This window comes from Paramisgurnus dabryanus, chromosome 12, assembly GCF_030506205.2.
Source record: "Paramisgurnus dabryanus chromosome 12, PD_genome_1.1, whole genome shotgun sequence".
NCBI classification, from domain to species: Eukaryota; Metazoa; Chordata; class Actinopteri; order Cypriniformes; family Cobitidae; genus Paramisgurnus; species Paramisgurnus dabryanus.
Window position 1 is genome coordinate 23,612,157 of NC_133348.1, and position 144,179 is coordinate 23,756,335.

General features: G+C 38.0%; 5 protein-coding genes across 10 annotated transcripts; 1 reads left to right on the forward strand and 4 right to left on the reverse strand.

The window, feature by feature from the left end:
• Positions 1 to 2,553: 2,553 nt before the first annotated feature.
• znf521 (zinc finger protein 521) lies at positions 2,554 to 9,201 on the reverse strand. Its single transcript, XM_065256738.1, has 3 exons — positions 8,980 to 9,201; positions 6,864 to 6,977; positions 2,554 to 6,010 (listed from the first exon to the last, which is right to left on the reverse strand). The coding sequence occupies exons 1-3, from the start codon at positions 9,017 to 9,019 to the stop codon at positions 3,495 to 3,497; spliced, it is 2,670 nt and encodes an 889-aa protein (XP_065112810.1). The 5' UTR covers positions 9,020 to 9,201; the 3' UTR covers positions 2,554 to 3,494.
• An 11,657-nt stretch (positions 9,202 to 20,858) lies between these two features.
• On the forward strand, positions 20,859 to 26,845 carry psma8 (proteasome 20S subunit alpha 8). Its single transcript, XM_065257268.1, has 7 exons — positions 20,859 to 21,060; positions 21,796 to 21,922; positions 23,290 to 23,414; positions 24,307 to 24,429; positions 24,528 to 24,647; positions 24,759 to 24,821; positions 26,449 to 26,845. The coding sequence occupies exons 1-7, from the start codon at positions 20,959 to 20,961 to the stop codon at positions 26,542 to 26,544; spliced, it is 756 nt and encodes a 251-aa protein (XP_065113340.1). The 5' UTR covers positions 20,859 to 20,958; the 3' UTR covers positions 26,545 to 26,845.
• A 2,572-nt stretch (positions 26,846 to 29,417) lies between these two features.
• Positions 29,418 to 50,529, reverse strand: taf4b (TAF4B RNA polymerase II, TATA box binding protein (TBP)-associated factor). Its single transcript, XM_065256739.1, has 15 exons — positions 49,785 to 50,529; positions 48,224 to 48,357; positions 47,760 to 48,059; positions 47,452 to 47,565; positions 47,156 to 47,278; positions 46,971 to 47,060; positions 45,859 to 46,029; positions 43,638 to 43,764; positions 43,332 to 43,437; positions 40,816 to 40,985; positions 34,080 to 34,210; positions 31,381 to 31,506; positions 31,253 to 31,309; positions 30,593 to 30,709; positions 29,418 to 29,694 (listed from the first exon to the last, which is right to left on the reverse strand). Exons 1-15 carry the CDS (start codon positions 50,404 to 50,406, stop codon positions 29,560 to 29,562), a joined length of 2,523 nt encoding a protein of 840 aa, XP_065112811.1. The 5' UTR covers positions 50,407 to 50,529; the 3' UTR covers positions 29,418 to 29,559.
• Positions 50,530 to 50,967: 438 nt separating this feature from the next.
• kctd1 (potassium channel tetramerization domain containing 1) lies at positions 50,968 to 74,123 on the reverse strand. Of its 5 annotated transcripts, XM_065257271.1 has the most exons (6): positions 73,685 to 74,123; positions 64,145 to 64,240; positions 58,884 to 59,074; positions 57,150 to 57,294; positions 54,446 to 54,751; positions 50,968 to 52,000 (listed from the first exon to the last, which is right to left on the reverse strand). In XM_065257271.1, the coding sequence occupies exons 2-6, from the start codon at positions 64,199 to 64,201 to the stop codon at positions 51,836 to 51,838; spliced, it is 864 nt and encodes a 287-aa protein (XP_065113343.1). In that variant the 5' UTR covers positions 64,202 to 64,240; positions 73,685 to 74,123; the 3' UTR covers positions 50,968 to 51,835. The 5 variants fall into 5 exon arrangements, with proteins under 5 accessions (XP_065113343.1, XP_073667530.1, XP_065113345.1 ...); XM_073811429.1 differs by lacking the exon at positions 64,145 to 64,240 and having other exon boundaries at positions 58,884 to 59,094; XM_065257273.1 differs by lacking the exon at positions 64,145 to 64,240 and having other exon boundaries at positions 58,884 to 59,071; positions 73,685 to 74,122.
• A 4,525-nt stretch (positions 74,124 to 78,648) lies between these two features.
• aqp4 (aquaporin 4) lies at positions 78,649 to 92,519 on the reverse strand. Of its 2 annotated transcripts, XM_065257274.2 has the most exons (6): positions 92,413 to 92,494; positions 91,880 to 92,060; positions 88,019 to 88,442; positions 85,496 to 85,660; positions 84,814 to 84,894; positions 78,649 to 80,064 (listed from the first exon to the last, which is right to left on the reverse strand). In XM_065257274.2, the coding sequence occupies exons 2-6, from the start codon at positions 91,933 to 91,935 to the stop codon at positions 79,798 to 79,800; spliced, it is 993 nt and encodes a 330-aa protein (XP_065113346.1). In that variant the 5' UTR covers positions 91,936 to 92,060; positions 92,413 to 92,494; the 3' UTR covers positions 78,649 to 79,797. The 2 variants fall into 2 exon arrangements, with proteins under 2 accessions (XP_065113346.1, XP_065113347.1); XM_065257275.2 differs by lacking the exon at positions 91,880 to 92,060 and having other exon boundaries at positions 92,413 to 92,519.
• Positions 92,520 to 144,179: the final 51,660 nt, after the last annotated feature.

Genomic DNA, 144,179 nt, shown 5'->3' on the forward strand with positions numbered 1-144,179 from the left:
TAAAAGATGTTAACTGTGTTAGAAGAGAAATGATTCATTTGTGACATTGTGGTTTAACCTGTTGTTGAACTCCAAAAGTGTGAGAAAACTTTTGTTCTACAATAGACAGGAAGTGCACAAGACAGCAAGTTTTGTCTGTTAACATTAGATCAGACGATAAGACATTTTTTTTTTTTTTAAAAGGACTATGATAAATATGTGTTTATGAACATGTATTTTTTTCTGTTGTACTGGGGAAACAGTATTAGATAACAACTGGATAAAGGTCATCTTGGACTCACTTAAGGTTGTCAGTCCTGAACTATTTTGACCCCTCTCATTCACTTTAACACTTCACTCAGTCATTCATTTCTCGTGGTTTAAATCATATGGATAGTGATATACATGTTTTAAGGAGGTGACAAGACAAAAGCAATCTTTACAAAACCATATTTCTTATTATTATTTGCACTTTTAATATGCTTTTTAATTTATAATCATATATAGTTAATACATATGGAGTTTAATTTGTTACCCTATACAAAACATGGCTCTTCAACAGGGGGTCCAGGGACCCTTGGGGGTCTGGTGGTAGTATTAGGAATTTTGTAAAAATGAAATTAGGCTTCAAACCAAAATTAATTAAATTAAATGTATTTAAATAAATTCAGGAGGAGCATGGTCATGTGATCCAACCAATCAGCACGAAGAGATGCCTATAAATAACAGTCCCTCACCTTTGTCCCGTACTGTGACCAATATGAGCAAAACAGCCCACACTTTTCCATCAGTCCAATTTTAAGATCTAAAATATTTATTTTAAAATAAGCTCACACTATTGATGCAAAAATTGTTTTTCTTATGTAATCGCTGCAAGGAACCCTTTTAAAGCCTGTTTTTAAGAGTGCTGGACCTGTAATATTAAATACATTGAATCAAAACTGATTCTAACAGCTTCATATTTTTTGTCACTTCTCCAACACCCTCAAACCACTTGAGAGACAGGTATTGACAGATGGTCCGGGCATTACCCAGAATCATGTTTTCACAGTCGACTTTATCTTGGCTCGAAGCCTGGCACACACAAAAGGAATACCAAGATAAACCACAATGTACATGTATCCGTGTTTCATTTACTTCTGCCTCTCGTAATGATGAAAGTAATAATCCACCGTTAGTATAGCAGTTTAAAAAGATTACTTGAAGGGTGACACAAGATCAACATCAACTGAATAAATAGACAGTACAATTTACTCACAACTTCTGTACTACCATGCCCTCTTCATGTAGCTGGATGTATTTACAGCATGTACAAAAATTTCTGACAAATATGTTTTTACAGGCGTGTCTATAATGATGTTGCTTTTCCTTCCCGTGTCTATGGTCAAAGCACAGCTGCTGTCATAAGGGTATTTCCAACCCAGTCAGCGATGTGTCTTTAGTGGTTTCCAGCTCCATGGCCCTCCATTACCTAATTTCCCATTTTCAATGTACACATGCACACACACAGGCGCACACACATTGGCATATGTGGTTTACGGGTACAATTCCATAGACGCAGTGCATTTACTGTACAATCTGTATTTTCTATTCCCCTTTTCTCCCTAACCCCAACCATTACAAAAACCTGCTGGCAGTCTTTAATCCATGAAAAAGTACCATTTCGTATGTTTTAAGCCGTTCATTCACTTTCTGTGTCCTGTAAACCATAGTAAACATGTCATATTCATGTTCCCATAAACCACATATACAACCCCCACACACATTCCTATTATTACGGAGACATTCCATAGATGTAATGGTTTTTATATTGTTCATAAATATCATTCTGTATGATTTATAAGCTTGTTTGCCCGTGGGGACCTCAATTTAGGTCCCTACCGTGACACGAGTCCCCATAAGTCTTTGTGCATTCAGGTTGAAGCCCCCAACGGGATACAAAAAACAAGCACACACTTCTGGAATTTATTCTTACTTTGTTCTTCTCTGCACCTATTCAGTTCAATTTTTAAAGACAAACTCATTTGTGTACAACTTTGAACTGGTGTGAAGAAGCACCCTGGTATAAATGAGGTAAAACCCTGTAAAATACCCCTATACCATCACCACTGACCTTGTACAATGTAGAAAATATCAGACACGTTACATATAGTAATACCTGAGATAAATTCTGAAAAACATTGTAAACATTTAATTGTAAACAATCCTCCTTCTGAATTAAAATATTATTATTAATTAAATTGACAAAATTACGTTATGTATTACTTAAGAATTTAATTTGACTGTTTTAATGAAGACACAATAACACAGAATTTATGACACTGCCATTACACTGCATTGATCCAGGACAGACTATAAAAACATAACACTGATTTTCCATTTATAATTTGAAAAATACAACACACCCAAACTCGCACACATGCATGCACATTTACCCATGATCACAATTTACGGTCACATTTTCCAATAAGGTAACATTTTTTAAAGCATTAGCTAACATGAATTAACATTAAGCAATACATCTACAGTATTTGTTAATGCTAATTTTAGCATTTACTAATATCTTTTTAAAAAAATTTAATGTTAACATTACTTAATGCACAGTGAATTAACATTAACAATTGTACTTGCATTAACAATGCTGAAAAACAATATTGCTTAATGCTCATGAAAGCTAATGCATATATTAATTTGAACAAATACAACCTTATTGTAAAGTGTTTGCTCACTTTATATAGTTGTACAACTAGCAAAACACATACAATTAAATCAGACTGATTAAACATCAGTATAAAAATGCTAAAAAGAATAAAAATGCTCAGACACATAGTAACATTTTGTTTATACAGTATCCGATCTCATTGTCCAAAAGCTCCACATCTAATCCATAAAGTTTACGGAGAGGTCTGCTCAGATTTCAATTAGATAGAAGACAGAAGTTAATGACTCTTTCCCTCTGAACATCAAGTCCCTCTGCCCACATTTCATCCTCTTTCCTGCCCCTCGGTGCATCTTCAGCTCAGTCATCAGCAACAACTCATTACTGTCTGCATAACCAAGATCCAGCGCAGATCCAGCTCCATTTCTTAACGCAAGGATTTATCTTAAAACTTGACGAGAGAGAGGAAAGAATCCAAATCTGGCAGTAAATCTCCTTCGGAAAAAGTTCAATGTGTCCAATAAAGATTAGCTTTGCGCTGGGGAGAATTAGTCATTTGGTGAATGTTTCGAAATAAAAAACAGCTTTAATAACCGGGAGGGAGAAAACACAGTTACTCTGTTTTTATGTCTTCACACATGTATGGCTTAACTACATCTTACAGTGTACAATTAAAAACAGCTACACAAGCAAAGTGCATACAGTAATGTGACCCTGCCAGCTACAGTCATTTAAAATCATTTTGAGAAAATATAACCTTGAAATCTTTAATACTGAATCAAACTTTGATGCTCCTAATCTCATTACATTATGAGACTGGGACACGATCACATTTTTTTTGAAGAATATTTAGGACTTAAACTGTTGTGGTCTGGGTGAGTGAATTTTTATTGGTTCTCTCCTTCGGATCGAGAGCCGTAGCTGAACAACAGTTGACCACAGAGACGTTAGTCTTATTGTCTCTAAATCTGTATTCAAACGTACTCAAGTTCAACGTTTCCCGCTGAGTGACGCTTGAGGACATTTTAAGGTCAGGATTTAAATCTGAGCCGCCGGTCAAAGCGTCAACCTGGACCTTCTGCATGTGAAAAGTGCCATGAATTTTCAGTTCGATAGTGGAGGTGACAGTCTGCATGCACACTACGCATCGGAAGCCCGTCAGCGAGTTGTGCAGGTCGGGGTGTCTCTGACAGTGATCCAGGAAGTCTTCCTCGCTGCGAAGAGGAAGCTTGCAGATGCGGCAGTTGCCTGTGTCCAGGCTCCTGCTGTGGGTGACCTTGTGTTCAGTCAGAGTTAGCAACGAAGGGAAGCGCTCTCCACATATGGGGCATTGGCAGTGCTTGGTGGGCCCTAGATGAGTCTGGACGTGCTCCCACAGTGCCATCTCTGTGAAGAAGGTCTTGGAACAGTCTTTGCATTTGTGGCTCCCTTGGATCGCCTCCACTTTGCGCTTGACGGTGCCGCTCTCCCCGGGTTGGATGCGGTGATCTCGCAGCTGGTGGTTAGCGAGCAGGTTCTGCATGGTGTATGAAGCGCCGCAGATTTCGCAGGCGAACATCGGATCGTTCATATTCACCTTCCCTTTGCTTTCGGCGGGAGGGCTAAACCGTGACTCCACCGCACCATCTCTTATTTCATTATCCGCTGGCAGCGTTCCAAGGCCGTCCTTGGCAACCGGTTGGGAGACAGGTGGAGGGGTCACGTTGCTACCTTCGGTGCTCCGACTCTTGGCACGGAGTTTTTCATGTAAGGGCACCTCGAGGGGAGAGCTGGTGTTGGTACAATCGCTATGTGTGGTGATGTGACACTGTAGCTCAATGTCGGTGTTGAACGTCTCCGTGCAGAAGATGCAGCAGTAAAGCTTACGCTGTTTGTCTAGATGTGTCTGTTTAACGTGCAGATGCAAGTCACGCTCGTGCTCGAAGTCCCATTCGCAGGACGTACAGTGAAACGTCGTTCTCTTGTTGCTGTGCTTGGATGCCAGGTGAATCTGAATTGACACTTTAGAGCTGAATACCTGCTGGCAGATGGAACAGCGGTAAAGCGCAAGCGTGTGCATCTCTAATAGGTGCCCGTGTAAATCTTTGACACTGCTAAAGGATTTACTGCAGCTCTCGCACGTGTAAAGATTCGATGTATGGCTAAAATGAGACACTTGATGTTCGTTCAATGATTCCTGGTTTGGGAAATCTTTGAAACAGTCCGCACAAGTGAGTTTTGGTAAGTGAGAACTCAAGTGAGTCTGAAACAGATCCAAACTGGTATATTTCGCACCACAATGATCGCATATAAAATCCGTTGCCATTTTTTCACTCTTATTTGTCTTGGGCGAAGTCATACCCAGCGCCATCTCCTCTTGAAGATTTACGTTCTTGTGTATCTTTTTGACATGCTGCGTTAGTTTTACCTTACTTTCAAATGCAGGTAGATGTGCGCAGTACGGACAAAAGAGCAAAGCCTTTCCGTCAACAACATCTGGATCGGGTGCCAACCTTTGGTTTTTACAGTGTGTCTGCTGCACGTGTTTTTCCAGCGTGTCCTTTGTCAGAAATCCTCTGAAGCAATGTGAGCAGAAGAAGACATTGCTCTCGATCACGGTTGAGCTGTGCGACTGCCGAATGTGCTCTTGAAGGGCTTTCAGATCCTTTAAAGACGTGGGACAAAAGCTACACCGTAGGACGGTCTGAACAGCCGCTGTGATCGCTGCTTCTAACAGCACAGAGTGACCCAGCATCACATTGGCATCATTTTGGTGTTCCTTTAGTTCAGATGGAAATGTCAAGCTCTCCTTGTCCAAACGTTGGGTTTGTCGATGCGCTCTGCTGTCTGTGTGGTTGTGATAATCTATAAAGTTATTAAAAACCTTGAGCTTTTTGGAGAATTCGATTCCATTGTTTGGCACAAATGTAGGCTTTCTCTTCTCACCGCAAGGAGCCATTGGTTGAAATGTTAATTCTGTTGGTGTGGCTGGACTGGAGGAGCTGGAATGTGTGGTGGATTGTGGAGAACAGGCGGACAGACTGTCTAGATCTTTTGCAAGATGTTTCTGTTCTTCAAAATCTCCCTGGAGATCGTCTAAAACAGCAAGGTGCTGAGAAGACATAGCGCTAACCTGTTTATATTGATCACCGAAGCCTTGCTTGTTGTTTACGGTGGTCTCACTTCCGATATATGTTTTGGATATTTTGATAGGAGCCGAACTGTTCACAAACAAAGCTGTGTTGGCCCTCTCACACTGATTATGAATCTGATCTTTACATTTGCATTCAGGCAGATCTTCTCCTTTAAATCCAAGATCGCATCCATCTTCAGGATCATGGGAAGAGCAATCAGAGGAAACACACAGTGCATCGTTCCCAAGATTTGGCTTTGCTGTGGACAAAGAAATAAAAAAACAATAAACAAACCTTCAAAAGAAATCTTCAAGTCTGGCAGGTCAAAAAATAAGCCAGCCTTATAAGGGTCGACTGCACACCAAAAATATGAATTAGATGCTCTTTTTCGCACTTCTTTTTGATGTAATTAGCTCAGTATGTTGTCATATAATGAGCAGTCCCACTGTGACCAAAATTGCTGTCAGTGTGAGCGGACCGGCTTCACAGTGTGAACAAAAGTAGTGCGGCTACTTAAAAGTATCGAAAAACAGAAAGAGAAAAACAAACCCGAAAGATGATTTATGTATCTGATCAAAACACAGAACGTATTAAAAACACGCACATTCACACGATTTGCAGTTTAAATGACATTTATCCAAAATCGCTTGTAAAGGTATGATTTATTTTTGTTTTGTGCAAACAGGGAATTGCAAATATATCAAATTTAAAGGTCAAACAAATGCGCATGAACACTAAAGCCTGAATATAAAACCCTGAGGTCTATCTTTTTTTTAATCTGATTGTCTAAGGAATTAATAGAAAAGAGTAAAAATACTGTTTCAATTCTTTACAGTATGTAAAATACACTTGAAATTGAAGACAGAGCACATTTCTGAAAACCTAGCTTAAGTCATTTACGTTTTTCTGTATAAAATCATCCTACATAATGTCAAGATCATTCTGTGAAAATATAACCTTGATATCATTAATATTGACTGAGTAAGGTCATGTCAAAGATTGAAATCAATGAGTGAAATCTAAACCTAATCTTAAAATGATGAGACTTTATGAGTCATGCATATATAAAGCAGTTATTTAGTTTCTAATTTGACCATTTCACTCATTCACACCTTCATCTTTCTCTCGCACATGTCTTTTCTTCTCCTCTTTTCTCTCCTCCCAGGAGTGATGCTTCTTCCCAGCAGTTATGCTGTCATCCATAACATTTAACCTGTCGTCATGACCTGTGGAGAAGACAATCGCAGTACACAATGATAATTTAACCATAAAACAGTGGCACATTATAAACGCAATAAAATCAAGCACTTTTTAATAAATGTGTTTTTTTCCACCTCCTGTGTACCATCTGGTAAACTATGGCACACCTGTGCCCTGAAAAAGGCAAAGAGTAAACAAATATCAGTATCTTGATCTATTTTTCATCCGGCGGGGGAGCAGACTCTAGTGTGCGTGCTTGCTCTTTAAATAGAGGGCACACAGAAGACATGACACAGTGTTTGAAATGCGCAACTTTCATAAGTTTCATGTTGTGTGAATAATAACAAGCGAACAATAAAAGCGCATGAGTGAAATTATCTCTACAAGGAATAGATAAGCAAATAAAATATGACACTCTTGTGCACAGATTGAACACCTGTTTATTTATACAATTATTATTTTAACATTATTTGATATTATATATATATATATATATATATATATATATATATATATATATATATATATATCTATGAAGAGGTTGGTTCCAAAACGCATTAACTTTTTGACTAATTTAATTTAGGTAAAGTGTTTTCTATACCAAGACTATACCAAGTGACAAGATAAAACCACTATTTTCTATTACAAACTTTCACATAGCATCTTTAGGTTATAAACACATAAAAAATTCAAATCCATAATTTGATTTTCAAAGATTTATTATAAAAATAAAAGTTTTTTTTTCAAAATGCTATACATTTTTTGCATCAATATATAAATGTGCATTCATCTTTGTCATGTTACCTCTTCACTGTCATTGCTGCTGTCATTCTTGGGACGTTGTCGCTGATCTTTTTTGACAGCGATCAGCTGTAAAATGTTTTGGTCCTGCTCGATTTTTATTGATTTGGAGTAAAATAATGGAAAGTTTTTCATAAGATCCCCTGGGGTCAATGTGTTAGCATGACAGAAGCTTGATGCTGTCGTGTGAGAACAAGCAATAGCCGGCATTTTTCCGTCGCCAAAGTGGCTTACGTTTATCGCGTTTTGGAAAAAAGATGTCAGAATAACAGGGCGTATATCGAATTTTGCGTAAAATTAAGAATTTACTTTTTAATACTGACCTGATACAGTAGGCCTACTGATTTTGGTGGTAACTATTTTTTTTAAACGTCGTTTATTGCGTTTTGGAACCAAAGTATTATATATATATATATATATATATATTTACATATTGAATGTTGAATATATGTCTATTTATAATTTCAGGTGATAACAGACATTTAGAGAAGTGACTAGCATCTTTATTTACAAATATAAAAACCATTGGGAGTTGTTTCCACACACACACAAATGCTAGGTTATTTTCAACCCAGTGTTGTGTCAAAAAGAAAATATACATTAACCCAGATTTAAGTTAATACAACCCAGCATTTGGGTTGAAAACCCCCAGCATAGGTTTGTCCCTTTTTGACACAACACTGGGCTGAAAATAAGCCAGCATTTTATTAGTGTATAACTACAGTCTAAATTGTGTGTTGGTCAAATACTTTAAAATAAATGTTTTTTCAATTTGTTGTGTAAAACATGGACAGTTCCAACCACAGGTTTAATAAACCTAGAAAATGTCCATATTTGACCCAATCACATGGGTTTAAAGCCAGCATAGATAATTAAAACCCAACAGTTTGGTTTGTCCATATTTTACTCAACCATAGACTGAAACAACAATTTTAGTAGCAATACTACTTTAAAACTTGTTTATGTGTCCATTAATAAGAACACACTGACAGTATGCACGAAATGCCGGTGTGATGTCAAATCCCTCTCTGAAATGCAATCAAAGTGAAACTAAAGTTGTGCTCCACAGAACAATACTGTACGTTTCTGTTTTAACTTATATGCCGCAACATTGAGACGAAGTCACGTGTAAACTAATTCAGATCAATCAGTCTGTTTTGCAGCGGAAAGGTTAAATTAAAGACAATAAGAAAGCCTATGCAAATAAAGCGTTTTATGGTTTCATACCTTTCAGAGATCTGGGCTTCGCCTGCTTTCGACGAGACATTATGAATGACTTCAGTCTTATTCAAGATAAACCCGATAAGTTGCCGTCAGCTGTTTGCAACGCCGAAGAAGACACGCGGCAAACAAGACCAGATACTAGCGAGTTGTTTTTAAGGACTGAAATAGCGGAAAAGCACATATTAATATCACGGGCACAGGGCGCGCCCCCGCCTATACCAGCGGAATGACTCTATAGACGCTCTGCGCCACCGGGGACGCGCGGGAGATGCGTAATCTCTCTCTCTCTCTCTCTCTCTCTCTCTCTCTCTCTCTCTCTCTCTCTCTCTCTCTTCCTCTCAATAGTGCAACACACACTTAAATGTGTGTAATATATAGGTAAGCAACTCTGTGTCCAGGATGTCAATGAGTTATTGCTATCGTTTTAATCTTCGAAAGTACATACATACAAACTAAAGCTTGTATCCTATTCTCTATATGCTTCATGCTTATATGATATTCTCTTTATCTATAACATACCATTAGACATATGGTACCATCTTAATGAAATCATCAGAGAAGCATCTCCATTCATAATGACATCTCATTTTAATTTCTCTGTGGAAGTGTTAGTTATGAGCCGCCCCGTTGGATGGGCTTTGCAGTAGGGAACATTGATTAGAAAGCTGTATCCCATTGGGAGTCGGCTCTGCAATTGCATGTTTCTAATGAGTTTTGAATTAGCTGCCGAGACGCTTGCCTGTGACTGTTTTCTGAATAAAAGAGGGCAAGTTGTTATAAAGACATGAAAACATAAATCCGTCATGTTCTCTTCTGATAACAGATGCTATTTTGCTCATTTTCTGTGTATGTCAAGTAGCCTTAACTATTAAAATGTACTAAATATATATAAATCAGTGCACCTATCTATGTAGCAGTGGTAGGAAAAAGAGAAGTTAAGCTCAGAAGGCTGTAATAGCGCATAAACCCCTTTGAATGTGGATGCACACATGTATTGGTCTATAGCTGTAAATAGACAGTATTGACATGCAAAGGCAACCTTTGCGCTAAGGAAATCCTGAAGGAAATAATGTATCAGCCAGTCAAAGCATCTCAAGAGAAGAGAGCTGATAGTTCTGATTCATATCTTCAAGCATCTACTGGTTTTATTATTGTCCTAAAACAAATAGTTTGTTGTGAATCTGCAACGTCAATTATTTTCCCAGATTGTTTTTTTTTTTAAATCCTGAAGAGGGAGAACATTGTGCGAATTACAAGAGAAAGACAGACAGCTTGTTCTGTTGGGATTGACCTTACTTTAAAATAATAATCATCATCATCTTTTTGTGGTGGGAATATACAGATAGAAAAAAAGGTACAAAAGCAGTCACTGCACAAAAAATGATGAAATATTTTCAACCCAGAATTGGTTCAAAAAGGGATGAACCCAACCTACTGGGTTGTAATTTAACCTATGCTGGGTTGTTTAAGCAAAAATGTTGAGTTGTTTTAAGCTAATGTTGGGTCAAATATAAACATTTTCTGGGATAATTTAACCCAACAGCTGGGCTCGACCCTTTTTGACACAACGCTGGGTTGAAAATAACCCAGCATTTTTAGAGTAAGAGGCATCATGCCCGTTGAAATTTTTGAGCCAAGTGAATTTTACCATGCAATGCAAACTCAAAATCAAGCTTCATGGGCAAAATATGATCCGTTCTCAATTTTCTAATATGTTTGCTGTTTTAATCACATGCTTCATTCTGGACAAAATGAATTATTAATGAACTATACAAACTCAGACGCAACAGTGCTGGTGCCATCATTGGGCACAGTGGCGGATTAGCTGTGTACAAAGACGATGGTTCAAAGTCAATTTATTAAAGGCAGGGTGCATGATCTCTGAAAGCCAATGTTGACATTTGAAATCACCTAAACAAACACGCCCCTGCCCCAATTTAATCTTGACCTTCTTTTGATCTTGACCCCACACATACGCACCCAGGCAACGATGTCGGGTAGTAGACACACTTACTGCCGATTGGCTACAAGTGTGTTTTGGTAGTCGGCTCGACTTCCTTTTCCAAAGTGTTTTTTTTTAATCACGCACCCTACCTTTAATCTTTATATCTAGATTCACCACTAGAGGGGGCGTGGAATCATTATGTGCTCTATAATCATTTAAATACGTTATTAACAATTATTTAATTCATTAGCTAAAATGGTCTAACAATGATCAATACTTTTACAGCATTTATTCATCTTAGTTCATGTTAATTTCGGCATTTAGGCTAATACATTTATAAAAAAACAAGCAGTGTATACGTAGCTGTCAATGTATCATAACACCAATAACTTTAAAGACATTTTTAACAATATTAACAAAAATGAATATATGTTGGAAAACTATATTGTTCCCTGTTTGTTCATGCTATTTAACGCAGTTACCAATGTTTACTAAAACATGTATTAATGTATGTATTAATGTAAACCATGGCTAGTTTTTTAAAAAAATTATGCTTTTAGTGCAATTAAAAATTGATATGACGAAAAATTTAGATTACAGCATTACATTTATATCTGTTTCTTTTTACGTTTTTTTGCGGTGTTTATGATCACAGCAAACACAGATGTGACTGTTGAGCACATGATTCTTAATTAATGTGCAAAACAGCAATACAATAATTCATAAATGCTTCTTTTTGTATTTGCAGTCTATACAAATATGGCTTATAAAAGGTTTTGATGTTTAATTGACATTAATAATTATGATTACAGCACTGTAAAATCTTATGGGTTATTTTTAATCCAAAGCTTTTAATCCAAATATTAGACAGAACTCATTTTGGGTTATAATAAACCTACTGGATTGTTGTTATCCCAACCATTAGTCTAAACAACCCAGCATTGCATTGAAACAACCCAGCATATTAGGTTTAGGCTATTTATTAACCCAACATGAGTGTGTCCAATATTTATCCAGCATTGGGTTAAAAATAACCCAGCAGAATTGACACTAGAGTGAGTATGAAGGGTAACTGTGCCCCCTTAAAAATATTTAGTGCATGACGCCCCTGGGTGGAAAAAGTACACCTTTGTACATATAGAGGCCATATTACTACCTCACACTTATATTGGTACCAAACACATATCTATGGTTTAGGAACTTTTAAAATGGCATTGTCCCCGTGACACCATTTTTTTTTCTGAGAGTGCAGGGTCTAAAATATACAGAATGTAATTTTTTGGATGGATATGTAAAAATTCATTTTCAAACATTTTTGCATATAATCGCCTTCATAACATTAGATAGAGTCATGATAAAGTGTCAACCTTTAATGTTTCTGCAGAGCTATAGAAACAGACTGAGTCTCAGTTACCGGCATCTCATAAAGCAGAAGCATCCCAGAGGACAGAAATGTATTAGACCAACACAGCATCACACACGTAATGGGCATTATTAAAACTTAAAAATAGTTTCCTCAAGAGATTCCAGCACGTATTCCAACAGAGGGTGCTCATGAGGGACAAAATGATTATCCACACATAATCTACAGTGTAGGCAATCTCAAGAGCCAATTATCTTTATGAACATTTTACCACAGCAAATGAAAGAAAAGAGTCGGGGCAGTTTTAAATCAGCACATTGAGATTAATTATTGTGTGATATTAATGAACTTTGAAGGTTAATTTTTATTAATCAGCTAATTACTGAGTCAGAGATGAAACTGATTTCCAGGGATGATGATGATCCCAGCTCAGTCTGTGTACCGTACGGCCTGATCTAGAGTGAATCAGAAATGAAAAAGGAGACTTTACCCTTAGCGTTTCTGTAATCGAGGACAAAGTCAAGCAGTTTAAATGAGGTCATGTGGTAACAAAGGTACATTTTACCTGAATTCTTTATAACTAACCCCGGTAGAAATAATGGAAAGGACACTCTTAAAAATAAAGGTGCTTCATGATGCCACAGAAGAACCATTTTTGGCTGAATGGTTCCATAAAGCAGCGGTTCTCAAACCAGATGGTGCCAGGGCGGACCCACTTTTATGACATTTTACAAAATACATTAATTTATCAGAAATGTGTAATTAAACCTCAGAAAAATAAGGCTACTAACCAACAGCACTACGTTGTATCATATAATCATGTTTTGTTAAATTTAAATATTTTGGGGGGGGCACGACAGGATGCACTGTATAGGAGGGCCGCACGTTTGAGAACCATTGCCATAAAGAACCTTTTACAACCGAATGTTAGAAAAAAGTAGTGAATAAAGTTCTTTGGATTATAAAAATTGGGTTGACCAAACACCAATCAGCAATAACATTATGACCACCAGCCTAATATTGTGTAGGTCCCCCTTTTGCCACCAAAAAAGCCCTGACCCATCAAGGCATGGACTCAATAGATCTCTGAAGGTGTGCTGTGGTATCTGGCATCAAGTTGCTAAGCAGCAGATCTTTTAAGTCCTGTAAGTTGCAAGGTGGAGCCCCCATGGATCGAACTTGTTTGCCCAGCCCATCCCACAGATGCTCAATTGGATTGAGATCTGGGGAATTTGGATGCTAAGTTAACACCTTGAACTCATTGTTGTGTTCCTCAAACCATTCCTGAACCATTTTTGCTTTGTGGCAGGGCGCATTGTCCTACTGAAAGAAGCCAATGTCATCAGGGATACTGAAAAGGTTTATATGAAAGGGTGTACATGGTCTGAACAATGCTTAGGTAGGTGGTACACATTAAAGTAACATTCACATGAATTGCAGGACCCAAGGTTTCCCAGCAGAACATTGCCTTCGCCAGTTTGACTTCTTCCCATAGTGCATCCTGGTGCCATGTGTTCTCCAGGTAAGCGATGCGCACGCACCCAGCCATCTACGTGATGTAAAGGAAAAGTCATTCAACAGACCAGGCCACCTTCTTCCATTGCTCCGTGGTCCAGTTCTGCTGCTCAATTGCCCATTGTAGGCTCTTTCGGCAGTAGACAGGGGTCAGCATGGGCACCTCAACTAGTCTGCTGCTACGCAGTACCATACGCAAGGAACTGCGATGCACTGTGTTCTGACACCTTTCTTTCAGAACCAGCATTCACTTTTCAGCATTTTGAGCTATTGTAGCTCATCTCTTGGATCAGACCACACGGGCAAGCCTTCACTTTCCACGTGCATCAATGACCCTTGGCCGTCCATGACCCTGTCACCGGTTCACCGCTTTTCCTTCCTTGGACCACTTTTGATACTGACCAATGCAGAACGGGAACACACCACAAGAGCTGCAGTTTTGGTTAGATGTTCTGACCCAGTCGTCTAGCCATTATAATTTGGCCCTTCACAAAGTTGCTCAGATCCTTACGCTTGCACATTTGTCCTGCTTCCAATACATCATCTTTAAGGACAAAATGTTCACTTGCTGTCTAATATATCCCACCCACTGACAAGTGCCAGGATAATAAGATTATCAGTGATATTTACTTCATAATGGTCATAATGTTATGGCTGATTGGTGTAGGTGCCGGTTTTCCCGGACATGTCCTGACCAGTATTGCGGGTCGACCGCATACATCATAAAGGTTTAATTTCATGTTCTATTTCAAAAAAGCAACCATTACATTTTAAGGTAAGAATACAACTACAAAGACTGTATGTCTTAAAAGAAATAAATCTAACTTTTATAATGTTTTTAACTGAAATATGAGTACCTAGATGATGTGGTCGACAAATGTGATTTCAGGAGGACGCAACCGAAATCCTGGCCAAGACATGTCCGAGGAAAATGGCACGTATGGAATGAAAAAAAAAAGGTTCTTCAATGGCATCACTGTAAAGAACCTTCTGAGCACCTTTATGTTTTAAGAGTGTGGATCATGGTCACCAGCACTATTTAATATTTATATTTTATAAGTTTTACTTTAAGTGATACTTTAACAGAGATTTATACAAAATTAGCCGTATTGTAGATTGAGCAAACACTCATTTAATCACATCTCAGATTTTTAAATAAACATAAGAAATCCTCCAAAAAATTAGTTTGAACGGACACACTTTTCCGTATGTTTATAGCCCACAACCTGGTTTACTTCAGAATAGTTCTGACATCCTATTAGGTAAGTCACTTGCTTAGAGACCCCTTGTGTCCCCCACAGGTGACTCCCGTAAGAAATGCTGAGGTTGCGAGCATTAGCGAGTGCTACAGAAGGTCCTCATTAGTTTGGTTTGAGGGAATACACAGCTAAGGAACATTAGTGGGTGGGCATTTCTGTCTCTTTGAACACTGCTCCATGGTCTCCCAACACAAACCCCAGTATTCCCAGTCGTATCATATTTAGTTTAATGTATTCTTATTTGTTGAATTTAATTAAAAGGACATTTTTAATAAGGTACGGGAGACTTGTGGTTTGTTCTCTGCAGGTTTACCTTGCTCTTGATGAAGCATTGATGAGAGGTTTGGTGGCACCATAATGGCCTTTGATGTACAAGCATGAAAGTGTTAGATACTGCAGGTACTTCTAGAACATGCTGTCTTACATGTGTTCAAAACTGTTGAAGGTTTACTTGATATCACTGGTAAACGACAGTCAGGTGGATGAATAGCAGGGTGACATTCACAGAGCATAATGTCTCAATTAGATTTTTTGAAAACAATTTAACTGTATAAAAGACTGCTTAAAGTCCTGAAGAACAATTTAAGGAATAACACTAACAACAAAAAGACAAACATCACCTTAACCTTAAATACAGTAGAAAACAGCAAGCATGAATACAGTTTAGATCTTTCATTGAAAGAGCACCTATTGTCCGATTCACGTTTAAAAAAAATTATTTAATGTGTAAGTGTGTGTTAGTACACGTTAACGATATGTCTCCAATGTAAATCTCTTTTCTTGGACTACAACAAACAAACAGATTGTAGGCAACAGTTTACTTCCTGGGATTGGTAATGTAGACAAGACTGACATTATCATAATTCCTCCCACTTCGGACTCAGCCTGTAAGTTAACTCCTGTTAGTAAGCTAATCTTTCAAACATGGTAAGGAGCGTTAAGTTTCTGGCTGACGTCGGAGGAATTCAGGCCAATCACAACGTACAGATTAACTGGCCAATCAGGGACACAGAGCTTTTCAAATCCATACGTTTCAGGAAGAGAGTGAAATCTGGAACTACAATAATTTAGGGTATGTGGAAAGTGTTAAACATAAACTACGCGAACACATTTTATTATACCAAATACACAAAATATAGGCTAATTGTTTTTAGCTATGAAATAGGTGCTCTTTAAAACTATATTACTAAATTAAAACTATATTAAATAGAAAATACAGACATAATGGACTGTACAGTCTGGCAACCTGTACAATACTGTTCAAAAGTTAAAGATAGATTAGATAATGTGCCAAGACATGGACATCATGTGTCTACCTCAAACTTTCTATATATAATACTTTATTTTTTATTAAAACCAAAAACCATTTCTCTGAATCATTAGGATTCATATATTTGTTTTTCTGCATTTGTGAAATATAATTTTGGTTTATAAAAGCCAAAAATAAACAGATAAACACATTGTCAGTCTTCTGTTCTTTGGTCTATCCCATGCACTACTCTCTTTTTTTATTTAAGAAAAATGGGCAAGACACTGAACAACATAAGATGAAATGTGAAACAATAATTGATGGACCCTTAGTTTAGGATTGAATGTGTTGAGCGTTTTTAAAGAAACAGTATGTAAGAAATTTATATTAATTAATCATAAAATGGCCCTGAATTGTCACTAGACAAGAAATCATTTTCATTTCAAATACTTATATCACTCACAACAGTGGTCCGGCCAGGATATTGTCTTTTAAAAAGTGGAGTTGCAGCCCTCAACTGATGTTTATGTTGTCATGTTGTGTATTGGCCACCAGTTGTGGGATTGCAGTACCAGTTTTAGCCACAAGTTTTGTGATTGCAGTACCAGTTTTGGCCACAATCCTACATACTGTTCCTTTAAATGCAAAGTTAGTGTGAAGTGCAATAAAAATGCTGCTGACAGCAGGGATGCATCTTCACCTCAAAATTATCATACACCAACTGATACAAGTCCTGAGGTCTCTACAGCTGTCATTGCTGGGATGTAGCTTTATAAAATGGTAAATGGACTGCATTTATATAGCGCTTTTAACAGACCTATGGCCATGCAAAGCGCTTTACAATTAGCCTCACATTTACCCATTCACGTGCACATTCATACACCGACGGTGGTGTCAGCCATGCAAGGCCATTATAGACGATTTTAGCAGCACCAACATAAAAAAACGGCTTTAAAGGAGCATTTCACCCGTAGAAACATTAAAGCTGCGGTCGGCAACTATTTTGATCATATTTTTTGATCATATTCACTGAAACCAACACTATGCTCCAATAGATCAACATAAATTAGACTGTTTAAGAAAAAACCCCGCGCTTCTAGCTCCACCTAGAGCCTCTTATTTGTTGTGCAAAAATCCACCGCTCCCGGTTCATTTGGTCCAATCAGCGCAGGCCGGTTCATTTGGTCCAATCAGCGCAGGTCTGTGTAAAATCTGCCTGTCAATCACAGTACCTGCACGCGCCACAGATCCCCCCTCCCCCTCGTGCGCGTTACAATATCACGTGCATCCGTCTGAAGTTCACAAGCGTGTTGGATTAAACGCAGCGTAATGGCGAAGAGAACTTTCACTAATAAACTTCAGATTCCTCAGTAAACAACCAGAGCTAGGAAAACAACCAATGAAAAGAAGGAAACAAAGATAGAAAGCGATCGTGATCGTAATAAAACTAGGATCAATATCGGACCAGCATTTGAAAGGTGGAGGAGTCTACGAGATTTTAAAGGGTTCAAGCTGGATGCAGAGCTTGTCACATTTCTTCTCTACAGGTAATTGTGCTTTATAAACCATCTCTTGTATTTCAGAGTGTTATGTAAGTAATCGAAGTATTCTTGCTAAGTATGCATTCACAATATTAATGGTGCACACGCGCTGACGAGAACGAGCTCGAGGGGAGGTTGCTCGATGGTAGTGGGGGAGGGACATGAAATTGTAAACATTTGGAAACCGCTCAATCCTCCAGAGTTGCCGACGGCAGCTTTAATCTTTATTGAAAGTGCTTCATATTTGTAGACGAAATGTAACAAACATTTCGAATTTGGAGCCTATTTGACTGAGAAAAGGGGTGTTTGTAGTCTCACTCCATCAACAAAGATATAGGACTTCCTGCTTTTAATGATGCAAAATGATGATTTTTACATCATTGAAAGAAGGAAGTGCAAGACTGAAATCTGTATTTCTCATGTCTCAGCGGAAACTGAGGAAATGATGTACGACCATTTAAAAACATGACTGGGGTTCCAACGATACAAAGCTTAATGGGGAAGTGTCCCTTTAATGGACTAAGTGTAACTTCCGGTAGACTTCCACATAGAAGCAATAACAACAGAGTCTATTTACAGCAGATTATTTTCGATAACAAGGGAAACAAATGACAAGTAAATTACCTTCATTCATATACCGTATCTAACGCGTATCAATTATTACACTGACTATTGCGAACGTCCTATCAGAACTGCAGGCATCGTTCTAGAAAACCATGGCTACCATGGGTCTGATGCCCATTCCAACTAAAACAGTAAATGTTCATGATTTAATTTGAAAGAAGAACTAACAAAATTCTATCGTCTGTTAAAATTTCATGCAAATATCTTTAAAAAGGAGAAAGTTACAAGCAAAAATATGTGAATAAGCAGCAATTTCGGTCACACACCTTCCATAGACATCCATATATAACTTTTCCTCTGATTTCATAACTTTCTCAATCCTCAACGGATTTTTATAATCCAGGTATCTCTGTAAATGGGAATTTTGAGCTTTGGGGTTTTTAAAAATATTGTCATCATACCTACACTGTGGTAACGTTACTGTGTGAAATTAATGTATACATACAGTGTTAGCTACAGGTCCTTGAATTCTTGTCTGGCTGCCAAACCTCTCCACACAGTTTTAATCCTCGTCATCTCCTCTCGTCTTCAGCAAACCCAAACATTCTTTTTTCGACAAGTTATTTGATCAGTTTTTTGATTTATATAAGATCATTTCAGCCACTAGCCAGATCCGGACTGATAAATAATCACAGACCGGAAGCTCACGTGTGTTCAGGTGCATAACCTGTATGTATCATTACAACTAAATGGAAATCATCCACACAGACAGTTTTTCTTTAGGCTACACATAATTTTCATATTTTTTTCTCAAACATGCTCTTTAGTGACACACCCTGGAGCCCCCAACAAGCACACTAATAATGTTTAACAATAAAGGATTAAACCGTTTGTGGTGGGATAGTCCTGAAAATGTCTGTTTTTAAGTTCAAAGTGTTTTTTTTTGTTGTTTTTAAAAATTAATATAAATGTGTTTTACAAAAGCTATATACGTTTTTTAAATGGTTTCTATTTATTTCCCACTTTGTTAAAATCATATAAGAAAATAAACATTTTAAGCAGATTTAAATTCTTGTTTTGGTTAAAAAATACCACTCTCAACAATTATGAACGCATTTATATTTATAATTAGTTACAAAATAAAATCAAAGTGAAATGCCAATGCCAAACCAAAACTAAATACTCTACCTTTTAGTCGCTTTTATTTGACAGTAAATTGACCGAATTATTCCATAAAGAAATAATCTTTACTAGACAAAAAAGCGACGTTGTGTACTAGAGGTCGACCGATTTATCGGCCGGCCGATTAATTGGCCGATTTTTGGCATATTTTAAAAAATCGGCTTTGGCCGATTTTGCTGCAAAATTAGGCCGATTAATAGGCAGGCGCATCTGCGGGCACCTAAGCGCTGTTGTAGAGCTCGTGACGCTGCCTGCCTCTTGCTGCAAGCAGCTCGCTCCCGTCTCTTGTGTGTGCAGCCATGCCTTGTTCACAAACAGCTTTACTAAATGATGGGGATCGCGCGAATTAAGCAGCCAGTACAACAGCGCGACGGGGTTATGTCTCGCGGTGCACTGTCCGTGCAAAGATTAGGCTCATTTAATGTGATTAATGAGTGATGATAAGTTTTGTTTGCGTGACAGAGAGAGAAGAGCCGCGCCCGCACGCTTTCTGTCTCCCTGCTTTTATTACTCAAAACAAAACTGACCCGATGGCGAAAGGTCGGAAGACCAAATCATATCCACCGAGGAAATGTTTTTCGTGTTGTTACAGTAACACTTTGTTTACAGTTTTGCGCTGTTCAGCCTGGATTAGAACACAGCGCGTCCGATTCGCGAACTGACTCCTTTGAACGGATTCGTTTGAATGAACGGTTGAAACAACAGATCTGTCCCAACACTAAAGTCACAAGACGTCACTGTCAGCACAATCAGTCACTTATAGCGTCTCAGAAATGAGAATGTAAATGTGTTTAAAAAGATTTGCCCTAAATAACAGTCTCAACTAAAAACCATAGACATTTACTATGTTAACTTTATGATGAATAAATATTTTATCAGGTCTACCAAATAAGGATTTTATCCTACAAAGCAATAAAAGCCATGGTAAAAAACTGATCAAAGATGTCGACAGCAGAGTGTCAGGTAATAATCTGTGTCTGATAAATGCATGGTGCAGAGGAGGTTGCAAAACTCTTCAGAAAGACCAGTCATATATTTTTAAATACTTTGACTTAAATAGTGACATTTTTGCATTTAAAATATCTGCTAATAATGATGAGAACATTTTGATTATTATGTACATATAGAAAATCGGCCAAACATATCGGCCATCGGCTGCCCTGATTTCTAAAAAATCGGCATCGGCCAGAGAAAAAGCATATCGGTCGACCTCTATTGTGTACCACGCAACATCATACAACTCCCACAATTCAACGCGCGCCGATCTTGCGCATGCGCCTTTAATTTCGAAACCTCTTTGGCAGACTGTGCTTGAAAACTATCGGCTAACTGTGCTTTTGTACATTTGTGTTTAGTGTGCAGAAATGGCTGCAAGATATGACAGAGCTATAACAGTGTTTTCCCCTGATGGTCACCTGTTTCAAGTGGAATATGCTCAGGAGGCAGTGAAGAAGGGCTCAACTGCTGTGAGTGTATTTACATCATCTGATCAAGAGCTTTAGCATGCTGGCTAACGGCTAGACAAATGCACAGACTCATCACTGCTTAATAATGGTTTATGGTGAACAAGTGCTAGATACGTATACAAATAATGCCATCGGTTATGATTGTTTGGAAACAGTTGGCTCGTTGGATTTATTTGCAACAGTGTTTTAAGTGTGATAACGTTACAGCTAAGCGTGACTTGCATGTTGCGGCTAACATTAGCATGTGCTTTACTGCAGATATTAAAACTACATAAATAAAACTGTGATTAGCTTGTTATTGTATTGTCATAAATGCATTTAACACTTAAGTCTAACACACGGTGTACACTGTGAAGAAAGTTTGACTTTGGGATTTGGTAAACGAGCTAGCCAGCTAATGAATGAAATTAACAGTTACAAAGGTCTGAATAACTGTGCTTAGTACATTTTCTACCTCAGGAAAGTTATATTTGCTTCGCGTTTACAACATAAATAAAAATTAATGTCTCTTAATTGATTGTTAGTACTATTACGTTTTATAAGGCCTTGACAACATGACACACAAAGTTTCGTTTTCTCGATGTAATTACTTATTTGTCCTATAGAGGGCGATGAAAGCCCATAGTTTAGGATTGGACATGGCTAATAAAGTTTTTACCAGTCTACACTGAAGGATCGTTTCCTTATCTGTAAACGTTGCCAGCATCCATATACTTACAATATGTTTATTTTAAGGTTGGAATCAGGGGAAAGGATATTGTTGTCCTGGGTGTTGAGAAGAAGTCGGTGGCAAAGCTTCAGGAGGAGAGAACCGTCAGGAAAATCTGTGCTCTGGATGAGCATGTGTGCATGGCCTTTGCAGGTAAGCCTCATTTATCTTTGTCTTAAAGGGGAAATTTCACAAGACTTTTTTGTCAAATAAAACTTTGGTGACATCACAAGAGGAGCCACATTTCTAATGAGCTATTTTTTACATGCTTGCAGAGAATGGTTTATCAAAACTAAGTTACTGGGTTGATCTTTTTCACATTTTCTTTTAGGGCTGGGCGATATGGCCAAGAAAAAATATCAAGAAAATGTTTTCCATATCAGTTGATAACGATAATTATGATGATAAATAAAATTCTTTATTCCTGTATAATTTAAAGGCAGATTTTTGCTCCTGGATGAAAATTGATAAAACCAGACAGTTAATAATGGTTTAAACTAACTACTTTTTATTCAGAACATTACAAATACAAAAATCTTGTTTTAATGTTCAAGCATATGTATTAAATGTAAATATATTTGTTATGAAATGAACAAATTTTTGACACAGAAAGTAGCAGGCGACTGTCACTAAGACCCAAGACAGACCGCTTTAAGTTTCAATATACTGAGTAACATCCAGCTGTAAGAAAGAAAACTTAGTTCAGCGATCATGTGTGTGTTATACATATACGAGCTATACGCTGATAAATGGATGTCAAGAGCGTCACGTTGCTGTGGGAGTGCACACTCATACATCTGCTGTTTTTTCTCAGTTTCCTGAATTTGTCCTTGCACAACATTACGCACAGCGCGTAAACATTATGGATCACTTATCGAACTGTCGTTATTGTTTTATCGGAAAAATTTATATCGGTAAAATTACAGTTAATGAATTATCACCCAGCACTATTTTCTTTGTTGATAGAAGCACTGGAGACCCAATTATAGCACTTAAACATGGAAAAAGTCAAATTTTCATGATATGTCCCTTTTAATTTTGTTTATATTTAATAATGCATTATTAAATAGGATACATGAAAATCTGACTCTTCCGAAGTTTAAGTGCTAAAAATGTGAAAAAGAACAACCCAGTTACTATGTTCTGGTAAACCGTTATCTGCAAGCATGGGAAAAAATAGCTAATTGAAATTTGGCTTACCTTGTGATGTCAGAAGGGGAAAATACCGCCCCTTAATCTGCACTATCCAACCACAGCACAGAGAGAGAAAATGATTGACAGCACAATTGAGTTTCGATTTCAACAAACCACCATTATGGTGATCAGTGTTTGCATTTCACCAGCTGATTTGCATCAAAAACTGCATATTTTGCTCACACCTACCAGGTGGCAATTTTAACATTTTAAAATAAATTATCTATATAGTATTTTCAGCTAAAACTTCACATATGTACTCTGGGGACACTATTAGTTCAGTGCTAATGAAACATACTAAAAAACCTTTGTTTTTTGTTGTCCAGGTCTAACAGCAGATGCCAGAATTGTCATCAACAGAGCGAGAGTAGAGTGCCAGAGTCACAGACTTACAGTAGAGGACCCAGTTACTGTAGAGTACATCACCCGCTACATCGCCACACTTAAACAGGTAATATACTTATCCTGTTATATTATAATCAATCTATCAAACTATTCATCTCTATTTATATATTTTCTGACTTTATGGTGGTTTCCTAGACAGGGATTAGACTAGTCCTAAGCTAAAATAAATGTAAGAGCTGTACAAACTGAAAACAACTTGCACTGACATATCTTAAAATACATCAGTGACCTTTGTTTTGCCTCAAAATGCACACAAGTAATGTTTTTAGTAAGGCATGTTTGTTAAAACTCTTTATATTTCCTAATTAAACTTAAGCCTATTCCTGGTTTAAGATAATCCCTGTCCGGAAAACCACCCCTATGTGTTCAAGTAGAACATAGGACAAACTACAGTTTATCAGGGACTGTGGGTTTTATTCAGATTTGCAATAAAACGCATAGAAGAACAAAAAAGCATGCAGGTACTAAAGCATACATTAGCTGCAATTTATTAATTTATTGATAATCCATCCTGGCAGGATATACGCTATGATCGAGAAGGTGGTTCACCCAGAGTGAGGCTAAGCTATTGCACTCCCAAATCTGGGAATCTCAACAGCAAAAATTCTGGTAGTTGGGGACTGCGTTCACGCTCTTCCCTGATAATTTTGTGGGCTATCATGGCCTAGTGGTTAGAGCAGGGGTGGGGAACCCTGGTCCTGGAGGGCCACTGTCCTGCGTAGTTTACTTCCAACCCTAATCAAACACACAAGTAGTCCTGAAGACTTTAATTAGATTTTTCAGGTGTGTTTGATTAGGGTTGGAACTAAACTCTGCAGGACAGTGGCCCTCCAGGACCCAGGGTTCCCCACTCCTGGGTTAGAGAGTCAGGCTTGTAACCTAAAGGTCATTGGTTTGATTCCCTGAACTGAAGTGTAAGGTGTTTGCTCATTTTACAGCGTTACACTCAAAGCAATGGACGTCGTCCCTTTGGTATCTCTGCTCTTATTGTGGGTTTTGACTACGATGGCACTCCACGTCTATATCAGACAGACCCCTCTGGAACATACCATGCATGGAAGGTAAAAAAGCATTAATACCCTGTAAAGCAGCAATTGATCGGTTGTACTTTATTCTTCTGCACCCGTTTTGCGTGTATTGATCTCATCTGTGTCATCAGGCAAACGCAATCGGCCGTAGCGCGAAGACGGTGAGGGAGTTTTTGGAGAAAAACTACACAGACGAAGCCATCGCTACTGATAACGATGCCATCAAACTGGCCATCAAAGCCTTACTAGAGGTAAATCCATCATTAGCTCGGTTACGTGTGTACAAACGCATTCTCATATCGCATAGCTGACGGGATGTAACATGTTTGCTGAAGCAATTGTATATGATCTGTGCCACATAGGTTGTGCAATCCGGGGGCAAGAACATCGAGCTGGCTGTGATCCGAAGGAATCAGCCCCTAAAGGTAATACACTTACTATTATAGGAAGAGTTCACCATGTCAATCTGTGCTGTATGTATGCTCTCAGGAGATTTTGACACGCTAGAACCAAAGTTTGATATTTTGTGGTTTAATTGATGAAGGTTTAAATCAAAACAAACCAACTGCAGTTGAATTGATATTAATTGGAATGCACAACCAAAAAACTAGATTTCTGAAAAAAAAAACTGAGTTATCTCGTTTCGCAACGAAACTCTTCAATTACATTTTTGCAGTCCAAAGTGACTTATGTAATGTATAAATTTTATCAGTACATATTTCTTGTCATTCAAACCCAAGACCTGGGTGTTGTTTGCATCATGCTGTATCAGTTGAGTCTGGTTCTAACACATAGCAATTATACTTATTCAATTATAAAGCACAAATATTCTCCTGTTTTGAGTTTAAAAGCCTGTGAATTCTGTAAAGCTTAGTTGTATTAGAGGGGGATATATCATGAAAATCTGACTTTTTCCATGTTTAAATGCTATAATTGGGTCCCCCAGTGCTTCTATCAACCTAGAAAATTTTGAGAGAAAAAAACAACCCAGTAACTTAATTTTGGTAAACCATTCTCTGCAAGCATGTAAAAAAATTAGTTATTGAAATTTGGCTCCCCTTTTGATGTCAGAAGGGGATAATACCGCCCCTTAATTTGCACTATCCAACCACGGCACCTACAAGGGGCAAATTTTAAAATGCTATAATAAATTATCTATATGGTATTTTGAACTAGAGCTTCACATATGTACTCAGGTGACACCAAAGATTTTTCTTCTTAAAAAAGCCTTGTATAATTTTCCTTTAAAGGGACACTTTTTGTTAAAATATGCTCATTTTCCAGCTCCCCTAGAGTTAAACGTTTGTACTGTTTTGGAATCCATTCAGCCGATCTCTGGGTCTGGCACTAGCACTTTTAGCATAGCTTAGCATAATTCATTGAATCTGATTAGACCATTAGCATCGCGCTAAAAAATAACCAAAGAGTTTCGATTATTTTTTCTATTTACAACTTGACTCTTCTATAGTTACATCGTTTACTTAAGAGCGACGGGAAATTAAAAGTTGCGATTTTCTAGGCAGATATAGCTAGGAACTATTACTCACATTCTGGCATTATAATCAAGGACTTTGCTGCCGTACCATGGCTGCAGAAGGCGTAATTATATTACGCAGTGGCTGAAAGTAGTCCCCTTGGAAGACTATTTTCGGGCACTGCGTAATATCATTGCACCTCTTGCAGCCATGGTACGGCAGCAAAGTCCTTGATTATGTCGCTTGATTATTTTGAGCGTGATGCTAATGGTCTAATCAGATTCAATGGATTATGCTAAGCTATGCTAAAAGTGGTACTGCCAGACCCGGAGATCGGCTGAATAGAAAACTGTAAAAATTAAATGTTTAACTCTATGGGAGCTTGGGGAAAGTAAGCATATTTTCCCAAAAATGGAGTGTCCCTTTTAAAGTTTCCTAATTTTTATTGAGTGACTCCTTTAATATAGTGTTGGCTTGAAAAAATATTTTTATATTTTAATAGCAAAACACAAACACTGATATGATATGTTTATTCATTTGGTTATAAGTTTAGTGACACATTTGTCCCCTTTTCTAGATCCTAGAGTCCAAAGAGATCGAAACGCTGGTTGCTGAAATAGAGAAGGAAAAAGAAGAGGAGGCAGAGAAGAAAAAGCAAAAGAAGTCTTCATAAACCATTTTCATAAACGCATACTTCCTCTCCTAATTTTGTTTATATGGGCAGAAGCACTTGGTTAAGGCCCACACTGACTGTACCCCACCTCTCATCTGCTAAGAGCACAATCTCTCACTCTTCTGCTGGACCCAGAGTGTTTTACATTAAAAACAGATTTAATAACCATTTAGAAATGTATACAATATTTGCTTTATGGAAAAAATCTACTTAAAACATGTTCAGGGTTTACATTTGTGTAAAGCATGCATGAGAGATTGTGCTCTGGTCTGTCTATCCTAATAAACTGGTTTGATTTGTACCCATGGACTGGTTGTTTTTATTGTGATGGAAACTATGCATTTAGAGAGAAAACGCTGTTTACAAATATCTGCTGTTTTGGAGCAAAGAGTTAGGATGGAAAATGACTATCTGTGTGTATGAACGGAGAGCAGGCATCAGATAACATTAAAAACATCTTTGTTTTTATGAGTGAGCTCATGCATAATAATAACGGGGAAAATTACCTCTGTCTTCCCTCATTTGACGTGCCGTCAGAGGAACGGAAACCTAGAACGCACCCACATATATTCTGTCTGTGCGTCTTTGATCTGAGACGGTTAACAGCGTGTGCAGCTGATGATACGATCAATAATTAATTCAATTGAAGAGCTGCAGCCTGGAACGATTTCAGTGGCTCTTCATCGAGTCTATTGTGTACAGTGTCTATGCATTACTCAGCACAAGGGGGCTGTGAAACGCTGATGTCAGATGTCCTTGACAAAAACACTGATAGGTTTTATGCACAAACTCGTTTTTTAATTGGAAAGAAAAGCACATTTTGTGCCTTCAGAATTTTCTGCACTGATTTTGTAAGCTTGCATTGGCATGCGAGACTGAATAGCATGCGCGCACACACACACACTAAGGGGACTGTGAATGCTGCAGGCATATCAATATTTAGCTCCCAGCGTCTCATTCATGATTATTCAGAGCTAATGGAATATTTCAGAATCCTGTACCTCGGGCAAGCACACAGAGTATTTAAGTTTCTGAGGTTGTGGCAAGGCATACATTAAAGGAGCTCCTTTAAAGAACATTCAATTAAAAAACACAGACATTGGAGGGAAATAGTGGAGGAATTTAATAGTGATACCGAGCAGAGGTAAACCCTAACGAACTATGACACTGTCAGATAGCTTTTAACTTCAATCCTTTAGAGCAGTGATCTCCAACATGGTTGCCCGCTGAAGCACATTCTGCTAATAGCCACAATGTTATAATGAATTAACTTGAGGGATAGTTACCAAAATTTTAATTCTGTCATTTCCTCACCCTCAAGATGTTTCAAACCTGTATAAATTTCTTCATTCTGCAGAAACACAAAGATTTGCAATCAAGCAGGTTTGGGGCACCATTGGCTTCCATAGAAAAAAAAAAACTTAAACTTTTTGGTCACAAACATTACTTCAAAATATCATCAAAGAAATATATACTGGCTTGGAACAACTTGAGAGTGAGAAAATGAGAAAATTTTTGGGTGAACTATCCCTTAAAGTCAGTTAAATAAAACGATACATTTGCTTAAAGGGACACTTCACTTTTTTTGTAAATATGCTAATTTTCCAACTCCCCTAGAGTTAAACATTTGATTCTTACTGTTTTGGAATCCATTCAGCTGATTTCCGGGTTTGGTGCTAGCACTTTTAGCATAGCTTATAGCACAATCTATTGAATCTGATTAGACCATTAGCATCGCGCTAAAATATAACCAAAGAGTTTCAATATTTTTTGTATTTAAAACTTGATTCTTCTGGTGGTTTGGTTACTTTCAATAGCAGGGGACTATTTTTGGGCAGTGTGGAATATAATTACGCCTGCTGCAGGTCTCAGTACACAATGTAACTACAGAAGAGCCAAGTTTTAAATAGGAAAAATATTGAAACTCTTTGGTTATTTTTTAGTGCGATGCTAATGGTCTAATCCGATTCAATAGATTGTGCTAAGCTATGCTAAAAGTGCTAGCGCCAGACCCGGAGATCAGCTGAATGGATTTCAAAACGGTAACGGTACATTCACACAGGGCGTAAGTGTTAACACTTAACGGAAGGCTTGTCTGAAGCGTGGCCAACAGCCAATCACTGTGGCCCCAACACAAGCTCCGGTCTTCCATAAACGTAATTGGCTGGCTCTGCCTAGGTTATTTGCATAAGGCGATATGATTGGCTGACGCACGCGTTGCCGCTTGAAAAGTTGAGAAATGTTCAACTTCTGCCGCAAGCAACGGCACTGACGTGGCGCAGACTGATCCACAATTCAGTTCGCCAACGCTTGACGTAACCCATTAAAAGTGAATAGGAAGCGTCAACGCTTACGCCCCCTGTGAATGCGCTGTAAGAATCTTTACCTCTAGGGGAGTTGGAAAATGAGCATATTTTCAAAAAAAAGTGGAGTGTCCCTTTAAAGTTATGACCAGTCCTGAAAACGTTTGTAATTAATTTTTTAAGTCTAAGCAGTTTATACAACCAGCAATTATTTTTGGGCTCCAAAGTATTATCCTGCTTTTACTGGTTAGTATTAGTTTCCACGCTACCATCCTGCAGTGATTTTAATGCCTATGGCAGTATAAGTGTGATTGGTTAGTTGTGGTTCCCAAGGCAGTGTTTTGTTCTGATTGGTTTGGCCTGGGTAAGGGCACGTACTGCCCTGGAGCATGTACAGACCTCTATACAACCCCCAATCGACTTTGAAAACGCAATAACAGTCAGTCTATTACAACATTTCAAAGCTGTTTGGTGTAGCAAAAGTCATTTCTGACTCAATCTGAAATGAACAAACGCACATTAATGTGGCATAATACCCTTATAAAAGACACAAAACCTGCTGCTGTAAGTGTTTAATCCTGTTGTGCTATGTATATATACATAAACATATACATCACAATAATGACAAAACATCAGTGTATTCACATTTTAACATTGTGACATTAAATTTCACCCATTTAAACACAAACCAAATGAAACATTTTAGGTAAATCTACTGTAAATATGTTTTATATAACATGAGAGATTGTCTGAATGTGGCGTCTTGCTCCATGCAGAAAATCAGATCTCTCAAAGTGACTCGAATTGGGGGTCTCTGAATCGCAAACTGCCCGTATGGACCTAACAACTGAGGGGTGAACAACAACAAAAAGTTTGTTTGTTTGACATTGGAATAAAATATACTGCTTACCATGTAGTTAGACAGAAATAAAACTCATGTATTATACTATGAAATTTCACTAATAATCAGAATGACTATAAGTTTTATCCGTGAAAGAGAAGCTCACCTTGATCCTGGAGCAGAAAATACACCATAAGAGAGAATGATAGAGTCGGGTGCAGATTTAATCAGAAGTGTGACTCAGCGCTGTTAACTAATAATGCTAATGCAGACAATTGAACTTAAGATAAACGGTTGAAGCCCTTAATACTTTTGAAGCTCAGTTAATCTTCTCTGGGTCTTCATCCAGATGCATATTCTACTACAGAGATAAAACCTCAAAAAGAGGCAAATACAAAACTTCCTCGGGCAGAGGAGGCTTTTTTCAAAGGCCTGTGTAATTTAAGTTCACAAAACTCAAACCCATCTTTTCATGTATTATAATTCATCTTTGCCTAAAGCAAAGAGAATTCACAAACGTAAAAACTAATTAAACTAAACTAACATACAATCTTTTAGTCTTTTGTTCAGTCTATTCCTTAACACTTAAACCTCACGTACAATCCCGCAGTATTTTACACATCAAGTTATTTCCTTTGAAGCGTATGTGAACTCATTTTGCATCAAGATGCTTTAAAAATGCTATACTGAGCATCTTTGGTGTACAGTCAGAGGTCACGTGACATGAATTTAATGCAACCCATAAGTGTAAAACCATCTTGGTTGAATACAGACAGAAATGATTGTTTATGTGTGCAAGTGATTATCTTATATATTTATGTGTGCTCATTCTCTGTGTATATAGTACACAGAAAAAAACGGTCATACAGCACAATAGGGTGGTTGTACAGACTCGTACGGGTACCTGGTTGGCCCCTGGGCCGGGGGCCTCCAGAGGTTTCCTCTTACGGGGCCCAAGGGCTGCCAGCGCTGCCAAATTTGCATCTCTATGCTCCATCTGTGCCAACTCCAACTGCTGCATCTAAAAAAAGGGTAAATAAAAATGCAACGTGTGTTTGACTGGCATAAAGAAATCGAATCAATCTTTCCATCGGCCTAACGGATTCCACGTTGAATGTTTGGGAAAAAATGGAAAGCTGTTATCGGTGATAAATCTTTCATATGAGCACTATTGATTTAACCGATAGCTATGACAAAGAACAGAAAGTACAAAAACGTGTCATGTGTGTACACCTTGTGTTAGGGAGCACAAGTAAATGAGCGTTACCTTGTAAACAGACACACAACTCTTCCGGAGGGCTTTCATTACATTCTGTTCCCTGTTTGGCCCCGGGCTTCAATTCCAGACCCAATATTAGACTCAATTAAAATGAGCCCCCAATTAGGGAGCCTTGTCTCCGGGGTGTGTGTATATGTGCGTGTGTGGATTTGTCTATGTGGGGCGCGAATGGGACTTTAGGAAGAACATTGATTGTCCTCATTGCTATACAAGGGAGCAGAAGGAATGAAAAACAGGTGGTGGAGGTGTTTTTTTATTTACGCAAACACACAGAAATCCATCTACCTCTTTTGCTCTCTGTTTGAGACGCTGTTGGTCTGGGTCTTCGTTGTTGGAGCGACTCTATAATTGAAAACGCAGGTTATGTGTGTGTTTTCCTCGTGCTGAACAAACTCATCGTGTCTGCTGGTTACCCGGGCGATACGGAGCAATGCTTCCCGCTCTTCTTCCTCTCGTCTCTGTTTTTCAAGTCTCTCCAGCTGCTCCAGGAACTTCAGCTGAGAGCGCGCGTCATTGGTCTGACTGTAGCGCCAATCATCCTTACCACAGGAAACACAAACACAGCTTTTAATCAGACACACAATACTACTGAAGATCAAGTTTATCCTTAAAAGAACAGTTCAAATTAATAACGTTGAATCTCATTGGTTCTTGCATGGGATAAAAGGCATATGACATCGAGTCACACAACCCATAAATTGGGTCTAGTCCATTTTTGCGTGCATATGATACACCAGTCCTTTCCGTTCACTTTAATACCACACCATCTTTCGTGTTATTTTATGCATTGGTTTCTCAATTTTTCTATTTTTAAACCATTGTCACTTGGGGTTAGATTTGGGATTTGGGTTAGGATGTGATTGAATGTATAGGTTTCTCCATTATTTTCTATTTTTAAACCATTGTCGCCTAGAGTTGGAGTTAAAATTGAGGTTTGGTTAGGAGGTTTGAAATGTGACAAAGTTGTTCTAACCCCAAGGTACAATGGTAAAATATTAGAAAAAAGCAAAACCAAATCATAAAGTGACACAAAAAGATGTGTGGTATTAACGGCGCACTTACACTATCCAAACCATACCGCGCCTGGATGCGTTTGACCCCCAAAGCCTGGTTCGTTCGACTAGTATGGCCCTGTCCCAAATGTCACACTTCATGTGGACTTAAAGGGACACTCCACTTTGTTTGTAAATAGGCTCATTTTTAATCTCCCCTAGAGTTAATAATTTGATTTTTACTGTTTTGGAATCCATTCCGCCGATCTCCGGGTCTGGCGCTACCACTTTTAGCATAGCTTAGCACAATCCATTGAATCTGATTAGACCATTACCATTGTGCTAAAAAATAACCAAAGAGTTTCAATGTTTTTCCTATTTAAAATTTGACTCTTCTGTAGTTACATTGTGAACTAAGACAGGCAGAAAATTAAATGTTGTGATTTTCTAGGCAGATATGGTTAGGAACTATACTCTCAAACTGGCGTAATGATCAAGGACTTTGCGGCTGTAACATGGCTACAGCAGGCGTAGTGATATTACGCAGTGCTCGAAAATAGTCCCCTGCTACTGAAAGTAAACAAGGGGACTATTTTCGGCTAGTGCGTAATATCGGTCTTAGTACACGATGTAACTACAGAAGAGTCAAGTTTTAAATAGGAAAAGTATCTAAACTCTTTGGTTATTTGCGCGATGCTAATTGTCTAATCAGATTCAATGGATTGTGCTAAGCTATGCTAAAAGTGCTAGCGCCAGACCCGAAGATCAGCTGAATGGATTTTAAAAGGGTAAGAATCAAATGTTTATACTCTAGGGGAGTTGGAAAATGAGCATATTTTCAAAAAAAGTGTCTCTTTAATGTTCTCGCTTAGTCTACAATTCTGTAGGGTGTCCCATCTGTCATTTTTTTGCTTCTAAGTGTGCTCATCAGCACCTCCTTTGCACCCTTGATGCTGTGTTCAGGCGAAGCCCGCACTGCTGCTGGCTCCACGCACTTTACCTACCCAGAAGTACTTGCGAAAGAGAAATCAGATGATGGATGGGAGGAGTTCACACTGATGGGCAACTTCTCTTCCTATTTTTTGCGTGACGCTCTAGTCTGTCCCAAAATACGACTCGTGGACTCGGGTCCTTGAGGTCTGCACTACATGATGTCATTAAAGTGTGGACTCTGAGAAAGTACACAAGTCTGGAGTGTGCCATTTGGGACAGGGCCTGTGATCAGTCTGTACCGTGCCTTGGAGTGATTTGGTTAATTGCACCCTGGTCAGCTTGCAGAGGTGGGCTCGGGTGCGGTTCACTTGGGCTCAGGCGCTATTTAAAAGGGGAGACGTCAATTGCGTGACCACTCACTTTAATCTGCCTTCGTTTAAATGTTTTAATGCGCGCAGCAGGGTTACGTGAATGTCTGAGCTGCACACGCAACAGACCAACTAAGCAATATGAAAGGCATGTGAGAGGGCTGTGTGTGTCACCGCGCACCAAACGACTCAAAAAACACAGACTTAACATTACGATGGGTTCCAGTGTTAGGAGAACGCTTTACTTCCTGTTTTACTTTAAAACAACTGCATCCTAATGACAAACGCGCGCCCGGGCTCGGATCGCTCAAAGTACAGTGCGAGTGTGTGCTTCTGGGGAAGTAGGGAGGGGGGACAATCGAGCTGGGGCACAGTTTGGCTGGGTTAGCCTAATGTGAGTGTGCCCTAAGTGAATGGAAAGGAATGGCGTATCACATGCATGCAAAATTGGACTTTGACGTATGTATTGCATGACTTTTCAAAAGGTGTGCTATTTATATGCAATTCATGAGAATGGGCTAAGTTACAAGACACGCAAGAACCAATGAGATTTAACGCTATTAACATGCATCCATATTTCAATTTCTATTGCTTTGATTTATATCTTTACATTGATACACAATGTAGTAATTGCTAGATAATCTCAAAATAAGCTCAAACGTATCATTAACTCACTGGATTTATATGGTTTCTATTTATGATGGGTGTATATGTTTTGAATCATTGAGCACAATTTTTTTTAAACATGCTTTAATTTGTTATATAAAGGTCTGAACAAAACATTTTTAGTAATTTTTTTTTTTCTATGCAAGTTCATACCTTATAGGAGATTTGGCGATGTTGTCCCACAGCAGTGAGTTTCTCCATTAGGTCTCTTAGTCTCTTTTGTGTAGCCAGAGAGAGCAATTCAACAACATCAGGACATACCTCAGTGATACCTAGGGGATTGCCTGTGCGCGCACACACACACACACACACACACAACAGTGTATTTTCTAGCATGGGTGCACATATGTGTTTTTACTTAAACAAACATACATTTGAAGGCTGTACCCAAAGCATCTCTAAAACTCCTAAGCAAGTTTCCAATGTTAAAAGTATCTAACTTCATATCTTATCTATGGACGGTTTTTACAAGTAATTTCACGAGTTCGAATTAACATGTAATCGATAGGTTTAATGAGATGAGCATATTTGGCGTGCTGTCCGAGGAGAGGGCTCCGAGCCCGGATTTTAGCCTGAACCCAGAGTACTCCCCCCTCTTTAACTGGGATAAATGAAACTAGATGAGAGTGAGGTGATGGGGTGGAGGAGGGATGCTGCGAAACTGTCACGGGACAGACGAAAGGGGCTGCTATTTATAGGCACCCCTTCCCACTTATTGGATGGATCACATGACCATGCTCCTCCCGAACTTAGTTAAATAAACTTCATTTAATAGCAGGTGCAGTAGTGTTGTAGTCAAGACCACCTAAACCGATACCAAGTCATGTTAAAGACTAAGACAGGCCAAGGCCGAGACAAGACCAAGACTTTGAAGGGTCGAGACCAAATCAAGACCAAGACCAGTGCAAGTCACTTATGATAAAACGTGGAATATGCATATGATAAGGCACTTCTCGTGTGCGTGTGTATATGCCATGAGGGAAGTTGATAAAATAATAAAAAAAATAATAAAAATAATTTGGCACCGTAAAAATCTGTAAATTATAATAATTATTTAATAATTAATGATTAAATTAATTTAAATTAATAAAGTTGTTGATAAAATTTTTTTTGTTATTACCATCATTTGTGGTTTTGAAATAAAATTCTGAGTCCTCTGTGTCTGAGACCGAGATGAGACCGAGTAAAAATGCGGTCGATTCCGAGATGAGACCAAGACCTTTAAAAAGTTGTCTCAATACTAGTCTCGAGACCAACACTGATCTAGAGTACTACAACACTAAGGTGCAGATTTTTTTCACACTTATCTCTCTCCCTCTCTCTAACATTTATTATAATTATTATGAGTTAAATTATTTCTTTCTTTATTCTTTACGCCACATCAATTTGGTATCTCCAATTTAACTAACTTGCATGTTTTTAGCCTGTGGGAGAAAACCAGAGTCCCTGAAGTAAACCAAAGATGACACAGGGAAAATATGTAAAATCCACACAAAATTGTTGTGCTGTTTTGGCATTCCTGATTTTGCCAAGGGTCGACATAAAAATTGACCTTGGAATTTGGAATAAAATTCCAATTAGGGCTGCACAATATTAGAGGAACATTGACGATAGTTTTTTTTTCTGAGATGTATATTGCAATTGGAGAAATAGTAGATTACTTTACCAGACATGGGCGGAAATCCCGGGGGGGTCGGGGGGGACAGGACCCCCCCTATCTGAGGGTTGTCCCCCCTAAATTATCATTAGAATATGTGTATTGAAAATAATTTAATGATTTATAATACTTAAACTAGTTGTGTAAGAAGTGAAACAATACAAATGCAAACGGAGCAACAACAAAAAAACGTTTTAAATATTTGGATTCCCCCTCCCTTGCCTCACAGTGGTTTGGTCCACTGCCCACGCCCCTTTTACCTCACCACCACACATTCCGGTGGTAGAGAAGTGTACGGAGCCGACGCGTTAATAAGCTATATACAATACAACGTTTCCCATCACTTATCAGTTTATCCTCATATGTTTTAAAACTGGACTATTTTGACATATAAACATGAACATATTTCGTTTTCTGAGAACAGAAGCAGATAAACGATCAAGAAAACATTTTTATGCATTCATGCAGAGGTGAGGCAGAGCTGAAAGTAACAAATTACATTTACTCACCTTGCTGTAACTGAGTTTTTTGTGTACTTTTACTTTGAGTAGTTTTTAAAATCTGTACTTTACTTTTACTTAAGTATGTTTAAAGTATTGTTGGTTACTTCGCTACATGTTAAATCATATCCGTTACTGAGTAAAAATAAATAAAAAAGTAAGGTGATAAAGACGCGCCACGGTCGGATGATTGATTGATGGGCGGGGGAACGCGCAAAAAGAACCATGGAGAGGGACGAGACAGGCGCAGGCTAATGCAGACCCTCAATTCAATTCTTACGAAAGAAACCCCTGGCCATTGACGCAAAGCGATTGTTTCATTCAGGTAGGGTTCATGCTCTTGAGTACGGAGTTTGAGAATTGCCGACCGTGTTTAACCGCTAATTTGCACGATGCATTTTTAATACATGCGCATTATCTTCCGAGGTCTAGCAGCTTCGCGTCAAGTCAAACAACTTGAGAACGTCCTCGAGAATGCGCAGATCATTAGACATTGCAGAGAGAGAGAGAGCGCGAGAGAGATAGATTGAAAGACATCAGGTACACAGGTCTGGGAGCTAATAAACGTGTAAAGGATGTATAGTGTATAGCCATGGCACTCATCTCATTATATGTTCATTTATGTATATAGTTTAATAACAATGTATGTTACCAGCAATACATCAATTACAACCTTCATATAATGATTGTATTTACTAGCTGCTGACCTCATATTATTTTTGCTTCAAAAGTGCATAACTCACCTGTAAAAATCATTAAATAATTCCATAAATGTTTCTTAGTTATAAAAAGCTTTTTATTTTATTAACATTTGTTATTGCACTTTAATTGTAGAGATGTTTACAATTAAAAACATAGTTTGAGATGTATATATCCTTCCTTTGTGAACTATACTAGAAACCTCTCCCCGCTGTAAAAAAGTAACTCTTAAAATTAAAATGACTTTTTACTTGAGTAGATTTTTAGACCAGTAACTTTACTTTTACTTAAGTAAAATATTATTAAAGTAACTTTACTATTACTTAAGTAGAAAATTGTATTACTCTTTTCACCTCTGCATTCATATGTATTAAAATTAAATTTGCGTCCGTTCATAGAGAAAGAGAAACGTTTTCTATCTGTACCCATTTCCTTGCAAGTACAATTTTGCCTGTATTATTGGTGTCCCCTTCAAAAATTGTTCTTGAAAAATTTTATGTTTATTGTCCCCCCCAACATTTAGATGAGATTTTCGCCCCTGTTACCAGATGATTTGAAAAGCTCTGTTGGAGAGGAATTAAAATCTGCTTTGCATTTCTTGTACATTTTCCTCAGTTTGACAGAACTATACTAGTCAACATTTGAGGTGGATCAAAACCTTTCATAAAAGTGGTATTAACTTTTTAAACAGTGCCCGTTCTTGTCTTTGATTAACTTGTTTGATCCACTTCAAATGTTGACTAGTGCAGTTGCGTGATGGTATTACATACCTCTTGTCAAGCGACTAAGTAGTTTTAATAAAACCTTTGTGATCATATTAACGGTCCTCATGTCTTTTGCGAGGTGAAATGTTATTGAATCTGTGATTTCTCTCTGCTGTTTGAAACCGTTCTCATATAGTTTGGCAAAGGCATCTGAAAATATTTTTCTCTTGAAAAAAATGCACATATTATGCATGTTCTGCGATGAGACTATTGCGGATGCACACATATTGCGGATGCCAATGCTGAGGCAATTATTGTGCAATCCTAATTCCAATCAACCATCAGATCTTAGGGATTAGGTTTACAGTTTAAAGCCCTATTCTGACGATAATTGTTTCTCATGGGGTTGTTAGGTATTTTCATAAATTACAGGGGTAGTTAGGAATTTTATTGCCGTCCAAATCCAGAAAGTTAGTGTTTTTCTCCGACCATGCAAGTAAAAATTCCCAGCTGAATAACCAACTTTATTTTAACAAACATCAAGGTCGTGTGGTCATTTATTTGCCGTCCGAATTCAGATCTCTGAGTTTATTAAAATAAAATTCTGCACTTTTTTAAGACTACTACACGCAACTTGTTGTAATAATTTTTAAATGTATTCAATTACACAACAGTATTCCATATACATAAAGGGGCGGTTTCCTGGACAGGGATTAGACTAGTCGCTAGACTAAAATAAATGTAAGAGGTGTCCAAACTGAAAACAACTTGCACTTAAAATACATCAGTGCCCTTTGTTTTGCCTCAAAATGCACACAAGTAATGTTTTTAGTAAGGCATGTTTGTTAAAACTAGTTATATTTCAGAATTAAACTAAGGCCTAGTCCTGAATTAAGATTAGATGAATTTTTTGTTTACATAATTATTATACACAGTACATCAACAAATATACAAAAAAATAAAAATACAAACACATGTATGTATATTTTTAAGGAATAAATACATTCATATAATACATATTTAAATATACAAATATGTTTATATGCATGCAAATATTTTTTTAATATATACATCCATGTGTGTGCATTTAATATACACATTACACACACATTTAATATGTAAACAGTTGTTAGGCAGCTCTACTTAAGATAATCCCTGTCCGGGAAACCACCCCATAATCAAGTATCCGGGTCATGTGAATGATCCCGTAATTAACCACACGTGCAGCGCATTCCCAGGTGTTTCGAATTATAAGCATGCACATTCACTGCGAATTTATCTTAATCCGAATGCGGCATGCCAATGTATTTTTACAGACATCCTCATGAGAAACAATTACCGTCCAGAGCTCAAGTGAAGAGTAAACTCAAAAACAGGGTTAGGTGCTTTGACACAATTGTTATTCATTTACATTATTGTCTCAGTTTTTTTTTTTAAATAACTTCTGATCAGGGTTTGGGGTAGGCTTTTTTACAGAAATGTTGTTCCAAGAAACTATGCTGATCCAGGAACACACTTGCCTGATTACGTGTGGTTCTGTTCCTTTAGGAATCTCATGTTTCCTTTTCTATTAAAGCATTTGATAAGACCCATTTAACGCCTGACTAAAATGACGATTTGGAAGCAAATGTTTTCATCCCGTTAGAATGCAAAGATGTCAATGTTTTCCTGTACCGTTTACATTGTATTCATATTTCCATAACGTCAGACGCGCTTTGTTCCTGTCGGCCCGTTAGACTCGCCGAGCAGACAGACATCTGCAAACATTCCAACGCCATCTCAGTTTTGCCCTTTCTGCTGATGTGGACCGGGTTCCTGCGAGGCCAAGCCTGTCTCTTTCATTTTCACTTTTTCCTTTCCCATCTCCACCTCCTCCGCACGACTCCCCTACCTTCCGGCTATCTCTCCCTCTCTTTCTCTCTCTGACAGTCTCTCTTCCTTCCCTCTGTCGTTTTCTCTCTTCCTTGTTCAGATACTTTTTGATCAGTGCAGGAGAGTGGATTCCTGCCACTCTGGCAACTTTGCGCGGCTCAGCAGTCATTAGCATACTGATTAAGCAGAACGGGTTCGTCAGAGATACCGCTGATCAAAGACAGAGCGTGCGCTCCATGTCTGTCACAGCACGGTGCAACATATGCCCCCCAAAAAACACAGACAGGATGCACAGCATTGAGGCAGAGCTGAGGGAGGCGAAGCTACTTTGACAAACAGAAGGGATGACATATGTAATTGCATTTTAAATAAAGATATATTGATATATGGGGGACAATGAAGACGATAAAGCGAGATGTAGCTTAGCTAAGCAAAGAGAGAATTGTTGGGGAATGCATAGCAAGTCCCTTTGAATAAAAACTATTTTTCATGCAAAACACATAAATTTAAGTTACACCATTACCTTTTCAACATTTAAAAAAATGCTGGGTTGTTTTAACACATGCTCAGGTAATTTTGACAAACATAAACCAAACCACTGGGTTTAAATACTGTAAACCTATGTTTCATTACAAAACAATGGGTTGTTTGCTTAAATATAGACTTCTAGATTACGGGTAATTTAAAACAACTGTTGGGTTTGTCCATATAAAGCTCAGATGCAAAACCCTCTAAGTGCGTCTGACATGTTTTCTTGCAAATAAGCATTTTTAAATAAGCACTCTTAATGGATTCTGTCAAAAACAGTTATTATATATCCGAATAAGCATACTTCAAGCAAAAGCATTTGATAAATGTATAATACGTGTCGAGACCATTGGGCTATACTTTAACCCAGTGGTTTTCAAACTGGGGGCCGCGAGATGGTGCCAGGGGGGCCCCAGTTTTATGTCATTTTATGATATACATTAATTTATCATGAATTCTGTGTAATTAAACCTAAAAAAAATAAGGCTACTAACCAAAAGCACTACTTTTTTGTATAATTTAATGTTTTTTTTTTAATTAAAATGTTGAGTTTTAGAACAGTTTTTTGTCACAAATTTTCTTTGGGGGGCCGAGAAGGAATGCACCATACACAAGGGGGGCCGCACGCTGAAAAAGTTTGGGAACCACTGCTTTAACCTATGCTGTGTTGTTTCAACCCAAAATGCTGCTTTGTTTTAAGCCATTGTTGAGTCAAATATAAACATTTCCTAGTTTAATTTAACCCAGCAGCTAGGTTTGTCCCTGTCTGACCCAACGCGGAGTTGAAAAAAACAAGCATTTTTGGAGTGTATGCTTGACACATGTATATTTATACCACATTAGCCCTTCCACTAGAATTGACTATGAAAGGTAGTACATATTGTACGAGATATCCAGTACCCAGTTTTGTCTGGTCTGAGTGAAATTACCTATGTGTAGCACTTGTGTCTGGAGGGCAGATGGGAACAAAAAGGGCTCCTCTTGACAGGAGCGGATCACTGATCCCACAAGCTCAGAGCCAGAGGCCAGGATACGAGCGTTTTCCTCACTCACATTCACTCCTGCCATGGAGGCCACATCATTAATGTCGTCGTCATCTCTAAATGAAGAGCAAAAAATTATTCACACATGAAATAAGATCCTACTGTCTTTAAACTTGATCAGCTGGACTTCAGAAATGAAGTTTCCATCCAATGTTATATCATGTTTCATTTCCATCTGACGTTTACACAGTTTCTAGGTGAAAGGCTTGTTTACTTAATGTTGTTAAAAGAATAGTTCACCAGAAATTAATCTCATAATTTACTCACCCCATGGCTTTGTAATGCCATTGAAAGTTGTTAACATTTTGAAGCTCCAAAAAGCCAAACCATCTATTATTAAAATAACCCAAATGACTTGAGCTTATTTTGTGATCAGTACATTGTGTATCATTGTAAACACACAAATCAGCACTGCAAGTTCAAATATGGCAGCACATCAATAACGTCAAATCTTATTGACAAAAAATGACAACTAGTTACAAAACAAGCAAGAACCAATGAGATTCAATGTTACTGACATGCCACCTGAAATGGCATGATGTTAAATAAATTATAAGGCAATTCATTTTCCAGTGAACTATTTCTTCAGAAAACAACCATTAAGTGGGCCGGACGCGCAGCTCAGCGCCATGCCGTTCTAAAAAAACAGAACACATTGTTTTCTATGAGTGTACACACACACAGGCGCCACTGTGACTATGGACGTTGCTCAAATCCCTGTCGCGCCACAGAGCACCACTCACATAGTTTAACATTAAATAACATCATATTTGTCCCAAATCATTAGCGATTAACATTGGCTGCTAACATATATTTTGCATTTTGAAGTAGAGCTGCACGATAAATCGCATGCGATACCATGCGCATCACGTCAGTAATGCCAGTTCCTTGATTAGTATTAAATCGCCAACAGCTGTTTTCAGATGGCGCGACATTAACTGCACAGACCGGTAGTTCCCTGACAAGCTGGGCCATATCGCAGGCGATACGTCCGCGATAATTAATGCGAAATTGCCCCAATTGTCAGTGAACTACGGCTCTGTGTAGTTAAAGCTGCTCCATCTGAAAACAGCTGATGGCGATTTACTGTTACTCAAGGAACCGGCATTACTGACGTGATGCGCGTGACAAACACATGCGATTTATCGTGCAGCCCTATTTTGAAGTAGACGTTATCTGACTAAGCTCGCGCTATTTAATGTGCACTTCCGGTGTACGAAACCTCAGAGTTGTCCTAGACGGCGCGGCGCTGAGCTGCACTTCCGGTGTGCGACCCCCTTTACTCTTTTCAATGTTTATACACCGTAAAAAACCCTTGTTGTAACCTATTGCTAAATAATATCTTTATTTTGTGTATTTGGTATAATACAATGTGTTCATGTGGTTTATGGTAAAAAAAAATTCCACATACTGCGGGAGGAATTATGATAATGCGGGAGGAATTAGGTCTTGTCTACATCACCAATCACAGGAAGTAAACTGTTGCCAACAATCCGTGTGTTTGTTGTAGTCCGAGAAAAAAGATTTACGTTGGAGACGATAACTTGCGTCATCGTTTACTTTGGGGTTTGTATCTTTTGCATATCATTAACATGTACTAATACACACTTACACACCAAAGAAAATGTAAAAACGTGAATCGGACAATAGGTGCTCTTTAACCAACTTGAATTTACAATTCATTTAAACTTTCTTGACTAATGAGGAGTTGTTATAAATCATGAAGTTGTATTAGCTTAAGTTATTTTAACTTTATTCTTATAATTTATACCAACTCCTCACTAGTCAAGAAAGTTTAAATTTATAATAAGATATTTCATGTATCTTATTACAACTAACTGTTGTTTAGCTATTATTAGTTTCTAGTTCAGGATAAATTGCAGTGCACAATTTTACTTTTTTACCTCTTTATATTCTCATTTGCATGCCCAGCTTACACACGGCGCACCAGTTACATCATTTTAGGCCATTTCATGACTTACTAACTGTCAACGTAACGGTTACTTCCGAGGTACATCATTTCATTAGGCCTACCATTATAATACCTACAGCATCGCTTTTACCTAACTTTGCAAAATAACCAAGAATGGTCCAGTTACATAATACATTAGTACTATTTTGTACATCGCAGAGTAATGGTTGATTACCATTAAAACTGGGATATTTGGCTTGAGGCATCACTGGCTTTTTTGTCTTCAAGGAAAACGCCCATGTGTGTATCATCATAGACCTAACAATTGGTGTAGTTTTTCAGGAAGCTAAATCTACAGCCACATAATTGTCTTCTACCTACATTCACCGTTTAAAAAACCAATGCACACACACGCACACACACACACACACACACACATGCGCACCCATGCACAGAGTGCCTGAGAATGGCCGCGAGTCAGAGCTATTACCGGAAAGAGCCCGGGGTGCTGTCCTTGAAGCTGTGCGCCTGTGCTGCCAGGGCCGGCTGAGAAAAGTGCGTTTTAGACGCCTGAAGGAAAGACCGCACAACAGCACCTGTGGGGAAAGAATACAGATATTTTTATCATCTGGAAATGAATTGAGACATTTGGAGGAGAAAGCAAAAGAGTAATAAAACTCACCTGGTCTTGCGGCAAATTAAGCTGCAATCAATAAAACTTCCTCTGAACTTACAAAACATCCTTGTAATTACAGACAATTTCTACATCTAAGATGCAAATAAGCATAGCTTGTACCTTTTGGGTGAGCGTTGCTTTGAATGACCAGCTGTTTGGATTGAGAGTGCGTCTGCGCAGGTAGGACAACCTGAGGTGAAGATGTAACCGACTGTTTGACGATGACTCCTTTAGGTTGCTGGATCAACTAAAAAAGTTAAGTCGATAAGAATTCAGCATCAAAATACAATTCCTGAATAATACAACAATTATGGAAATGAAATACTTAAAGAAGTTATGGTGGGTCTAGTCCACCTTGAGGACACTGTTAAAGCCATCTCTGTCAAGCATTAGGAGAAACACTTTCTGATTCTCTCAAGTAATCAACATATCTGAAGTCTATTCAGGTGTATGCAAAATGAGCTTTCATATTTCTGTGGAAATCCATCAAGACGTCCAATAAAATGGCGATATTAGATTATGGAAAAGCAAATCATGACATTATTTGAATATGATAACATGACATTCCTGGTAAGAAATGGGGTAAGACTCATGCATCTTTGTCTCTGGTGTAAAACTAATTTGCCTGTGCTAGGGCTTGTGGGATACCGGTGGTTTTAAGTGAATTAGCCTGTATACCGTGGGCGGTGGTGAGTTAACCGAGAAATGAAGACAAAGTGAAGGGAGGTTGTCATAAAAATGAACCAGTGCGCTGGGAATGAAGCAATGTGAAATTAGAGTATATCTCCCTCTCACACACACACAAACACACACACACACACGCAAACACAAACATAATTTAATTGTTACATAAAACATTAAGACTGTACACTCAGGGTCCCTGATCATACATATCTAAGATATTTAACTCTATACTTCATATGGTAGGGGACAGTGGGGTTAGATGTGTCAGTGTGTAACTGTGTTGCCCCCTTAGTGTACCAAATTTAGTAACATGACCGTATATTTACTGTACAATGAGCCCTGTACAATGAGCCTTTATGTAATTTAGATAGAGTATACACATCAGAAGTTTATATTAACCAAAGAGTGCTTTAAGCATGTGTACATCACATTAAATTCTTTCACATGGCAAGTGAATTATACCCATGTAAGCTAAACCAGGTATAAATAAAACACATAAAATTGCCTTTTACTAAGGAATGAGGTAATGTTTGCCAGAATCTTCTGAATAAGCTGTGTGCCAATGGCTCAAATTCTGCAGAGTAAAATGCTTAACTTATGCTTAAAGGGACACTCCACTTTTTGCTCATTTTACAGCTCCCCTAGAGTTAAACATTTGATTTTTACTGTTTTGGAATCCATTCAGCCGATCTCCGGGTCTGGCGCTAGCACTTTTAGCATAGCTTAGCACAATCCATTGAATCTGATTAGACCATTAGCATCGTGCTAAAAATAACCAAAAAGTTTCAGTATTTTTCCTATTTAAAACTTGACTCTTTTATAGTTACATTGTGTACTAAGACTGACGGAAAATTAAAAGTTGCGATTTCTAGGTAGATATGGGCTAGGAACTATACTCTCATTCAGGCGTAATAATCAAGAATTTTTCTGATGTAACATGGCTGCAGCAGGCATAGTGATATTACACACTGCCCAAAAATAGTCCCCTTGGTTACTTTCAATAGCAGGGGATTATTTTCCGTCACTGCGTAATATCATTGCGCCTTCTGCAGCCATGTCACAGCAGCAAAGTCCTTGATTATTACACCAGAATGAGAGTTTAGTTCCTAACCATATCGCCCTAGAAAATTGCAACTTTTAATTGTCAGTCTTAGTACACGATGTAACTACAGAATAGTCAAGTTTTAAATAGGAAAAATATCCAAACTCTTTGGTTATTTTTTGTGCGATGCTAATGGTCTAATCAGATTCAATGGATTGTGCTAAGCTATGCTAAAAGTGCTACCATCAGACCCGGAGATCAGCTGAATGGATTTCAAAACGGTAAAAACAAATGTTAAACTCTAGGGGAGCTGGAAAATGAGTTGTTCTGATTAACAAAGGAATACATGAGAGGGAGTAAATGATGACAGAATTTTCATTTTTGGGTGAACTATCCCTTTATGTAAAAAGTGTCTCTTTACTATACCTATGGCTGTTTTTATACAGAAACCACCCTTGGAAAAAATAGATATTAAGAATGTTCATCCAGGTTTGTTTCCATAGTAAAAACACTAAAACTGAAAGATCAATTGTTTTCTTTATTATTAAATAATTTTCACATTGCTTTATATAGGCAAACCCCTAAAATAATCTTCTTGATAAATAGATGGCTTACCAGCTGAGCAGCTCTCGTTGGCTGTGTGGATTTGAGGGAGGAGCTGACGGTTGAGATGGGCTTCTGGGTTGTAGCTTTGGTTGAGGCTGAATCTGAGGGCTTGACCTGTTCACATTGCTGAATGAAGAGCTGGGAGTTTGGGGTGAGCTGACGCACCGCTGGCAGGCTTCTCTAATTGAGAGAACAAATTGGCCTTAACATGCATTATCTTCAGGTACAGTACTAATTTAACCCCTTCAGACCTGGTTTTTCAGGCGTTTAATCAGTGTGCCTTATTTTGATTGGTTGATCAGCATTTTTATTAGTTTTGAACCACAAAACATGTGATGTCTATTCCGGTGGACGCAGGGTCTGAAGGGGTTAAAAACTTTAATGCTGGGTACACACCAAAAGATAATTGGGCTAATTTTGGGCCGATCCCCCCTCCGACAATCCTAGCTATTTCCCAATTATATTGACGGTTTTACAGATTATTTTATCAGATTTTGGTGTGAGGTGTGTTAAGAGTGTCCGAACCTGATCGGAAGAACGTCAGAGCCGCCCCGATCAAGAAGTGAGGTTGATACAAAATGAACTAGTACAGACCATGTTCCCACTGTGTCCACGACTTCACCCAAATCCTTTTCTTTATTTTCCTTGAATTTTCTGTGAAAATCATTCCAAATACTATCATTGAAATTTCTTTCTGCATTTCTTATTCTGAAGTCTCGTGAGATTTTGCAAGATTTTCTGTGTTCACAGTTGAGACTCTGGTTGAAAATCTGTTAGTGTAGGAGCTATAGGAGCAAAATGGTTAAATCGAGGATTTTTTATCTTCATGTTTGTGGTCTATCACATTTAAAAAAAATCTTAGGCCCTGTTTACATGTACATGTATTGTTAATTAAAAAAGCCGCCCACGTGTAAACGTAGTCTTATAAGATGTAAAAAATCTTTTGGTGTGTACCCAGCATAATCTAACTCAGACCAAAGCGGTCATCATACAGAGCCTTGTTTTATTCATATATAAGCTATAAATGTCTGATAATAGATTAAGTCCTAAAATCAGGTCAAATATGAGATGTCCTCTTTTATTCCCAAATAGATTTCAATCACATAGATGCTAAAAATCACCTTAAGGAAAGGCACAAGATATGGCTGAGGGGAAGATCTGAGCTCCATGTAGAGTTTTTCAGTAAACTCTTCAGCCTCTAGTTTCCCATCCTACACATTAGGAGGACAACAAACACGACATTAAACTAAAGTTTGCATTGGAATACATTATGCATTGGTAATGAAAGCAAGAAGTGACGTCACACCAGCAGGCTCTTGACGAGAGCTTTGACGTTTTGAGCCATGTTGGCTGAGCGAGTGCCACTCGACGCTAGTTTCATAAGAGTGACCAGAAAGTTTTTACACTTCTTCACGTTCTCCAAGGTATCCTGACAATAAAAGCAAAACAATGATGAACATATGTAAACTCATGGCTCAATTGGTAGTGCATGGCTCCATTGTGCTCAATGGGTTGGACTCCCAGGGAACACACATAATAATAATAAACCTAACAAGTGTGTGAATGTAAATGTTTACAACATAGTATCGAGTCATGACTTACTGCTGTAACATTGACTGGAGTTGAGGTTGCATTTGTGCCAGATCTGGTTGGCACGTTTGGACATACCATACGTGGGGCATTACCCTGGGTGGATGGAGCACCTTTGCACATGGACTAAAGACAAATATGAAATATAGACATGATTAAGCAGATTAATGAGATATTGGAAATAATGACCAAAGGGAAACGTGTGAGCCTTGCCAAGAATGCACGTCAGTCAAGATATTGCCCTGAAGTTAGCATAGGAATCATTATTTTTTGTTTTGTTTGTTTGGATCAATAATTGATGCAGCCAAAGTGAGTAATACCTTTACAGGGGTATTAATTACGGTAGCTGCGTTGACAGAATTAGTCCTCTGGTTAAAGGCCCTCGCTGTGCTCCTGTTTGGAGTCATTTGACTGGCTTTGATAACAGTCCCCACGGTAGAGCTGGGCTTTTTGACCGCACTTCCTATAACACCGGCTGATTTAATAATGGTCGTTCCTGTCAAACACAATGGCGTGGTCTTCGGTTTTTGAACAGTTGTTGTAGTTGGGTTAAGTTTAAGACTGGCGGTGGTTGAAGGTGGGAGAGAAACTCGGATAATTGGTGCAGCTGTTACAGTTGCCTATGAAAAGAGATAAAATCAAAGAGTTCATTTTCATCATTTCACATAAAGATCTTCAAAAGTAGGCATAGCTTTAGATGTCTGTAATAAATCCCATATTATTATTTTTACTAGACCTTTGATTTTACTCCCAGATATCAAACGGTGATCAAAAGCACACACACCTGAGTAGCTGAAGGTTTAACTATAGCAGAGGCATTAGTTGGTTTTGGCAGCATTCCTTGAGCTTGTGCTTGGGCCAAAGCCTGCTGGGATACCAACATCAACTGCCCACTGTCACTGCGGATTAACACCATTCCTTCAGAGATAGGAGAGAGAAAATGACATTGGAAAGATTGGTAGGTTAGTTTGGTATTAAAGAGACAGTTGGTCAAAAAATAAAAAATATTATTTATGTCATTCATTGTTTACTTCCCCTCAAATTATTTCAAACCTATATGACTTCCTTTCTTCAGCAGAACACAACAGAAGATATTTAAAAAATAAAATTTAACAACATTAGTCCCTATTGACATCCATTGTATGGACAGAAAACCCTTAAGACATTTTACAAAATATCTTCTTTTGTGCGGCAAAAGAGTCGTCGTCATATAAAAATTTTGAAAAACATGGGGGTGAATAAATGTTGACAAAAAAATTATTTTTGAATGAACTATCTTTAATTTACACTTATTAACATTTGAAGCAGAACAAAACCTTTCATAAAAGTAGCGGGCACGCGCGTCAAATTTCTGGGTCAGACCTCTGGGTTTCATCCAGCTTGTTACTTAAGATGAGTGTCATGCAATATCCACTTTTTGCAACATGGTTGTAATTTTTTTAATTAAATATTAAAAACCATTAAATATTAAAAACTAATATATAAATTTTGTCATCATACCTATAAAAGTTGTATTGTCTTAAAACCAATACCCATTCTTGTCTTATAACAACTTTGATTTAACTTTATTGATCCACTTCAAATGTTGGTCAGTGACAAAAACTGTTTGGCCAGATGAGAAATTCAAAAATATTTTTTAAAAACTTGTTTTAAAAGCATGCATCAGCTATATTTCAAACATAATGTATATATTTTATGCAATAAAAAATTACATTTGCAATTTTTTTTTATGAAAGACTGAATGGACCTGAAAATGTCAAATGGTGTAACCGCCAATTGCGCCAAAGGAGAAGAAATATTAACTATTTTATCCACCTAGATGGGATGTAACCATAATCTTAAAAAATTAAATATCACACGAAAACACATTTTATTAGAGTTATTTCTACATGTACATTTTTATGCGTTTTTGTAATATTTGTCCGGACATATGCTGAAAACATACGTTTTGTGTCCTTATAATTTAATTAAATGTAAAGGGGCTAAAATTTCACAATAAATTAGCAGATTACTTACATAAATTCTCTTTTTTTGAGGGTCAAGTCTAAAATTTCTGGTTTAACTTCATTTTAAAAGAATATTTGGGGGATAATTGCAAAAAAATGTCAATGTGGTGTTACGGTTTGTGTCAATTGGTGTAACTAGTATTTTAGTTTTTTTTAATTAAAATGTAAATATATAGAAATGTGGAATAACATAATTTGTCAAAGATTGTTTCGAATACTGAGCGTGACCCTAATATTAGGGATAAGGGCCATACTGTCCTGTCATAGAGTATGTGACGAAAAAACAACAAAAGTTCCCAAATCAAGATTCCTGACTTATTCCTAACACATAAAACTTACCCTGTGGGACTTGGAAGTTGGCAGGCAGCTGCAATGGCACGGGTGCGCGTGTCACAGTTACATTTTGTGATGGTGTGGAAATCCTCGACAATGTCATGCCTGGCGTCAAGGTGGTGACCCTGGGCTGGTTCATGGCCACAGAGCTCACAGAGACCTTTCCAGACTGAGGTACCAGTGCCAAGCTGGTAGCCCCTGGTCCCTGCACACCGGGTGTTAGTGTGGACATTGTAGCTGTCACAACCCTGGCACCCACAACCACCGGTGCGGTGCATCTGACGTTTGCAGTGCCTGCTATGATCTTTGGAGCAGGTTCAGATGAGGCTGATATATAAGTAGATAGATTAGAAGTTACAGGATCATTTAATTTTCGTTGCTCGCCTTCTTCATTGAGAGCTGTTGATTCTGGGTTGCTGTTTTCAGTGTTGGTAGCATTAGGGTTTGATGGGGTTTTTTCTTTACCTGACGTGTCTTGTGAGGTGAGTTTGGATTGGGTTTCCAGTGGCTCTTTAGAGATACTTGAGTGCCCATCATTTTGCTTCTTAACTGCTTCAGGGGTCACGTCGTCTGTTTTCTCACCGGTCTGGTTGTTGTTCAACTCATTTGAGACAGATGTTTCTGACATTATTTAGACTGCAGTAAACACGTCGAACCGTTCAGTACAAAATATCGCGCTCAAACACTGCACGACCATCTCAAATGTTTGTCAGCCCGCACTCGTGCCTCCTCTAACGCCTGCATATTAACTTCACCTGTCATATTTTGTCAGTCAGAAACTACACGTGTGTTGGAGTTCGTACGGAGCTGTGTAGACTGATCGGCGTATATGACATCAAAGTACCGCGAGAACGATGCGAAATTATACGTTCGCTCTCGCGGTACTTTGATGTCATACGCCAATAAGTTTGCGCAGTGCAGCACGAAGTCGCTAACGTCATCATTCAATAAAATACAACGCAATTAAATTAACATGTTATTTTTTAATGCACAATATAGTACTTCTTAAAAGTTTAAAGAGGGTCTTAACCCTGGAGAACCCACGGGTCAAATTTGGCGAATGTTAATTGATGCTAAGAGAAGGGTTCTTGGGTTCGCTAGTCAGGGTAAAAAAAATGGTTAAAAAAACAAAGTGGTTTATTGCTTTGTTTTAGGCACAATTTTCAGAATCGTAATAAACAAGTCGTGGTAATTTTTTAGAAACTTTTATTAACAATGTCACATTACATTCTTCTCAAACTTGGATTATGAACCAGTTTTAAGTGTATGGCCAGAGACTGTCAACTTATAGCCAAACAAATAATGAAAACAAAAATTTCCTGTAACATTTAAATAACTTTTTCTCCAGGTTATAAACAAGTTACTATTTCACTTGACTGGCTTGGCAATTTTGCTATTAGAACAAATCTCATATAATGCCAAAATGAAATAATAAGAACCCAGTTTGGGAAAGAAATATTTTTTTTGTAATGCAATATCTTAAATTATTTGGTTTCATGGCTGTTTTTGACTTAATCAAGGCTCATCTTAAAATCCCAAAAATAAAAAAAGTCACTGCTGTGGTTTAACCTGTTGTTTGTTTTTATATATACTTCTCTAATTGTATGTGTCAGGGAGCTACATTAGAGCTGCTATTCCTCTCTGGTGTGATGCGATATTTATGAGAGAAACACTTGAAGATTAGCAACATAAATGATTCATCAAACAGGTTATTAAATAAGTATGGCTGATGAAATTCTTTACAGGATGTCATATATGGAGTCTAACATCAGCTTCCTCCCCTCCTAGCTGTCATCATGAAGACAAATCTGGCAAAGGAGCAGTCTTGGCAGTCTTGAAGTTTTAAAACAAACCATCACAAAGTAAATCATTTGGAGACTACTCGGCATAGCCGGAGAGATTAGAAAAAAATCCCATTTGAACTTTAAACAAAACGTTTCTTGTTTATTTATGGACAGTAACCATGAAGAAGTCCACAGCATAAAAAAAACTAAAACATCCCTTATACTCAGGTAAAAATACCAAATGCAGTTTATTTTTTCTGTCAGGGCGGGTGGCTATTCCATCGGTTCCTGTTTGATCCGAATGACGGAGGTTGTGACCCCGCGGTGGCTTCGTTTGATTTCTCTCCTCAGAACGTACTCACTGAACTGGGTTGAGTCCACACCGCCTCCACAGGAAGCAGCAATCTCAAAACCTCTCTGCTGCAGTCGCTCCAAAACCTGATAAACAAACACCAAATCATTCATTGTTTTTTATAACATTATTTACAACTAATGAATCTGTTAGCAGAATAAGTTCAGTTACAATGACAACACAAAATTACAGCAAACACAAGAACTGAATAAACCAGATATCTGAACACCACTTGCTTATTCTCCATACACATACGTAAAGGTGCTATAAAGAGTTCTTTGCAGCTATACCATAGAAGAATCATTTTGGTTCCCCCCAAAACACTCTCTCTTTTTTATGGTCTGAAGAACCTAGTTTCTTTTTGAAGAAACAAAAAGATTATGCGGATGCTAAAGGTTTTTTATAGAACCATACAGCTAACACAGAACATTTAAGGAACCTTTACTTTCCCAGCCACTCTTATAATCTGTGATAAGCTCTCGGCACGCATAAAAATCTGCAATTACTTGATCATGCTAAACCTACAATTTTAGTAAAATTTTACTATTCTCAAAATTCTCTCTGACTAATCATTAAAACGTTGCCTCAAGGCAATGCAGAATCCAATTTATTGTTGACATAGGCAACCAACATTCAGCATGTAACACTGTATGTTTATTTCTCTCCATCAAATACTTTCCATTTCAGTGAGATCCCACAATAAAATAGGATAGGAGTTTCTGGTACAACAGATGCTACTTTGAATTTTTTGTATAAAAAATAATTTAAACATGTGACCTCTTGCACAAAAGTCCTGTTGATGTTTGCTCCACAACACCGTAAGCTTACATTACTGTGGTTTGTGGACAGCTCTTCCTGTTTGTCTTCTCCAGCATTGGAGTATCATTCCTTTACTGACACTATAACGTTGCATCCGAATGCGTAATACGACGAAGTACCTACTGCTTTAGCGTAAAAACAGTATGTGTGGGTGCAGTAAATACATTTCAGACATACTGCATCTGTCATGTTTTCATTGTTGTGCGATTCGTATGTCCTTTGACCTATGATGTAATCAGAACAATACATTTATTGAATACATTTCTTGGTACCTAAATCACATAGAGCCACACGGTTAATAGATTTTTATTATATTTTCACGTTTTGGAATTTGGCACCTCCTCAGCTCAAGGGATAGTGTCCATCGAATGCACGTTTAAAGTGCACCTATTTCATTGCTAAAAACAATGTTATTATGTATATTTCATATAATACAATGTGTTTGCGTGGTTTATGGTTAAAAACACACTATTATTTTTTTAAATACGGCACATTTTTAGTTCCAGATTTCACTCTATTCCTGAAACGCACAGATTTGAAAAGTTCTGTGTCCCTGATTGGCCAGCTAATCTGTACGTTGTGATTGGCATGAATACCTCTGACGTCAGCCGGAAATGAGACGCTCCTTACCATGTTTGAAAGATTCGGTCACAATGCAATGCTAGGAGTTAACTTACAGGCTGTGAGTCCAAAGCGGGAGGAATTATGATAATGTCGGTCTTGTCTACTTTACCAATCCCAGGAAGTAAACTGTTGCCTACAATCCGTATGTTTGTTGTATATTCCAAGAAAAGAGATTTACGTTAGAGATGATAACTCGTGTACTGCACAGTTACACACCAAAGAAAATGTAAAAACGTGAATCAGACAATAGCTGCTCTTTAAATATGTTATTTTTTTAATAATTTGTTTAGGTCATTTTGCCTTTATTTAATAGACAGTAATCAAGAGACGACAGGAGAGTACAGGACGCAGAGAGGGGCATGGGATCAGCAAAGGACCTCGAGCCGGAAATCGAACTCGGTATATGGGAAGTGCGTCTGCACCACATGTGAGAGCACTGTCCACTACACCATCGGCTCGCTCCGACATGCTCTTTAAAAATCTTGATGGAAGTAGTAGTTCATCTGGGTCATTTTCATTTTTTTCGAATACTATGAATTCAAACATACTTGATTCTTTTGCCTTGCCTACTAATATAGTATGAACGTAGGCGATTTCGGATGCAGCATAAGCATACAATTTGTTTACCATCTTGGTTTCTCCATCTTTTCTCTCACCACACCTTTCATTTACAGGTTAAAGTTCAGGTTACAGTATGTCTGTCTTTCCTCTTATAATACTTTTGTCCTTCAACCCTCAGTCTTCTCAATTTTGCCGTCTTCTGCCTCTACATTTCTCAATCTCCTGTTTCCATTAGTGTGACGGCGAATGCCATGGGGCAAAAGATTTAATAAGCAAACAGGATTAGACAGCCTCTAAACACACACACACACACACACACACACACACACACACGCACGCACGCACGCATACACACGCATGCACATGCACACAATGAAATGGTTCCAAAGCTCAAAAAAATTCTGCATTCATTTCTATATTGAATCATGGACCAGTGTACCAATGTGTTCGTACAACCATCTGAGAAAGTAAAAGATTTGTTTGATGTTGTTTGGTCGATGTTGTTTGTGTGAGGCGGTGTTACGCACCTGTACAGAGTTAAGGTGGCAGTATCCATTGAGAGGGAATCGGATGACATGAGTGGAATCGTGGTTCCAGCCTGCGTTGACGGAGTTGCACATGACGTCTCCTATCTCCGGGAAGATGTCCTCGATGAGGGCTTTATCGCCACTGAGTGTTATCCTCTCTCCGAGCTCTGGGGCCACGCGCACTACCACGCACTCACACATGCGTGATGTGTACCTAGAGTCCTGCTCAGTACGCCAGCGCTCCAGCTCAGCCTGTAGTGGCTGTAGTTGGAAATACCGGGCCTCCTCATACAGCAGAGAGTAGTCCTGCACACAGATACAATTGAGGTATTGAATAAGGTATTTTCATGGAAATACCATCAGTCTGATCTCATGGGAGTATTTTAGTACTTGATGTCTAAGTCCTGTATGTTATGTGTAATTATGAATTTGTATGATGTAAATTGCTCAAAAATGTATGATTATGTGAAAAAAAAAGAGTAGTACTGGAACCCCATCCCTAAACTAAACATTACTTCATGTTCACTGGTTTGCCTGCGCATTCAGTCTATTGAATGATGGTAAAATAAAACTTGGCTTGCTGTCCTCGGAAGTAGCTCGAACCCGAGGCTCGGCTCGAGCCCCAAGTTCAAATCCCCCCATGGTAGGGCTGTTCGAAGAAAGGAATGAGCAAAAAAAGGAGATTTGTGGAGGAGGAGGGATGCTGGATAAATCGTCATTAGGAAGGCGTGGAGATTGACTCGCTTAAATGATTGACAGGACTGAATGTTTAGGCTCCTCCCGAACCTACGTTTAAAACTTCATTTAAGGCGAAATCAGATTGTCCTAAAATGCAGAATTACGAATTCATACAAATTATCCAGGTAAAAAAGTGCACTAAAATACACTTTAATTAAGTATTTTTTCATGCACTAATTCTGTACTTACTATACAATAACATAGTCTTTAGTACTTCTTAAGATAAAACATTTTAATTTGGGTAACACACCTAATGATTTTCACACAGATTATGAATTTGATCATAAGGACTGATAATGCCTAGTGCTCAGTCTTTGTTTACAATCACAGATAAAAATAATTTATGCAAGAAACACTCTTTGGAGCGGTTTCACAGACAGGGTTTAGGGTTTAGATTAGGCCTTAGTTTTATTAGAACATTTAAGGTGTTTTACAAACACACCTTACAAAAAACAATAATGGTGTGCATTTTAAGACAAAACAATTGCACTGATATATGAAGATATGTCAATACAAAGTATTTTGAATTTTAGTCAGGCACTAGGATAAGCCCTGTCTGGGAAGCTGCTGCTTTATGTCTGATGTGTCCAGTCTTAGATTGTTTTAGCAAGTCCTTACGTGTGTCCCCAGCATAAGTGTACTCAACTGTGCTTTTCTAAGACTATTTATTTCAATAAACTTAAACTTAAAACACCTAACTTAAACTTTTTAAAGTGAACTGAAGTACTATAATACTTAAATTAGTATATTTAAAGTGTTTGGTTCGAAAACGCAATAAACGGCATTTAAAAAAAAAATGTTACAGCCAAAATCAGCATTGTATCATCAGGTCAGTTTTAAAAAGTAAATTCTTCATTTTACGCAAAATCTGGTATCCACCGTGTTATTCTGTCACCTTTTCTCCTTTTTTCCAAACCCTGACAAACGCCAGTTCTCCTTCTCTGCATGCAATAAATACGATTAACCAATCACAGCGCACCATTCCAGGCGTTTTAAACAATAATGGTAGTGCTTTGAATACACACGGAATCCTAGTTTTCCTCATCTACTTTGCACTTCATGATCAACAAACAAACAAAAACAAAACAATACTTTTGACGGCATTGATAAACCTGTGGTGGTTCTCTGTGGCGGGGAAGAAACGTAAGCCATCAAAATTGAATTTATATAAGCCATCATAATTTACGTGAGAGGCACTCGAGCGAAGGAAAAATGCCTCAAGCTTCTGTCATGCTAACACATTGACCCCAGGGGATCTTAGGAAAAACGTAAAAAAAAAAAAAACTTTTTTACTCGAAGTCAACGAAAATCGATGACAAAGTAAGTGTTTGGATTAATGCCATTAATGTTTATTTTTTTATTCAGTGTATACCACTAGTCAACTTAATGAATGTAACATGGCAAAGATGAATGCACATTTATATATGGATTCAATAGATTGGTCATAATTGCATTTTGTGGAAAAAATAATCTGTTTTTACAATAAATATTTGAAAATCAAATTATGGATTTGAATTTTTTATGTTTTTATAACCTAAAGATGCTATGTAAAAGTTTGTAACAGAAAATAGTGGTAGCTTGTCACTTTCTTGGTATAGAAAACACATTTTTACTCAAATTAGTCAAAATGGATTCATTGCATTTTGGAACCAAACTCTTTATTTAAAATGTATAAGTTTTCCCCCATATATTTAGCACAAAAAATAACTATCTACTTCAAATGAACTTTCTGGTATTTAAATATATTTTAAGTAGATTAAAGTATACTTTATTTTTACCAGTTAGAAACTGCCGTGGGATTGAAGTATTTAGTTTAATAATACCCAAGTAAACACTTAAACAAAATAATATTCAAGTTATTTAAATAATTAAAATCCTGGTTTAGGACAACAATTTTATTTTATTCCTTTACTTTTATTCTATATTTTGTAACTTCAATATGGCACCAGCTAGGATGAAGTCTTACTTTAAAGTCATCCGGGATGAGCAGTTTTGAGGTCCTGAGGAAGTTTAATATGTAGCGGAACATGTGTCCATCCCGATCTATAAAATAATGCTGCTTCAGGCTGTCCAATACGATGGGCTCCGTGCCATCAAACAACCGGCCAATCCTGAGATAGAGAAAAGGAGAGATATTGAAAAGCTCAAACAATCTTACAAAGGGTTTTATTGTCATCTGCTAAGCTACAATTCAATAATGAAATAATGTGTGCTCAATGTTGTTGTTGTTTTTTACTTTTTGTAATTTAACATTCCAGTTATATTTAGTTTTGTAAAAGTATTTTCATTAAAAAAAAAATTGATATCACCAAATCATTTAATCTACATTTATGATGACACTTTATTATGATAGCACTTTATTAAAAATTGCATTTTAAAATAACTTCATCGTGAGGAAAGTTAAAAGTTTTGTCAAATTTTTAAGTGTTTGCTTACAATGAAATGTAATATAAATGTGCTATTGTTGGTACATTAAGCAGTGAACTGTAACTACTGTGACTCTGGCATCTCCATGGCATAAATGATTCAGCAGCATGGACTAAATCTGTCAGATGACACACAGAGAACAACTAGGATCTGGAATTTCCAAAGTTTCCGGCAGAAAATCTCTTTTTAGTGCCTTTGGGTCAACTTAACAAGACCTTTATTTGTGTAGCTATTTTTCTATGTAACCTCTTTTAAGATGCTATTGATTTCGAGTTTAACTACCCCAAACATCACTAAACACAACATCACATCTGATGAAGCCCCCTTCCTGTCTTTTTAGGCAGCTCTTTTTGTCAAAACACCCAGTTAGGATATGAATTAAATCATTCCACCTGACACTGTCTGAAAACATGAAATCTGAAGTTTTCTTTTTTTTATCAAAGCACATATAAGGGCACTAAAAGTTTATTCAGTCAGCACTGATTCCCCCACAAATCGTATCCTGCATCAGCATCAGACAGGGCATAGCTGAAGGCAGCAGCCATCATTGCTCCTGACGACGCAAATGTCATCATGCGGCGCCCTGTATCCTGGCTCTCTGGTGGGTGTGTTGTCATATTGTTGTGTGCAATAAAGTAGCCAAGGGTGAAACAGATCACAATTGTCACCGTTAGATATGCCTACGTCTTAGAAACATTTACTCGACCAAAACACAGGCAGATTATAGCACTGGATCAAGCTGTTTCCTTGGTTGGGCTACATCATGTAGACCTGATCGAAGCCGTGTGATGCGATTTGAGATAATGCGAGACGCTGTGCATTTAAATGGGCACCGTAAGAAGCAGTGGGAAGCTAAAACCGTGCGAGACACATGAGCAGTTGTGAGACAGGATGCTAGTCTGGCTCAAAGCGCTTCGGGCTTCTTTTGGCCTGTGCTCTGATGTTTAACTCAGTCAGTAGCTACAAGACAATAACGCTCTTTGGCATTGCAGAAATATAGCGGTCAGTGAGCTAATGAGCACAGACAAGCTGCACGCATATATACACACACAGGCATACGGATAAAGCGTGCATCACGCAGGCATGTTGAAAGTATGACATCTGTTTGAAAAAGTTTAGGCAGACTGCCAAACACATTATATTACAGGAGCGTAAAACAATAATAGGAACAAAATGTTTCAATAGACGATTGGAGTATTTATCTGTGCATATGCAGAAAGACACTTTGTGTAGCTATTAAAATATAACTTATAATAATGTGCATATATTTTACCTGGATTCTGGGTATTTGGTTAATGTGGCCAGGCTGCTGGTATACATGTGACCCCCTACGTCGATATGCACCGGCGCGTTGGCCTTTGTGAGCTGTGCAGGTGTGGGGATGCCAGCTGTGCCCAGGGGGGAGGCGGGCGAATGTGCCAAGAGGGGCCGGGTTGACATGCCCACACTGTTGCTGCGATTCTCCTGGGGAAGAAGAAACATCACTATAGTCAAGATTATCATGCTGGAAGTTTACAACAGTCATGAAATAGTATTTCAAATATGAAATGGTGAAATAAGATAGAAACAAAGAAAATATACATAAGACAGACCTGATATCATCCAACAGGAATTGAATGGATTGTTAAAAAGTGGGTATAAGGTAACAGAATAAAGCATAGTGATTAAATTAAAAAGGGTTTAGTGATGAATGGTATTAAATGAGCCTGAACTAAAAAATTACTGTGTTTCAAAGAATTGTAATTATTTTTTACTACTTTTAAATAGTTATGGATGAACTTATTATGCGCAAAAGGACCAGGAATGTGTGACCACTTCATTGCCCTTTCTGTCACAACCCCATTAGGAGGAGGTATTTTAACATAAACTACACACTAAATTTTACATTTTTAATTTAGTCAATGCATTATATGAGTGTGAAATGAGAGCACAGTGATAGATCTAAACACAAATACTTGATCATTTTTTTCTTGACAATTACACCACTAGGACTACTGTAAGGAATTAGATTACCAATAGCAGCATTAATGGTGATTTAACCATCAGCAATAAAACTACATTTATTACAAACACCGCACTCTCATTGGCATCAGTATGGCCTCAATGCATTGGCATTATTTGCTTGTGTTTGCCAAGTCTCAGTGGTCACTTTCTACTGAGGCTAAACGAAACAGCCACAGGCAAATTCTCCTCTAAAAGATTTGAAAAAAAGCACAAACTGTAACATAAGTGTACTAGTGTACCCTTATGCGCAAGCGCATATCAGTGCACATTCGCCCAGAGCGTTGTAAAGTTATCCGAGTCGACTGTCTTTGAGAATGAGTTTAGCTGGTTGCCTTATACAGCGACCTGAAAAACAAGCATTAACCCTTGGTAATACACAAGAAATGTGCAAGTAAACATGCATCCAGGCTAACACATTAAAACACTAATGATAAACATGTCTGGCACAACTGGATGTTTTTAGCGAGTGCTATTTTCTGATGCTGGCTGAGGTCTGATGCCTGTGGGCGGACTAACTTGGGTTAAGAAAAGCATTTTTTTCTTAGCCAAAGTTGCTGTTTTTGTCAGGCAGTTAAGAAATGATAGCATACGGTGGAATACGTTATTTATTTATAAAAAACCCTAATCCTATAATTGTAAATGCGATGCGATACAGTAGAAATGTCATGTGATGTAGTTATAAAGCAGTGGTTCTCAAACTTGAGGTCATGGTCTCTGGGGGCCCCACTAAATGCAGTCAGGGAGGGCCCCAGCTTTATGACATTTAATTAAATTTATTAACTTATCAAATTCTGTGTAATCAATCTTATTATTTAATATGTATTTCTTTTACGTTTAAGGTTGTTTTATGTAATAGTTTTTTTGGGGATGGACCCACACAATGTGGGCCACATGCTGAAAAGTTTAAAAACTTCTGCCTTAAAGAAACTGTTCAGTGTTGTAAAGGAAATTAACAATGCAATAAAGTAACAATACTGGCAGTGTTGGATTGTTACATGCACCATCAATATTTTATTATTCCACTGCAACAGCTGATTTGTGGTGTTTCACATGAATGTAATGTTTTAGTATTGATTTTAATTCATGCTTAGCTGAAGTCCTGTTAAAATGTGGTTATATAGGGAAATAATCACATATTGCTGTTGATTATTTTGTGAATTGAGACCCAAAGAAATGTACTGAGATACAGAGCTCTGTATGCTTTAAAGCCTGTGATATCAGGCCTCAATAATAATGATAGTTCAATGGCACAGGATCATGGCTGACAGTTTTTCAACATTTGACAGTAGCTGCAGTTCAAACAGGGACAAAACCCCTCCCTTTCATTTTAATACTCATCATGCTCTGCTTTAAAAGTGCAGAGTGCAAAATATCTTAAAAACACTTTGGAAAAGAGAGTCAGGCCGACTACCAAAACACACTTTGTAGCCAATCAGCAGTAAGGGGCGTGTCTACTAACCCACATCGTTGGTTGCGTGGGGCGGGTCTATCAAAAGAAGGTCCAAATTCTATTCGGGTAGGGGCGTCTTTGTAGAAAACATTGAGACATATATTTATTATATAAATTACTGAGATATGAATTTTGGTCAATATCAATACAATATTTTTCAGTATGTTCAATACTCAACTCCCCCTTTAGTGGTCGCTAATTTATAATTACCCCAGACACAAACTTTTTTTAAAGCATGCTGTGAATTTAGCTACAGACAGAGAAAAGAACAGCGTAATACTTGAACATCCATAATGAGAGAATAGCCGAGAGTGTACAAAATGTACAGGCATAAACACCTGAGGATAAATCACACTGTGCATATTAAAGAAAAAAGACGCATGAGTGGGTATCTGTGGTGCTTTTACTGGAGCACTGTGTTTGTTTAAGTATGGGCATTAATGTAGCTGAAGTACACACTTGACACACTACAAGCAGCTCCCTTCAGTTGAGGGTGTTTAAGAGTCATTGGTTTTGCTGAAGCTCTGCACAGGTGCAGTATTAGCTCATTTCTCCGCAGGCAACGAATGTTTTTATTTTTCCCACTCACCTTCAAGCTAAGGGTAAAGGCCCTTAAGAAAAGTCAGTGCCTGTTTTTGTGTAGCCTACTTACAAAGCACAATAATACACTAAGATATAAAAAAATCAATCTTAATCACATCCCCAATGGACCACCACTGGCTTCAAAGCAAAAAGAGTGTGGACTTTAAAAGCAGGAGAATAAGGCGGATAAAGATAATTACATATATGCAAAGAAATGAATGGCTTAGAAACAACAGACCCTTAAAACTTCAAAGACAAACAAACACAAAAAAACATCAACACATTGCAAATAAAACTTATGCACTTGCTTGGTGAATTTTGTTTTACGAAAAAGGAAACACAAATATGAGAATAAGATATATGAGTTACAATGTAACAACCTGAGTTATAATGAATAAATGCACAAAATGATATGCGACAAATGTTTCATCCAAAAATTACAGAGATGAGACATGAATGTTATTTTATTTATTTATTTGCATAAAAATACGGTGTATAAATACAATTTTCCTTTGAATGATCTGACTAGCATTGACCAGAGCCAGAAACGGATTTCTAAACTTGCTTTAAACTGTTTTACGCGTCATAACAGCTTTGCAAAAGACATAAAATCGTTATTACCTGTGAGACAAGCATATGAGGGCTCTCTCCGTTGGCTTCGCAATGAGAGGTAACATGCGCTGTGACGGTCGGCGTGCCCGCGCGCTCCACGCCAGAGCGCGCGCAAAGTCTTTTTGGCGATGCCCCTGGTCCTGAAACGCTTACAGGATAGACGAGCGGCCGCGGGCGTTTGATCACTTTCTGCGGTTTAAACTCAAGCTCGGGCTCGTCCTCGCACTCCTGTGTGCAGGTCAAGTGATGCGATAGGCACGTCCCGTTGACCGTTTCCGGGGAGACGCTGAGAGGCGCAAACTTTGACCCGATGCCCGCAATGCCGTTGAGCGTTGCTATGGAGACGGCGCCGATGCAGTGGTTGGTGTACGTCTTTGACAGTTTGGCGGCCCGCGAAAGCATCTGCATCCTCGTGCCCAGCAGGTTTTTACCAATAGCTTTATTCTCGTACCAGGTCGTGTCGCTGTCACCGCAGTGATCCCGCGGGCGCTGGAAGAATGCTTTACAAAGAGGATTGCGCTTAGACAGGTACCTCACGAAGCTTGCGTACGGACAAAACTCCGTGCCGGTCTCGTACATGCGGGGCAGGTTGTCGTCATCCGTATCTGATCTTTTTTTAGTCCACGTGGCTGAACGAGATTTGTGATACGGACCGAGAGCTTTAAAGTAGACAAACTTTCTTCCGTCTTCATCCATGGCCAGCCCGAAAGAGTCCTCCTCCAGCTCGCGCTGATTCTCCCGCCCCCTCGTGCAGAAGTACATACAAGTCTCAAACCAGACTTTATTGAGAAGCCCGAATGGCGAGCTTGCGCTGAACACAGCCGAAGTGTAGAGTTTTCTCAGGTCCGAGCGCGTAATGGCTTGCTTCTGCACCACGGGACCTGCGCCCTGCTCTTCTAGTTTACGTATAACCGCGGCGAGCGCGAGGTTGGCACTGCGCAGCTCGGGGTCCTTGGTGAGGTCCAGCGTGCGGCAAAAGGGGGGCTCGTTCAGGTACCGGTTGAGCGAGCTCCTGATGCTGATGAGAGAGGACTTGCTGTACAGCTGTCCGCTTTTGGAGCGCGCTTCAGAATAGAAAGAGCGCAGCACTTTGCAGAGCGCGTGCTTGTCCATGATCTCAAAGTCTGTACTTTGCGCCTTCTCAGTCAGGTATTCCCTAAAGATTCTCACCGCGTATCGGGTGGCCAAACGCGTGTTCTCGCTGAGCCTGGAGTGGTCCAAAGGAGAGCGATGCATGTCTCCCTCGGGTTCCGAGTTTAAAGCTGCAAAATACGGGTCAACGGACTCCAGCTCGTCCCCGCAGTGCTGGTCTGTATTCCGCATAAGGACCGCTTCTCCCGTTTCCACGGTAGCGCAGTTGTCGGGCTCCCCGCACTCCTCCCACTCTAACTCGGCTTCTTCTTCTGACACTTCTACCTCTTCCCCTGTAATCTGGATCTCCTGGATCTCTCCCTCCTCTTCCTCTCGTCCTTCGCCCCTCTCTCGATCCCCTGACATCGGGTCCGGTTCATCATTACAGCAGTGGTCCCTGCTGCCAGGCATTCTCGCCATATTGCAGTCTGACAGTGTATGAGTCCCGAGGCAGTGCGCATGCGCTATATTGGACCGCAGCGCTGAGAGCTTTTTGTGTGTTTTAGTGACCTTCAGCTAAGAGAACAGGCACGCGCTCTTAAAGGTGCAGGAAAGTGGTGCTAAAACCCTCAAAACTGAAAATATGCTCCCACACACAGATAAAGAGCAAAAGCAAGAGGAAAAAGCAAACAGTCAGCTATATACTCTATATTAGACTGCAGCTGAATTAGGCAATGCATTTGCAATTATGCCCAAAAATATACACTCACACACCTGCTAATTATTAAAGGGGTATGCAGCTCGGGCAGGCTTACTTGATTTGGGAGTTTCCAGTAGCAGCTGTGATCATGTCTGTGCCTTAGGCCATCCATATACTTTTATATCTTTCTATGGGTATGCGTGTATGCAGCCTTTTGTGAGAGAGAGAAAATGTGACAGATGGGGAGAGAAACAAAGGTATGGTAATATACTTATTATTTAAGTGTATTGTAAGGATAATAATGGGATGTAAAATGTGAAAACTCATGTAGTTAACCTCATGTTGTAAATTACAGTGTGGACTGAACTCTATCTCAGCTTTTCATATTGCGTGCCATGATGTGATTATATTTGTCATCTGCTGTTTACAAGTGGGTTTAAGTGCAGTTTGGTCACCATACATATCTTTTCCAATTTTAATTTTGAATATTCAAGTTGTTAAAAACTCCTACATTCCAAACGTTAAAGAGATAGTTCATCCAAAAATTAAAATTCTGTCATCATTTATTAACCCTCATGTTGTTACAATCCTGTATACCTTTTTTTGTTTTGATGAACATGGAGGAAGATATTTTGAGATATTTTTGTAACCAAACCGTTCATGAGTCCCATTCCATTCCATATATTCCTTTTTTCTACTATAAAAGTGAATGGGGCTCATGATTGGTTCGGTTACAAACATTCCTCAAAATATCTACCTTTGTGTTCATTGGAACAAAGAAATGTATACAGGTTTGTAACAACATGAGGGTGAATAAATGATGACAGAATTTTTATTTTAGGTAAACTATCCCTTTAAAAGATTTTATATGAAGACAAACACCCTAAAAACACTTTTAGGTACCTTAAAGGCGGGGTGCACGATCTCTATAAGCCAATGTTAACAACACCTAAACAAACACTTCCCTACCCCAATAGAATCTGGACCTTCTTTTGATAGACCTGCCCCACACATAAATGTGACCTCACATTGATAAGATAATCAAAACGGCATGTCTAATGAGACTGCTTTGATTTAATGGAGATTAAAAAACAAGGAGTGGGTGAATTTTTTCATCATAGGGTGGTTGTATTCACACACTGCCAACACACATTATGTCCAAACACCTTGTAAAAGTGGTTTTTGCAGGTGCCCTTTAATTTTAGGTAGCTAAAATGTTGCTATTTATTTGATGGACCACAAATGGGGACTTCTTTAAGAATCTTCAAACGGTCCTTTCAAATTGGTTCAGTTTACAAATCAGACTAAATTAATCATTTATGAATCAAACTGATTTAGTTCTTGAGTTCAACAGTTCTCAAATTCACTAGGAAGATTATCTGTATAAAATACCCCAAATTTCTATTTGTCCTTACACAAAGCTGTATTCAAGAAGACTCATAGCACACCTCAGTGTACTCAGGGTATTTTTCATTCTTTAGGTAGCTCAATAAATGTAATAATGTGGGACCCAGTCTGTGAAAACCCAGCTTTTTTGTGATTTGCTGTTTTCTAAAATCATCCCTAAAGAACATCCTGTGAAAATATAAGCTTGATATATTTTATATTGACAGAGTAAGACCATGTCAAAGATTAAAATCAGAGTTAAAATCAATCGTTTAAAAATCAAACTTTGATGCTTTAAATCTCATTATTAGATTATGATTAATTTAGCCTGAATAGGGTCACATATACTGTTGTACAGATAAAGCTGTGTGAAAATACTTCTGTTCCACGTTAAAGCGCATTAAATCCACATGGGTGAGAACTTTCTGGGGGGTGGGGGGGGTTGTTAAATTGAATTTTTACTTCAGTTTGAATTATTTCTTTCAGTAACTCTCCAGCATTGGTATTTTCATGTATGAATGATTCTCAAGTACTCAAGATGTAATTGCTTTTGGCTCAGTTAATAAAAGGCCATGAACCGTCTGTAAATACAGTCTATAAAATATGCCAGTTTTTATCCGATTCGTTACACTCACCCACTGATATAAGATCATTATAAATGAGTGACCTTGATGAAGAACACTATTCTAAGTGCTTCTACATTCACGCCTTTCTCTCTCTCTCTCTTTCTCTCCTTTCCCCTGTGTTTGTGTGTCGTGAGAACCCCTAGGCTACCACTGTCTCACTATGAACGGCACAGAGCTGAGGTTTGGCTCTAGAGAATAAGGCAGATGTTTGTCTCCGGCTCTGCGCCTCAGAGAAAGGCAACGCATGAGGAAGCGGATTTTAGAGCTCAGTAGGGCTCAAAGCTAGAGGAAGCCTAAAAAAACAGCTCTATTCATCCATCAGCGAATCAGGAGTGATCATCTGACTTATTAACTTTATACGGTTAGTCCTTTCATAGTCTTATGAGTATTCTCTAAGCAGACAGAGCATCACAACTATAAGTTCTTTTATTAACAAGCAATGCCAATTTTTTTGGTTTCTAGTTTTGTGGTAGACATACTGTAGACATGTAAATGAGCATTTTTTTAATCAGACTCTTAATGGATTCTGCCAACAAACTGATATTTCTGAATGGCCTGAGGCCAGGATTAAGCAGATTTGAAGGGAAAGTGTTTGACAACGTATAATTTGTGTATCGCATTATATTGATGGATGTATATAATACATGCTGAGAGCATTCGGTTAATATCATCATCTCATTTTTGATGAAAGTGGTGTTCAGTGGGTTTTGCGTCTGAGCTCCTCAATTTAGCCATGAGAATCAACTTTTGCACCCCACTATGCTCATTAAACCCCCAGGTCGTGGCCAAATTGTACACTGTCAGAAAAAAAGGTACAAAGTTGTTCCTTTTTCTTTCGCTGGGGTGGTACCCGAAAAGGTACCTTTTTGTACCTTTATGGGTATACAACACATTGAAATGTTGTACATTATGGGGTACAATATTATACCCTAAGGACCAATTGTGTACCTTAAAGGAATAGTTCGGCCAAAAATGATATTAAACCCATGATTTACTCACCCCCAAGCTGTCCGAGTAGCATATGTCCATCGTTTTTCAGACAAACACATTTTCGGATATTTTAGAAAATGTTTTAGATCTTTCAGTTGATTAAATGTAATGTTACGGGGTCCACGACCTTCAAGTCCAAAAAAAAGTGCGTCCATCCTTCACAAATTAAATCCAAACGGCTCCAGGATGATAAACAAAGGTCTTCTGAGGGTAACCCGCGCAGTGTTGTTGTAGAAATATCCATATTTATTACACGGCTCTCTGGAATGCTTGATTCTGATTGGTCAGTTGAGACATTTGCAGGTTCGTTCTTTTCAAATAATAACCGCTCCAAAATAATAACGCATAGCCGGACTACTTGCACGAGTAAAATCGCTCCGCGCCAATAAAGATCAATAAAGATTACTGTCTGTTTGGCGCCATCTTGTGACAAACACTCGACAACCACGACAAGACACAGAGAGCTTACTGAGACTGAACTTGACAAAATAGAGCATGACAGCTACGAAGCAAACACACAAAAAAATACAGAATGGGCATTAAAACTTCCCAAAGACTGGCTAAAAGAGAAAAAATGGAGACAAGTATGAAGCAGAGGATCTTAATAAGGTATTACGATCATTTTATGCATCTGTGCAAAGTTTCGCGGAAGGATAAAAATGTTAATTTAAAACAAATATGCCAATAAAATGTTTCAAATTCATATTCATGTCCAGTTTTTTTTCTAATGTGGCAAGTAGCCGTGTAATAAGCGGGATAATGTAGAGGCAGCCGGTAGTTATTGGGAAATAAGCCCCTTCAGTGTGATACAAGACCCTCCGCTTCGCGTCGGGTCCTGATCACACTGTCGGGGCTTATTTCCCAATAACTACCGGCTGCCTCTACATTATCCCTTACTTAAAACTTTATTAACGTAAATAAATACCTTCCGGTAGCGCCGCCATCTTAGACTCCTCTGTATTCAGGAGGTAGTATTAGCGTAGTGTACGCACTTTTCTTTGTGACGTATGACAAATTCGGAGGGCGGGGGCACAGAGCAGCAGCAGAGTAGCCTCCGTAGGCTGCGTAAGCTCTCATCCTGAATGCGGACGCGACTAAGATGGCGGCGCTACCGGAAGGTATTTATTTAAGTTAATAAAGTTTTAAATATGGATATTTCTACAACAACACCGCACGGATTACCCTCAGAAGACCTTTGTTTATCATCCTGGAGCCGTTTGGATTTAATTTGTGAAGGATGGACGCACTTTTTTTGGACTTGAAGGTCGTGGACTATGGGTGGACCCCGTAACATTACATTTAATCAACTGAAAGATCTAAAACATTTTCTAAAATATCCGAAAATGATGTGTTTGTCTGAAAAACGATGGACATATGCAACTCGTACAGCTTGGGGGTGAGTAAATCTTTAATATCATTTTTGGCCGAACTATCCCTTTAAGGAGCCACAAAATTAAAAATGTCCACCACAAATAGATGTTTGCACATCGCGTTTATCACTACGTCTGTCTCACATGCCAGTTTCTGTACAAACACCCATGGTTTCAGGCGATGCGCTCCACTGAGCCTCATTTAAAGAGTAACTAAACCCCTGGTCAGAGCCTGACTCCACCCACTGCAATATTTGAAAAATGCAAGAAAAGTGGGCAGATCCCAACGGAGATAGAGGGGACGAACTAAGTGTGTGGTGAGATCGTAACAAGGGCGTGGTGATCTTGAACCTGCTTACGTCACGAGTCATTTCTTGGACCCAACATCCAATAGGAAAATTCAACTGCAGTAGCCACCGTTCAACCTGAAGAGGGCAGCACTCAGACGTTTTTACACCATATATTGTAGTATTGAAACACTTTATATCCAAATGTCAAAAAACTTACTAAAATCAACGAACAGCACTAATAAAGCATCATTCTTACAGATCATTAACTAAAAAAAGTTGGTTTAGGGTTTAGTTACTCTTTAAGTTGCATTTAAGCATATATGTGAACGTGCACGTCACAAATGTGATGCCACAAACTGCAAGTCTTAAAAAAAATGTTATGGTGTTCCTGATTCTCAACCTGTGGATGTTTTCATCACTGAAATGGAGTTTTGAAACTTACAGCAATGCACAGATGACAACAGGTTTGATCGAGACGGCGCAAGCTAGCACGAAGGTAAAGCTAATCTTTACATTATAGCGATGACGCTGGTAGTGACGAATCTCTCAGACTAGGGATGCGCCGATACCACTTTTTTGGAATACGAGTACGAGTACGAGTACTTGCATTTCAGTACTTGCCGATACCGATACTGAGTACTTAATAAAAAACATGATTCAAATTTACAGGTAACAGCTTTAGTCATATAATTTAACAAAAAAACAAGTGACTAGTTTTCCAGTTTGTTGTAAACTCTGCCTCTTTGGACAACACAACAGGGAAAATTAACCCCTTACTCGCCGCTCAAACATAGACATTTCTCAGACCGTGGTATCGATCCCTGGTATCGGGGGACTTTTAACGAGTACGAGTACTTTAGAAAATGTGGTATCGAGGCCGATACCCGATACCAGTATCGGTATCGATGCATCCCTATCTCAGACCAATCAGTGATCTACAGTGTTTTTGCGTCATGTTTTGGTATCAGCTTGGGTCACTTGGAACCCCGACCGAGGTGGTACTAAAAAAAGTTTTGGGCACTACGTACTGCACCCAGTGGAAAAGCCCACAAAAGTAAGCTGACCCGACCCAAACTAAACCGTGGGGTACTATGCAATGGAAAAGCGCCTTTAGTACCTCCATCCCAGTGAAAGAAAAGACCAGTTTTATCTGAGAGTGTAACAGTTACCCATTCTGCTCTTGGCACACTATATAGTTAGTACGTGGGCATATTTGGATGCTTATGTCTCTTTTATCGAACACATCCGATTCAACTCTTCAGCTTATTACCAGAGCACTGCATGACCTAAAAGGAGTGTGTCAAATTAGACCTGAATTCTGCAGTGCAGGGATGCCCAAGGTATAGCTAGTATAGAAACTGCACACAGTTTCCTGGCCCTTGCTCAAGGCTCATAATGTGAATATAGCAGGACTGTGATCTCAGTAACTTGAGTTCCCTGGTTACCCCCAGCTAGAACTGAACCGGCGAGCTTTGTGTTAATAGCCCAAACCCCTAATCATTGAGCTACCACCCAGCAAAATCTAACGCTGGACCTGTATCTCATTTCCTTACTCCGCAGAGCACCCATATATCCCCGTGTGAGGATGAGCCACCATTTTGAAACGAGAGACCTCTCTTCTTTTGTCTCATTCTGTCATTCCTGCCCACAGGCATGTCACCAGAAACAGCTCTGACATCTCTCAAAGGAAAGAAGAGAGATAGAGAGAGTGAGAAAGTAAAAAAATAAATAAATAAACCTTCCCTTTCACATTTTAAATTCTTGTTACCAGAGCCCATTTCACACCTAGATACCCAATTAGCAATTAGCAAAGCTTTAAAGTGCAGTCCTGAGCTGGGGCCCTGATCCCGGCCTGATTTGTATGCGCTTTGTGCAGATAGCGATAAGAGAGAGGCTGAATACATGTATAGTTTTAAATTTAATTTCATAATCATTTGCATGGCAGGGTAGCCGGCGGGCAAGAGGGAAAATAACATGCCCGCTCTTCAAAAGGGAGATCAGGCTCGTTACATAGCTGTGTGGAGGATTGGAGAGGGGCTTTTTATGTGCAGGCAGGTAATTTGTTCCCTGACTAATCTAAAGAGATAGAGAAGTTCAGAGGAAGCACTTTTTAAAAAACAGTGTGAGCGCAGCATCACAAATCGCCTCTACCTCCGAGGCTTGGGAGAGAATGAAAGAGAGAGAGAGAAACACCAAGGTGCGATATAGCTGAACCTACTGCCAGAGCCCAAGGCTGTCAAAAAAAGTAACTACTGAATGTGTGAGTGTGTCTGGGTATGTACAGTTCGAGAGAGACAGAAACCATATCTGAGCGTGCCAACGCAGTGCATCAGAGATTTTGCATCTTCGGGAGAGCACTGGCCGCAATGTATGTAGCATTCAAATAAAGCACCTGTTAGGTTTGTTAGTATGGCATCCTGTAAAGTGATCCAATGAATCGCTGCCTAGATGGATCAACAGTCTTTGTTTTTCTGTAGCTCAACTGGTAGAACGTCACATTATCAATGCAAAGATCAAAGGTACTGATTGGGATTTAAAATGTATAGCCAACCGCACTGTAATTACTTTGGATGAAAGCGCCTTTGCAAAGTAAGTAATGTGTCTAAGTAAAGGTCTGTTTGGTGGATGGACCCTAAATAAGTCGAACCACTGGGCCTACAGTTCATTTCTCATCTATCCGGTACGGTGGATTTTTACAGAAACACGGAAGTTATCTTGTTCGTTTTAATCTTATCCATACTCATAGGTGCATGCCTTAAATATGAATGTGTTTGGAACTGGTGAAGACTGTATACAAGGATTAGTAACCTGCGTTTGAGGTGATTCCAAGCCCACATTAACATGTTGAATATTCTAGACGAGTGAGTCAGAAAACTCTGCAACTCTGCCCTAATCGTGGGCAGCAATTCAGCATCTGTTCTTTGACTCGCTGCATGCGATCTATTGTGTCCGTGTGCGTTTTACTGGGTGATTGTGTACTGTACAGGAATGCTTGTGTTCTTTGCAAGACCAATTACATTTGTACTTTATGATCCCCTGAAGTTATACGAGACTTCTTCCAGATTTAACAGATGAATCAGTGCTGATCTGAGCTTTATGCTTTGTTTTTATTTCCCTTGAGGGAACGGCAAACAGCATTGCTATAGGCAGCGGCGGCCGGTGACTTCTTTTTCGAGGGCGCTCGATGCAAAGTTCGTCACAACATGTACGTAGCCCGTCATGTGTGTGGTTCGTTTTTTCAAAATATGTGTGCATCACGTGTCTTGTCAAAATAAGTACCTGGGCAGACATGTCTAAAGGGTTTATGATAAAAGAGATGCTCGCGTTTGCTGGATAGTAGGCCTGGGCGAAAAATCGATTTAATGAATTAATTTGAATTTTTTGTTGTGGGCGATTTAAAAAATAAGTAATTCGATTTTTTTGTAATGGCGCATTTTTGGCTGCCCGGGGCTTCCGTAGCGTTATTATAGCATCATCAACAACATCATAGCATACGTGAAACAGCATCAGCAAGCGACAAGTTGTCTGCTGTTTGTACTTATTGCTTTTCTTAATAAGTGGGGGGGGGGAATCTGAAAAAATCGGAAGTCGAATTAAAAAAAATAAAATCGGAGATTTTATTTTTAGGCCAAATCGCCCAGCACTACTGGATAGATCCTCGCATAATCTCATGCGTAATCAGAGTTTACTGTTAAAGGGGGTGTCTTTCGTGTATTTTGTGAACTTGAGCGTCTCTTTCATCTTAAACGGTTTTGATGCGTGTGCAGCAGGCACTTATTTTGACAAAACACGTGATGCACATGGTTCACATGACGCAACAAACACATATTTTGAAAACGTAAGGAACACAAATGACTCTCAGAACGCTTATTTTGAAATTTGCGCCCCTCGGATGAGCAGTCACGAGCCATCACTGGCTATAGGCCAACTACAGACCTGTAATTCGACTACCGTATATTCCGTTTTTATGCCCTTCCTATTCATTTAATACCACAACAAAAAATATTTCTAATTTATTGTCAAATCCTGTTTAGAGAATCAATTAATCAATTCTAATGGAACTTTGTCTCTTTTTGAAAGTGTGCAAGATACTGCAACCCCTCCAGAAGTAATAAAGACTAAAAATAATAATAACCTGACGAAAATTTAAACATAAACATAAAAAAGGATTCACAGACAGAAGATAAAAAGCCCCCTCTAGAGCACAAAAGTTAGCTTTTTGTAAAGAACTTTGCTCAGGTCACCTATATAGGGGGCATATCTGAGACCTCTAATGACAGAACCATAATCACATCATTCACTTAAACAACGAATGGCAACCCCACGAGCCAGTACAACACACTTGTGCAACAGCTGTGAAACAACGCCACAAACTTCTTGCAAGAGTCCTAACAAAAGTAAACAGTGGTGCGACAATAAAATAAGTGTATCTATACGTGTGATGCTATTGTAACATGAGCACGTGTATGTTTCTCTCGCTCGCGCTAAAAATGTGCAGCAGCTGTACCGCGTCAGGATGAGAATGAAGGAATGTTTGATGGATATTTACAGGACTTATATCCATCAAACCCAAATTATTCAGGAAAATCGTCACTGGGATTAAGAAAGTGTTATTTTACGATTTGCGAAAGTGATCAAAGCTGCATTTGAAAATCAAGACCATGGCTGGTAAATAAAAACACCGGCGGCAAAACGGTCTCTCCGTTGCCACATTTGAAGGTATCGTAAACGCATTTAAATATATTACGACTTATCTGATCGCATCTCAAATCCGAATCACGGTCGCCATTACAACATCAGGCAAATCAACGCTCAGTTTAAACACAAACTAAGTGATGTTCGCGACGATATCGGAGATGAAAACTGTGAGAAGATAAATATTTTCCGTCAACGCGCTCATCCTCTGGCACATGCGTACATGCAGCTGCGCTCTCAAGCCCCGCTGCCTCACTCTATAGAAAAAACCCACAAAACCCAATCTGGCGCTTCTCACCTGAAACATGGGACATCCAGCGACGCGTCACCTCTCCGCGTTCGGGCTCCTGTTCGCCTCGCTCAAACGCTGAGGAATGAAGCCCAGCTGAAGGTAGCTGAAGCTGAAATCACTAGCAGTCGCTCCAGGGGTTTCACAACCCCTCTGGGCCAGACCCGGATTGAGAGAGAGAAAGAGAGAGAGAGCGCGCTCTCAAACAAACGCCCCTGCAGATCTCCGCTCACTTCAGGACAACTAGTGAATTAACCGATCACGCGAACGAGCGAAAAGATGTGCGATTTATCTTATTCTAGGTTATAAAAAAAGGCTCGGGTGTTTTTCTGCGTTAAACAGTCGTCCTCCTTCCTACATCTTGCAGCGGGGAGGCAGATTTGAATGGTTATGATTAGTTTTGATGGAACGCTGCCGCAGGCGCTTCCTGCAAATGGATGATGCGTGCGCGCGCACAAGCGCGCTCACAGAAGGGGAGAGGGCCGTTGCGCGGATTGAAACCTATGTCATTTTGTTAGTCTCGTGTACCTGTGTATGTTTTTGGGGTGACTTGTTGAATATGGTCATTGGCGATGACAGAATGAATGTGAATTTATGCTCACTCGTACCCCAATAAAACATTTTACATTGATGTGCATGCTATCACAATATGATTAATACCTAGGAAAAGTGGTAAAAAGATGGAAAGATAGTGACGATTTTAAATCAGCATACACATATACACACACAACCCTCAGGCCAGGGCATTATATGGCTGACTGCAGTGTTCCTGTGGATCTCTATGCAGACAGACTTTACTATCAGCATTTTATCTTTAGTTAAACAAATGCAACCTATTCCAAGAATCTGTTTACTTCCTCCTTCTTTACTTCCTTGCCTTGCTCTCTGCAAGTCTTGCTGTCTGTCTCTCTGACAGAATGAAGGCTGATAGAGGGTATTAATCTAAGTCCATTCTCATTGAAAGTGCTGCCACTCTTCCACATCTCTGGTAATGAGACACATCATTTATCTGCCTGTTCTCTGTGTGTCTAAGGTTGTCAGGCAGAACCATCAGACCCATTTGTGCGTGCGTATGTGTGTATCGAAGAGAGAGGAGGTAGGTAAGCGAACTGTGCGAAAAAGTGTGTTTGCATATGTTTATGTGCTTGTGTGGCACCTTCACAGTTTACTCCAGGCACTGTGAGAATCAAACAATTTCATGCAGCGAGCAGAAGGGGAAATGAACTGAGCCGTGAGCCATAATAAAATTATCCAAATGTTATTATGGCGCCGGCTGCCTCTGTCCTACTTTAATACACATTTCAGCTCCTGCGGGTCTCCTGCTGGCACTAGCCCTGCTGAATAAATCAACATTAGCTTATGTCTAAATTATTAAGGAAGTGACTTAGGCTCCTGTTTATTGTATAAATTATTAGGAGGGTGAAAGTGTTAAATGCTTGAGTTGCCATTTAAAATTCAAAATTCCCTAAGTAACGGCTACTTCTTCATGTTTTTGCACGGTGTGTTTGTTTGATGTATATTTGCCTGTGAGAAAAACTGTGTGTGTGTGTTTGCATTGATGTATAAATCCCTGGGGTTGATCTAAAAGAGTGAGAGTGTGTATTGGTTTTAAACTTTTATTATGGAATTAATGATCTGATAACTGCATTCAAAGCTGTTTGAAATGCATATAAACACATCTGTGACTGCACAATTTTGTTTTAAAAGTGCCACAAAAGTTTCTGCCTGATAGATATCAATGAATTGTTTTCCTATAACTCAACTAGTGGTGAAGTGTGTGGCAGTAGCAATGCCACGATCATAGATTCTCTCTCTGACAGACGACAGTTTAAAGGGGGCATTTCACAAGACTTTTTTAAGATGTCAAATAAATCTTTGCTGTCCCTAGAGTATGTTCGTGAAGTTTTAGCTTAAAATACCATATAGATAATTGTTAAAATTGCCACTTTGTAGGTGTGAGCAAAAATTTGCTGTGTCCTGTTAAATGCAAATGATCTGATCTCTGCACTAAATGGCAGTGCAGTGGTTGGATAGTGCATATTAAAGGAATAGTCAATTTTCTTAAAAGAAAAATCCAGATAATTTACTCACCACCATGTCATCCAAAATGTTGATGTCTTTCTTTGTTCAGTCGAGAAGAAATTATGTTTTTTGAGGAAAACATTGCAGGATTTTTCTCATTTTAATGGACTTTAATAGAGCCCAACATTTAATACTTAACTCAACACTTAACAGGTTTTTTCAAGAGTTTCAAAGGACTATAAACGATCCCAAACGAGGCATAAGGGTCTTATCTAGCAAAACGATTGTCATTTTTGACAAGAAAAAAAAATTCACTTTTAAACCACAACTTCTCGTATAGGTCCGTTCGTGATGTGCCAACGTGACCCCACGCAATACGTCAAGAGGTCACAGAGGACGAACGTGAAACTACGCCCCAGTGTTTACAAGTGTTGAGAAAGAGGACCGTTCCAACGTTGTTGTATGTCAACTGATACTAATTAATGTCTTTGTGTCAGTTTATTGTTTACAATGGTCCGCAAATGTGCGTTTTATATATGTAACATATGTGACCTCCCTACGTCACTACGCATTTATGTTAGGTTATGCAGGACCGGACCTAGACGAGAAGTTGTGGTTTAAAAGTACATATTTTGTATTTTTCTTAAAAAATGACAATGCCTCGTTTGGGGTCGTTTATAGTCCTTTGAAACTCCGTTGAAAAAAACTGTTAAGTGTTGAGTTAAGTATTAAATGTTGGGCTCTATTAAAGTCCATTAAAATGAGAAAAATCCTGCAATGTTTTCCTCAAAAAAACATAATTTCTTCTTGACTGAACAAAGAAAGACAACAACCTTTTGGATGACCTGGTGGTGAGTAAATTATCTGGATTTGTTTTTTTTAAGAAAATTGACTATTCCTTTAAGAGGCGTATTATCCCCTTCTGACATCACAAGGGGAGCCAAATTTCATTTACCTATTTTTTCACATGCTTGCAGAGAATGATTTACCGAAACTAAGTTACTGGGTTGTTCTTTATCATGTCTTCTAGAAGCACTGGGCACTTAAACATGGAAAAAGTTTAAACTAGTTTGCTTGTATTCACATGGTTCTCTGTGGTATTGTGTAGCACCTTTATTTTTAAGAGTGATCATGGTCAGTCTGGGAAACCAACTAAAACATCTTTAACAATCTAAACCAACCAACAAGCCTTGGTTGATTTAAGATGCTAAGGCCAGTCAGAAACGCTCATGACATGTCAATCATTATTTATTTATTGTGTGCATTCCAATTTGCTGATATGATGGGGTGTGTTTTGGAGCATGGGCTTGTGAATGAGAGGATGGGGTGATCTAAGTCAGTGACTGGGGGACTGGATGTCTCATGAAGATATTGAAATAACTTAAACCACCTTTAATATATACTGGCAACCATAAAATGCCTATATAGGCTAATTAGCAATACCAGTCAGAAAAGTTTTTTTAATTAAAAAAATGAACAATACTTTAGTTGACCTGCATGTGCAATAACCATTTAAAGTCGCAATAAAATTAAAAACTGTAATTTGCTTTGAAATATTGTGGTATTTTTTTTTATAAATGACTTATCTGTGAGCTTAATTGTTTTTTAAAAATTCATGTGCCCTCATAATCTTTAATCAAAAACGCAAATCTCCTCCCCTCCTAGAAACTCTCTTTAATTCCGGTCATAAGGTATGGCGGGATCCAAGAAAAGATAGCAGCAAATAGCAAAACGACCTAACTTCAAATGATCCAATCAATTCTCAATGGAAGAATTCAAGTCTTACCTTTTTCATTTCAAAAGCCGGTTCACTCTGATTTATGTCACCATGGGGAAAATAAGACAATCACTACTTCTGTTTCAAGGCAACATTAAAGAAAAATTAAAGACAGAAATTTAAGTTAGCCTTGATAGTGTTTTTTTCACACCCAATTCAATTTATTTATACTTTGTCACTCTAAAGGTTTTTGGTGGGGGAGATCTTTTCAAAATAGTTTTTCATGTAAGCCCACATGGCCAAAATATGTACCCCAGCTGTCAGTGGGGCATATGTACAGTATATTCATACATTTGGTACAAACAGGTATCTCTGAAGGTACCACCCCAGTGACAGGGGGGGGGTACATAAAAGGGACCATTTCTTTCTGACAGTGTAAACAACACGTCACCCAGAAAGATCAGAAAAATGGCATAATTGAATATGTAGACAACCTTTACACAGTACATCGTTTGAATTTGTCTCCAGGAATATTCATTGGGCTGCTTAATATTACACAAAACCACAATGTGAGCGTGCATGAATATTCATATTCAGATTGTTTATTGTGTTTAGCCCATGGCCCTGCTTCACCTGTCACTGCATCAAGCTTCCCTCGTCGTGCCTTACACACATACAGTTTGCTTGAATGTTTCTTATGTATGCATCTGTTTGACTGTCTATACTTTCTCTGCATGTCTATAATAACTTGTAAGGCTGCAAAGTTGATGGAAGGATCAACGCACACTTATTTAAACGTAAGCCTTTGATGCTGGTATAGTGATTGGTTTGGGCAGCTTTCTATGCATGCGTTGTGATAGAGAATCTCCTCTGTTGTCTCGTGGGAAAATAAATATTTCAACAGACTAACTGCTGAGATTTTTTTACTTTCTCCAATTAATTTAAATGGAGCAATTAAGATTTAAATTTTAATAAATAGCTGAGGGAGGGATTGAAGAATGGGAGGCTGCCACTGTTGCAGTCGAAACCCTCAGGGTTACCCCCATTCTTAATTATAAATAAAAATATAAACATTTACAATCTCTTTCTCTCTCCCTTCCATTTTCTAACTTTACATATGTTCACACACATACATAGAGAACGACAGCTCTTGGAGGATAAACAAAGGGGAAATTATACAATTGAGATAAGCTTGCAAGGTGGCAGAACAATAATTTGACAAAATGAAACCATGGCCTTTCTACAGTAGAGTATTTGTTTATTTTAAAGCAAAGAGAGGAGCTGTCTCTCCTCTGTCCTCCAAACAAAGAAAGAAAAAATCAGAAAAATGTTAAAGATAAACAAATCTGCTTAGTATTACTAAACTCATTGGTTGACATCTGTGATTAAGGATATGCTGCTCTCTGCTGGTAAAGAGATGTAAATGCATTAAATGTTACAAATCAGTGATAATAATAATAATATTAATTATTTAGTATTATTTAAATATTTTTAAGTTAATTTAACCCAACAGCTGGGTTTAAAATATGTTTAAAATTAGTTAAAAATAACCCAGCATTTTAAAGTGTAATAATAACAATAGTTAATAATAATTACGGCAAAACACTGCCTAAATAAAAAATTTATGCAAAATGCAGATGTATAAATACATTTTTCACATTACATTAATATTTATATGAAAAATATGTTTAATGAAACTTTTTGTAATCATCTGAAAGTTAACATGTATATAAATCTATTAAAAATCTAAATAGCATTTTAAGGCTCAATTATAAAATAAAAATTATAAATCATTCACTGCAATACTACAGATTAGTAAAAGTAACATAACAAAAACAAAAACAGTCATAACATTAAAGAGCAAATTTAAAAACACTATACAACATGAGATATGAAGGAAGTGAAGGGGTTAATACATACATAGTGCACTAAGAAGAAAAATGATATGCATTACTCTAGTAAGGACCTAATCATGACTCCCGATTTGCAGGTGGTAATAACCTGTAGACCAAACAAAACTGTAAGAATTACCTGTGTGAAAATCCCATTCAGTTTATTGCAGCTGACTCCCTGAGAATGGATTATGGGAAGCATCTGCTAAAGAAATGTGCAGTGATTGGTTTAGAAATTCAATGTGGATTTCTATTGGCTACGGATATAGCCCCTGGCTGGATTACAGAGAGGTGTGTAATTACAAGAGATACGTATGAAATATGACCATTAGTTTATAGCTTATTCATACTCATAAAAAATCAAGTGTTTGGGTGTAACTTTGTAGCAAATTTTGAAAAGCCTCTACCCAAAAACTCTAAATCAAATCTGTCTCCTTCAGTCTGTCATTGCTGTAATTGTTCTGCAGGGTTTTCTCAGTATTTCTTGCTAGTCATACAGATGACAACACCTCTCCAGTGGATTCTTTCTCCTTTTTTTCTGACCTGTCCATGTCCACTACAATTGTGGCCTGCTTAACCATAAGATCAGCGTGATCATTGGGAAAAGTTTCTGTGACCACCTGATATGGGTCGATGTGGAACGGGCTCTTGGAGAGGACATCGGCACAGATACGCTTGAGGTCAGGGTCGGGACAAAACAAATATTCATACGTGGTGGCAGCCAGAACGCCCCCTAGTAATGGACCCACCCAGTACACCTGAGAAAGAGGGAAACAAAGAGAGAGAGAGACAAAGAGAGAGAGAGAGAAGAAAGGAAGAAGTGGAAGAAAACGAAAATGTTAGTTTTATTAATTAATAGTTAATTAATATAACTCTGGCATTTTTTGGTCTAGAACACTGTAAACCCAAACAGTAGAACTAACTTATAGTGGAAAGTCCTGGTACTCAAAATGTGCCAAAAAATTTAGCTAACTATATTATTTTTGAGTTCATTCAACATCTATCTTAGATTTAAGTTTACAGTGGTTTTTTGTTTTGTTTTTACCACTACACTAAAGTTAAAGAGTTTAGGGAACTTGAAAAATAGATTCAACCACAATTAAATATTTCAATTTCAAATGCCCACTAGTGCCAGTTTATACCAAAAAGTGAAGTCATCGTTGAACGCTGAAATGCAAACATTAACAATTACAAACTTTTGGTGGTTGTGATGAGTTCAATTTGCCAGGTAAGCTAAGAAATAGCCTGGCACTGCAAATTTACTTCAGTTTAAAGTTAAATCAGCAGGTTGAGGAGGTTCCAGTTCCCAGCATGCTTTGCATAAGCCCGCAATACGACAGCATTTTTTTAAATTAAGTGATATTTTATGTGGTTTTAGTAAAGAAAACCACTCATTTATTCATGTTGGAGATTTAGAAGAGTTTGCTATTTTTTGTGCTTACCATTGTTCAGAAGTGTAGTGTGCGGCTGTAGGTCAATAATGTGTTGTTTAATCTTATAAACAAAAACTTTGAGAAAATCAGCACTGAGCTCAGTCTCAACAAACTTTTACTGGTATTACATTTTCATAAGTCACATAATTTGTTTCTGTGATTTGAGAACAAAAATGACCGAGCCCCTAAGGTGACATTGGAGTAAAAAAAATCTAAAGTTTAGTTTCATGTGCTCACGTGAAACTTTCGTGGGCTCACGTGAAAATTTCATGTACTCACGTGAAAAATTTAATGTGCTCACGTGAAACTTTCATGTGCTCACGCAAAACCGATCATGTGCAGAATTTTTTTTTACGTTTAGTTTTGCGTGCTCACGTGAAACTATCGCGCGCTCACGTGACAGTATCGCGCCCGCACTTGAAACTTTCGCTTTCACGTGCGCGCGCGCTAGTTTCACGTGTGCGTGCGAAACTAAATTTAAAAAAAATTCTGCACATGAAGGTTTTGCGTGAGCACATGAAAGTTTCACGTGAGCACATGAAACTAAACTTTATTTAATTTTTGCTCCATGTCCCCTTAGGGGCTCTGTAAAAAATTAAATAGTAGTTGGTTAACTTAAATATTGTCGGGTTTTACTTTTAAGCTGTAAAAGTTAAGTATTTGAGTACAGGAAACTTATAAAAAACAAGGCAATCAGTTGCCACAAAATATTTAAGTAACATTACTACTACAATTTAAGTTAAATAAAGTATATCATTTAATTGATATGAGACTTAAACTAAGTTTAGATAAATTAAACATTTTGACATGAATTTAAGTTGTCAGTACTCAAAACTTTTAAGTTTGCAAACTTAAGAAAATAGCGTCAATCAGTTGCCTCAATTTTTTAAGTCAGTAGAACTTATTCGGGTTTAGAGTGAAGCATAATCTTGGTACTTTAAAAAAAAAAAATCACTGGAGCTTATGTATCTGGAGGTAAAAATATTAAATAAAAAAATTGTTATACAATCGAAATTTATATTAAAAATAAAAACAATGCAATAAAGTATGTATTTTATATATAAAAATTCTAAAAATTCACACCAGAACTTCTTTCAAGCACCAACGTGTGCGTCAGCCAATCAGATCGCCTTATGCAAATAACCTAGTGCGAGCCAGCCAATTATGTTTATGCAAGACTTGAGCATGTGTCACGGCCACTGTGATTGGCTGTTGTCCACTCTTCAGACAAGCCTTCCTTCAAGCATTCTCGCTTTCGCTCTGTGTTAGGGCTGGGAAAAAAATCGATTTGATTTTAAAATCGAGTTGGCAGGTCAAATCGATTCATATTTTTAAAAAATCGATTTTTTAAGATTTTTTTTCTCCCCCTCTGCAGTATAGAGCAGTACATACAGTGTTTCCCAAACATAGGCTCTACTGGGCATTCCGCCCAGGTAAAATGGACCCGCCCAGGAAAAAAAATCACTTTACGAATTTCCGTATTTTCTGAACTCGACTGGATGACCCGTGTTTTGTTGAGAGAGCCCGTGAAGATGCACGCGTCATAAACTCATTATCCAGCGCATCATAAACTCATCATCCAGCGCGGCAAACTGGATCAACTGCAGCACATACTGAGGTAACTGAGCAGCCAGGGAACTACACTGCGACCAAAATGGTCGCATATGCTTATGTGCATATGTGTTTATAGCATCCAAGTTGGCTTCATTTTGCGTGCAAGCACGTTGTGTCTCTCCCGTTGAGTGTCCGTTCACGTGCTCTCTGTTTCTCAATGAATTGGGTGCGACGCGAAGCAAGCTCAGTGTCACATTGTATCCTTTATGTTTCTGAACTTGAGCAGAGTTTTACCATTAGAGGTCTTTCTTCCCTGAGAGGACCCGTACGGTTCCGGGTTTATATTAGAAATGGTCAGTCTGGTCCGGGTCGGTCCTAGTTTATTACTTTGAGTCCCAAGTATGATTAATATTGTGTGTAAAACCCGATTCGACCGGAGAACTGCCGTGAGCGCTACCTAAAGCTCGAGTGAAGTTTCAGCGTGCCTCCGGTTTCTATGGTGATGACAACTGGCTCTTGTTGCGCCCACGCGCTGCATTTTCTTTAATCCATTTTTTTATAATCTAATCTATACTATTAATAGACCATATCTTTTCTAAAATCTAAAAAGTTTGCACAGAGATTGTAGCAAAAAGCAGTGCTAATGTCAAGCCCATTGCACTGAACGAGCAAAGCTAAAGCTGACTCAGGATATAAAAAAACGCTAAGCTGTAATGTAAAGTCTGTCATCAGGACAGCAAGTAAACTTTTAAATCTGAAATAATGAGTGGATTAAGCTTTTTTAATCGGCAAAAGAGAAATAGAAAGCAGAAGCAGTAAAAGTGCCTATCTCTAGAAATTATTACCATTATAACATCAGTCACATTTATAATCTATAGACCTGCACTGTCTTTTAATATACTGTACATAGTATTGTATATATTGAGTTTGATAAAAGGGGTCGTCAAATTGCTTCATATACCAGTGCAAAAACAGAAAGTGTTTTCATGGTGCTTTGACAAACAGTGTCAGCTTTGTTCATGACAAAGAAAGTTTGGGGTGGTTAGATTAATGAACTATAATGTGAAATTAATATGAATGTTCAATAATTCAAAGTATTGTGTTGTGTCACACATTATTAGTTCTGTGTCACATGTATAGTAGACCATTTTTTGTCGGTGGATTATAATGATTGCCCTTTTCACCAGCTACCACCACAAGTAAATTTCAGATCTGTGGGAAACACTGACATACATTTTGCATTCGCCAATCTTCATTCCTTCCCAATTCTTGTTGATGCATTTTGATTAAATATAATAAATATATATTTTAAAAATATATACAATTTGCAATTATTTTGTTTTAAATGGGGTCGGGGAAAAAAATCGATTCGAATCGTAAATCGAGTTTTTTATAAAAAAATCTCAGATTTTTTTATGGGGACGAATCGCCCAGCCCTACTCTGTGTGAATGTACCGTAAGTGTCATCGGTTTGCTGCATACTCTTAATTATGTTAATTTTAATTAACTCTTAAATAACTCCGCTAATTAATACATTACTGTCACCTAGGGATGAAAAATCCAGGAATTTTCAAAGCTGGAAACTTTCCATGGGAACTAACGGGAGAATATATGGGAATTAAGAGGAATGAATGGGAATAAACTGTAAATCTGAAAAAATCTGTTGCATATAACAGGGAACTTAAAGCTTCTGTTCTTTCTCTGTTTTTGAAGCTTGATTGTGTTTATAGTGTGCAATATAAAATGTGTTCCTGTTTCACGTTTAAAAAAATTCGGTATTTTTCACACAATTTACTTATCTTTATAGCTCTGTTTTCACTGTCCTAAAACGGCTGATCCGTTCAGTCCCTCCTTCAGAAATACGTATCGAGTTCTGATTGTGTAGCTGATTTAATTTGTTGTGATTCGATAGCAGCTTAGCTTGCCGTTAGCTTAGCTGGCAACCTAGACATAAATTTGATGACCTGACAATGTTTTGCATATCCAGTGCAGCTGGTTTAGTTATTTATTCCACTATTTCCAAACCACTATATATCCAGCAGATATCACTTGGTAAACCAGCTGTTACTGGCTGGTCAGGTGTCACCATGGCATTTGTGTGTCTGATTTACACCTGTGAGTTTCTCGAACATTCCATCTCACCTTACATCGATATCTCCAAAATCATCCAGTAATGAAATTCACACCAACCCTTGCAAAAGGGCACCATGCGTAGCATGCTATACGTGTATAAAACACACCATTAAGAAAATCTTGCGACCTTTCTAATGTTACAGCGATCGTGATGACAGTTGCAGTCATTTTATCAACCACAGTGACATATAACATACATACATTGTGCACATAAATGGATCAAATCAACTTGGTGTGCGCTAGATATAGTTTTGGCATTGAGTCAATACTCCTTCATTTCACACGTATCTATCATAGTGTCAAAGCCCATGCTGACCTTATGTTAACTTTATATGAACCTGAACGCTTTGCATTGTTTGCAAAAGACACTGTGCACTGTAGTCTTACCCAGTGGTCATGATATTTTCCCATGATGATCGCAGGCCCAAAGGAGCGTGCTGGATTCATACTGGCTCCAGTGTATGGGATCTGTAATGCACAGACAAGACTTTTGAGTTAAGTAATGAAACAAAAGAAGAGAAAAGCAGCAAAAAAAAGAGATCAGAAACTTTACTCGACCGAGGCAAACTGAACATCAGATGAAATGCAAAGAAACAAAGAGAATGAAGATCAAACTGAAGAAATGATTACAGGCATGTGTGAGCTGAGAGCTAAATGCCTGTGTTTGGGTTCTTTAATATTTTGTAATACGTTGGGCCTGAATCCATGAGGAGGGCATCTGCTCTCATGCCAACATTCCTAGCAACACAAATGACTTCATATAAACACAGCTTCTTTAAATTCTGCCGGGAGTATTTGCATGGAGATAATATTATCACTTGGGATTGTAGCTAGGGTACAGATTCTCAGAAAAGTGCAGAGCGTATAACTAAGCAGATACGCCTCAAGGGTTTAATCTGTACGGGATAGTGATCTTTGAGCACAGCTTAAAAATGTGCTGGATTAGCTGTCTTGAGTTTACATTCTCTTCAAACTGTTTAAGAGAAATATGTTTGGAAATACAAAGCAAACTAGTTCTGTTTACTAATTGCCCTTATTGGACTAACAGACTAAATATCAAGATACTCACAGCAAACAGATGGCCAATGCACACTGATAGGCCGATCGCCATTGCCGCCGAACCTTTGAGATCATTGCGCTTGGTGTCACAGGTGGCAAAGACGGTGAAGACGAGTTCAAAGGTGATTATGAGCTCTATCACAATTGCATGGCCAGTGGAGATGTCAGGATTGACCTATAAGGCGAGAGTGAGATTATTGTAAGAAGGGCAAAACACAAAGTACTCAACCACTAGGGCTGGGTGGTATATCGAATTTTGGTTACAGACGGTTTCAGCAGGAACAAAATAAACGACTTTTGTGGACTAAACACAACTTCCTGTAGACTTCCACATAGAAGAGTCCTTTAACAGTAGTTTTTTTCATGGAAATAAATGACAAGTAAATGACCTTTGTTTATATAACATATCTAAAGCATATCAACTATTACACTAAGCTAACGTTACTGTGTAAAATTTATGTACACAATGTTAGCTACTGGTCCTGAATTCTTGCCTGGCTGCCAAACCTTTCTGCACAGTTGTGATCCATGCTCGTCATCTCCCATCGTCTTTAGCAAAACAAAATATTTTTCAACAAGGTATTTGTTCCAGAGAACAGTTTGTTACTAGCGTGACCCAAATTGCTACAGACCAGAAGTTCACTTTAGTTCACGTGTGTAACAGCGCATGTGTCCAAAGAAACTGTTTATAGAGGGATTTTTTCCCAGTGGGATACGGGATGGGGCAATACCGTCTATATCGGTATGATATGATATGACCCTCTTTTGTAAGAGAAGCGTTCCCAGAAATGCACACTGAGGTGAGACGTAAGTTTTGCAACCAGCTTGAATGTTGTGCAACTATATAATATCAACATGATCTCATTGAAAGTCGTGTTATAGTCACAAAAATTTGTATTAATTTATTTGTGTCCATGGCACGAAATTCAGCTTTTTCGTGCATGAAGCACGAATGTCTTTTTCGTGTTGGTAAGCACAAATTTCTATATTTCTATAAACCCAAGCGACAATGATTTAAAAAAAAAAGAAAACAATACATAAAATGACACGACAAAGAAAGTCGTGCCACAGACACAAAAACTATTTATAGAAATTTGTGCTGAGTGACACGAAAAAGACATTCGTGCACACAAATAAATCTATCAAATTTTTTCGTGACAATAACACACACTCACCTAAAGGATTATTAGGAACACCTGTACAATTTGTCATTAATGCAATTATCTTATCAACCAATTACATGGCAGTTGCTTTAATGCATTAAGGGGTGTGGTCCTGATCAAGACAATCTCCTGAACTCCAAACTGAATGTCAGAATGGTAAAGAAAGGTGATTTAAGCAATTTTGAGCGTGGCATGGTTGTTGGTGCCAGACGGGCCGATCTGAGTATTTCACAATCTGCTCAGTTACTGGGATTTTCACGCACAACCATTTCTAGGGTTTACAAAGAATGGTGTGTTTGCGGCAGTCCTGTGGGCGAAAATGCCTTGTTGATGCTAGAGGTCAGAGGAAAATGAGCCGACTGATTCAAGCTGATAAAAGAGCAACTTTGACTGAAATAACCACTCGTTACAACCGAGGTATGCAGCAAAGCATTTTTGACAGCAGAAGACCCCGCCGTGTACCACTCATCTCCACTACAAATAGGAAAAAAGCTACAATTTGCACAAGCTCACCAAAATTGGACAGTTGAAGACTGGAAATATTTTTTGCCTGGTCTGATGAGTCTCAATTTCTGTTGAGACATTCAGATGGTAGAGTCAGAATTTGGCGTAAACAGAATGAGAACATGGATCCATCATGCCTTGTTACCACTGTGCAGGCTGGTGGTGGTGGTGTAATGGTGTCTGGATGTTTTCTTGGCACAATTTAGGCCCCTTAGTGCCAATTGGGCATCGTTTAAATGCCACGGCTTACCTGAGAATTGTTTCTGACCATGTCCATCCCTTTATGACCACCATGTACCCATCTTCTGATGGCTACTTCCAGCAGGATAATGCACCATGTCACAAAGCTCGAATCATTTTAAATTGGTTTCTTAAACATGACAATGAGTTCACTGTACTAAAATGGCCCCCACAGTCACCAGATCTCATCCCAATAGAGCATCTTTGGGATGTGGTGTAATGGTAGCTTTGTGCTCTGGATGTGCATTCCACAAATCTCCATCAACTGCAAGATGCTATCCAAGCAATATGGGCCAACATTTCTAAAGAATGCTTTCAGCACCTTGTTGAATCAATGCCACGTAGAATTAAGGCAGTTTTGAAGGCGAAAGGGGGGTCAAACACAGTATTAGTATGGTGTTTCTAATAATCCTTTAGGTGAGTGCATATATTCAATAAATATAATAGATTTTAAATATATGAGTACTGAGAATGTTAGTTTTCACCATATTACCAAAAGTCTAATTTTGTCTTTCATGATGAAATTAAGTATTATAGATTTGGGACAACATCCGGGTTAATTATGATGTTACAAAAAAAGGTTATGTACAACTAACACAAACACCGCAACAGATGTGTTAACTCACAGAAGTTACTCCCAGTCCTCCTCTCACTGATGCTGGGGTCACCCCGTACAAGATCGCAGCTCCCGCCACCGCACCCAGGCACTGTGCCAACAGATAAAACACAGCCTTTGCCAGGCTCAGCTTCCGTGTGGCAACCATTGCTACAGTAACAGCCGGGTTGATATGGGCACCGCTGATGTGGCCGAAACACTGGACGAGGGTTGCGATGGACAAGCCAAAGCAGAGAGAGATGAGGACAAGATCAGGGGCCGAAGGCTTCTCCTCATTCGCCGTCCAGTTGATGGTGGATCCCAGACCGAGCAGCACAAATATTAACATGGCAAGAAACTCTCCTGCAACAGCTCGCCAAAATTCCTGAGTCCACACACCCTTGAAGGCGGCCATGATGACACTGGTATTGCAAGAGCAGGATGATGCACACCTCCTTGAAGGGACAAAAAGAGAAAAATGCTTGTTAGCTGTGTTTGTGATTCTTCATACCAGTGCAAGTTATTGCATTTACTGACGAAAGAAAACAACAAAGAATAGGAGAGAGACAAATGCACATTTATGAAGGTGTTACAGCTAGTCACCTTTTGTGATTTACTGTTTTCATCCTACATAATGCAAAGAACATTCTTTAAAAACCTTGATATCTTTAATATTGACTGAGTAAGGTCAAAGATTGAAATCAAACTTTGATGCTTCTTATCTCATCATTAGATTATAATATTTTGGACAGGAACAATGTCACATTTTTGTTCCTCAAAGAACCTTTCAGTCAAAGGTTCTTGAAAAAATTATTTCTGTCAGTTTTTCACTATAAAGAAGCTTTTGTGCAACAACAAAAAAGGTTTTATGGATGTTTAATGTTCTTGTGGAACATTATAGCCTAACAAAGTATATCCGTGAGAATTCATTTCTTTTTCATTCTAAATTATCATTATATTGTTTTATAAAGGGGAATGCTTTACTCCATCAGTACAGTTTACAGTTTTTAAAGTGTCTATTCATGCATTTAATCTGTGCTTCCAAGTGGAAATCCATCCAATTAGAGGCCAAAGAACGATGCTCGGTAAAAGCACAGAAAGATTCATAAACAATGTCACTTTATTAATAAACAAACCAGCAACTGTGCAATCTGCAACAGCAAAATGCTCATCGGATGAATAAATAGATAATTACTGACACTGTATATTAGTATCCCAGAGGTACCTATTGGTACCAAAGAGAGCTTATTTGTATCTCAAGTGTTAAAGGAATAGTCTACTCATTTTCAATATTAAACTATGTTATTACCTTAACTAATGGCGCTTTTCCATTGCATAGTGCCCCACGGTTTAGTTTAGTTTGGGTCGGGTCAGCTCACCTCACTTTGGCGTGGTTAGCTTTTCCATCGAGTTTAGTATCACTTCGTAGTGTGAGGGATTATAGGCATGTCGTTATATTTGCGCTGCATAATGCTGGGACATCATACAAGTGAGAGCGCCGTTGTACATTCCCATACATTCATTAATTATCAGTCCGCCACAAAATTAAAATTGGCCACCACAAATAGATGTTTGCTCATCGCGTTTATCACTACCTCGGTCTCACATGACAATTACTGTTCAAACACCGGTGGCGTCATTCGACGACGCTCCGTTAAGCCTCACTGAAGTTGCATTTAAGCATATATGCGAACGTGCGCGTCGCGAATGTTCCGCCACAAACTGCAAGAATGGAAAAAACTGTTATGGTGTCCCTGATTCTCAACCTGTTGATGTTTTTTTATCACTAAAAGGGAGTTTGGGAACTTAGCAAAGCACAGAAGACAACATGTTTCCTCGAGACAGCAAGCTAGCACTAAGGTAAAGCTAATATTTACATTATAGCGATGACGCTTCTCTCAGACCAATCAGTGATCTACAGTGTTTTCGCGTCACGTTTGGTATCAGCTCGGGTCGCTTGGAACCCCAACCGAGGTGGTACGAAAAAAAGTATCGGGTACTACGTACTGCACCCAATGGAAAAGCTCCCAAAAGTAAGCTGACCCGACCCAAACTAAACTAAACCGTGGGGTACTATGCAATGGAAAAGCGCCATAAGAAGAGTTGAAACGTCCCTCTATCATCTTAGTGCATGCACGTAAGCGCTGGGGCGCGCTGCGACACTTCAATAGCATTTAGCTTAGCCCCATTCATTCAATGGTATCAAACAGAGATAAAGTTAGATTTAAAGCGGATTTAAAAGAGGAACTATATTGTATGGCGGAATAGCACTTTTGGGAGTACTTCGACTCGGCGCAGTAACACTCTCCCTCTCCCATTATGAGAGGGAGAAGGGAAGCGGCTTTTTCAGGTGAGTCAAAGTACTCCCAAAAGTGCTATTCCGCCATACAATATAGTTCCTCTTTTAAATCCGCTCAGAAAAGCGCTACGTTTTATTTTGTGCCACCAAACTTGCTCGTATAACTACTCGTCTTAAATAGGAAAAACGTTGATGTGTTTGGTCACTTCTAACTTTATCTCTGTTTGATACCATTGAATGAATGGGGCTAAGCTAAATGCTATTGAAGTGTTGCAGCGTGCCCCAGCGCTTACGTGCACGCAGTAAGATGATAGAGGGATGTATTAACTCTTCTGAGTTAAGGTAATAACATAGTTTAATATTGAAAATGAGTAGAGTATTCCTTTAACTCAGTATCACAAAATTACTGTCACGTTTTTTTCCCGCGTTTTTACGTGATCGCATTACGTATTTCTGTTACGTGTCATTGTCACGTATTGGTTTCTCAACTGTTTTGTCCTATTTTCTTACCATTGTCACTTCGGTTTAGGGTTAGATTTACATAAAATGACATCCTAAGCCAAACCCAACTCTAACCCTAACGTCAGGCGACATTGGCTTAAAAATCAGAAAATATTAAAAAAATAAATCAGAAAAAATAGTATAAACCAATACTTAAATCTAATCCTAAATGAAAGCAACAATGATTTGAAAATAGGACAAAACAGTTGAGTAACCAATAAGTGACAATGACGCATAAACAGAAATACGTGATACGGTCACATAAAAACGTGGAAAAACTTACAGCAATGGTACCAATTCATATCTGTACCTAATGTTACACAGTATAGGACCTTTTTAAAAAGAGCAACTAAATATTTTGACCATTTAAAAAAAATTGTATTAGCCAGAGTCATCATTAACAAATAAAACAACAACAAAATATATGAATAATAATGTAAAAAGTAAGGAATAATTGACAACGGGCGTTAAATTAGTAAGTAATAATTGACGACGGGCCTTTAAAATTTTAAATTAATGGTGGTAATGCGGTGTGACGTGAAGTGTGCATTAATTTTGAATCATTTATAGGACTGGAGTCAATTATTCCGCTTATACCACAGTTGCATTGGAAATTGCTAAGACTGCTCTGGGGGTTATTTTAAGACATTTGACAGGTGTGCACCCTTGGAACAATTCTCAGCCAATCAGAATAAAGCAATCATCAACAGTCCCATGGGATAATACAGTATAATATACAGTACAGTCAAAAAACAATAAACTCATGAATAAATTTGCTAAATGTCATAGAAGAACATGTTGGTTCTCCAAAGAAACCTATAAGTAAGGTAAAAAAAAACATTATCCACTACAAAGAACATTGTAAAACAGAAAGTTTATTCGGATGTTAAAGTGGGAAAAAGTGTTTTTTATGGCATGGGGTAGCCATTATCCTTAATTTAAAATATTGATAAAAATACGAATGTTTTAAATATCTGGCATCTTCTCTGACTGGCATAACGTAACATAGCCTAATCATGTTAGCTCAAAATATTGAAATACATGAATTCCAAACAAGCCAGAAATAAACAAAGCCAAATAGCCTACACTTACCGAAGAAAACCACGCCTTTTGTTCGGAACCGAGATTTGCGAAAACGCCTTTCTCATCCCTGCACGCGCATCCTGTCAGCGCGTAAAGTCGAGCCCAAACTGAAGTAGCCTACTACGACACGCGATAATAATTTGATTCTAGTGCTGCGTGATGATGATCTACTGAAAGAGCACATCCTCTTCTATAACAAATTAAACAGTGTTAAAGTCCTCAGCATCTCCTCCCTCTGATTCACAACACTCTATGCTTAAAGAAAACAACAAATCATTAACTTCATGCTGTGGTGCGTACTTCCGTAGAAAAAACAACCTGCACGTTCATTACGGCGGTTAGTGTAAAAGAAATAGAAAGCAAAAATACTACAAACTATTAATGCTATTACTAAAAGAAACCACAACGCAATAACATTATAGCTGTATTTTAAAGAGTGTCAGTCAACAAACAAATAAAAAAAATATGTAGGACATTTGTAAGATTTGTTAGTCTCAAGAGGTTAACATGTTAGAGATCGACTATACAACTATTAAACGCACCTGAATCGGTCGAGAGCTCCGCACTGAGGCATGCCTTCAACAGACTGTCCAGCAGCTCAGTGGGCACGTGTCCTGTGACCGGCTCTTCATGGTCAAATCACAGCGAACTAAAACAATTTCACAACCAACAAATATATAAAACCATCGATGCAACAGATATGACACAACTTACTCCTCATTATATCGCACATGACATAGTTATAAAAGATCAATACATTTATCTGAGCCTTTCTGTATCTATCCATAAAGCTGTCTGTCAGTTTTTCTTAAAGATATACACCCAGACAAAGAACCACTTAAAGAACCTGTATTTTTAAGAGTCCATCCATGCATCTATTATTTTTATTGAGTTATACCGGTATTCCTATATTAGGCCTAATCATATTCAAAGTTTCAATTAAACTAGTGGCAAAGGTCTGTCAAATAAATTAAACTCTAACCTGCCTCAGTGCTTTAATCGTACAATTATAATTTATGTTTTGCATGCATTAACTGCCAATAATACACCCATATGATTTGTTTGAATTAAATAGTTATATTATACTCATTTAAAAGTAAAATCACAGTCATGCTGAGGTATTTTTTGTTGTAAGACACCACATTCATTAGTAATTAATAACTAATAAATCCATATTGGCCAAGGCGGGTCATCACACCTCCTGGACTGAGCTGCTCCAAGAAATGAAATATTATAAACATTTTTATCAGTTTAACTTATATAATGATGCTAAGCATAAAAATGATCTAGGCCTTACTTATTTTTATTGCATGTTAATCTCAAGTTTGTATAAACAGACTAGTTGTTGTTATTTGCAAGATTTGCAAGACAATGTCTCACTGTCTATCAGTAATAAATAAGATTTCCTGTGTGTGTTCACTACATTTGTTTAAATAGATAATAACACAAATCCCTTGGAGAGAATACAAACAAGAAAAAAAGTGCTATTCGAGGATTTGGGATGTTGGATGGATGCCAGAAGAATTGTCAACGTGGAAAACAGCTGTCTATATGTGATTGGCAACATTAAATTAACATTCATTAATGTCTTAAATAATAAAAATATTATATCTGTATGTTAGCAGTGTACGACCATGTTAACTAATCAAAGCACTTGATGTACTCATTAGTGGGAGACTCAAAACAATTCCTCATTGTGTGTTTGTGCACAAAGTGTATATAAAGTGTCAGTCCAGTTCTGCCAGTATACATATTAGTCCTGAAATAATGATGAACAACTAACTAACTGTTCCCTCTCTCTCTCCTTCCCTCCCTGCCCCCTCCCCTTCAAGTTCAAGCTTAGGTTTGTTTTTGATAACAGTTGGATTATTTCATCATTTTCAGACTCCAGTCCAAAGCAGATAAACACATACCAGTAACCTCCGCAGCTCCATTGCCAACAGGGAAGCCAAAAAACCAAGCAACAAGAAAAACAGACTAGATTATGTACTATTAAGCAATCATGCTATAAAGATTTCTCTTGTTGTGGGAAAAGCAGTTATAAAATAATTTGCAATGAACTTTTAAGGGGTAAAGAACGCAGAAGATAGATACACTGATAGAAAACAGAATTGTTTTTTTTAAATATGGTCTGAGACTGTCACTGGGACAGTAACTTTTGTACACTGTAAAAAATAAAAAGTTGACTTAACTTAAATTTTCAAGGCAACTTGGTGCACAGCTTTTTTGAGTTTACTCAACTCTTGGAAGATGTAGTTCACCTAACTCAATTTACTGAGTGATGTCAACTTACACCACAAAAGTTGAACCAACTTTAACTGATTAGGTAATAAGCTAATTCCTATGTTTACTCAACTAGTGACTAAGTTGGGTAAAGAGTAATTTAGTATATCCAAATTAAACTAATCTACATGTTTTGGATTGTGGGAGTGTACACAGAAAGGTTTCATAAACAAAGACTTTGTTTGACTTAGCCCTTGCTTAAACCAGATACCTTTTGGCTGTGAGGCAATAATGATGTGTGCTAATTGAGCTGCCCTCTACACTGAACACACCGCTCTCAATCATGGTAACAATGAACAAACATAATTCTTTAAAAATTACTCTGAATACAACATATAACTAACATTAACAACATAACAACATAAATAAAGCCAGCAAACATTAAGACAGTCATATTTTTTAGTAAATATTAACCAAAGAAGTGAACATGTCGCAATGCATGCTGGGAACCATTAAGACCATTTTTTTTTTAAATTGCTTGTTCAGATTACTCAGTTTGGCAAGTTGGGTGAACGAATTGGAGAAAAACTTATATATCTACGTCCAGTCAACAAAATAATATTTGTTAGCTGAATGATTATGCTTTTTTCATTCAGTGAACACAAAATAATCAATTGAAATCTTTGTTCAAGTTACTTAATGTTTTTTTTTGAATGAACATTTTAAAGTTGAATTTTTACAGTGTAAAAATTCCTAATACCATTCAGGTACAGATATACCGTATACACATTTGGTATGAATACGTACTGTTGAAGCATTCATAGGCACTTTTTGCTACCAATATGTACCTCTAAGAAACTAATATGAACTCTTCAGGTGCAAAGGCATATTTGTATATATATGCACAGTCAAAAAATGCAATTCAGGACACCATGCAGACCATTCAAAAATACAGCATGCAATAGGTGCAGCAGTCATTGAGAGCATTATAGGTCTATACCTTTACACTGTACTTACATATGAAAAACCATTTAATGCATTCAAGTTATTGTTAACATACATTACGTGTTGTCATGGGTAGGTTAAGGAGTGTGTTTAGGGTTAAATATATGCTTTCCAAAGTTTAATTACATGCAGATACTTTAGATGTAGGTTAATGTACACAACATTTATTCACTCTTTATGTAAGTACATAATGCAAAGACTCCTAATTTTGAGATTGAATTGAGTTTTTTATGGATTTGTTCAGAACATCAATGGCACATGGTGTGTGTTTTTAAAGAATGCTTCCAAAACATCAAACGCCAAATCTGCCGCAGACCTTAATAATGAAATGGACACTTGGCCGGTACTCTATGAAGCAATGTACTGTGATCTATTGTTGAGCTCTCACGCTTGAATCCCAGAGACACCAGCTCAGGTTGGCAGCAATTCCAGTTTGCCTTAAGGGAACAGGAGGAAGCTGTCTTTGATGCTAGCAGTGGGCTGATAGTGAATTGCAGACTAATTAGAAGAAAATAATGTGGGCCTCGAAACATGATATTTTCTGTTTTGCAAGAATTAAAGGTTTGTTTGGGTATTTACATGGCTGTTTTTGTACATAATTTGTTATTTCACCACACTGCATTCATTATTTATACGCTGCAATGAATCAAGTGTTTTTCCCTCCAGTTCTCTTCAATTTTTTACCTTTTGTAAGTGCTTTGTAAATTCAAAATTGTCATAATTTATTTATAAACGGTTGAAAAGTGTGGTTCTCCTGTTACATTCACAGATTTGTTTCATCCACAGCGACTTACATTGCATACAAGATATAATTCGATCAGCTCATGGTTTCCCAATATGGCATCATGGCCTTCTGTTTTTTAAGCTGCATGAACGCACGCTGAACTCTTTACCTCTGCCATGGATATATTTTTAACCTCACTGATGTCAATACCAGCTCTTCATCAGCAGGATCATTACTGTTAGGCATGTAGGTGGGATGCCTCTCCACAGGGGATCTCAGCACTATTAAGGGACTTGGCACAGCTAACTGCCACACACTGCTCATGATTGGATCCAATGAATAATCTCACTATGTTTGTGTTCCTTTTACATATATCAAAACAAAATGTCTTAGGAGATTGTGATGGTGTTTGGCTACACTTGGATGATGCACTTAAACACCCGAGAAGAGATACAACAGCACAGCTTAAGACAGATATGCCATTGGCTTTTTGATCGACTATTATGTACTATAGGCGGTGACATCACTGCCTGCGAGAAAACTGATAATTCTCCAAGTCCCATGTAAACGCAGTTGTCTGCATAGCCGGTTTATTGATTTGCATGTAAACGCATGAAAACAGTTTTCTATAATAAGCAGATTTTTGATAGTTATCCGCTTATTCTGTGCATGTAAACGCACTCATTGTCACGTATTGGTTACTCAACTGTTTTCTCCTATTTTCTTACCATTGTCACTTCGGTTAAGGGTTAGATTTACATAAAATTACATCCTTACCCAAACCCAAACCTAACTCCAGGCGCCAATGGTTTAAAATTTAGAAAATATAAAAAAATAAATCAGAAGAAATAGTATAAACCAATACTTAAAGGGACATCCAAAGGCAAACACCAAATCTAACCCTAAACCCTTCTATTTTTCTAGTCGGAAATAGAAAGTTCCCAGAACTAGGACGTTACCTGAAGATGTGCTAAGGACATCTGGCTATAGAACAATGAGGTGCACCAAAAGAGATTGCAGGAGAGATTGGATAAGAACTCCAGCTTTCTTCTGGATAATGTCCACACTGTATTGCTCCAAGCAGTGCTGGCTTATCATGCCAAATGTCAGACCAGTCTTTAGTCAGCTGCTCCACCTGCAGGCAAATATGAGTGCCAGAGAAAAATGATGTAGATAACTCTTAGAATCAATTATTATAGCGGTGGATGCAGGATTAGCAAAGTAAAAAAACAAGTTTTATGACTAACTTGCAATCATGATTGTCTTGGAATTGCTGCCCAGTCTGTCTTTAAGCAGCCAGGTAAAGATGGTGCCCTATGGGTCTACGTCCGATGCCTAAGAGAGAGCTGGACTGGCCCCATGGTGTTTCCTTCACAAGAGATCACACTGACTACTGTTAACATCTGAGAGTTTTGAGCTGGCAATGTGGTATCAAAGACAAAAGAGTAAATTGAGATGACAAGCAGAGGCGATAGGGTGATGAAGGAAAGTTAAGAAGGCTATTGTCTTCCAAGAGATGATGATGCCAAGAGTAACAGGAGAATTTTTGATGTTTGCTCCTTCTGTTATTCTGCCTATGCAGTACTGAGGGTGTGTTTGCTTACTGACCCTTAAAATTGCAAGCTCCAGACTGTGAAGTATGTATCAACACTACCTACCAACTGAATGTTCTCTCTTCTTTCCTCTGTTGTTTGGCCCTCTATTGAGGGCTATACAGTAGTTCACTAAAACAGTAAAAGAAGAATAAAATCACTGCTGGGTTAGCAGAAATATTGTTAACATTTGAAAAAGGGCATTGCGTATAAAACACATTCGCTACTTTTACCTGTTATGGTAATCCTGCCCAGACAGAAAGACCTGCAAATGTCCACTCTATAAAATCAACTATGATTTCAAACACCACTACAAAGGACTCCCTATAAATAGTGCATAAGGGTAAAGGAGGCACTTTCAGACACAGCCATCGACTTCCTTCGACCATGAATTCTGTATACCAAAGTATTCTTGACTCAGATATGAGCCATCTGTCCAACAGTTAAAGTCTGTTCAAAATTGAATGATGTAACAGAATAATAAACCCAAGCGCACCAGCAAATCAACAATAAAATGGCTGAAAAAAGAAAGCCATCAGAAAGTTGCAATAGCCTACCCAGTCTAGACCTCCTCGTGACGTTTTTTGTTGGCATACTTTGGGTGGGGGCAGAAAAACTGTTAAATGCTTCACTAACGCTAGCTGGCTATGTTTTGTTAGTTTGTTTGGTAACACTTCACAATAAGATTGTATTTGTTAACATTAGTAAATGCTTTATGATTTTTTACGCAAGATGATATTTGTGTTCCTTGTGTGTTCCCTTTAGCTATCACCATGAAGTAATCGTGAAATTGGCATTAAAAGGGTCTATCTGATAGAAAAGACTTAACATGTAGTGACACAGAACTAAATAACATAGTTAGAAAGAGTTCTGAAAACACAAAATCACAATTGAACTGCACTTCATCTGTGAAGCTCTGTTGTGTATTCAATACTGCATTCAGATATAAATGGCAAAATGTAAAATTAATTCACAGATTATACTTGTTATACAGATTAAGATGAAGAAGTATGTGGTGATTGCGGTCATAAAGGTTATCCAGGCCATCTTCCCAGTTTTTGGACCTTGTAGATAAAGACATCTGTAAATCCAAAGATTCAACAAGAAAACAAAGTACAGTTCCCAACACACCGGATGACTACTGAAGTAGACAAATGTGCAGATTGTAATAAAATAGTAAAAAGATGAGTATTAAACAAACATTAACAGTGAAGATACTACTGGTGATTTCAAGCAGCTGACAAACAAATCATACACACAAAAAACACTGTTTTAATTTTAATAATGTGCTGGTTAGATTTAGAATAATCCATCATATAGTCATTCAGATATTAGTTGTTGATAGACAGTTTCATTAAAAGACTAACCGTTTGCTTTTCAGAATATTATGTCACACACATTACACACAAACACCTATGACAAACACTTGCCTGGCCAAATTATAGGATTGTGACTGCAAAATAGTGAGAAACAGAATATGTTCCTTTAACAGGATATGTTGTCATTTTGATTTTTAAAGTAGCCCATTTTAACAGTTTCAACAAACTCAGCTGTCATGTAACTTAATGGGAATTATAAGCTTTGATAAGCTCAACTTTTAATACAGTAAGTCGTGTTGACAAAGTCATGTTGACATGTTGACGCTGACTTGACAAAGTCGTGTTGACGTGGACTTGACAAACTCGTGTTGACGCTGACTTGACAAAGTTGTTTTAACGTGTTGACGCTGACTTGACAAAGTTGTGTTGACGTGTTGATGCTGACTTGACAAAGTCGTGTTGACGTGTTGACGCTGACTTGAAAAGTCGTGTTGACGTTGACTTGACAAAGTCTTGTTGACATGTTGCGCTGACTTGACAAAGTCGTGTTGAAGCTGACTTGACAAAGTCGTGTTGACGCTGTCTTGACAAAGTCGTGTTGAAGCTGACTTGACAAAGTCGTGTTGACGCTGACTTGACAAAGTCGTGTTGACGCTGACTTGACAAAGTCGTGTTGAAGCTGACTTGACAAAGTCGTGTTGACGCTGACTTGACAAAGTCGTGTTGACGCTGACTTGACAAAGTCGTGTTGACGCTGACTTGACAAAGTCGTGTTGACGCTGACTTGACAAAATCGTGTTGACGCTGACTTGACAAAATCGTGTTGACATGTTGACGCTGACTTGACAAAGTCGTGTTGAAGCTGTCTTGACAAAGTCGTGTTGAAGCTGACTTGACAAAGTCGTGTTGACGCTGACTTGACAAAGTCGTGTTGACGCTGTCTTGACAAAGTCGTGTTGAAGCTGACTTGACAAAGTCGTGTTGACGCTGACTTGACAAAGTCGTGTTGACGCTGACTTGACAAAGTCGTGTTGACGCTGACTTGACAAAGTCGTGTTGACGCTGACTTGACAAAATCGTGTTGACGCTGACTTGACAAAATCGTGTTGACATGTTGACGCTGACTTGACAAAGTCGTGTTGAAGCTGACTTGACAAAGTTGTGTTGACGCTGACTTAACAAAGACGTGTTGAAGCTAACTTGACAAAGTCGTGTTGTCGTGTTGACACTGACTTGACAAAGTCGTGTTGAAGCTGACTTGACAAAGTTGTGTTGACGCTGACTTAACAAAGACGTGTTGAAGCTAACTTGACAAAGTCGTGTTGTCGTGTTGACGCTGACTTGACAAAGTCATGTTGTCGTGTTGACGCTGACTTGACGAAGTCACGTTGATGCAGACTTGACAAAGTCGTGTTGACGCAGACTTGACATACTTGTGTTGACATGTTGCGCTGACTTGACAAAGTCGTGTTGAAGCTGACTTGACAAAGTCGTGTTGACGTGTTGACGCTGACTTGAAAAGTCGTGTTGACGTTGACTTGACAAAGTCTTGTTGACATGTTGCGCTGACTTGACAAAGTCGTGTTGAAGCTGACTTGACAAAGTCGTGTTGACGCTGTCTTGACAAAGTCGTGTTGAAGCTGACTTGACAAAGTCGTGTTGACGCTGACTTGACAAAGTCGTGTTGACGCTGACTTGACAAAGTCGTGTTGACGCTGACTTGACAAAGTCGTGTTGACGCTGACTTGACAAAGTCGTGTTGACGCTGACTTGACAAAGTCGTGTTGACGCTGACTTGACAAAATCGTGTTGACGCTGACTTGACAAAATCGTGTTGACATGTTGACGCTGACTTGACAAAGTCGTTTTGAAGCTGACTTGACAAAGTTGTGTTGACGCTGACTTAACAAAGACGTGTTGAAGCTAACTTGACAAAGTCGTGTTGTCGTGTTGACACTGACTTGACAAAGTCGTGTTGAAGCTGACTTGACAAAGTTGTGTTGACGCTGACTTAACAAAGACGTGTTGAAGCTAACTTGACAAAGTCGTGTTGTCGGTTGACGCTGACTTGACAAAGTCGTGTTGACACTGACTTGACAAAGTCGTGTTGACGCTGACTTGACAAAGTCGTGTTGACGCTGACTTGACAAAATCGTGTTGACGCTGACTTGACAAAGTCGTGTTGAAGCTGACTTGACAAAGTTGTGTTGACGCTGACTTAACAAAGACGTGTTGAAGCTAACTTGACAAAGTCGTGTTGTCGTGTTGACACTGACTTGACAAAGTCATGTTGACGCTGACTTGACAAAGTCGTGTTGACGCTGACTTGACAAAGTCGTGTTGACGCTGACTTGACAAAGTCGTGTTGACGCTGACTTGACAAAGTCGTGTTGAAGCTGACTTGACAAAGTCGTGTTGACGCTGTCTTGACAAAGTCGTGTTGAAGCTGACTTGACAAAGTCGTGTTGACGCTGACTTGACAAAGTCGTGTTGACGCTGACTTGACAAAGTCTTGTTGACATGTTGCGCTGACTTGACAAAGTCGTGTTGAAGCTGACTTGACAAAGTCGTGTTGACGCTGTCTTGACAAAGTCGTGTTGAAGCTGACTTGACAAAGTCGTGTTGACGCTGACTTGACAAAGTCTTGTTGACATGTTGCGCTGACTTGACAAAGTCGTGTTGAAGCTGACTTGACAAAGTCGTGTTGACGCTGTCTTGACAAAGTCGTGTTGAAGCTGACTTGACAAAGTCGTGTTGACGCTGACTTGACAAAGTCGTGTTGACGCTGACTTGACAAAGTCGTGTTGACGCTGACTTGACAAAGTCGTGTTGACGCTGACTTGACAAAGTCGTGTTGACGCTGACTTGACAAAGTCGTGTTGACGCTGACTTGACAAAGTCGTGTTGACGCTGACTTGACAAAGTCGTGTTGACGCTGACTTGACAAAATCGTGTTGACGCTGACTTGACAAAGTCGTGTTGAAGCTGACTTGACAAAGTCGTGTTGACGCTGACTTAACAAAGACGTGTTGAAGCTAACTTGACAAAGTCGTGTTGTCGTGTTGACACTGACTTGACAAAGTCGTGTTGAAGCTGACTTGACAAAGTTGTGTTGACGCTGACTTAACAAAGACGTGTTGAAGCTAACTTGACAAAGTCGTGTTGTCGTGTTGACGCTGACTTGACAAAGTCATGTTGTCGTGTTGACGCTGACTTGACGAAGTCACGTTGATGCAGACTTGACAAAGTCGTGTTGACGCAGACTTGACATACTTGTGTTGACATGTTGACAAAGACTTGACAATGTTGGGTTGTGAAAATCTTGCAATAAATACGCCAAATTCCAATTTGGCGTGCATATGAGACACCAGTCCTTCCCAATCACTTAAACGGCGCATCTTTTTTGTTGTTTTATTTTTTGGTTTCTCATTTTTTTGCTATTTCTTTACCATTTTCGCTTGGGTTTAGGTTAGAACAACTTTTTGTTATATAAAAATGACAAAGTCGTGTTGACGCTGACTTGACAAAGTCACGTTTATGCAGACTTGATCAAATCGTGTTGACACATACTTGACATACTTGTGTTAACATGTTGACACAGACTTGACAATGTTGGGTTATGAATTAACCTATGCTAGGTTTATTTATAACCCAACATGTGTTCCGTCCAATATTTACCCAGCAGAAATTACCCAACAGAATTTAAAGTGTTGGTTTATGTTTATTTGGTTTTTATAGTGTGTTTTTTATGGTGATCATTTTGTATTTGTTGATATCACAATTCTTCACTGCTGGTGCCAAAGGTATACTAGGGACGTCATTTTCTTCATCAGGAGGGTCCTTGGTCATCCGCGTGGACTGTCTGTGTGCGGCTTCAATTTGAGGCTGCACTGACAGTCCACGTATACCAGTACATGCGCGTGAGACAGGACAAACAATTTTACAAAGGAAATAGAAAGCATTTGCTCACACACTTTCGTATTTCTTCTTTAATTTTTACTTCTTCCAAGAACAGAAAGCTGTGAAGCATGTTCGTCACCATAATGTTTGATTCCTGTGTTCTTTGTTTTCTTGTTGTTTGTTATAAACTTTCTTTGCAATTGTGGATAGGCTACTTTTCTTTACCTTTCCCAAATGTTTTAATGTACTGTAAATGTTGTTAAATCAGTGCTGCCCTGACGGCCTGGTAGAGTAATAATTTAAATAAGATATCTTTGTATTGCATACATGCCGCGTGAGTATACTTTGAAAGCTGCACTGGCGTGTACGCGCAAGCCGGACGTGGAAAAAAAAGGATACCGTGGCCTTAACTTGTTTAAGGCAGGACTAAATATAAAACAAATCCTATTTTTTAATCCTTATTCTCATCTTATTTTTTTTACATTTCCAAATTTGGGAAGGTATATGTACACTTTTGACCATCACTACCATGATATTATGCTATAGACTTAAACTATACTAAAACTACATAGAAACTAAAAGTAATGATTTTTGAAAAATAGAAACAAAATCAAAACTAAAAATTAAATAAAAACACATTACAAAACTAAATAAAAATACAAACTAATATTTTTTTAAACTATAATAACCCAGTGTAACACTAACATAATTCAATACTGTTCTTTCTATATACTATATTTTTATATTGTTTATTCATTTGTTTATAATAGATTTCCACACATTCATCCATCCATGACCCTTCATCTAACCATCCTTGTATTATGCATCAATGCATATATATTGTGAAAGGTCCACACCATGGTCCACACAATTAAAACAAAAAATCATAAATGTTAATTACATTCTCTGATATTGTATGTACAGTTATTATTATCATCATTAATGACATTTACATTTTTTTAATGTCATTATCATTGTATACTTAAGGCTTAGTTGCAAAACACTGTGTAACATACCCAGCTTTCTAAAAATGTTTTTAATCCCATCTGTCAGTTACTATGAGTTGCTGACATGTTTCAAAATTATGCTATGTTTAGTTAACAAGAAGGTGATTAAGATAATATAAGATTGGATTTGGTGACACCCAACGCAGAAATAATAAAAAAACGTGACAAGAACATTTTTTATGCCTCCAAAACACTCTTTGCCTAGTGAAAACACGGCAAAACATTTTACATATTTGCAGAAGATCGTCTTTTGACAGTAAGAGAAAAATATTTGACAGGTTGACGCAATGTGATGCAGTTTTTTTCCACAAAATAAATAAATTAATAACTTTATAATGGCTTAATAACTAAGCCAAGAAAATCTGCAAACTTGTATGAAGCTCTACAGTGGCCTCTAGCGGGAACACTGTATAAAATGTTTTTAGTTTTTAGAGGCCTCAGTCAGAATTGCTCAAAGCAACCTCCAGAGAGCAGCAGAACACTTTAAAACCGAGAGCGAAAGCTACAGACACAGATACACATAGAGCTCTCATTGTAGACATCCCTCAAAGGATTCAGGGACCTTTCGAGATAAGGGCTAAAACATTTCAGAGTCAAGACCAAACTCTGAATAATAAACAAATGTCACAGTAAATTATAGAAGATGCGTTTGTATTCTGCAGAGTTACTGGGTGAAAGGTGGGCTATATAAATAAGATGTATGTCCTCTGGGTCGTAAGGAGATGTTTTATTTGTTTGTGTTAAATATAGACACAAAGCAGCCTCACTGTAAACGCCGCCTTCTCACCCAATCCATCTGTCAAAGTAAAACAAAAACAGCTCAGTCAGAACCCAAATGCAAGATAACAGGAGATGTGGTTGTTTCACCAGTGTTGCGTGACATTTAAACTCTGAATAGAGAGTGCCATTGAAATTTTTATTCAGTTCCTGTCTGAGTTTAAAATGTCTCTGATGTGTTTTTTCTAAAGCTAAATGCCAAAATTAAAGTCTCTTTTGACAGCTGTGCTAATTGTTATGGCAATATTGAACCATTAACTTGAAAGAAATATATCCTTAGGGTGAACATGATTTGTGCATAGGATTGAACTATTTTGTGTTCAATTCCAGCTACACATCAAATAAAATTTTCTCCCAGTCATTCCAATTTAATTTCCATTTTCTGGGGAAGCTACAGCACTTCCTGCAACCCCAATACAGGAAAGCAGTATAAAGTATTGATGGATGGACGTCCCGCTGGGCGTGTGGCAAATTGAAAATGAGACGATTCCTAATTTCTAAACTTTGGCATCCCAACAGTGTAAATGTTTGTGTGCTTCTCTTGTGTGTGTGTGTCAGTACAGGCGTCATGCTGTTGTGATAGTCTAGCCTGATTTTTTGCAGTCTGGTGCACAGAGGACAGAAAGAACGATAGAGAGCTGGAGAGATGAGAGAAAATAAAGAGAAACAGCCTCAATTAAATGATAACCATTTGCTCTTAAGTTTTCCTTGACTGAGAGAGAGAGAGAGAGAGAGAGAGAGAGAGAGAGAGAGAGAGAGAGAGAGAGAGAGAGAGAGAGAGAGAGAGAGAGAGAGAGAGAGAGTAAACACCAAAATTATTAGTTAATTAATTACTTTATTAATGGTGAAGTAAAGTGATATTAATTCTTCACATTCAACTTTTCTATCATCATTATAAAATTTTAAAAAGTGACTAAGCAGTTTCGATAACATAGACAGATGACGCCTAAGTTTGTGCATTTTCCACATACCGTTGTTTTCATAGCGGTAATATCATCATACAGTAAATGGTTAATAATCTCATTGTTTCCTCTCCTTATGTAATATAGGCCCAGATTTACTTTTGCATTTACATTTTAATATATATTTCAACAGTAATGCAGGCATGTGATTTTGGACCAGTGGTTTGATCCATAAGGTTTTTATTAGTTTTGCCTTACACGCTGCCCTCTTTCTGCTCTTTTGACCCTCATGGTATTACACATTTATAAATGTTTAACTAGGGCCAAAACATGCAATCGTATCTGTATGCTGTCAGAGAGGTACTTCGAAGGCAGATGTCCTATTTCCGAGTTTTATCATCAATGAATCTGTCTGTTGATTAAGCAGCCTGTCCGTTGCTAGGTTACAGAGCGACACTAATAGAAAAAGAAGAGGAAGACTGTAGGAGAGCTAGAGATAACGAGAGAGAGAGAAAGGGCGAGAGAGTGAGAGATTATGACTGAACTGTGAGTTTAAGCAAAAGAGACAGGCATCTATAGACGAGGGATAAGAAGAGTGGGTGGATGAAGATAAAAGGATGGAGAAACAGTAAGCCGGAGCTGATATGAGGGCACCCCGCTTGCATTCAACACATAAATGAAAGATGTATAACGTAAAAGGGGGAAAAAGGAAATATGGGGAGACATTAAGAGACCTAATGAGAAAGTCCTGGGTCTCACTGGTGCCTTTGCGAACAGCGAGCGGTCCCTGGTTAACGAGAGTCAGCTGTACCCAGCATGCTTCACGGGTGGCATAATACAAGACGATAATATAAGTACCAAATAGTGACCTCAAGTGATGAATGAGTTTGGATAGTATTGTGTCCCAACTTTATTGCATTTATGCATTTGACAGATGCCTTCATCCGAAGTGACTTGCATGGGAATTTACTTTGATGCATCAATTTTATCAGCATGCATGTTCCCTGGGAATCGAACCCATGGATGTGCATTATTAGCTCCATGCTCTACACCAGGGCCGGGACTCATTTTCAGCCCTGAAGTTTCATGCCTTAGACCGGCCAACTTTAATTCACAACTGACTATGTTAAAATAATATCATTAAATCCTCAGTAGCCTGTAAGTCTGTAAGGCTATACGTTCTCTGCAGTTCTCTATACTGTTATAATTTCCAATTCAGTATTCTTACGAATACTGTATGATGTTTGCCATAATCAACCCACAAGGTATTTTAATATTATTTAATTAAACTTATTCAAAAACCACTTAAAAGGAAACAACTGTAAAAAAAATGCAGCATGCATTTAAAACAACTTTGTTTTGCAAGTCAATTCAATTAATAAAAGTTGACATAACTTATAAAACAAGTTGAAAATATTTAACTTAATTTGTTAAGTTAAAGTAACATAAAATTATATGTTGATTTGACAAGAATGTGAATTTTTTTACCTACTAGCTGAGCATGAGCTACATGGTTTCAATTTGTGCAATTGTGAACCCAGTCTCACAGAGTTGCGTATAAATAGCACTAAGTGTGAAAATCGTGCAATACATACGCCAAATTCCAATTTGGCGTGCATATGATACGCCAGTCCTTCCCATTCACTTAAACGTCGCATCTTTTTTGTCATTTTATTTATTGGTTTCTCAATTTCTTTGCTATTTTTTACCATTTTCACTTGGTTTTAGGGTTAGAACAACTTTTTGTTATATAAAAATGACATCCTAACCCAAACCCCAATTCTAACCTCAACTCCAAGCGACCATGGCTAAATATAGACAAAAACATGGAGAAACCTGTATATTAAATAGCTTCCTTAAGCAAATCTGAAATCTAACCCTAAACCCAAGCGAAAATGGTTTAAAAAACAGAAAAAAAGAGAAACCAATAAATAAAACGGCAAAAAAGATGCGCCGCTTAAGTGAATGGGAAGGACTGGCGTATCATATGCATGCCAAATCAAATTGGAATTTGCCGTGTGTATTGCACGATTTTCACACTATTTAGATGCATCTACATGAGACTGGGTAGGCAATTGAATGTATTTTATAAGGTGACTCATTTGTCCGACCACATTCGTACCTTTTGCACAACTTTCTTTTGCCCCCTGTGTTAGGTTGGGGGCAGAGTGAGGGGTGGGGTTTCATTATTGTTTTTTATAATAATCGTATGTTTTTGTATAATTGGCCTCATATGGATTCATACAAAATAACCAACTCTCAAAATACGTACAAATTTCTGTGAGCGCAGGCTGTTTTAACCAAGCGTGCCGCACAAGCCCTGAAAAGTGAAGCCAAAACGTCTCGATCGCCCCCCAGTGACTGGTCCCAGTATAGGTCATAAACCCTGCCTCCCCATGTTATTCAATGGGACTTGAGACCAACTAAAAAAATTAATTACACTTCAATTATCTTTTTTCCGAAGCTGGTTTCTGTTATTTAATGTAGTTTTTATCACGCTGATGTACATTCAAATGTTTGTTTTTAAAATAGGTTTGTGTTTAGTTAGTTATTTAATGATATAAAAACAGTGGTGTCACGTCATGATTGACAGCTGTGATATCGTGTGATATGCGCATCCTACGAGAGCGAGGGCGGGGTTTTGACTTCGCGGCTTCCCTTCCTGCTCACTACTGCGCATGACTGGTCCCGAAATCGCTATTGCGCAGACTCAAGACCCAAGATGTCAGCGCCATATCGAGACACTGGCGGCTTCACTTTTCACCAATGGAAGAGAGCGAACAGGCGTCGTCCATCTTTTTTACAGTCTATGGTTTTAACAGAATGAAAAAGACTATTATTTGCATTAGAAATTGTGCATTTTTAGGGCTCAACATAAAGGACTGCCGGTTGCCCGGGGCAAGCGTGAGAGACGTTCGGGCCAGTAAAAAGTATTGTCACTTCCCCGATCGGGCCAGTGCTTTACCCTCAGTCACTAAAATATATTTTCATCAATGTATATTATTTAACATCTTGGAAGCAGATATTTACTTTGGTAAAACATGACAAAAGAAACAAGGCAATATTTTGCACAGTTTGCTGTCAGTTTACAGGTAAAGCAGAAAAGTTGGGAACCTTTTTTTGTTGTTGTTGGAACATGTCTCTTACATAGTATATGTATACAATTATACTTAACTTTTGAATTATTATTTTTAAATATGTGACACTGACAGTTTTTTTATTGGGGCCAGTGAAAATTTTGGCAGGGCAAAAACTGGGCCAGTATAAAAAACATTTGTGTTGAGCCCTGATTTTGCTTTCTCACTTTGTCTCATTTCTTACTTTATTTTCAGTAGCCTAAACAGAACCTTTAGCATCTCAGCATGTCACTTTACTCTGTGTTATTAAAATAAATACATTTTAACCTGCTAATGACCATAAATTGAATATGAATTATGTTTGTCCATTCTTAGTATCGTTGTCATCTGTTTTATTTTTTTGTTCAAGTATTTCTTCTTTTTTCTTCTGCATCCTCAAAGTCGTTCTCATTGTTTTGATCCTTTCCTCTTTAATCCACTCTTCTCTCTAAAATCAACACTCAGAGACTCTCACATACACACACATACACTCGCAAGGCTCCTGCCAACAGTGCAGCTCATGTCCAGAATGATTTCATATTTCAGCTCAGTCTGTCAATGTAAAGTAAATTGTGTGTGCGCGTATATAAATCTCCCAGGAGCTTTGCGAGTGAGCTCAGTCCTTAAACAGAGACATAACAATACTCATCTTCTCAGATTTATGCCGCTCTTCGTCCTTATAAAAACCTCAATGCTGCTTTTAAACATCATCATCATCTGCCTCATCATCTTGCATCATCTGTTCAGTTTTCTTTTATACTTTGTGACCCAGTATGTTAAAAACACAGCAAAATTCATTTTTTTGCGATTCACTGTTTATTTACATTTCACGAATTCGCTGTTTTTTAACATTTCACGAGTTCACATTAATCTTGTAATCAATAGGGTGAAATTATAAAAAAGCATATTTGGCGTGCTGTCCGAGGGGAGGTCTCCAAACTCGAAAACCTCTTTAACTGGGATAGATATACTAGCTAAGAGTCCAACCTAATAATCTAAACACCTTTAAAACTTAACTAATTTAAAGTGCACCAATTTCATTGCTAAAATGTGTATTTTGTGTATTTGGTATAATATAATGTCCAGATAAAGGATACTGTCCTCTTGAAATGCATCGATTTGAAAAGCGCTTTGTCCCTGATTGGCCATCTAATCTGTACGTTGTGATTGGCCTGAATATCTCTGACATCAGCCGGAAATGTGACGCTCCTTACCATGTTTGAAAGATTCTGTCACAATGCAATGCTAACAGGAGTTAACTTACAGGCTGTGAGTCCGAAGTGGGAGGAATTATGATAATGTCGGTCTTTACTACATCACCAATCATAGGAAGTAAACTGTTGCCTACAATCTGCGTGTTTGTTTTAGTCCAAGAAAAGAGATTTACGTTGGAGACGATAACTTGCATCATTGTTTACTTTGGGGTTTGTACCTTTTGCGTTTCGTTAACATGTACTAATACACACTTACACACCAAAGGAAATTTAAAAACGTGAATCGGACCATAGGGGTTCTTTAATATTTTCGTACAAAAATTAAGTTTATGCTAAAAGAAGAAATGGCACGAAATGTAAATGTAATAAAAATATATATATTCTTAAAAAAAAAAAATTAAATCTGCTTCTCACATTCTTTCATCTTTCATGATTCCCATATACTTTCACATACTTTCATCTTAAAGATTTTTAGTAAACAAACCAAAATACTGATTACAAAAATGGGGAAAAGTTGTAATTGACAAGTGGGACCCCACAGCCACCTTTACAGTACATAAACTAGATCCCTAACCCGTCATTCACACACACGCACACATTTTTCTTGCATGCCTTGCCGAGTCTGGCAGCCAAGACAAGCTGTTGACAGGTAACAGGCACAGCCGTCACTAACTTCATTGCACCTTCACCTTATATTTTCTCGCTTTCTCACTTTTCCTTTATTCTTGCGCTGTCTTTTTATTCCACACCCTCGTTTCTCCCCTTTCACCTCTTCTCTTCTTCCTTCAATCTTTCCAGGTATAAAATGATAGGTAGACAGGTGCTTTATTGTTGTAAACACTGGGCAATCTGCCTACGTTCTATGAAGATTCTTCTCTGTGTGACAGGCAAAAACACAATTGGACAACAGCTGTCAATTTACACCCGCATATAACATATGGCTAAGATATAATCGTGATATATCACTAGTCATTTTCGAATTGTGATAAATGATTAAATGCCAAAACAAATAAATTACATTTGTTTATATACAGTAGTTAGGATTTATATAAAACACATATCAGATTACAGAACGCACAAAACATGATTGTAAAAAGTTACGATAAATATTTACTACACCCACCATGTATAACCTAGTGGTAGGATGAAATGAAGAAGTGGCCTGCTACAGTATATCATATGAAGATATATTCAATTATTTTGTGTTGTTGCTCGGAGTTGACAGGTCTTCGATGTGCATCTCTAAAAGCACAGAGGCATACAGTACCTGTACAGTGGGAAAGTCAGTCGAGTGTGTGTACCTGAAAAGACCAAGAATTCGTGTTTTTACCTTTTTCATGCATATGTTTAAAATGTCCCAGCTGGTCCTCTGGACTGAGTTTTTATAAACAGCATTTTTTAATTGACTGTTATAATGTTTGAGTTTCTTTGGGACACATCAAGATGTGACGCTTCCTCCTGACAGCAGCAGTTTCTTTCTCATTCAACACATTATGAGTTATTTGACAAGTTTGACAAACCACAATAAACATTCATTACATTTATTTAGGTATATTTTTGTTTTGTGTTAAATAAACATGTGTTATATTACATAATTTTATATGCACTAGAGGGAGTCATGATCAGGTAATTAGAAAATTATGTGCTTTTAAATTTAAAATGTACCAAAAAAACATGTAAACCGTTAGAGGCGGGGTGCATGATTTTTGAAAAACACTTTGGAAAAGGGAGTCGGGCCGACTACCGAAACACACTTGTAGCCAATCAGCAGTAAGGGGCGAGCAGTAATTTCTCGTCTAGATCTGGTCCAGCGCGACCTAACGTAAATGCGTATTGACGTAGGGAGGTCACGTGTTACATATTTAAAACGCACATTTGCGGACCATTGTAAACAATAAACTGACACAAAGACATTAATATGTATCATTCCACATACAACAACGTCGGAACGGTCCTCTTCCAACACACTTGTAAACACTTTGGCGGAGTTTCGTGTTCGTCCTCTGTGACCTCTTGACGTCATGACGTATTGCGTGAGGTCACGCTGACGCTTTCAGGACTGGATCTAGACGAGAAATTGTGGTTTAAAAGTTTATATTTGTTATTTTTCATGTCAAAAATGAAAATTGTTTCGCTAGATAAGACCCTTCTGCCTCGTTTGGGATTGTTTAGAGTCCTTTGAAACTTCGTTGAAAAAAACTGTTACGTGTTGAGTTAAGTGTTAAGTGCTGGTGTCAGTTAAAGTCCATTAAAATGAGAAAAATCCTGCAATGTTTTCCTCAAAAAACATAATTTCTTCTCGACTGAACAAAGAAAGACATCAACATTTTGGATGACATAGTGGTGGGTAAATTATCTGGATTTTTCTTTTAAGAAAATGGAGTATTCCTTTAATATTAGTTAATTATTGTATTTATTGTTTACTGTTAGTTTCTTTGAAAAGTTTTCTGGATGTACAGTATGTGTGGATACAGATTATGGTCAAACATTTCATAATAAACATTAAAGGCGAGGTCCATGATCTCTGAAAGCCAATGTTGATATTTGAAATCACCTAAACAAACACGCCCCTACCCCAATAGAATCTGGACTTTCTTTTGATAAAAAAAAGACATACACATACGCAACCCAGGCGACAACGTTGGATAGTAGACACAGCCCTTACTCCTGATTGGCTACAAGTGTGTTTTGGTATTCGGCCCGAATCCCTTTTCCAAAGTGTTTTTCAAAAATCACGCACCCCGCCTTTAACAATAGCCAGTCAAAACGGCACACCCGTGTCACTCACAATGCGACTACCATTAGCTTCAGTGGATCAGCGGTCTTACCGCTGTCTTTCACAAAACAGTTAAAAGATGGATGCCCAAAATTACATCAAAAATAAGGTAAAATAATATTAATTCAAAGTTTTCTATGTGTAGGTTTGGTTGTCGCATTGCATTAAATCTTAAAAAAAATTGAAACTAATTTTGTTTGTTATCTTTGCCGTTGGTCCCCATAAAATCAATCACCGTTATAAGATAGGAGTCTATCTAGATAGGATCTAAATAGGATTAGAGACATCAAGGCCTGACCAATTTCACCCACTTTAATATAAGAAAATATAAGATCTTTGCTTGAAATTAACTTACTGGAGCGTTTCATGGCTCTAAAGCGAAATCTTTTAAAATTCACATTTATTGAAGAAATCTTTAGAAAATCAGACTTTGATTTGATGTTGCATGATTGTCAGAAGTATTAAAGACCTGTTATTAGACGGTTTAAATGGTCAGTCATGACATTCATCACTCAGCTTTTACAGTAATACCGCATGAACAAGAGTGCATTATGACAGTAATCACAATATGCTGATAAAGTGTGTGATATTATTTTAAAACAACATCATTAAATGCATTACATTTATAGGGCGGTTTCCCGGACATGGCTTAACCCTATTTACAGACTAAAATGCATGATTGAGTTGTCTTAACTAAAATCCCCTTCGACAGACCTATCTTAAAATATATTAATGCCATTGTTTTGTCTTAAGATACACAGTAATATTTTTGTGTATGTTTGTATAAACCTACTTAAAAGTCCCATACTGTATATGTATTGAAGGGAAAATTCTCATTTTGGGAGAGCTTTCCCTTTAAATGTATAGTCAGCTGATCAGCAGTGCAAAATAAACCCTTTGGAGTGGCACCTGATCCCTTTCATTTTGCAATAATTACTACCTGACTACACACAATCCCTTACATATTTAAGATTCAAGACATGTTGTTTTGTGTCTATTCTGTCCTGTGTATCTTGAAACATTATTTGAGAATTGCAGAACTCAGAAAATAATTACTATTGATTTGACCACAAGTTCACAATTATAATTTCTTGAGCCTTAGTTAAATTATTGAACCAGCTGCTGCTGGTACTCTGTTGGAAATAATCAGATTGAAACCTACTGAACTAAGCCACATCTCAAAGGCAAAACAGCTAACTTTGATCAATCAGTAAGCGACCAAATCAATGTTGTCAGACAACTTTTCCTCTGCTTAAAGTTTCACTTATTTAAATCAGAACTTATTTGATCATAAGTACTAATCTTTCCTTCGTCAGAGGATTTCGGGTTGGTCTAGTTTTTGTTGGTTTTGCTGATGAGAATTTTGAAGCAAGCCCAATTTTCTGCCATCTTTACACAAGCCTGCTGGCCCAGAGTAATGGAATGTGCTGATGCAAATATAAACGAGATTAAAATGTTGAAAAAAATAATCATAGATTCATATTGAATACAAATAACCTCCACGTGTATTTATCCAAAGCGTAAAGGTTTGTTGGACTGCTGCACATAATGTGATTACAGTTTGACTCTTTAAGGATCCACATAGCAAGTCGTTCATTATAATTTATTGCTTCAGTTATTAATTGGCATATAGAAAATCCAGCTTTATTGAACACATGCTATAAATGTTTTGCCAATATTAGCCTATTAAACGCAACATTGGCTTTTTCCATTACACTTTGAGTAGAACCTAGGAATCAGATGACAGATAAAAAGTAAATGAATGTGTTTATTGACAGGTATGATGTTAGCACAATCAGTTTGAGTTCTGCAAATGGGCACGGGAAGATCTCAGCAATCATACATCATTATGCCAACTGTCCAGTTTTAGCCAGGACGTCCTGTATTTTGGGCTGAATTGATTTGTACTGTATGTGACCTCCCGCGTGCCATTTTTTGACTGATTTTTTCGCTGATCCAACCAGTGACAGATACAACAGGCTTGTTCATTGTCCTACATCATCTGCCACGAGAGGCAGAAGACAACAAAATCCTGCGAGAGCAGAGGAGACTGCTATTGAAATGCTCTTGCGATACTTTGATGTCACCGCCTGTCGGTGCTGATCACGACACTTGAGACTGATCACCGACACCTGTCATCCAATCACAGACCCCCTCAAGCACAATCATTACGTAAGGTGTCATGTCATACAATTTTATATATTTTTTTGTTATATAGTGTCAGTGGCGGCTGGTGACTTCTTTTTCGTGGGCCCTTGATGCAAAGTTCGTTACGACATGTATGTAGCCCGTTGTGTGTGGTTCGTAATTTCAAAATATGTTTTTGGCGCATTGAGCGATCCTATGTGCATCATGTGTCTTGTCAAAATAAGTGCCTGCTGTAGACGCGTCTAAAGGGTTTATGATGAAAGAGACGCTCGCGTTTGCCATATACTCGCATAATCTCATGCGTAATCAAAGTTTACTGTTAAGGGAGTGTCTTGCGTGTATTTTGTGAACGTGAGCGTCTCTTTTATCATAAGCGGTTTTGACGTGTGTGCAGCAGGTACTGTCAGGACTCTGCCTTGAGGTCTTGTGTTATATTTGTATTTTGTCATGGTGGCAGAGTTCTGGCAGTCCCTGGCCTTGTGTGGAGGTTCATGCCTTGTTTTTGTGTTTGGCATGTGCCTCCGGTGTCTTGTCATTTGTCCCCGCCCCCTTGTCCTCCTGCTTATTGTTAATTATTACTTATTCCCATCACCTGTTCCCTCCTCGTTATCTTGTTTAGTTTCTCTTATATTATGTTCTCTTGTCCTTGTTTCTGTGCAGGTTCATTTTGTATTGTTCGTGTGGTCTAGTCGTTTGTATTCCAGTCTAGTATCTAGTAGAGTTTTATTGTCAAGTCAAGTCAAGTCAAGTCAAGTCTAGTGTTTTGTGTCTGTCTATACTGTTTGCCCCCACGTGGGCCTTTGTTTTGTGTTAGTTAATAAAGTGTTTTCAGTTCACCTCTGACATCGTCTGCATTTGGGTTCTCCCCTGCAAATCCCTAACAGAATGAACCTGCCACAATTGAACCCAGCGACGGTGTCGGGGTCAGCTGGAGCCCCCGTTTATGTTATGCTGCCCATTGAAGTGCGCCCTGTTCCGAGCTGGCTGCTGGACCAAGAGCGTTCTGCGCTCTTCGCCGAGCTCTGGAGAGCCATCGTCAGCCCGGACCCGGTCTTTTGGGAGTTTGCCGCCATGATCGGCCGGTTTCTTGGATTGGCCGCTGTCAGGTTTGAGCCAATTCACAGGATGGCCGGTTCCGAGCCCGCGCAGTCCGCGCCGCCCACCGAGCCCGCGCAGTCCGCGCCGCCCACCGAGCCCGCGCAGTCCGCGCCGCCCACCGAGCCCGCGCAGTCCGCGCCGCCCACCGAGCCCGCGCAGTCCGCGCCGCCCACCGAGCCCGCGCAGTCCGCGCCGCCCACCGAGCCCGCGCAGTCCGCGCCGCCCACCGAGCCCGCGCAGTCCGCGCCGCCCACCGAGCCCGCGCAGTCCGCGCCGCCCACCGAGCCCGCGCAGTCCGCGCCGCCCACCGAGCCCGCGCCGCCCGCGCAGTACGCACCGCCCGCGCAGTCCGCGCCGCCCACCGAGCCCGCGCAGTCCGCGCCGCCCACCGAGCCCGCGCAGTCCGCGCCGCCCACCGAGCCCGCGCATCAGCTGCAGCTATTGCCCTCTGTGCATCAGCTGCAGCCACCTCAACCCAAGCCCCCTTGGACTGTTTTGTTTGGCTAATGCCATGGACTTTTGTGTGTCTGATTTAGTTTCGTATTTATCTTGTTTTTGGCACCTTTTGTTAGGTTCTATTCTGATGTGTTCATTGTCTGGTCATGTTGTTATCTGTCGTGTTCTCTTGTCTTGTGTGTTCCCTTTTTGGACGCCAGGTGGCGTCCTTTGAGGGAGGGCTACTGTCAGGACTCTGCCTTGAGGTCTTGTGTTATATTTGTATTTTGTCATGGTGGCAGAGTTCTGGCAGTCCCTGGCCTTGTGTGGAGGTTCATGCCTTGTTTTTGTGTTTGGCATGTGCCTCCGGTGTCTTGTCATTTGTCCCCGCCCCCTTGTCCTCCTGCTTATTGTTAATTATTACTTATTCCCATCACCTGTTCCCTCCTCGTTATCTTGTTTAGTTTCTCTTATATTATGTTCTCTTGTCCTTGTTTCTGTGCAGGTTCATTTTGTATTGTTCGTGTGGTCTAGTCGTTTGTATTCCAGTCTAGTATCTAGTAGAGTTTTATTGTCAAGTCAAGTCAAGTCAAGTCAAGTCTAGTGTTTTGTGTCTGTCTATACTGTTTGCCCCCACGTGGGCCTTTGTTTTGTGTTAGTTAATAAAGTGTTTTCAGTTCACCTCTGACATCGTCTGCATTTGGGTTCTCCCCTGCAAATCCCTAACAGGTACGCAACAAACACATATTTTGAACACAAGCAATACACGACACTCCGTACACTTATTTTGAATGTGCCCCCCCTCGGATGAGCAGTCACGAGCCGCCACTGGATAGGGGTGTATTGCTATTTGTGCATGTATAAGATTGGCATAGTTACAAAGCTCAGTCTCAATTCTAAAAAGCTCACTGATCCAGACTTGCCTAATAAAACGCCTCAATGTGAAATGAAGGGAATAACCCTCAAGTTTTTTAGTAAAGGTAATAAATGCAATGGTTCAATTATTAAAGTACCTGCTGTAAATTAACAAACCATCAATAAACCTATACCATATGTTGCCAAGGCCTAAGAGTTATAAATTAATATTTAATTAGTAGATTAGTTATCATTTTAGCAAATGGCTTAAAATATAAATGGCAGTACAATGTATATTCATACAAAAACACACCTAGCAAGCCACCTTTTGTCCCGTATTTCTGTGTGACAAAGTTGGCAGCCCTATACAATACGTCAGTTTGAAGATATTTAGAGCTCATTAATTCATTATGACGACTCCTTATTGATTCATTAATTAAATAATTTACCATTTTGGGCACAATTAGATAATCCAATTAGAAAATGTAAATCCTTATATTTGGGATTAAGTGATTATTCCGATGAATAGCAGATTAACGGGAATAATAAAATTTTCATCAGCAATTTTTGTAAGTACGCAGTGCAAAGCATTTCAGCAATCCATCAACCTTATTTGTGATTTATATTGATTTTTAAACCAATAACCAAACAAAAAATACTCTCTGTTGAATTTTGCTTCATCCAACTGACCGTCTATTTGAATGTCATAGTGTCACTATTAAGTAAAAAGAGATTTATTAATTTATCAAAGCCACATTCTCTTGAGTTATATTTTCGTTTTATCCACCTCCCCAGGCAGCCAAAAATGTATGTGGAGTTGCTTATCTCTGGTGTCCTGTGATATATCTCAGCGTGTGTGTGTGTGTGTGTGTGTTTGTGACAGAATTATAACCTGTAAATACACAGGACGGAATGACACGTCCTCACATGCCTTTATCTAGGGCTCATTATATACAAACACGTGACACACAGTCTGCCCACCCTACCCTTGGCTCAGCAACCTCAACTCTCATTGATCAGAGAGCATGTTGGTGTGTCTAATGTTTTATTCATCTTGGATTTACAGTGTGTTTGCAGAGTAGTGCAAAGGGAACTGATTTTATGCTGATAGCTTTTGATGAGACCGAGCCCCTGCATGAAAACATTCTCTTGGATATAGGGCTGACTGGGCTAAACTCGCCCGCTCCAGACCTCGTCTATTAATGCTGTGTGACTGTATGTTAGATTAGACCTGGCCAGTGCTGTATCAAAGTTCAATAGTCCATTAGTTTTGTTTATAAGCAATGGCCTGCACCATTATTGAGGTCAGACTGTATTTTGCAAAAGTCACTCAAACCAATCAGTAAGCAGAGTGATTTGGACTGAACTTCTCACCCGCGGGAAAGGAGGTAAATATTCCACCCACAGAGAGGCATCGCATGCAAACGCCTACAAGCATGGCATACTCACACAGCACTGTAAGTGATCCTATAATCTACCTATCCTAGACATACAAGCAAAAGCCACGCAACAAACACACACATACATTTGAAATGTCAGGCCTTAAGGGAAGCTTTTGTGTTATGGGAAAAAAATGTGGATACACAGGGAAGTCAGTCTCGACAATTTTTAATGTCACACTCTGGCTATGTAAACACCCGTAACATAACCTCTAAAAAAATCTAATGTGACTAATTGTAACCTTTAAGTTAGAAAAAAAATCACTTTAAAGCACATAGGTTATTTCAGCAGCGACACCTTTATTTATTTTTAACCTTTATTAGGTTTACTGTAACAGGAGGTGTCTTTCAAATCTATATGATATGTTGTTACATGGAATGAAAACGTTATTGGAATTTTGTTTAAAAGGCTGTTCACATTTCGCATTTTAAATGTAGACATGTGGCAAGCGCGATTAAATAGGGATTGGCAGTCCAACACAATCTGTATGGCAAAAACTTACATTTATGAAATTTTTGTACGATTTGCTTTCACCCTTGTGATGTTGGGGTTAAGGGTGGGCAGCGGCTATTTACACTTAAGGGCTCATTATAATTTTGTGTAGGTCCTAAGGCAGGGCTAGTCAATTGATGGCCTGCGGGCCAAATGCGGCACTCCAAACATCTTTATCTGGCCTGCCGGCCATCTCTGTCTGATTTAAAATTAGCGTGGTTACTTTTACCTTTTCAATATATATGACAAATGACGTCTGAAAGACAGAAAAAGAGTCATAAAAGGGGCAGCGTGAGATGCCAACAATCTGCAGTTGCATACTTTAACCTTTTCAATATACACGACAAATGACGCCCGAAAGACCGAAAAGAGAGTCATAAAAGGGGCTGCGTGAGATGCCAACAATCTGCAGGTGCATAATTATCAGATCCAGTTTGAGCTTTGGATGCATAAAAAAAACTTTTGTTTAACTATCAGTAACACTTGAATCCTTTAAAACAATTGATTACTGATAAGTAAATTAATAAATATAAATACATTCTTAGATTAAAAGCTCTGGCCTTGACACAGATTTACGATTAAACCAATATTTTATTACAATTGCCACTAGGGGGCGAACTCCAACCATCGTGTCTGGATGTACAGGTAGTGTACAATGAAAATGTGGTTTAGCCTATATATCTTTCAAATATTAAAAATGAAAACATAAAGTGCAGTTTTAGTCATTAGGAGAAGACTGGCTATATATTGTGAATACTTGAAATGTAACAATTTATGAAAATTAAACAAGAGTATAAACAATAGAAGTTTAAAAGCTACGGAGCCCCTAAGGGGAAATGGAGCAAAAATTAAATAAAGTTTAGTTTCATGTGCTCACGTGAAACTTTCATGTGCTCACACGAAACCTTCATGTGCAAAATATTTTTTAGTTTCGCGTGCTCACGTGAAGCTATCGCGCGCGCACGTGAAAGCGAAAGTTTCACGTGCGCGTGTGATAGTTTCACGCGAGCACGCGATAGTTTCACGCGAGCATGCGAAACTAAACTTAGAAAAAAAATTCTGCACATGAAAGTTTCACGTGAGCACATGAAATTTTCACGTGAGCACATGAAAGTTTCACGTGAGCACATAAAAGTTTCACGTGAGCACATGAAAGTTTCACGTGAGCACATGAAACTAAACTATAGATTTTTTTACTCCAATGTCACCTTAGGGGCTCGGTAAAAAGCTCTAAATGGGTTGATTATTTAAACTTGGACTTTTTGTGCAATGCTCAAATAGGGGTAAAAGTTTGGCCCACATCAAATTTAAATGTTATCTTGGCAGATACTGCACTCTTAAATATGCTGGGTTGTTTTAACCCATTGTTGGGTCAAATATAAACATTTTCTGGGTTAATTTTAACCCATCTCCTGGGCTCGTGCCTTTTTACCCAACGTTGAGTTGAAAATAACCCAGCATTTTTAGTGTGTTTTTTAGATTAACAGGTTGCAATAATAACACAGTGAAAATTATTATATTTATTAAAATTAAATTATTTAATGGATGCTGCATTATTGGGAAAATAAAAACCCTCCCTACACCAACCCATAAACCTACCGAATAAATACTTTTAATGTTAATAAATACCTGTTAGGCACTTTATTTCCAATTTTTTGACATTTTCCTATTTTTTACTGAAATAAATAGCCTGGGTTTCCCCATGCTGCCTTGCGCACAAATTTATTTATGCTGCAAGTCTAGCATGGAAACTATGGACCAATTTTTCTTCTGAAATAGGGAACCAATAGTCCAAAAGTTGTCACTGGGACAGTACCCTTTCAAAAAGGTATACCTTTGTACCCAAAGAGTGCATATTAGTACTTTGAACTGCCAATATGTACCTTTAAAGGTACATATTTGTACCTAAATGGTACATATAAGGACCTTTTTTAAAGGGTACTGCCCCGTGACAGCTTAGTACACTACACTGTCAAAAATAACGGTACAAAGTAGTTTTGAACGCAAGTTTATTTAAAAAAGAGCAACTTTTGGCGATTAGAGTGGCAATGGTTTTAGAGTGGCAAACGTTATGAATCAGGCACACCAGTTCAGTCAATTCTTGTGTTATATGAAACAAATAACAGTTTTGAATGACATATGGGGTTAGAAATGATTTATGGGTGAATTAATCCTTTAGCCTTTATTCTGATGCAATGCTGTTCTTGACTTTATATGGGCCCATTATAAAAAACATTAAAGTTCTTCATTTAAAAAGAGTTTACAATTAACACAGCAGGCACTTTACTCAATACACTGGCATTGAAATTTAACTGTGGAACCCATACTGAGACATTGAGATCATCTGAACAGCACACACAAATAGAAAGCAGTAAACATTTCAGCACATGTCCCTTAGTGAACTGTGTGAAATACTTTAAAAGGAAAGATGTAGCACTAGATGGCAGTAGGTTTATGGGCTTTTGTCAGATTTAAGATGATAAAGAACATTTTTTTTATTTCAAATGTTGTTGCCTGAACAACTTAATTACAGAAGCATAACTTAGGGCCTTTGTGTGTGTGTGAGGTTGTGTGGTGCATCTGTCAGAACAGGTAAATCACATCTACACAGATGGCTCATCTTTCACATAAGCTATTTATTTATTTGATATTTACTTATTATTTTACATTTTCAAATGTATTTTTCATAATTAGACTAAAGGAGTATAATTACCTGACCTTATAAAATCAAAATCTGAGGCTTTAATTCAGAACTTTTTGGTGTGAGATTTCCTATTTTTTATTGTACACCCAAACATCTACAGATCTGGCAAAACAAGTAAACGTTCATATTTTTTTCCTGTAAATTCCTGTACCGTGCATGCACTTTTAAAGAGGCCATCCGTTCGGTTCTGTACAAACTGTGAATTTCTGTAAATGTGGTTGTCCTCCAGCATTTTGCATGAGTAAAGTATACAGTTGTCAATGTTTATATCGGTAGGACAGGAGTCAATTCTAAACAAACCACAAAGTTATTAAAGCCTCATATGGTTTTTAACCTGTTTTAGTGCTTTTCGCGATCCACACTCAAATATTTATTCTATTAAATGATATGATTTACAGTAATAACCGTGCTTAAAAACTCTTTTTCAAGGCAAAGAAATCCTCTCTGCTTACGTTAATAATGAGGGTGATTATGTTGATGGTCAAGAAATGAGCAGTTAACATGATTAATTCTTAATTTCTTACAATCCCAGTTCTTTTATATGAAACATAAATACAATTAAAATGCTACTTGATCAATCAAATTTGAAGACTTGAAGTAAGTGGTGGTTGACAGGAATCAGTGCACTGCAACAAAAGAAAACAAATAGAACATGCAAATAGAAGAAGCATGAGCAAATTAAGAAAACATCTTTATTATCATGCATTTGGTTAACAAATGGTTGTTTTTGTTTTGTGTTGTGTTGTGTTTGCAGTGCTTTCTGTATTTGGTTGTGTTGCATATGCAGCATGTTTTATGTATTTGGTTGTGGTGGATTTGCAGTGCATTTCTGTATTTGGTTGTATTATATTTAGGCCCAGCCAGCATCAAGAGGGGGCTTGGGGGGGCTTAGCCCCCATCCAGCTTTGGTCCCGCCTAAAATTCATTCAGAATATTCCACGGCCAAGGCACAGAGCAGAGCGAACATCAAAGGTGAGCACATTAACTGATAGATGACATCTGCATCTATGTAGTTCATTTTTATAAAAACAGTTTACATACTGTGATACGGGAGCAAGACGCTTTCCTATCCACTGTTAAGAAATTCAGCCCTTGTTTATCTTCAGTTCTTAACACCCGTTGAAGACATACTTTAAAACCATATCATGTTTGGTCATATTATGTTTATTTAATGAAAACATATTGTGGATGTTGCGTTAGAGGAAAATGCAGTCATGCACACAGAATATAAAGGCAGTGAGTACACAAAAGTAAATGCACACAGATGTTATACACATCATTTGAATACAGTGAAATACTGCATTAAGGTTAGTATAAAATCCAATTATATTATAAAAAAAAACTTTAAATCAGCCCCTAATAAAAAGCCACCTTAATATTAAAAACCTATAATTGCTGCTTGCACAGCAAGCCGGTGAGAGAGAGCATGGTGAATTCCAAACTACGTTTTTGCGCCCTTGAAGGGCACTTCGGGAAGGGAACGCCGCTTGAACTCTCGCAGATAAAAAGAAAATTACATTGATTTAATTTCTCTATTCTCCAAGTGTATTTTAGCGGCCACACAATGTGACACAATTGCGCAACTCTCTGCACAACCAAGAGCTCTGATCTCCGAAGGGAATTTGGATGGTCACTTCCAATTGGAATTCTCCCCATATGTGACAAGGAAAATTAGTCGGAATGCGAACGGGTTTATTTAAGGCAAAACAATTAAAGAAATGTCTGTATTTGGTTGTATTGAGGTGTATTTGCGGTGGGTTTCTGTATTTGGTTGTGTTGTGTTGCATTTGCAGCTTGTTTGATGTATTTTTCGTTTGTGTTGTATTTGCAGAACATTTCTTTGTTTGGTGTTATTGGATTGCAGCACTTTTTTGGAATTTTTTTTTTTTTTTTTGAGTCTCCAGTCTTCAGTTGTATTGTATTTGCAGTGTGTTTTGTATTTTGTTGTGTTGTGTTGTATTTGCAACGCAAGTGTTGACAACATTTTCTTAATGTCTGCGTTTTCTTCCATTGCAGTGCAGTGACTTCTGTTGGCCACCATACAACCTATCATTATCTGCTTTTGTTTAGTAGCCTGTCCAGCCACATTAAGCCTGCCTCTCACATCACCCCACATCACTCCACTGGGATTGTTTATGCAGTTGGTCACTTGGGACGAAACACCTAATAAATAACAAATAAAGCAAAGAGCAAAAGGTCAGAGGAAATTCAGTTGAGAATATTAGCTATATAGTAAAGAAAGAGCCATATGTCTCCTACAGCTGCTCTTGTGAACAGTAGAGAATTAAGTGTTTGCGCAAGCATTAATGTGTGCTTATGAGAAAACAGGCATAGCGAAAGGATTACTCATTATTTATAAAGACAATACGCTCAGTGTCTCCAAACATTTAACCTCTGGTCAGTGGTAATCTACTCGGTTATCAGTCTCGGAGTGGATCAGCTGTAGACAGATTAAGGTGAGATGTTAGACATGGCAACAAACTCTCATTGTGTCCATGATTTGATCAGCATTGCAATTTCACTCCGTTACTTAAAGGAGATTAGTATTCCAAACAGAAACAAGATAATAGCTATTATGGGCTTCCATTTGCATATCCATTAAAAATATCTACATTCATCTTTAAATGTAAACATCAGGCAGCAGGCACACCGACATTGAAATAATGCATCATGTGGAAAATTAGCAGATCAGTTTAGGTGTAAGAAACTATGACTCCTAAAAAATGAAATTCATGTACTGAATCAACATCATTAATGAAAGATTCTTGTGTTTTTGAAATCTTTTCAATAGTGACAATATTCATACTTCAATATTTATCATTTTTACACACCTCTAGTATTAAAGGTACAGTATGTGTTTTTTTGTGGTTTGTAGTGATGAGAGTGTGAATTGCAACTAACCTCAATTTCGAAATGCAATGAGAAGCTACGGTAGCTGCCACAGGACAAACATGTCGTCATCTGAGACAACGCAGTGATGTAACGCGCTCTGTAGAACCGTTTGTCCATTTAGGGTTACTGTAGAAAATGACGGCGACTTCCATATAAGGAGAATGGTGGTGTGTGTAGATAAAAATGGCTAATTCTAAGGTAATTAAAACAATTTCAGTTCATTATGCAAGGTCTTTGTACACCACTTATATAATATAGTTATGTATTTTATATTGCATTTCTATAAAGAGATCCTTTAAAAAGATACACATTGCACCTTTAAATGGGACATATCATGAAAATCTGACTTTTTCCTTGTTTGAGTGTTGTAATTGAGTCCCCAGTGCTTCTATCAGCCTAGAAAATATGAAAAAGATCAACCCAGTAGATTTGTTTTGGTAAACCATTCTTTGCAAACGTGAAAAAATAGCTCATTGAAATTTGGCTCCCCTTGTGATGTCAGAAGGGGATCTTATTATAATAATACCTACTATCCAACCACAGCACTGCAATAGTGCAGAGAGAGAGAGAGAGAGAGAGAACAAATAAGTGAGAGCACAATTGAGTTTCAATTTCAACAAACCACCATCATGGCAATCAGTGCTTGCATTTCATCAGCTCATTTGCATTTTAAAGGACACACCCCAAAATGGCAAATTTTTGCTCATACCTACAAAGTGGCAATTTCAACATGCTATAAAAAGTTATCTATATGGTATTTTGAGCTAAAACTTATTTACATCTTTAAAAAAACTTGTGAAATGTCCCCTTTAATTTAATAAAAAAAGCTTTGTACCAGAAAACTAGTCAACAGTAACAACCTTTACTTTATTACATTTCACAGCAGCATCGATTGGTGGTTCCTTTCTGTGAATAGAAAGTAAATTATTGAGAAACAAAAACAATTCAAGTTCAATGAAACATAAAAATTTAACAACACGGGGGTTAAAATTCTCTGGCGTGAATCTTTCTCTCTCGTTGTATATTGTACCATGTTTTTGTATTATCTTGTGCATTATTTACATCTACAGCTACTGTTTCATTTGATATTTTATACATAACAGTCAACATTGCTCAGAATTTCAATTCATTTAAACCAAAATAGTTCAAGTAAATGTTGTATAATAAAGTATTTTCCATAAACGGACTGTGTGCTTTTAAATGAAAAGTAATTTTCACTGATACCAGGTCAAATACAATTTTGTGTTTTTTACATTCAAATCCAAGTCATCAGAAGTAATTACAGTTTTCTCATAAGTGATCAGATCATTACAATCTGTCAGTCATTCACAGAAATCAGGCTCTTATAGTTGCTGGACACTCATGGTCATGTGGTTTGACTGTTAGGTTCTTAAGATTCAGCTGTCGTAAAAAATAAGGTCATCAACTCATCAACTATTTATGCCACTGCTATTCAGCCGAAAACTTTTCTGGGTTGTTGGCACAGGAACTTTAAGAGGCTCCCTAATGAGAAAATTTTTAAAACACCGAAAAAATATGATGAAACACACAAAGGAAACAAAACAAACCAGACTGAGACGAATGTTCTTGTAGGTCTCCCTCATTAACTGGAGCTTTCAGTTAACTCCATAAATGTTTGGAAATAAAAATCTTAAATTAAATCTTAAAATCTCTTGGAACGTTACACTCTTACAGAGGAAAATATGCTTATGGTTTTACTACACTGTAAAATGATATCATATTAGCATATATGTTTTTTATGTTTCTTTAACTTAACAAATTAAGTTAAACTATTCCAGCTTGTTTTTATAAGTTATGTCAACTTATCACAACTTTAAAAAGTATGTTGAATTGACATAATTAAGTTGTTCATTAAGTAAACTTCATGCTGCATTTTTTGTCAAAAAAAAAAAAAAAATTATATATATATATATATATATATATATATATATATATATATATATATATATATATATATATATATATATATATATATATATATATATATATATATAAGACTAAGCTATTTATTCTCAGATTGCATACATTTTCCCTTCATTTTACATTTAATTAGCTTGCTTGCAAAATACTTCAGGCGGCCTCATGCAGCAAAACAAATGCAAATTTTTAAATTGCTTTTGTCCACATGCTGGGTTGGGATTTGCTTTCACATTTTTGAGAACACCAGACACTCTTTGTGCATATCTTAACTTTTGGTTTGTGACTTTCAAGAACACCAGCTTAGTGAACAGATGGTAGAGTGTGAGACTTTCAGACGGTGATAAAGCAAGCGTGCCACATTCCTTCCAAGGAATGTCAGGTGTGAAGGAATGAATGGGCAAAATGTGTGATTTGCAGACAAAGATTCAATTTGAACATGATAGAAATAAACCTTGAATCTGAAAACAGAGGACACTGGCAAGCAGCACAGATTCTGCACTGTATGCGCATAGGAATTTTCTATCCTTGCCAATAATTTGACTCAAGGTCACCATTTAAACATGCATTGGCTCCCATACACATTCGCGAACAAACAAACAATATGTAAAACAAATGAGACAAATACAGCTTTTTGGACAAATGGTTCGCAAATATTTGTTGATAAATGTTTATCATACACCAAAATACAACGATAAAGCCACCTCTTTTGAAATACCTTTAAATTAAAGCTGAATGCTTACCACAGAATTATTTATTCTAATCCAAATAGATTGTTAATTTTTTCAAAGGGTCCGTAAAACAAGGCATTGCTTAACAAAATTAGCAATAGGGACTTTTGCAAATGCATTTTTAAGTTATCTATCTAGGTTTCTCTTATCTCTATACACAGTAATCTCCAGCCCAGTCACATGAAATAACGTACCTATAGTCATGTAATTTTTTATTCTTTTTCGCGTTTTTTTGTGATCTTATCACGAATTTCTGTTTATGTGTCATTGTCACGTATTGCTTACTCAACTGTTTTGTCCTATTTTCTTACCATTTTCGCTTCGGTTTAGGGTTAGATTTACATAAAATAACATCCTTACCCAAACCCAACTCTAACCCTAACGCCAGGCGACAATGGTTTAAATTTTAGAAAATATAAAACAAATTAATCTGAAAAAAATAGTATAAACCAATACTTAAAGTGACATCCTAATGCAAACACCAAATCTAACCCTAAACCGAAGCGAAAATGGTAAGAAAATAGGACAAAACAGTTGAGTAACCTATACAATGACAATGACACATAAACAGAGATTTGTGATACGATCACGAAAAAACGCAGAAATTTGTGACAGTATCACTAAAAAGATTAAAAATTACGTGACTATAGGTACATAATTTTATGAGACTGGGTAATCTCCAGCAGAAGTATAATCCCTATGAGTATTAACTGTAAAAAGAGTTTTGTTGTTTCAACTTTAAAAAGTAAGTGTGTGCTGCCTTAAAATGTTAATTAATTCAAGTTAATTGAACTTTAAAATAATAGTTAACCAAAAATATGTTGAGTCAACTAATATTTTTAGGTTAAATTAATGCAGCACAAAAATAACTTGAAACAACAAATCTTTCATTACAGAAAGCATTTGGATTCCCCAGAGAAATATTTAATATTTATATTAATATAATAAAGTTATAATAAAAAAGTTAGGTTAGACTTAGAACTAATCAAGTGCATATATGAATAGACAAAGCGAGATGAAGTAGGAGAGAAATTGGTAAATTGGCAAATGTCAGTGAGTACAACTGCTCTCGCTCTCAAACACCTCTTTTTACAAGACACAAACGCACACAGTCAAAGTCACTGGGTTTAATTGGCCTTTCTGTGAAGGTGTAGTCAGACCTGTAATTAAAGTTAGGGAATGAGGGCCAGGGAAAAGTAGAAAGAGAGACATCACAAAGGTTTAACCTCTTGGTTCTTGTGTTACTGCAATACTTACAGTACTGGTGGATTAAAGCTCACAGCTAAACCTGTGCATGCCGACTATATTTTACACAAATTTTGTTTTAAAATCTGATATTTTCAGGAATTTAATCGAATCAGAAAATTACAAGGTCTCAATCCAGCAATATGGTGCATTGCAGTAAGCAATGTCATTAAAGCTTTTGTTCTGATGTTAATGGTTTTAATGTATGTGAAAATATATAAGATGTATGAGAATGCCTAACATTAAACACTAACATCTGGTGAATGTTTAGCATCATTTAAAGAACAGCCTTATTCACATATGTAAATACTTTACATTCTTGTGATGTCTCATCATTTAAACGTTTCCAGGCTCCTGAACTGTGTAATTGGGACTGTCAGGAGTTTTTCCACAATCCATTTCAACGAGTGCCAACTTTTCTCCAATTAATTCCAACTTTTAACAAGTTCAGCGCTATTAACAATGTCGAAATGGCTTCAGTACAAATCAACGTCTCTTTGAATGACTGCAGTGTTAAAAGAGCTGCTTGAATTGTGCTGTTGGCACTGTTACATATCTTACCATTTTCATTTACTTGGGAAAGAGCATAAAATTGATTTTCTGTAGTGGCGGCACCTAGTGTTCAAAGAAAGGAACTGCATTTCTTTATTTCTCCTAGCAAGCCCAACCTAATTATGTTGCAAAATCCACCTGCAGGGGAAATTGAATAATGCTGGTAGGCGGCAGGTGGCCGGCGGTCCATTTTAGACACAGGAGTGCTGTACACTCTCTCTGGTGCCTGCTCTATTTTGCTCTATTTGATCAACGTCATCTACTCATCAGTCTTCTTTTGATGTCTGCCATTATATCCTCAATAGAAGCAATTATGGATGAGTCATGGGAAATGTAGTGTGCTAGAATGAGAGCAGGTAGCCATCTTTTAATAATTGATCATCTTGTACCCGTATGCCTTTAAGTCTGAAAGAGCCTCCAGTAAAGTTCGAGCCATCATAGTCAAGACATAACATTACCTGTGAAGTCAACATAGATGTTTCTTTGATGGTTAAAAGGTGGATATAGATCAGGATGAGGTGCCATTTAATTTTGGTTGTGGAATTGATGGAAAGCTTTAGTCCTCAGTGAGTCAGTTAACTAATTAAACCCATGGGTTCACAGAAAAGAATTACGCTAATTATTGCTTCTCCGGATCCGCTCGCTAGGAAATGGCAGCTTATCCTTCTCACACATTTAACATACACACTCAGCATACAAATCCAACTGGTAAGCATCATAAGCTTCAGGACAAATTATCTTTTTTATAAAAATATATAACAAAATATTATCTTATAATCTCATTAAAATGTATAAGGGAGTTTGGGGCTAGATGGTAGATTGGAAAGTTGACACTTTATCTTAAATAAATAAATAAAAATAAATATTAATACAATAATACAAATTTAATCTTGTGTTATTTTTATTTATTACTAATAGTACGTATTGATAATATTATTGTTTAATAATAATAATAATAATAATAATAATAATAATAATTATTATTATTATTATTAGTAGTAGTAGTAGTTGTAGTATAAACTATTATTACATGTAAATGTAAGCCACAAAAAGTGAGTCACAAAGTGACACAAAGGCTTGTTTGCACCAATTATTTTGTGTGCTGGATTTAAACAATTTTATAAATTGTTATAAATTTCTTATAAAATTATAAATAATTTGTTTTCATTTTGTTTACAACAAGCAAGTCAAAATAATCAAATTAATATTAATGTAATAGTTGTAAACAAGTTGACACAATAAAAGCAGATTTGAATAAATTAAGGCAAGAACAAACATTATAATCGTGGTTTAAATAAAACCAATTGCACACTTTTTTTTTATAAATTTAATATTAGCAGTAAAATATATCTGTCAGCCAAAAAATCTTTTATTATTTTTGCATGTTCTTATTGGGGCATGTTGTCACAATATGTATTGTGTAGGGCGTTTCCTGGACAGTGATTAGCCTAAGCCAGGACTAGGCCTTAGTTTGATTATGAAATATAACTAGTTTTAACAAACATGCCTTACTAAAAACATTACTTGTGTGCATCTGAGGCAAAACAAAGGGCACTGTAATTTAAGATATGTCAGTGCAAGTTGTTTTCAGATAGCTCTTACATTTCTTTTAGTCTAGGACTAGTCTGATCCCTGTCCAGGAAACCGCCCCATAACTTCTTTTGTTAATACAGTTAAATCAGTAACCCTGGCCCTACAGTATGTATGAACTAAACGTTTCAAAAGGTTTCAGCGTCTGAGCTGTATTTTATCTTAACTTTTTCTGTCACTTTCGTTCAAAGGACGCCTTCAAAATGAAAAGAGAAAGAGACAGGGAACACAAATAAGAAAGATGTTTCAGCAAAGTACATTTACACAAAACACAAATCAATACCCTGGTCTTCCTGTCTGGCTAAGGCATGCGAACAAAGAACTAACCTTTAAAGTCCCAATCAGTCGCTTCTCTCCCTTCCAGCCAGAAAACTACTCCGTCTTCTGGAAGAGGAATGCTTTGGTGACATTTTGAATGTGAACAAAGCCTTTTGTTCGTTGCGATTATGCAGTGTGCCTTTTTGTGATTCGTGTATGTGTGTTTCGCTCCTGTCAGCAAGAGGCGACTATAACAGGGGAAACGAAGTTAAACCCTAGAAAGCCCGGCTCTCTCTTCTTCACGCTCGGCTAGTTAACACCTGACATTTGGTGTTGAAGGGGCAATCCCTGAGCACTCGTCACAGCGAGTGAGAGCGCCGGAGAGAAAGTGAGAAAAAATATGGATCAATAGCATTTGTGAAACCTCCTCCGGTTCTGGCGAGAATGCAGATATCCCTTAACCCAAACCAAGAGAACAGAGGCAGAAAAGATCGTAGTGCATGAGTGAGTTTACATCTTCACCAAACAAACCCCAATTGTGTAAGCATCAACCGAGAGAGACAGACAGACAGATGGACAGAGAAAGTGCAAGTGAGATTACTGTGCAGGAGAAAAAATAAATCAGATATCCGGGACATACGCTTGATGCACTCAATACTCATTTAGCAATTTAGCTCTACTCCTGATAAGTTACCATAGCAACAGACTTTCACTGCTCTAGGGAAGCAATAAAGCAGCCAAGGAAGTTTATACTGTATGTGTTTGGGTATACAAGAAGCTATACAGTATACGTACATATGAAATAAAACTAAGCAACATTTTCAACTTCGACTATTTATGTAGCTGTTCCTGTAGCTCAACAGGTAGAGTACTGCAGAGTTGGCAGTGCAAAAGGTTGTGGGTTCGATCCCTAGGGAATAGACATCCTAATAAAAGTAGTAGCTTTGGATAAATGCAATTGCGTATACAGTATGCATTTTGTAAGGTCCCAGCCTGGTGGGAATTTGTATGTTTTTTACGAGTTGGCTACGAGTTTGTACGAAGTGAATCGAAAACGTATGATTATTATAAAAAGTAATGAAATCCCACCACTAACCCCAACATCACAGAGGAAAAAGCAAATCTTACAAAAACGCATAAATGTGGTTGTGCGAATTGATACGAATTAGCTACTTCATAAAATTCATACAAACTGCCGATTGCATTAAATGATCTGTATGTTTTTTTTTTTTTATGAAGAACCAACCAAAATAACCATCACACATAAAAAAACATAGGCGGAGTTTGGGGGGAGCACTGCCCCCATACAAGAGCCAATTATTATTTTATCCCAGCTAATAATGAAATAAAAATAGGAGAATTTTTATTTTATTTGTCTAATCTTAATATTTTAATTAGTAGGCTGAGTGACTTAAGGCGAAAATAGTTTTAATTAATTTAAACAATTAAAAACCATAAAGCCGCACTCTTGCACTAATCTCTAAGTACTGCAGTACCCTTTTTTGCAGATTGGTGCCCCATAAGCACAAACACGAAACTCCGCCTATAAAACCTAAATCAAATTTTTTAACTTGCACTTTTTAGCTTTCTTGCAAATCAATGCAAAATGTAAAAAAATAAAACAACTTCTAACAATATTATCAATTTACACTATATTTTACAAAACTTCTATACCAGGCTTGTCCACAAATGAATGTGCCATTAATCTACAGTAAGTGGCCGATCACACCAAACACGTTTATGGCAGTTGCAGGCGCCTTTTTTAAAGATTTTCTGTAGGCAGTGAGTGTTATGCATGCTGTTTATACGCGCTGAACGCCTTGCGTTTTTGTCACCTGCTGCAGCACACGTTTTTGAAGGAGCACTGAGAGCAGAAAAGGACCCAACATCATCCCATAGACTGTAAAAAATATGGATGTAGTGTCCGTGACGTCACCCATACGTTTCTGAAGATCGTTTTTGAAGCTTAAAGTAGCCGTTGCCTGCCGTCGCCATCTTGGCCGTGCGTCACTGCGAATCACTCACGGAAAACCGAAAAAGGGTAAAGAGGCGGGACATTGGTGAAGCTGAGGTAGCTTGTTGCTGGAACCACGCCTACCTAGCTCGATTCTAGTGACAGCAGTGGCTGTTCAACGTCACTCAAGTGGCCACACCCTTAATTATGCAGAACTTTAAGGCTTAATATAATTTAAACGGATGAGTTACAAAAAAATTCACCCCCTTACAGTTGTCATGAAGGGCAACATTAGCTAAACAGACCAAAAACACTTTGTACCAGGCTGTAAACATATTATTTTCTACTGTAAAGTTGGACATTTCAACATGGAGGTCTATGGGAATTGACTCCCTTTTGGAGCCAACCTCAAGCACCAGTCAATAAATTGCAGTTTAAATCACTTCCGTATTAGCTTTATCAGAGAGATTGGAAGGTTGCCCCTCGCGTCATACGCATTTTTAAATTGTCCAATCGAATGAGGGTAGAGCCGGGCCTTCCGTTGTGTTGACCGAAGTTTGCAGTTGTTTGAAACAACCGGAATGGAGTCACTCCTGTGTGTTTGTGCACCTCTCACCCTCGATCAAGGTCAGAGCACTCTTTTTAAAGTTTCTGATAATATGACAGTTAAGAGCAAAAGAGTGCTCACGCTTCAATATTTAATTGACAAGACAGCTGCCTCGGTGGTTGCCTATAGCAATATAAAAAGCCGCTTTGCGCTGCTGTTTTTTAACTCTTTCCCCGCCATTGAGGAGCTATCTCGTCATTTAAGAGAAAACATTTGCATGAAAAAGTGTCCCTGATGAGGTTTCATGTTAATCTGTAATACCGCGATTATCCACTAAATGGATATCCACTTACACAATTTATAAAAAAAAACTGAAGCAAAAAATTATTTACTAATTTTAAACTCTGTGTATGTTTTCATAATCGTTCTGAATCTGATCTATAACAAAATTCATTCAAAACAATGCAATTATTTCAGCTTTTTGCTATTTTTTTTTTAAAGAAAAATACCCAGAGTTTATAAGATAGAAAATGGATAGGATGAAACGTTTTTTTTTTTTTTCAATTTTGTTTGTTTATTGTTTGTTTGAAAGCAGATGGTAAGTTCTTTTATTTGATATATTTGTATGTTTATACATTTTTAAAATCAAATTTTCCTAGAATTCATTTTGTAAAACTTTTGTGAAAATCAAAAAAATGGCTTGTGGGCAACTTTCAAAAAAATGCTGGCGGGGAATGAGTTAAAGTGACAAAAAAGCGGTGCTCTGCGCTTTGGTGTGATTGGCCCCTAAGATATCCTTGTTTCAGCACACAAGATGTTTATTAAAACTCTTCAATCATGCTGGGATAACATGGATCATCAGGTTTTGCATAAACTTTTGGAGTTTCATGCCAGCTTGAGTGCGTGTTGTCATTAATGCAAATGGAGGGCATTCGAAATAAAAAGACATCTTGACATTTAATTACATTTTTAATACATCTGGCAGATGATTTTATTCAAAGTAACTTACAGCACATTTAAAGTATGCATTTTAAAATATGTGTGTTTCCTTGGATTCAAATCCATGACATTTGCGCTACAAACACAACTAATCAACAGGTTCACTTGTAAATGTGCCATATTTATTTACTCTTTAATTCAGCTTTTCTTTCAAATTGTTTGGTAAAAAAATACTTAACAGAAGCATTACTATTTCACAGTGCACTGTGACTTTTGCACCCAATTATTACAAATTGTAAAGTACATATGCTACATCACTATGACATCTCTTGTGTATATACAAAGATCCATCATTCATTATAAAACTGCACTGAGCTTTCTTTCTGTCTGTTTGTACACTTTGTCCTTGAATAATGCGCTAAATAGGAGATAATGATTCAAAGAAGTTATCTTCTCTCAGTTGTCTGAGTTTACATCAACATTGTTTGGAAAGGGATTCAGGAATACTCTACCATTACAACTTAAAGTATAATACAAATGAAAGCAGATGTTTTGAAGCGTACTTCAAATACAGTATGTACTTCATATGTAACAGTTGCATACATGTTAACCAAAAGGCAGGCTCGGACTGGTAATCTGTACAACCGGGCAAATGCCCGGTGGGCCGGTCGACATGTGGGCCGGTGGCCTCTGAGATTTTTTTTTTTTTAATGCCAAAATGTTCAAGTTATTTACTTTCGGCCCGTCATGTATAAATGCAGTTGCATTTGGCTTGGAGGGCGGGTGATAGGGAAATATTTTCGGCTTCTTCATGACAGGTTCAGTGTGTGTTACGATCGCGCCCCATGCCCCACCCCTCAAATGGATTTGTCCAAGCAGCCGCTGGGTTTATGGGGAAATATACAGTGATGATAGCACATCATTTAGCCTTGCACTTAAGAATTATAATTATGGACAACAGAGGCTCCAAAAAGAAGAAAGGGGGAGCGGAGAAGATGTGGGTGCACACATTATCTGATTTCACATATAACAGCTTTCTCACAATATATTAATATACTGCATATTATGATAATGCTGCAAATAATATGTGAAGTAGCAGCTTTCAATAAATATTTTTAAAATGAGTTAATAAATCCATCAACCCCTGTGACAGGGCTTCACGTCCATAAGAGGTCTCTATCTTAATAAAGCCTTGCCTCTTTGTTTCGACATTTAAAAGACAAAGCTGGCAAATTAAACTATGACTTTCGTTCTTTTAAACATTTCTATATTTTATTTTATTTATAAATCACTTTGGGTTATCTGATTTAACTATTTGGCCTGTGTTTTGTTTCCGTGCGCTTGAGGCATTTTGCATATTTGTTCTGCACTTTGTTACTTCTGACCTTATTTTATTAAAAAAAAATTGTATTTATTATAAACGTAAATTCCGATCTTATTTAAGTATGTATATTTTGGATAGCTTTTCGTTGTATCGATGTTGCGCTACTGCGTGGTGGCCATGCTTGTAATTTAGCCGAACGAGGTGCTCTGCGTCTCATATTTAGGAGTTCATCAAACTAAACATTAAAAAACGGATGTTTTTCGACGAGTATAAGTTTTTAAAATGTATTTAAAACAGAGTGGTTATATTGTCTATCTTAAAGTTAAACTACAAAACAGGTAAGCCGTTTTTTTTATTTCGGTGATGAAACGGAAACTAGTATCTGCACCGAACCTATTTCTGCCTGACACGAATGTCTTTCTTGTGATTTAATATTATGGTCAGTCGGTGTTCACTTTCAAATGATAGCAAAGAGATTCCTGAAATAAATAATATCATCCGGTCTTTCTGTATCTAAAGTGAATACAGAGATGATCAAAGTCAAAGCAAGCAAGCAGGTATTTCTGTGCTAAATAATAACGCGTAGTGTCTATAAAATCATTAATTTCAGTGTTTTTCTTGTTATAAATTAAAGTTTAATGAATTGTATATAAAGATTAGTTTTTATCATTTACAGTCACAATCACAAATTATTTGTCATTTCTCATTTGTCGGGTTTTTTTGGTCATGACTGCTTTGACGCGCTATATCTCCAAATTAAATAAAAACACTTAATTGTTGCCGGAGTTTCCAAGGCAGGATCACCTTTGTTATTTTTTTAGTTATCAAAATGTATTTTTGTGTGATGTTCTGTAGATCGTGGCTTTAACATATGAGGAATAATTAAACAAATGTTGCCATACATTTTACCTTAAAAAATATATATATAAATGCATCGTCAGTTTTGTCTTCGTTTATTACTTGAAAGACAGTTTTGGTCACTTTATCAGACAGTTGTTTATGTGTGCTGCTTGTGAAAGAAAATAAAAGTTACCAATTTGTACCTGGTCTGGCCCCCTCCCAACCCATGCAGACAAACATAGATGATTCGACTATCGGTCGACTATGGAAAGATTCGAAAATTCTGATTCGAATATGTAAATCCTTAGTCGAGGACACCCCTAAGAGATGGTAATCTTTTAATCTGCAAGAGAGAAATAGAAAGAGAGGCACTTTAACTGCTTCTGCTCTATCTAATATAAAGTGAAGAAAGCTACATAAACCATTATAACACCGGTCGCATTTATAATCTATAGACCTATTTATAATCTATAGACCTGCACTGTCTATCATTAATATACTTTACATATTATTGTATTCAATAGAGTTTGATAAAAGGGGTCATCTACACAAGTATTGCTTCCAGTGGTGTAGTCTACGTGACACGCAGGTATACGCCGTATACCCACTAGAAATGGTCAAGGATTTCCGTATACCCACTAAAAATAGCGCGAGGATGCGTAACAGCATGGTTTTGTGACATATTTTTAAACTTTTAGTCATAATATAGATGTGAAGCACTGATCATTATGCTACACTTGCCACTTTAGCGGGTTGAAATACATATTAGGCTATATACTTCCTGCCGAACTGCGCGATCCGATCGGCGTATTAATTTCTATGAAATCAAATTACTATAGTGACGCGAAAGTGACTGGGGAGCAGACTGGTGTGACGCCACAGGGAAGTGACAGCAAAGCACCGCGAGAGCGACTCCAGTTATCACATGGAGAAATCTGCTTTGAATCGCTCTCGCGGTACTTTGACATCACCAAGAGGTCTGCTTAGCGCCAAATGAAGTCGAACCTGCAGTGTAGCTGCTCACGCGACACTGAGAAGTGAACGAGTGAAGCAGTGCTGCAACATAAAATCCATAGAGCTTACAACGCACATGTGAGTACAACATTTAAATCATCAGTCCAGTTTATTACTTTATCTGGAGGTAAGGCTCTAAATGCAATAAAATAAGCCCGTGATAATATCCTGATGGTTTTTAACTGCAATTCAGTTCCTCTGCATGTTTGCTTGTGCTTCACAGTGTTAAACTTTCCTTCTCTGTGTTCATTTATATATCTGCGTTCAAGATCATCTTGACAAGATGTATATGATCTTAAACTTCTGTGAGGAAATTCATGTCTGCGTTGATGTTCAGTTTAGACTTGCAAATTTTAGGCTACAGGATGGTCTTGTAATAATAATTAAGTATAAGCCTATTTTCATTTTTAGACAATGCTTATATTATATGCAAAAAAATAAGCTTTAATATCAATGACTATGCAAATTATAGTTGATTCATGGTCATCTTAAATGTGTATTAATTAAAAACATATAGTTGTCAGATAATATCTATTGAAAGAGTGAATATTTTTTTCTCCTTTAATGCATGTGTTATCCACGGATTGAAGATTGTAAACAGTTTATTTAATTTTAATTAACAGTTAAGTAACTTTTGTTCCTGAGTTAGATGTTGATTAACACTAAACCAGTCTAAAAATCAGTCCAGTTTCCCCAGCTGTAAACCCATTGGCTCTAAAGTCTTTTTTTTCTTATAATAAACTGACATGTTGAGAACACATTCAGTTTATGTGTTTATGAGTACACTTTCAGAATGCTCTTAGTTACATGAATATCTATACTCTATGCATCTGTGAGTGTGGTGGTGCTTATGAGGTGTCGTGCTAGGACGAGTGAGCATAAGGGTGAGAGGGAAAAATCACAGTATACTCACTACAAAAATCTAGACTACACCACTGATTGCTTCATATAACAGTGCAAAAATAGTAAAGGTGTTTTTGTGGTGCTTTGACAAACAGTGTCAGCTTTGTTCATGGCAAAGAGAGTTTGAGGTGGTTGAATTGTAACTATACTGTGAAATTAATATAAATGTTCAATAAATCAAAGCAATGGGTTGGGGGGGGGGGATTTTGGTATGGGTGGGCTTGTGTGTGGAGTGGGGGGGGTCATCGGTCCAGTGGTGGGCCGTTCCACGAGAAATTGCCAGGGCCGAATTTTGTTCCCAGTCCGACCCTGCCAAAAGGTGCAATTAAGGGGTGTTCACAATACCCTTTTCTTGCACATTCTGTTGTGTACTGTACCAAAGTTTAAGTCTGGTAAACTCTGACCTGCGAATTCACATCACGTGCAGACATGTCACCAATAGAAAACTGATATGTCAAGGCGTGGCCTTTTGATCAACTGAAAAGCAAAGATGGACCAAGCTCTCCCACCCATATTTGCAGTAATGTCCGAAACATGTTTAGTGTGACCGCTCCTTTACACCTGAGTTTTGGGGTTTAAAGTTTTTATCCTGTTATCCCATGTGATATAAAGTGTTCAGCCTAATATCTCAGAAAGTAGGAAGATATCTACAGCAGATGGGGTTTTCTTTAATTTAACAGCTATATTCCCTCGGTGGACTCACTCGGCAGGCGACAGCGCGATCGTGTCGTGCTGTTGTTGATGGCGGGTCTCGCTCCCGATTTAATAAGCATACAGGTTTATCGATAAGCCCGTGGGATAGGCACAAAGCTGCTGCGATTTCAGCTGTTGTTGAGGCGCAGAATTGATGTGGGAAAGATTTGACCTTTTCTGATTTATGCACGTGTGACGATCAATAAAATCCAAACGTTTTGAGTTTGGTTATCATCATCACGTTCTTCACAGTTCTTTGAATTTATCAGAGGTTTGTGAGGTTTGTGTTCTTTTTGGATCAAAGACTGCAGACCAATAACCCTGCTTCTGCACGATTATTTAAATGTGCAAACAAGTATTGACTCATAGTCAGGCTTGGGGAAGCTCATATTTCATGGTCGTATAAAAGATTATTGGCTTTTATGTTTTTATGCAGTTGTAAATGTATTTTAGTAGTTAAAGGTATTTTAGTTTTTGTAATTTGATACATGTGCTTGGGCGGTGTAAATATATTGCAAATATATTGTCCGATTGCAAACCTACAGACTATTTCTACAGATGCTATTTACATGTAAAAAATGCTGGGTCATTTTCAACCCAGCATTGGGTCAAAAGGGAGCAACCCGGCCCGTTGGGTTGTAATTTAACCTATGCTGCACTGTAAAGAATCTTTGCTGACTTATTTTTTTATTTGATAGATTGTGCAAAACTTATAAGTTATACAGATATACATTGAATTGAATATAAGAGAATACAGTAACAGGTGAGATTCATTTTTTAAAACTTTAATCCACTTTTAAGTGTACTGAAAAGAGATACAGCACACCTATTTTCAGCTTCGTCTTAAATGTGTCCTCCTTTCAGAGTTCAGGTTTTTTAGGTGAACTATTTAAGTGGATTATTTGGGAGCACAGCTGCCCAGTATTATATAAGGCTGTAGATAAGCCCAGCTCTGGTTAGAGGGTCCTGGTGCTGAAAGGTCTTTGAATCGATTCGGTAAAAATTCACTGCTGTGAATGACCTTTCATTCACCTTCTTCTTTCTTGAGCAAGGCAGGACAACAGCTTTAATTAAACCTCCCGATACAGCCGGATCCGCCTGTCATAACACACACGCACATGCATACATCACCATGACTCCGTAAACAGCATGGGCAAGGTTATTAATATGAAAAGGGTGTAATTTTGCGTTATTGGTGTGTGATGGTTTTATAGTGTAAATGATGCCCTGGAGAAATCAGTCATTTAATTAGACAGCTGGTGACATGAAGGATGGAAAAAACTCACACTCTCTGTAACACACTCATAATGTGCTTACATCATGATGCTAGAGTTAAATCTCATGTTCTCACATCACACTGCCCCCTGTTGAATACGAAAGGAAAGGCATGTATCACATTCTCCACCTTCATCAGACATCTATACACCGTCAGAAAAAGTGGTTAAAAAATTTACCCCAGCTGTCACTGGGGCTGTGCCCTTTTAAAAGTACAGCTTGGCACCTAAAGAGTTCAAATTAGTACCCAAGAGGTACATATTGGTACCAACGAGAGCTTATTAGTACCTTATTAATATTCAGATTCATATCTCAAACAGTGGTGGCTCGTGACTGCTCTTCCAAGGGGCGCAAATTCAAAATATGATTTCGGATTGTCATGTGTTTTGCTCGTGTTTTTAAAATATGTTCATCATGTTAACCATATGCATGACATGTTTAGTCAAAATAAGTGCCTGCTGCACACGCGTCAAAACCGTTTATGATAAAAGAGACGTCCACAAAATACACACAAGACACTCCCTTAACAGTAAACTGTGATTACGCATGAGATTATGTGAGTATCTGTCAAACGCGAGCATCTCTTTTATCACAAATCCTTTAGATGCAACTGCAGCAGGCACTTATTTTGACAAGAAACGTGATGCACATGGGTTTTCTCGATGCGCCGAACACATATTTTGAAATTACAAACCACACACATGACGGACTACATACATGTTGTGACAAACTTCACATGTGCGCCCTCGAAAAAAGAAGTCACCGCTGCCACTGATCTCAAAGGTACATTCTAGTAGCAAATAAGGGTGTCATGATTCTGATTTTAAATCGAAATCGATCGAAATTAAGTCACAACTTCGAACTTCGAATTAAGAAATGTGAACGTCGATGCTGCCACGCCCCCATGTCACGTCCGGTCGGCTTGCCAAGCGAGGGAAAAAACTCTCAGAGATGCCTTTAAAAACATCAGTCCAGCGGAACGCGATCATATTTTAAACACGAGGGATGTATTGCTACAACTCCTTGAAATGCATATCATAAACAGGATTACTAGCTAGTGATCTGACTTTGGACAGAGCCCAGCTCTCTGCATGTGCGCGAGAGAGCCGCCAAGATGCACCGGGTTATATTTTAAACAAAAGGGATAGTTTGCCTCAGCTCGCATGAAACGCATAAAACTGAACAAATACATAAGGATTACTACTTTAGTTTATGTTTAGACTTCGGACAGATGCGAGAGCGCGTGCACGTGAGACAGAGAGAAGCGCAGCTGCTTATGATGCTGGATTTATTTCAGATGCAAGGAGTCCAACACGCGCGCATTAAGTCCATGTGCTTGCAAGAAGGAACCCTCTCTCTACAAACTCTCGCGTTAAGTGACGCCCACAAACCCCCATGCGAGTTGTGCAATGTGCATGTTAGTGTGAAACTATAATAATAAATGATGGCATATCATTGTTAGTGTGAAACTATAATAATAAATGATGGCATATCATTTTTGTCTTTCAAAAAATTTTTTAAAAATCGAGTCTCGAATCGAATCGTGACCTTAGAATCGAAAATGTAATCGAATCGAGGATTTGAAGATTCGTGACACTCCCTAGTACCAAATGTATGCTTATGTATGGAGGGTATACTGCCCCGGCCACATATTTTGACAATTTTGTACAAACATACACTATAGCAAAGTTTTATTTAACTGCTTTTCACTAAACGTTGAGAGTAAAATCAATGTGTTTCAGGAGGTCTTTGAGGAACATTCTGATTTTGATTTTGAGTCTGGGTTGCCAAGAAGGTAGTTTAGAAACTCAATCTAACATTTAATTAAATATAGTTAAAAGTTAAAATATAATTAAAAGTCTGGCATGCCAGAATTCTGTTGGGTAAAGAACAAGAGCCATAAATAAACATTCAAACAGAGATATTTTTGTTTTGAAAATTTCACAAGTATGGCGAGAGATGAATCGGTACGAGACGTGGTGGCCAAGATGTCAATTAAGTCAGTTCTCATTATCTAATACCTGATGGTTGTAATGAGTCTCATGAGTTGTATCTCTGTACAGGCCAGTCTTGTAAATTGCTGCGGTGACTTGTATCCTCCATCAACGAAATGTCACTCATGATATTTCCACTTTGGAGGATTCTGTCAAAGTCTTGGCAAACTTTGAACGTGTGAATGACAAGCACGTTTCAAAATGCTTTCAATCTTGCCGGATCAGTGACGATACAAATGAGAACCAATGGCATCTTATATGGCAGTTTATTTTGACGACTCCCATTTCACAGTCAATGTTGCACTTACAATACGTCAACAAACTCAAAAAGTACTTATCTACTGTCTGCACAATGTCTGCTGGCAGTTTATAGTTAGTTGACATTTAGGTGCAACATTCCTCATAGTCAACAGAATGTCATCAAAGTAAAGTGACACCTGCTTTTTTTACAGTCAATTTTGATTGGTCAGTTGTACAATGCAGTGATTTTTCTCAATAACCACCATTCATAGTTTTAGGCCCAAGTTTCTCATTTTCATGTTGTTCTAAACCTGTATGAGTTTCTTTATTCTGTTGATTCAAAATAAGATATGATTTGATTATAAATGATGGTTAAAACCACACAGTTGACGGCAACCCATTTACCTACATATTTGAAAAAAAAAATACTATGAAAGTCAATGTATGCCATCAGCTGTGTGGTTACAAACATCTTTCTGTTATTTCTGTCCTCATCTTTTTGATAATAAAACAAACTCAAGCTATACAGTACACCCACATATCCATTTCGAACTGCATGCCTCTTGAGTGATGTTCCCCATTAGACTGTGATCCACCTGGAGTTAAAAACTCGATGGTGATGAGTGAAGAATGTGACCCTGTCCTCTCCGCGTAGATATGCCAAGTGTCTAAAGGATTATTATTACAGGTGAATGGGGAGCAAGATCAATCTCTTTATTTTGCATCTTGTTTCCCAGACAATACCTTCCTCAAATTTTATGTTCAATGGCTATTTGCAAAAGGTATCAAGCAACAGAAGGTTATTTCAGTGCTGGGCTTAATGAGAAAGATACTTACGCCTGGGTGCACAAGCACACCCACACTCGCACGCTTACAAAAAGGGTGACCTTTCCCCTCTTGATTTCCTGACATTAAACAGCTGTCAGACAGATCACAGAAGCCGTAATTACGCTGACACATTCAAAGAGGAATAGAGAGATAGAGAGAGCGAGATAGCGACAGAGAAGGAGAGAGAGAGAGAGAGAGTGATAAAGAGAGAGAATGCCACCGGGAGCAGGTATTTTGGCTTTTATCTGGCCTAGGCTAATTAGAAAGTCTTGCACGCCCTGTCAAACTACACACACGCGCACACACACACACACATTAAAACACACACACACAGTGCCATTTTTTAATTAAGGAGCTATCCATTGCCAACTGCGACCTTGTAACCCCAACTTTGGATATCATTGGACAAGAATGTAACCTGTCACTGTTTTATAGCAACTTATCTTAGTTTCTTCACCTATCCAACCTCTCTCTCTTTCTCTCTTTCTACAGTATGTATGTGTCTCAGCTGCTGTCATATATGGCTTTTGGCTATCATATGTGAGTGATAGACACTGACACATCCTTAAACAGTCTGTCTTCAGTGTAGCAGGTCATCTAAACTCACTCTCATCCTGATGTTACCTACTGCAGAGTCTGTCTGCCGTCTGCCCTATAGTTGGATCTGAAAGTATTGTAGCAACGCCATTACCATTGTTAGTACAGTACTGTACAAACCATATAAATTGCGGGGGGTCGGGGGAACAGTACCCACCCCATTTGAGGGCCCCCAAAAAGCATCATTATAGAACATGTGTATCTTAAATAATATAATGATTCACTCTT

Bases quoted from the DNA above. Each gene is read 5' to 3' on its own strand.
- znf521 (XM_065256738.1), bottom strand. From the start codon at position 9,019: ATGTCTCGTCGAAAGCAGGCGAAGCCCAGATCTCTGAAAG. The intron at 6,978-8,979 runs GTATGAAACCAT...TCTTCTCCACAG, and splicing joins GAAGCCCAGATCTCTGAAAG to GTCATGACGACAGGTTAAAT. The intron at 6,011-6,863 runs GTGTGAATGAGT...CTTTGTCCACAG, and splicing joins TGTGCGAGAGAAAGATGAAG to CAAAGCCAAATCTTGGGAAC.
- psma8 (XM_065257268.1), top strand. From the start codon at position 20,959: ATGGCTGCAAGATATGACAGAGCTATAACAGTGTTTTCCCCTGATGGT. The intron at 21,923-23,289 runs GTAAGCCTCATT...TTTGTTGTCCAG, and splicing joins TGTGTGCATGGCCTTTGCAG to GTCTAACAGCAGATGCCAGA. The intron at 24,822-26,448 runs GTAATACACTTA...CCCCTTTTCTAG, and splicing joins GAAGGAATCAGCCCCTAAAG to ATCCTAGAGTCCAAAGAGAT.
- taf4b (XM_065256739.1), bottom strand. From the start codon at position 50,406: ATGTCAGAAACATCTGTCTCAAATGAGTTGAACAACAACCAGACCGGT. The intron at 48,358-49,784 runs GTAAGTTTTATG...CTATCTCTGAAG, and splicing joins CAACTTCCAAGTCCCACAGG to GAATGGTGTTAATCCGCAGT. The intron at 48,060-48,223 runs GTGTGTGTGCTT...CTCTTTTCATAG, and splicing joins TTAAACCTTCAGCTACTCAG to GCAACTGTAACAGCTGCACC.
- kctd1 (XM_065257270.2), bottom strand. From the start codon at position 63,809: ATGGCGAGAATGCCTGGCAGCAGGGACCACTGCTGTAATGATGAACCG. The intron at 54,752-57,149 runs GTAAGACTTCAT...ATCTGTGTGCAG, and splicing joins TCATCCCGGATGACTTTAAA to GACTACTCTCTGCTGTATGA. The intron at 52,001-54,445 runs GTGCGTAACACC...TTTGTTTATCAG, and splicing joins GCCACCTTAACTCTGTACAG to GTTTTGGAGCGACTGCAGCA.
- aqp4 (XM_065257274.2), bottom strand. From the start codon at position 91,935: ATGAGAAAGGCGTTTTCGCAAATCTCGGTTCCGAACAAAAGGCGTGGT. The intron at 88,443-91,879 runs GTAAGTGTAGGC...TGTCCCTTCAAG, and splicing joins AAAAGGCGTGGTTTTCTTCG to GAGGTGTGCATCATCCTGCT. The intron at 85,661-88,018 runs GTGAGTTAACAC...CTCGCCTTATAG, and splicing joins GAGGACTGGGAGTAACTTCT to GTCAATCCTGACATCTCCAC.